Source organism: Trachypithecus francoisi, unplaced genomic scaffold, assembly GCF_009764315.1.
Source record: "Trachypithecus francoisi isolate TF-2019V2 unplaced genomic scaffold, Tfra_2.0 Lachesis_group6, whole genome shotgun sequence".
In the NCBI taxonomy this organism is placed as follows: domain Eukaryota; kingdom Metazoa; phylum Chordata; class Mammalia; order Primates; family Cercopithecidae; genus Trachypithecus; species Trachypithecus francoisi.
The window spans coordinates 48161585-48305763 of NW_022681471.1; the positions used below are offsets into that span (position 1 = coordinate 48161585).

Here is a 144179-nt window from a genome sequence, read left to right on the forward strand (position 1 = left end):
GCAAGAGCAAACACATTCAAAAGCTAGCAGAGGCAAGAAATAACTAAGATCAGAGCAGAACTGAAGGAGATAGAGACACAAAAAACCCTCCAAAAAATCAATGAATCCAGGAGTTGGTTTTTTGAAAAGATCAACAAAATTGACAGACCGCTAGCAAGACTAATAAAGAAGAAAAGAGAGAGGAATCAAATAGACGCAATAAAAAATGATAAAGGGGATATCACCACCGACCCCACAGAAATACAAACAACCATCAGAGAATACTATAAATGCCTCTACGCAAATCAACTAGAAAATCTAGAAGAAATGGATAATTTCCTGGACACTTACACTCTCCCAAGACTAAACCAGGAAGAAGTTGAATCCCTGAATAGACCAATAGCAGGCTCTGAAATTGAGGCAACAATTAATAGCCTACCCACCAAAAAAAGTCCAGGACCAGATGGATTCACAGCTGAATTCTACCAGAGGTACAAGGAGGAGCTGGTACCATTCCTTCTGAAACTATTCCAATCAATAGAAAAAGAGGGAATCCTCCCTAACTCATTTTATGAGGCCAACATCATCCTGATACCAAAGCCTGGCAGAGACACAACAAAAAAAGAGAATTTTAGACCAATATCCCTGATGAACATCGATGCAAAAATTCTCAATAAAATACTGGCAAACCGGATTCAGCAGCACATCAAAAAGCTTATCCACCATGATCAAGTGGGCTTCATCCCTGGGATGCAAGGCTGGTTCAACATTCGCAAATCAATAAACGTAATCCAGCATATAAACAGAACCAAGACAAGAACCACATGATTATCTCAATAGATGCAGAAAAGGCTTTTGACAAAATTCAACAGCCCTTTATGCTAAAAACGCTCAATAAATTCGGTATTGATGGAACGTACCTCAAAATAATAAGAGCTATTTATGACAAACCCACAGCTAATATCATACTGAATGGGCAAAAACTGGAAAAATTCCCTTTGAAAACTGGCACAAGACAGGGATGCCCTCTCTCACCACTCCTATTCAACATAGTGTTGGAAGTTCTGGCTAGGGCAATCAGGCAAGAGAAAGAAATCAAGGGTATCCAGTTAGGAAAAGAAGAAGTCAAATTGTCCCTGTTTGCAGATGACATGATTGTATATTTAGAAAACCCCATTGTCTCAGCCCAAAATCTCCTTAAGCTGATAAGCAACTTCAGCAAAGTCTCAGGATACAAAATTAATGTGCAAAAATCACAAGCATTCTTATACACCAGTAACAGACAAGCAGAGAGCCAAATCAGGAATGAACTTCCATTCACAATTGCTTCAAAGAGAATAAAATACCTAGGAATCCAGCTTACAAGGGATGTAAAGGACCTCTTCAAGGAGAACTACAAACCACTGCTCAGTGAAATCAAGAGGACACAAACAAATGGAAGAACATACCATGCTCATGGATAGGAAGAATCAATATCGTGAAAATGGCCATACTGCCCAAGGTGATTTATAGATTCAATGCCATCCCCATCAAGCTACCAATGACTTTCTTCACAGAATTGGAAAAAACTGCTTTAAAGTTCATATGGAACCAAAAAAGAGCCCGCATTGCCAAGACAATCCTAAGTCAAAAGGACAAAGCTGGAGGCGTCACGCTACCTGACTTCAAACTATACTACAAGGCTACAGTAACCAAAACAGCATGGTACTGGTACCACAACAGAGATATAGACCAATGGAACAGAACAGAGTCCTCAGAAATAATACCACACATCTACAGCCATCTGATCTTTGACAAACCTGAGAGAAACAAGAAATGGGGAAAGGATTCCCTATTTAATAAATGGTGCTGGGAAAATTGGCTAGCCATAAGTAGAAAGCTGAAACTGGATCCTTTCCTTACCCCTTATACGAAGATTAATTCAAGATGGATTAGAGACTTAAATGTTAGACCTAATACCATAAAAACCCTAGAAGAAAATCTAGGTAGTACCATTCAGGACATAGGCATGGGCAAGGACTTCATGTCTAAAACACCAAAAGCAACGGCAGCAAAAGCAAAATTGACACATGGGATCTAATTAAACTAAAGAGCTTTTGCACAGCAAAAGAAACTACCATCAGAGTGAACAGGCAACCTACAGAATGGGAGAAAATTTTTGCAACCTACTCATCTGACAAAGGGCTAATATCCAGAATCTACAAAGAACTCAAACAAATATACAAGAAAAAAACAAACAACCCCATCAAAAAGTGGGCAAAGGATATGAACAGACATTTCTCAAAAGAAGACATCCATACAGCCAACAGACACATGAAAAAATGCTCATCATCACTCGCCATCAGAGAAATGCAAATCAAAACCACAATGAGATACCATCTCACACCAGTTAGAATGGCAATCATTAAGAAGTCAGGAAAAACAGGTGTTGGAGAGGATGTGGAGAAATAGGAACACTTTTACACTGTTGGTGGGATTGTAAACTAGTTCAACCATTATGGAAAACAGTATGGCGATTCCTCAAGGATCTAGAACTAGATGTACCATATGACCCAGCCATCCCACTACTGGGTATATACCCAAAGGATTATAAATTACTCTACTACAAAGACACATGCACACGTATGTTTATTGCGGCACTATTCACAATAGCAAAGACTTGGAATCAACCCAAATGTCCATCTGTGACAGACTGGATTAAGAAAATGTGGCACATATACACCATGGAATACTATGCAGCCATAAAAAAGGATGAGTTTGCGTCCTTTGTAGGGACATGGATGCAGCTGGAAACCATCATTCTTAGCAAACTATCACAAGAAGAGAAAACCAAACACCGCATGTTCTCACTCATAGGTGGGAACTGAACAATGAGATCACTTGGACTCGGGAAGGGGAACATCACACACTGGGGCCTCATGGGGAGGGGGGAGGAGGGAGGGATTGCATTGGGGAGTTATACATGAATAAACGTCATGCACATGTACCCTAGAACTTAAAGTATAATAAAAAAAAAAAAAGAAAATGTGGCACATATTACACCATGGAATTACTAGCAGCCATAAAAGGCAGAGTTTGCGTCCTTTGTAGGGACATGGATGCAGCTGGAAACAATCATTCTTAGCCAACTATCACAAGAACAGAAAACCAACACCGCATGTTCTCACTCATAGGTGGGAACTGAACAATGAGATCACTCGGAATCGGGAAGGGGAACATACACACTGGGGCCTATCATGGGAGGGGGGAGGAGGGAGGAGATTGCATTGGGGAGGGTATACACGATATAAATGATGCATTGGTGGGTGCTGACGAGGTGGATGGTGCAGCACACCAACATGGCATAAGTATACATATGTACCAAACCTGCACGTATGCACATGTACCCTAGAACTTAAAGTTATAAAAAACTAAATAAATAACTACATAAGGAAACGACTGATCATCTCAATCAGATTTGCACAATCCAACACTTAACACGGGAATTAGAATTTCAATATATAAATTTGGTGGGATGGGACACAAGCATTCAGTCCATAAACAGATGACATGCAAAACACAACAACAAGAAAAAAAAAGTAAACTGGACATTATCAAATTTAAAATTTGGTGCACAAAGGACACTATAAAGAAACAACGTTATCATGTACAAACCTGCACATCCTTGCTCTGCACCCAGAATTTAAAATAAGAATTTAAATTTTAAAAATATAATGAAAAAATAACCCAGAGCAGGAGAAAATATTTGCAAATATTTTATGTAATAAAAATCTAGTATTCAGAATATATAAAGAACTCTTACAATTCAATAATAAAAACAAACCCAATTAAAGCTGAGCAAATAATTTGAATAGATATTTCTATGAAGAAGATACACAAGTGGCCAGTAAGCACATAAAAGACGATCGGTATCATTAGTTATTAGGGAAATGCAAATGAAAACCACAACTAAATACTACTTCTTACCCACTAGGACGGCTGTCATCAAAAGGACAGACATGACAAATAGTAATGAATACATGGAGAAATTGGAGTTCTCATATACTGTTGGCAGGAATGTAAAGAGGTGCAGCTACTCAGGAAAACAGTCTGGATGTTCCTCTGATGATTAAATATAGAGTTACCATATGTCCCAACAATTTCACTTGTAGGCATATATCCAGAACTGAAAACATATGTTTACACTAAAACTTGTACACGAATGTTGACTGTAACATTATTCATAATAATTAAAACTGAAACAACACAAATAACCGTCAATTAATTATTTTATAATTAAAATGTCATATATCCATACAATGCAATACTATTTGCCATAAAAGGGATGAAATTCTGACACAAGCTACAACATGGATGAAACTTTAAAAATTATATGTCAAGTGAAAGAAGCCAGTCATAAAAAGCCACATACTGTATGATTCTTTTTATATGAAATGTTAACAATAGACAAAACCATAGAGACAGAAACTAGATTAGAGGTTGCCAAAAGCTGTGGGGAAAGGGCAATAGGGGGAGACTATTCACAGGCATGGCATTTCTTTTTGGGATGATAAAAATATTCTGGATTAGTAGTGGTGATGGCTGCAAAATCGTGTGAACATACTAAAACCCACTGAATTGTACATTTTAAAATAACAAATTAATGACATATGAATAATTTCTAAATATAAGATAATATAATATATAAGATATATATATATAACATAATATAATATAAGTTAATCCCAATCACCATCAATACACTATAAGGCTCAACTGGGCATCGGTGGCATACATACAATTCTTCTGTGTCTTTCACTGTTGATCTGTTTATATGCATGTAATTATAGAAATGAAGGTTGGACAGACTCTGGATCTTGATGTCAGATTCCATACTATGACTGTATATAGATACTTCCAAACCCAAACTGAAGTTTCATAATACGTTCTATTGTAAATGTGTGGCTCTAATTTTATATCCTGTATTTACATGTTTTCCATAAATAATGTTCCAAAATTGACTGAGACACACAGATTTCCAGAATACCATCTTATCTTCCAATCTTTACTCCAAAAAAGTTGAGACTTTCTTCAATTGATTTAGTACAACAAACACAGTCTGTTGTCCTTATTAATATAGTGAAATTTATCCAAGGTTCAAACTTTCATCTGTTGAGTTTTCTGCAGCTATGTGTGCAGCTATGCCACCTTGCAGAGACCTGACAAAATAATCCCACCACTTTTACAGCCTTAGGTTTGCCTACGGCAGCAAATCAGAAAGACCACATCAAATTTATTTTGGATACACAGACAAAACTGCATTTTCCCAAGAAACTTAGTAAAAGAAGTATTGTTGAAATTGCAGTTTCAAAAACCTCTGCAATGTATATTCTTTTTTCTCTGTACTTTCTGGAGAGGCACTAGTAGAATATAAGTATGGTAAAATAAAATTAATTCAGATTTGATTCCTTTATAACTTTGTAGTTGTGATGCGAGCTAGCTATGATGTTTAAACTTTGCAACATTTCCCTTTTTAATGTGAATTTTAGAAAAGAATTTTTTTTTTTTTTTTTTTTTTGAGATGGAGTCTCGCTCTGTCGCCCAGGCTGGAGTGCAGTGACCGGATCTCAGCTCACTGCAAGCTCCGCCCCCCGGGTTTAAGCCATTCTTCTGCCTCAGTCCTCAGCAAGTAGCTGGGACTACAGGCGCCCGCCACCTCGCCCGGCTAGATTTTGTATTTTTTAGTAGAGAGGGGGTTTCACCGTATTAGCCAGGATGGTCTTGATCTCCTGACCTCGTGATCCGCCCGTCTCGGCCTCCCAAAGTGCTAGGATTACAGGCTTGAGCCACATTCTGTGGTTAGGACACAGAATAGTTTTATGAAGGACCTATTTTACTGTTATGTGTTAATTTGCTATGTATTAAATGTAATGTGTTAGTAGAAAACAACATATTAAATGATCACAAAAAAAAGGGATGGGGCAGCTAAAGGCGAAGCTCATGTGCTGTGAAGGTCACCTGGAGGCACCACCATCACTGTGGAGTCCAGGATCATGGGCAGTCTCGGATCTCCATGTGTCATGAATCAGATAGACTCCTGAACCATGCAGAACACTAGGACACTGCTGACAATGAACTCTATTGTCATGAGGCAGAAATAGCCCTTCCAGGCAAATGAACATTGCAGGCTTCTAATGCTATGGATCACGTGACTACTACAATCATGTGGCCTCCTACTTTCATGTGGCAATGAGGCCCTCATAATTATGTGGGCACCACAGGTACTCTACTGCTACTGGTCACATGGATACCAAGTGGCTTAGTCTGTTTGGGCTACTATAACAAAATATCACAGACTGGGTAGTCTACAAACAACAGAAATTTATTTTTCACAGTTCTGGAGGCTGGAAAGTCCAAGGTCAAGGCACTGGCAGATTCAGTGTCTGATAAGGGACCTGGCCATCTTTTCACTGTAACCTCACATGGAGGAAAGGGCAAGGGATCTTTCTTGGGCCTATTTTGAAAGGACACTAATCTCATTCATGAAGGCTCTACCCTCATGACTTAATCAACACCCCAAAGTCCCAGCTCCTAATAACATCACCTTAGGGTTTAGGATTTCAGCATATGAATTTTGGGGGAACACAAATATTCAGACCTTAGCACTCTGATCGTGTGCTCCCTTATAGTCACTAGGCAGGCTAAACTCTTGCTGTTGTGTAAAAACTGTAGACTCTGGAACCCGACGAGTCATGTGAATACTGCCCCCCTTATGGCCCTCATCATCTTGTGGCAGGTTCAGCTCTCTCATTCAGGTGAAGTCACATGGATCTTGTGGGCATGGTCACAGTCCTATGTCCATGTACCATGCCTAGCCTATTAATAGAAACGTCTGAACTGTATCTAATCTTTTAGCCCTCTGTAAATTCAGATCCATAGATGCAGAAAATTATCAGAACTGTAGTCCATGCTCAGGCAAAACTTTGATCGGACTGTGGGTCAGATCCCAACCTTTCTACCAAATTCTACATCCTGCCTCAGTGGACAGTACTTGGGTATCAGGAGTGATAGCAAATATTAGAAGTTTACTCAGCAAATTGGACACTGAGGGAGCCAAATGGGTCCAAGTGGCAGAGGGACCCAGAAGGTTGGTGGAGAGAGGGAGACTTCCTCAGAGTTTGTGGACAAATTTGGCAGATTCAGTGTCTTGATAAGGGCCCTAGCTGTTATTGGTAGAAAGGGACGTGGTGTTAGCAGGGGGAAACATTATGAGAGATATAAGTCATGGACTTGTAGATCATCTGTCTGTGGCAGGGCTCTGGAAGGCTGGTAATTAGTTAAGTCTGAATTAATGTCAATTTACTTTTGGCTACCTTCTTAGTGATTAGGACACAGAATGTGGAGTGAGACTGACCAGAGACAAATCATCATTTCACTATACACAAGCTCAGTGACCACTTAGCTAAGTGACCTAATACCTCTGTGCTTCAACTGTCCTCATCTGTAAAACTGGAATAATAACAGAGATACCCTACCCTACCCCTCTCCCATCCCTGCAATAAAGCCATATACTTGCCTACCACTCTGCCATATTAACTGTCTATGGAGATTAATTATCATAATCACCTGTATTTGGTGTATCAATTTCCTCCTCTCCTGTTTACACCCCCATAAACTGTGTGATGACCTCCTCTGCTCCACTTCTGCCTATGTTTTTGTTAAGGACACCAGAGATTTTCTAGATGCCAATATGCATAGCATATTCTAAATCAGCTTAATTTCTATCTCTTAATTGATTTTGTAATGATTATCTTTATACCCTTACTAATTCTCCCAGTAAATATTCTAAACAAAGAAAAGAGGTTTAATTGACTCACAGTTCCACATGTCTGGGGGGGCCTCAGAAAACTTACAATCATGGTGGAAGGTGAAGCAGTCACCTTCTTCACAAGGCAGCAGGCCAGACAGAGAGTGCAAGAGAGAGCAGGGAAAAACTGCCTTATAAAACCATCAGATCTCTAAGAACTCACTTACTATCATCAGAACAGCATGAGGGAAACTATCCCCATGATTCAGTCACCTCCAACCAGGTCTCTCCGTCCACACATGGAGATTATGGGGATGACAATTCAAAATGAGATTTGGGTGGGGACATAGAGCCAAATCATATTATTCCACCCCTAGTTCCTCCCAAATGTCATGTCCTTTTTGCGTTTCAAAACAAATCATTCCTTCCCAAGAGCCCCCAAAGCCTTAACTCATTCCAACATTAACCCAAAAGTTCAAGTCCAAAGTCTCATATGAGACAAGGAAAGTCCTTTCCACCTAGGAGCCAGTCAAATCAAAAGCAAGTTAGTTACTTTCAAGATACAAGGGTATACAGGCATGGATAAATGCACCCACTCCAAATGGGAGAAATTGGCCAAAACAAAGGGCTACAGGACCCATGCAAGTTCGAAACCCAGCAGGACATCCATTAAATCTGAAATATCCAAAATTATCTTCTTTGACCCCATGTCTCACATCCAGGGCATACTGATGCAAGGGGTGGGCTACCACAGCCTTGGGCAGCTACTTCATGGGCTGGCATTGAGTATCTGCAGCTTTTCCAGGCACACAGAGCAAGCTGTCGGTGGATCTACCATTCTGGGGTCTGAAGGATGGTGGGCCTCTTCTCACAGCTTCACTAGGCAGTGCCACAGTGAGGAGTCTTTGTAAGGGCTTTGACCCCATATTTCCCTTCCACACTGCACTAGTACAAGTTCTCCATGAGGGCTCTGCCCCTGAAGCCGGCTTCTACCTGGATATCCATGTTTTTCTGTACATCCTCTGAAACCTAAGCAGAGGCTCCCGAACCTCAATTCTTGACTTCCGTGCATCCGTAAGCCTAACACAATGTGGTGTGAAGAAAGAGTCCAAATTTCTTCTCTTGCATGTGGCTGTCTAGTTGTATGGTTTGCTGAAAGACTATTGTTTCCATATGGAATGGTGTTGAAAACCGATTGACCATGACTGTGTGGGTCTATTTCTGGACTCCAAATTTTATTCCATTGATCCATATGCCTATGCTTAAGCCAGTAGCATGCTGTCTTAATTACTATAGCTTTGTAGTAAGTTTTGAAATTGGGAAGTGTGAGTCCTCCAAATTTCTTCTCCTTTTTCAAGATTGTTTTGGCTATTGAGGGCACTTTGTAATTCCATGTGGATTTTAGGATAGTATTTTCACTTCTGGAAAAAAAGGCTATTGGGACTTGGATAGGGATTGCATTGAATCTGTAGATCAATTGATGGAGTATTACCATCTTAACAATACTGAATCTTTCATTCCATGCATGTGAACGCCCTTCTATTTACTTAGTTATTCTATAATTTAACTCAATGATGCTTTATAATTTTCACTGCACTTGTTGTGTACCTCCTTAAATTCATCCCTAAATATTTTATTCTTTTTGATGTTGTTATAAACAAAAGTGTTTCTTAATTCATTTTCAGATTGTTCATTGCTAGTACATAGAGCAGGAACTTATATTTGTATGTAGCCCTTGTATTCTGGAACCTTGCTGAATTCATTTATGAGCTCAAATAGATGTTTCATGAATTTTTAAATATTTATAAATACAAGGTTGTGTCATCTGTGATTAGAGATAGTGTTACTTTCCTTTCAATTTGGATACCTTTTACTCTTTTTCTTGTCTAGTTGTCCAGTAAAATGTTGAATAGATGTCATGATATTGGACATCCTTCTATTGTTTCTGACTTTATGGGGAAAGCTTTCAGTCTTTCACCTTTAAATATGATGTTAGTTGTTGCTTTTCTTTGCAGATGTCCTTCACCAGATTGAGAAATTCCCCTTCTATCCCTAATTCGGATTTTATCAAATGATTTTTCTGTATCAACTGAGATAACTGTGTGGAAATTTTTCCCTTCATTTCCTATTAATGTGTTGTATGGCATTGTTCGATTTTCATATATTGAATCACTCTTTACTTTTGGAATAAATTCTACTTGGTCATGGTGTATAATCTTTTAATATGCTGCTGGATTATGTTTGCTAGTAATTTTCGAGTATTTTTCATCTCTACCTATCTATCTATCTACTTATGTATAGTTTTCTTTGCTTTTGATGTCTATGTTTGGCTTTAATATCAGGGTAATTCTGGTTTCATTGTATGAGTCAGGAAGTAGTCCCTAATCTTTAATTTTTGAAAGTGTTTGAGAAGGATTGATATTAATTCATTTTTAAATGTTTGACAGACTTCACTGGTGAAGCCATCTGGTTCTAGGCTTTTCTTCATTGCAAGATTTTTGATTGCCGATTTACTCTATTTGTTTTAGGTCTATCAGAACGTCTTATTTCTTCTTGAGTTAGTTTGAGTAATTTGTGTTTTCTAGGAATGTCTCCATTTCATCTAGGTTTTTTAGTTTCTTGGCACATAATTGTTCATAGTATTCTCCTATAATTTTTTAAAAATCATATAAGGTTGGTAGTAATATGTACACTTTCATTACTGAATACCCACACTTTCATAAATTGAATATTCTGTCTATTTTTATTGATCAGTCTAACTGGTGGTATCAATTTTATGGTCTTTTCAAATAACCAATTTCTGGGTTTATTAATTATCTGTATGTTTTTCTACTCGCTAGGTTTTTTTTTATCTCCTCCCTAATATGTAGTATGTCCTTCCTTTTGCTTCCATTGGTTTAGTGTGCCTTCTTTCCTAGTTTCTTTTGTGGTTTTTTTTTTTTTTTTTTTTTTGAGACAGAGTCTCACTCTGTCACCCAGGCTGGAGTGCAGTGGTGCTATCTCGGCTCACTGCAAGGTCTGCCTCCCAGGTTCATGCCATTATCCTGCCTCAGCCTCCCGAGTAGCTGGGACTACAGGCGCCCGCCACCACACCCAGTTAATTTTTTGTATTTTTAATAGAGACAGGGTTTCACCATGTTAGCCAGGATGGTCTCGATCTCCTGACCTCATGACCTGCCCATCTCAGCCTCCCAAAGTGCTGGGATTACAGGCATAAGCCACCATGCACAGCCTCCTAGTTCTTTTTTTTTCTTTTTTCTTTTTTTAATTATACTTTAAGTTTTAGGGTACATGTGCACAACGTGCAGGTTTGTTACATATGTATACATGTGCCATGTTGGTGTGCTGCACCCATTAACTCGTCATTTACATTAGGTATATCTCCTAATGCTATCTCTCCCCTCCCCCCTCCCCACAATAGGACCCAGTGTGTGATGATCCCCTTCCTGTGTCCAAGTGATCTCATTGTTCAATTCCCACTTATGAGTGAGAACATGCGGTATTTGGTTTTCTGCTCTTGCAATAGTTTGCTGAGAATGATGGTTTCCAGCTGCATCCATGTCCCTACAAAGGACATGAACTCATCCCTTTTTATGGGTGCATAGTATTCCATGGTGTATATGTGCCAAATTTTCTTAATCCAGTCTGCCACTGATGGACATTTGGGTTGATTCCAAGTCTTTGCTATTGTGAATAGTGCCGCAATAAACATATGGGTGCATGTGTCTTTATAGCAGCATGACTTATAATCCTTTGGGTATATCCCCAGTAATGGGATGGCTGGGTCAAATGGTATTTCTAGTTCTAGATCCTTGAGGAATCGCCACACTCTTTTCCACAATGGTTGAACTAGTTTACAATCCCACCAACAGTGTAAAAGTGTTCCTATTTGTCCATATCCTCTCCAGCACCTGTTGTTTCCTGACTTCTTAATGATGCCATTCTAACTGGTGTGAGATGGTATCTCATTGTGGTTTTGATTTGCATTTCTCTGATGACGAGTGATGATGAGCATTTTTTCATGTATCTGTTGGCTGTATGAATGTCTTCTTTTGAGAAGTGTCTGTTCATATCCTTTGCCCACTTTTGATGGGGTTGTTTGTTTTTTTCTTGTAAATTTGATTGAGTTCTTTATAGGTTCTGGATATTAGCCCTTTGTCAGATGAGTAGATTGCAAAAATTTTCTCCCATTCTGTAGGTTGCCTGTTCACTGTGCTGGTAGTTTCTTTTGCTGTGCAGAAGCTCTTTAGTTTAATTAGATCCCATTTGTCAATTTTGGCTTTTGTTGCCGTTGCTTTTGGTGTTTTAGACATGAAGTCCTTGCCCATGCCTATGTCCTGAATGGTATCACCTAGGTTTTCTTCTAGGGTGTTTATGGTTTTAGGTCTAACATTTAAGTCTCTAATCCATCTTGAATTAATTTTCGTATAAGGAGTAAGGAAAGGATCCAGTTTCATCTTTCTACTTATGGCTAGCCAATTTTCCCAGCATCATTTATTAAACAGGGAATCCTTTCCCCATTTCTTGTTTTTGTCAGGTTTGTCAAAGATCAGATGGCTGTAGATGTGTGGTATTATTTCTGAAGGCTCTGTTCTGTTCCATTGGTCTATATCTCTGCTTTGGTACCAGTACCATGCTGTTTTGGTTACTGTAGCCTTGTAGTATAGTTTGAAGTCAGGTAGCATGATGCCTCCAGCTTTGTTCTTTTGGCTTACAGCCTCCTAGTTTCTTAAGATGAAACCTTAGGTTATTGATTTGAAATCTTTTTCTTTATTAATGTATACACACAGCTGTTAGTTTCACTCTGAACACTGCTTTGGCTGTATCCCATCAGTTTTGGTACGTTGCATTTTCATTTTCGGCCATGTCAAAATATTTTCCAATATCCCTTGTGATTTTCTTTGACTCACTGACTTTTTAGGAGTGTGTTGTTTCATTTCTACACATGTATAAAAATTCCCAGTTTTTTTTCTGTTATTGACGTCTAGTTTCATTCTGTTGTGGTTGAAGAAAATATTTTGCATTATTTCTATATTTTCTCATGTATTTCGATTCGTTTTGTGGGCTAACATATTGTCTATTCTGAAAAAAGTTTCATGTGCACTTGAGAGGAATGTGTACTCTGCCATTGTTGGGCAGAGCGTTCTGTCTATGTGTTAGGTTTAGTTGGTTCATAGTTTCGTTCATGTCTTCTATTTGATGAGTCCAGCACCTGTCTAAAAGTCTACATATTATTTTCATGCCCAACCATTGGTAATTGTGAAGTTGTCACCTGTCAGACCACATGGAAAAAAACTGCCTTTCCCACACAAACCTTGGTACATAGCCAGTGAACTGTAGTTTCTGAAGGGAGTTGCAGTCAAGGACTCAGGCTCACCTGGCTGGCCATGCTCTTATGCATATCTGCATTCCTAAGCCAAACACCTCCTTTCAGAGGCTTCCTTATCTGGGTCTCTGGCAAAAGCCTTCATCAGGCACCTATGCCAAGGCCTCCTTATGGAGTGGGAAGGAGTAATCACAAACAGCTTTTCTCCACTCTGATTCAGTACTCAGAATTTTCCCATTCCTAGCCCTTCCCTCTAACCTTCTGGTCCATAAAGTTGCAGGAGCCTTTTGCTCAAGACTTCATTGGCTATGAGATGACCCCTACATCTGTGCTGACCCAACCCACCTGATCCTAGACCAACAGTGTGCCACAGAGAAAAATGGGACGGAGGAGCTGGTGTTTTCTCCAGTTTAGCCTCTTGGTTATGTTATCATAGTAAGTGATTAAAAGCTTGATTGTTACTTTCATTTTGGCATTTTTTATCAACTATTCTGACACCTGGTAGCTCAGCTCTCTTCAGCTCAGCTGAGCTCCTGACAAATTGGTGGGTGCAGCAAGTAGTGTAGTGGATTAAGCACATTGTAGAAAAACAAGAAGCCTGAAAATCCCATGGGCCACTTTGCCAATGGGGTGCTAGTGGAGTCCATGGGGCACTCTCAGAGGGTGTTAATAGATGCTTTGCAAGAGTTTGAGGATCCCACAGAGAACTTTGTCAATGGGTCTTGGGAAATGCTAGCACGTTCCACAGGACACTTTCCCAACTACATCAATGGGTCTTGGGAAATGCTAGCAGAAGTCGTGGGGAATTATTGGATGTTGCCAATGAACTATTGGATGTTTAATTTGAGGGATCCCATTAATCCTTATTCATTTCCAACTATTTTGCTGAACTTATCTAGTGGGTCACATCTGAATTCCAAAAGAGGGACTCTAAGAAATCCAGGGAAGCAATTCTCTGGCTACTATTTATTGTTCTCCCATGATGAGCCCAAAAGTCATTGGAGATTCTCCTAGCTGAGTTACACCCAGTGACTACTGTTAGCTCTAAGCAGGTCCTTGGCAATGATGGAAAGCCTGCACAGCAGTGAGTTATTGAGATTCATGCTTTTAATGAAAGAGGATCACCTCACCTAGTGTGGCCTGATGAGACCTTAGAGACTTGGTAAGTTTGCTTCCAAAATGAAGGACATAATCTTCTCAAATGTAGTGAGGGAGATTGGCACCTTGTGGAGTGCACCACTTTGGATGTGTACTCTAGAGTGCCTTGACACTGGACACTTTGCCTAAGTAGCAGGAAGAAGAGGAGGAAAATGAAAAGTATGAATACTTTTCCTTCCTCAACTGGTTACTACTTCAGACCTGACAGGTTTCAACTGGCCATGACAAGTTCCTTACCATTGGATAACATATCTGAACCAGAATCACAAAAGCTATAGATATAGATGTGAGCCACTCTGGTCATCCCTTGGGTCCACAATGAGGAAGTGGGAAGAGTAGATAATAGGATTGTCAACCAAACTCAAATTTCCAGACGCATTCATACCATTCTTACTGATTATCAAGCTCAATTAAACTTCCTAATGGAATCAGATCAACCAGTCCATGACACAACCTGAATTTTAACAGACAAATTCTCAGGTATGAAAAAAGTGGCTGCATCAAAATAGCAAATACGAACCAACAGAAAGACATAAAAATGGTAAACATGTGCCCTCTCCTGGACAGTCTAGGTAAGGACCCTTCGGAAAAGATCTCTGGGTCTGGCTATTCAAAGGTAAAGAAGTCTTAAAAGAGGAAATCGAAGGGACACCCCACAAAGAACTCCTAGCCAGATGCTGGACGACAGAGGGCTCGACAGGCAACCCTGTTAGGATTCGCACAGTGATTTTTTATAAGTAATACACATGCTGTTTTCTGTGCCTCTCTCAGTGCCCCCAGAACCCATACCCTGGGATTTTAACCCAATGGGTAAATATGAGACCTTCAGCATATCAGATTTGTCTCTATTTCTTTTATTTTTATTTTTGTTTTTATTTTATTTATTTATTTATTTTTGAGACAGAGTCTCACTGTGTCACCCAGGCTGAAGTGGCGGGATCTCGGCTCACTGCAACCTCCGCCTCCTGGGTTCAAGCAATTATCCTGCCTCCACCTCCTGAGTAGCCAGGACTACAGGCGCCCGCCACCACGCCTGGCTAATTTTTGCATTTTTAGTAGAGACAGGGTTTTGCCATGTTGGCCAGGCTGGCCTCAAACTCCTGAACTCAGGTGATCCACCCGCCTCGTCCTCCCAAAATGCTGGAATTACAAGTGTGAGCCACTGCGCCCAGCCGTCTATTTTTTTATCTATACAATGAGAGAGTTGGATGGTCTTTAAAGTCTATGCTAATGTTTTCAGTTCTATCTCTTCTTTATGTACATGTATACTTATTTAAATTGAACTTAACTACAAGAAAAAAAATTCTAAGTACACACATCCTCACGTACACACACACACACAAACACACACGTTTTTTACAAAAGTTCCCTAAATTTACATGAACTTAAGACAGAGACACTACTCTGTAATCATGGTTTCTGGTCTTTGAAACAATTATACAACTTCAGCTAATTTTACTTGGTAAGTCTTGAATCCCAACAGCTCATTTTAAGTAAAATGTTTTTCTCTAAATATGAGTATTTGTATCTTGATCTATCTGCTGTAATCTTAGCAGGATGCTAAGCTAAACAGCATCTCTCATTAGTTTTTTTCAAACTCTAACTTTGATATTGTACTAAAAAAAAGTTATTCACAAAGATGTAATTTCACCTTTCACTCCCTGAATTACCGATTCTTATTCTTTCATTCCTCAATCTTATGAAATACATCTTTCTTGGCAGAACAATGACATTATCAAACTCAACACTTGCTGATAACTAGAAATATAATCTCCTTCAATAATCATATAGGAAGTTATAACATTAGTAACAGCTCATGGTCACTCTACTCTTTGTTAAGTCCAAGGATTTACTGCCCCATGAGTTTCAGGATCAAGAAACAAATAGTTAAATGGTATATGAAGGTCTTGATTTGTGAGACTAGCAACTCCTGGGCTCTGAAAGGGGGAGCAGATGGATATTTCTAGGACCTGCTTTGCTTGCACACTGCGAGTTAACAGTTCCAAGAGGTTGTGGAGTTCTGTAAAGCAAAGTGCTTTACAAAGCAAAGTGCTTTACATTCCTGCTGCCTTTGGTTCTTGGTGATTAAGCTTAATATAATAGTAAGCCATTTCTATACACTATTTTAATAGCTAGTGTTAATGGAAAGAACATCATTAACCTAACATCAAGGTATAATCTCCCTTGAAATGCTATTCAACTGTGTATATTGCCTATTCCTTAAGGTTTTGATTTACTATTATTGCTTCTTGGAACTCCTAATTTACATACATAAAACTTTTTTATGTTATATAACTTTGTGTTATTGCAGACTGAAACCACGTGCTTGAGATGCCAACACTTCCTTCCTCCTGAAGTGGCTTACAATCTGGTGTCCTAAACTGTAGTGAGTGTGGGGTATGAGGTTTGGGATTTCCAGTGTCTGGGAATCAGGTCATTCTCCTCTTCATAGAGGCTGACCCACTCCTCCTCATTGCCAATGGCTCCAACCTGTTAAAAAGTAGATTCTAAGGTTGGCTAGACAAGCCACAGGGACTGGGGCTGCATATACATTATGTGCACCTGCCTGGTATGTAGTAGGCTGGGGAGAGCCACACCACAACGCAGACACCTGGGGATAAGTTAAGTCCTGAAAACACACACGCGCGCACGTGCGCGCACACACACACACACACATCCTCTCATGAGGAAGTACAGGCTTTTGCTATTCCTACCATTGAGCCTGAGTGAGTTTTAGACAAAAGCTCATGGTCAAGAACTGGGCCCCAGAAGGGCTGGGTCTGAAAGGTAAATCCTTGGGAACAAACCTCTGTGAGAGGAAAATGTCTTGGGCCCCCAAAATTCCTAAGCTAAATGGAAAATTCAAGCTAGGAACTGCTTAGGGCAAATCTGCCTCCCATTCTATTCAAAGTCATCCCTCTGCTCACTGAGATAAATGTATATCTGATTGCTTCCTTTGGAGAGGCTAATTAGAAACTCAAAAGAATCTAACCACTTGTCTCTCACTTACCTGTGACCTAGAAGCCCACTCCCCACTTTGAGTTATCCCACTTTTGCTTCGAGTTGTCCCACCTTTCTGGACTGAACCAGTGTTCATTTTACATATGTTGATTAAGGTCTCATGTCTCTCTAAAATGTATAAAATCAAGCTGTGTTCTGACCACCTTGGGCACATGTCGTCAGGACCTCCTGAGGATGGGTCACAGGTGCACATCCTCAAGCTTGGCAAAATAAACTTTCTAAATTAACTGAGATCTGTCTCAATTTTGGGGGGTTCACACTTCTGAGGGCTCAGAGACCTTTGGTGATGGAGAGGACTTTCAACATCATCTTGTTCTTCCTCTTGTCTGACATGTGAGAACTCAAAGTGGGCCCAGAGAAAAGACTTGGCCAGGATCCCATGGTTATCAATGATAGAGCTCTGGGCACGGCTGGGTGTCCTCACTTAGGGTCCACAACCATTTCAACCACATGCTGACCAGGGACACTCTGTCTTTCCCTGCTCCTACCCTGACCCTTTCTGCTCAACACACACCAAAAAGACCACTGCTGAACCACAACATAAGGAAGGTCCTTTTACAGAAATAACTCAGCTTTTGTTCTGGGAGCCAGACCTAAAAGTCCCTTTAAGAACCACTTCAGGGAAGAAGTGACTGGAAAAGAACCAGTCTCTTCAAATAGAGAATTGCCTTTTCCAAATTTATCAGCAAAGCCCCCATGCGGTACCCTCCTGATATGGTTTGGCTGTGTCCCCACCCAAATCTCATCTTGCATTGTAGTTCCCATAATCTCCATGTGTCATGGGAGGGACCTGGTGGGAAGTAATTGAATCATGGGAGTGGGCTTTTCCTATGTCATTCTCGTGACAGTGAATAAGTCTCATGAGATCTGATGGTTTTGTAAAAGGCAATTCCCCTACACAGACTCTCTCACCTGCGGTTATGTAAGACATGTCTTCGCTCCTTCTTCACCTTCCATCATGATTGTGAGGCCTCCCCAGCCATGTGGAACAGTGAGTCCATGAAACCTTTTTTTTAAAATAAATTACCCAGTCTCAAGCATGTCTTTATTAGCACCATGGGAGCAGACTAATACAGTAAATTGGTACCAGGTGGTGGGGCACTGCTGTAAAGATACCTGAAAATGTAGAAGCAACTTTGGAACTGAGTAACAGGCAGAGGTTGGAACAGTTTAGAGAGCTCAGAAGAAGATAGGAAAATGTAGGAAGTTTGGAACTTCCTAGAGACTTCTTGAATGGCTTTGACCAAAATGCTGATAGTGACATGTACAATAAAGTCCAGGCTGAGGTGGTCTCAGATGGAGGTGAGGAACTTGTTGGGAACTGGAGCAAAGGTGACTATTGTTATGCTTTAGCAAAGAGACTGGTAGCATTTGCGCCTGCCCTAGAGATCTGTGGAACTTTGAACTTGAGAGAGATGAGTTAGGGTATCTGGTGGAAGAAATTTCTAAGTGGTAAAGGGTTCAAGAGGAAACAGAGTATAAAAGTTTGGAAAATGTGTAGGCTGACGTTGCAAGAGAAAAGAAAAACCCACTTTCTGGGGAGAAATTCAAGCTGGCTGCAGAAATTTGCATCAGTAAAAGGAGTTGAAGGTTAATCATTAAGACAATGGGGAAAATATCTTCAGGGCATATCAGAAACCTTTGCAGCACCCCTCCTATCACAGGTCCAGAGGCCTAGGAGGAAAAAAATGGTTCTGTGGGTTGGGCCCAGGGCCCCCCCTACTTTACGCAGCTTAGGGACTTGGTGCCTTGAGTCCCAGCTGCTCCAGCCATGGCTAAAAGGGGTCAATGTGCAGCTTGGACCATGGCTTCAGAAGGTCCAAGCCCCAAGTCTTGGCAGCTTCCACGTGGTGTTGAAAGCATGCAGATGCACAGAAGTCAAGAATTGAGGTTTGGAAGCCTTTGCCTAGATTTCAGAGAATGTATGGAAATGCCTGTATGTCTAGGCAAAAGTTTGCTGCAGGCATGGCACCCTTATGGAGAACTTCTGCTAGAGCAGTCCAGAAAGGAATTGTGGGTTTGAAGCACCCACACAGAATCCCCACTGGGGCACTGCTTAGTGGAGCTGTGAGAAAAAGGCCACTGTCCTCTAGCCCTCAAAATGGTAGATCCACCGGCAGCTTGCACTGTGTACCTAGAAATGCCACAGACACTCAACGCCAGCCCATGAAAGCAGCCAGGAGGGGAGCTGTACCCCACAAAGCCACAGGGGTGGAGCTGCCCAAAACTATGGAAATCCACCTCTTGCATCAGCATGACCTGGATGTGAGACATGAAGTCAAAGGAGATCATTTTGGAGATTTAAGATTTGACTGCCTCGCTGGATTTTGGACTTTCAAAGGGCCTGTAGCCCCTTCATTTTGCCAATTTCTCCCACTTGGAACAGGTGCATTTACCCAATGCCTGTACCCTCATTGTATCTAGGAAGTAACTAACTTGCTTTTGCTTTTACAGGTTCCTAGGCAGAAGGGTCTTACCTTGTCTAAGATGAGACTTCAGATTGTGGACTTTTGAGTTAATGCAGAAAAGAGTTAAGATTTTGGGAGACTGTTGGGAAGGCACGATTGGTTTTGAAATGTGAGAACATGAGATTTGGGAGGGGCCAGGGGTGGAATGATATGGTTTGCCTCTGGCCCCATCCAAATCTCATCTTAAATCATAGCTCCCATAATCTCCACATGTCATGGGAGGGACCCAGAGAGAGATAACTGAATCACAAGGGCAGGTTTCTTCCATGCCATTCTCTTGAAAGTGAAGAAGTGTCAGATGATCTGATGGTTTTATAAAGGGCAGCTCCCCTACACCGGCTCTCTTGCCTGCTGCCATGTAAGACATGCCTTTGCTCCTTCTTCACCTTCCCCCAGGAGGCTTCTGTGAAGCCTCCCTAGCCATGTGGAACTGTGAGTCCATTAAACCTCTTTTTCTTCATAAATCACCCAGTCTCGGGTATGTCTTTATTAGCAGCTTAAAAAAGACTAATACACCCCCAAACTTCCCCAGCTTGTGCCATTCGTGAGTTGTTCATCCCGCCTATTGATCTGCGTGTTGATTTTATTCCCAGCCTTGGACCAGCATATAAAACAAACCCCGCATGAGGAGGAGGCTTTTGGTTAAAAATTAGTCCTGTTTGTTACCTGTATGGATGCTCACCAGAAAGGCCCCTATGTTGACAAAGGGGACTATTACTAAGAAGCAGACAGTGTTTGTCAGCTAAACATAGAGACTGAAGTGTCTACCCCAGAGCAAGCAGATGTGCAACCAATTGCCTCCTGGATCCACAAGAAGAGAAGATGGCCCATGGGAATTCAGACACCATCCTAGACTGGGACTACAAGCATGGACTGCCACTGCTGTGAGATGTCAAAACAGCATGAAAAAACTGTCCTTGCTACCAAACCCTGGCCAAAGCTAAAATCACTACTCGGACAGAATTCCCTAAACCAACAGTCCAGAATGTTTTTGACAGGTAGACCATTTTGGGTGTCTCATCCCATGCAGAAGACTTTACTGGATCCTGACTGCAGTTGGCACTTCTCCAGGTTGGTCTAGCCCTCCCTGTGCATTCCACTGATTCAGGACACATTATCCTAGTCCTATAAGACCATATTTGTTCTCTGTTCCATTTTTCTGAGCACACTGAATCTGATAAGTGTCATATTTGTATCCCAGGCTACATATCAGTGGGCTCAATCATGAGGTATACAATGGACTCTCCATGTTCTGTATTATTCCCAAGTTACTGAGATTATTGAACATTTCAGTGGACAGTTAAGGACAGGCTTACTTGGCTAATGAAGAGAACAAGATACCCACAGACAGGACTACACATCTCAGGCAAGCATTCTCTCATCTCGATGCAGCAATTCAATGAAATGGTATTTCTCATTTGCACCTTATATTTGATCAGTCTGTCTGTCCCTTTCCTTCAATTGTGTAACCTTTTTTATAGTTATTAAAACCTCAGTCTCTATGGGGAATCCTGCAAGGGCCTTCCGTCTCCTTTGACCCCTTTCCTGAAGACTTATAAAGATGAAAGTTTGAAAGTTTAAAGCAACTATTAAACAGCAATGAATGAAAAGTTATGTGAGCCCATTTAAAATTTTGCTTTCTTTCTTTCTTTCTCTTTCTTTCTTTCTTCTTTCTTTATCTCTCTCTTCTTTCTTTCTTTCTTCCTTTCTTTATCTCTCTCTCCTTCCTTCCTTCCTTTCTTTCTTTCTTTTCCTTCCCTCCTTCCTTCCGTCCTTCCTTCCTTCCTTCCTTTCTTCCTTTCTTTCTTCCTTTCATTCTGACAGAGGCTCACTCTGTCACCCAGGCTGGAGTGCAATGGCATCATCTCAGCTCACTGCAACCTCTGCCTCCCGGGTCCAAGCGAGTCTCATGCCTCAGCCTCCCGAGTGCCTGGAATTACAGGTGTGTACCAACATACCCGGCTAATTGTTTGTGGAGACAGGGTTTCGCCATGTTGGCCAGGCTGGTCTTGAACTCCTGGCCTCAAGTGATCCACCTGCCTTTGCTTCCCAGAGTGCTGGAGTTCCTGTCCTATGCTAAGAATTCTTAAACATTGCATGTTTTTCTGCTGAAGTTATAAAACAAATATTGTTTTCTATAAAAAGCCTTTTGTCCCTCTTGCATACAAACCTTCCAGAGAAAAGGTCTGGATGAAAATAGGGGAGAGAAAAACAATTTGAGATTTTGATTACTAAATGGGAGTCAACCAACAACAACAACAGAAAAAAAGCAGCACCTGGGGAGGCACTGAGGAGGGAGAGCATATCAGTGAATTTTTATTTTCTCAGAACTGATCTTGATTTTTCAGAATTGTGTTCCCCTCATCCTGAAAAATAAAAATAAAATCTTCCTTTACTGCCCTTTCAGGCTTCAGTGATTCACACTAATTCCTAAGCCTAAAATCGTATCTGACAATGCTGACTATGAGAGGCAGCAGAATCCAGTCACAGCTCCTGTATTTTCCACACAGAACACCTACAGATACTCTCCACATTCATAAGGATGATCAGCTGATGTTATGGACGACCTTAACTTTTTGAAACTGACAGCCTCAAGCAGTCCCTCTAAATCCAAAGACTAAACTGAACTGTTTGGACTGGACTGGGAACCCTAGAGCAGGAGGCCCCACAGTGGAGATCAAAATGGGGGCCTTGTTAATCTAACCAACTGATTAATCTATGTTCTTCTTAGGGTGCCTTAGCATTGTGAACTCTTTGTCTCCAGTGGGACCATGTGTGCCCTCTAGGATTATACTCCTTGTGTGTATACCCCGACTATCATGAGAATGCCCTAGCTCTAGAAGATATTTAGGTCAACTTTAACTTACTGGCCAGAATTGTGCTGTGCCTGAATTGACACCTTGGACTGGATAAAAATGATTCATATAAAAACTTTAAAAAGAAGACTCCTGCGTCCTTAAAGTACACCCTAATGTTCTGAGACATTTTTTCCTGGCTTGGAAACTGTTGGGATTCATGGTTATATCCAATCCTCTAGGCCAGTCTAAACACATCATCCTGTTTAGAATAATTTTGATCATGATCATCATGGTTTACTGTGGCCTCAGACTAATTGCCCAGGTCTTGACACAGCTCCTCAAGTCTGACCCATTCGAGTTCACGATAGGGTAGACTATGTTTCTTACTTGGGTCCTGAGAATTCACTGGGTATAATGGAGGAGTCAAGCTCCTGGCTAACCACCTATGTGTAATATTTTAGCCCTGACCATAGGCAATGACAAACATATTGGACAGGCCACAAGGGATAAAGCTGCCCTCCCTACACCAGACTTGATGCATAATCAATGCAATTCAGTCTTTGAAGAGAGTTGCAGTCAATGACTCAGTTCCCTCTTGTAACCCATACTCTTATTTCATATCTGCATTCCTGGCCCAGGCACCTCCATTTGGAGGCCTAGTTATTAGGGGGCATTTGGCAGAGGGCTTCTGTTATGAGTGAAATTGTATCCCATAAAAAGATGTTAAGGTACTAACTCTACTAACTGTGAATTTGACCTTACCTAAAAAATAGGGTCTTTGCAGATGATCTAGTTAATATTAGGTTACTAAGTGGGCCCTAATCCAATATGAGTGGTATCTTTATAAAAAGGGGAAATATGGTACTGAGAGAGACATGCAGAGTGAGGACAATGTGAAGACACAGGGAGAATACTATCTATAAGCCAAGGAATGCCCAAGGCTACCAGGAGCTAGGACAGAGGGATAGGACAGATTCTCTCTCACAGCCTTCAGAAGGAACCAACACAGATGACACCTTGATTTTAGACTTCTAACCTTCAGAACTGCAAGACAGCAAATTTCTGTTGCTTAAGGCCTCCAGTTTGTGGCCTAAACAGTTTGTGGTACCTTGTTATGGCAGCCACAAGAAATTAATATGCCTTCCTCAGGAACCTCTGCCAAGGTTTCCTTTTGCGGGGAGATATTGAAATCACTGTTTTGCACTCTGGTTCACTATTCAGTACTTTTCCACTTTCAGACATTCCCCCTTTCCCGCTCCCCAGGCTTCACAGGAAACTGCAGGAACTTTTTGTTCACTGCTCCCTTGGCAGTGAGAAGACCCCCACGTCTGTGATTATCCACCTGCCCCTGAGTCTATGGGTGTCATTCCATGGAGGAAAATAAAATGGGGAGAGCTGACATTTTCTCCAGTTCAGACTCTTGTTTATATTATCACAGTGATTATTGGCTGAACTTTTACTTTCATTTTGACTTGACAATTCTGGAGTCTAGGAAGCTCAAGATCAAGGCATCTGTTGTGGGCCTTCTTCCTACAAACTCACATGGCAGAAGGGCAAGAGAGAGCAAACTCACTCCTGGAGGCCCTTTTTATAGTGGCATTAATCCATTCCTGAGGCTAGAGCTCTCATGACCTAAACACCTCCCATTAGGCCCCACCTGTCAACACTGCTTCACTGAGGATTAAGTTTCCAACACGTGGATTTAGGGGACACATTCTGACCACAGAACATATAAATAATTATTTTAAATATAAATTGTCTAAATATACAAATTAAAAGATGGAGATTGGCATGATAGATTAAAAAAACACTACTCACCTATATGCTATCTATAAGACTCTCACTTCATAAAAAGTATAGGAAAGTTAAAAGTAAAAGGATGAAAAGAGATATATAATAAAAACATCAATCCAAGAATCAACAAGGGAATAAATTTCAGGAACTCAACTGAGCTCAATAGAGCTGAGTTGCCAGGTGTCAGAGTAACTGATCATTCCAACATCTATCTAATTCATCTTGGTGTTGGCATCAATTGTCTTCAATTCAAATTCTGACTTTCTTGGTTTTTGGTAAAATTAGTGACTTACATTTGTATCCTGGAAATTTTGTTTATTGTGTTAGGAGACTCTTTATCCTATTCTCTCTATCTTAAAATATTCTATTTTAGCAGGCAGTTTTCCCGGTTAGTTTTATTGTGTAAGTTCTGGCCTACTTTTGTGGGCTTTCATTCCGATAACAGCTTAGTTACCCGAGCCCTCGTAATTCTATTTTACTCTGCTTTTTCTGGTGCTCCTACTTAATCTCTGCTGGTGGTCTCCTCGGTGAGACTACTTACAGGGGCCCTGGTTGTGGAGCAGGAGCTGGAGCTTCTCCGTAGGTTTCTGTTGAACTTTTCCTTTCTTAGTCTTTTGGGCAGAAATTTGGCCATTATTTTCTCGGTCAGTTTTGTCTATACTTACTGGTTCCTGAGTGCCGGACACTCCCAAACCCAATCTGGGATATATGGGAGATAAACACCAAACCCAGGAAACTCAGCATTTTGTCTTTTTTTTTTTTTTAAGTCAAGTATCCTAGCCATCCTGCCCTCTTTTTTCCAGCTCATAGAGGTTTTTTTGGTTTTGTTTCAGTCATTGTCTGTTAAATAATTGTGAGGCTATTTAATTGTATTTAGACAGTAGGTGCATAGATAAGTGAATCTATACCATCTTGTTTCAGAATTGGAAGTCTAGATTCTTTCTATTTTCTCGAATTCCATGTAAGTGGAATCATACAATATGTACTCATTTTGTCCAATATCTTTCACTCAGCATAATTCTCTTGAGATCAACCATGTTGTTTCACGTATTATGTTAATTTCTTTCTATTGATGAGTATTATTCTAATATATGGATTTAGCACATTTGTATATCTGTTCACTTTTTGGTAGATATTTAGTTTGTTTCAACTTCTGAGCTATTACAAATAAAGCTGCTACAAAAATTTGTGTACAAGTCTTTTATGGTCATAAACTTTCACTTCTTTGAATAAATACCTGGGGTTGGAATGGCTGGATCATGTGGTAGGTGTATGTCTAACTTTTCAAGAAACTACCTTTTTATCAAACTGGTTGGACAATTTTTGTTTTCCTCAGCAATGTATGAGCATTTCAATTACTCCATATCCTCAAGAAAATTTGGTATAATCAATTATTTGAGGTTTCTAATAGGTATGCAGTGGTATCACATTGTCATTTTTCCTTTTATTTAATTTGTTAATTGACAAAATAATTGCACATATTTATGCACATAGTGATATTTCGATACATATAGTGATCAGATTATGATAATTTGCAAATCTGTTATCCTAAACATTTGTCATTCCTTTGCACTGGGAACATTCAATATCCTCCTTCTAGTTATCTAAATCTACGTATTATTCTTAACTATAGTCATCCTACAGTAGTATAGAATGCTAGAATTCATCACTCATTACTCCTATCTAGCTGTAATTTTGTATCCTCTAAAAAAAATCTCCCTACCTTTCCCAGTCTCTAGTATCCTCTGTTCTACATTTTACTTCTATGAAATCAACTTTGCTTAGCTTCCACATATGACTGAGGATATGTAGTGTTTATCTTTCTGTCCCCAGCTTATGTCACTTAACACAATGTTCTCCAGTTCCATCTCACATTATCATTTTAATGTGTTTCTCAGTAACAAATTATGTTGAGCATCTTTTTGTTTCCCATTGGTATATCTTCTTTGTTATGTGTCTATTTTAATATGTAGTCAATTTTTTAATTGCAGTTGGTTTTCTTACTATTGAGTTCTGAGATAATTCTTTATATATTGTGGATACGTGTCCATTACAAGATAAATGATTTAGAAGTATTTGCCGCACTCTGTGACTTTTTTATTATTGTAACAAGGTCTTCCAAAATTCAGAAGATTTATTTTGATAAAGTACAATTTTTTAATAAAGCATGCTTTTGGTGCCATATCTAAGAAATATTTGCCAAATCCGGATCACTTTTGTTTTCTCCTACTTTTTTCTAGACTTTTATAATTTTAGTTTTAACATTTAGGTCTATGATGAGTTTTAAGTTAATTTTTGTATATGATATGAAGTATGAATTGAATTTGTTTCTTCTTTCCTTCCTTCCTCCTTTTTTTCCTTCCTTTATTCCTTTCTTTCTGTCTTTTTCTTCATATCAAGATACACAAATTTGCCATTTTCAAAGCTCTTCATTCCTTTGTGTATATTAATGTTTCCCTCTTGGAAAAAAATAAAAAACATCTGCAAGTAAGGAATTCTTTCCCCTTTTGGATATTTGAGAATGTCTTTTTTTCTGCATTCATTCAAAAAGTATTTCCACTGGATATAGCATTCTAGGTTGACAAAAATATCCTTCCATTAATTCAAATATATTGCTCTACAAAATAAAGCCCATCAGTCTTTACCAAATTCTTCCTTAAAAAGAGAGAATAATTTCTGACTAATATCATAGTATTACTATAACAAAACCAGAAAAAGACTGTACAAAGAAAAACTATAGACCAATGTCACCTATTAAATCCATAATAAAATATTAGTAAACCAAATCCAGCAATACATAAAATTATTATATACCATGACCAAGTGGGATTTATTCTAGGAATGCAACATTAGCTTGTTACAAGAAAAATCTAGGACTGTAACATTCCCTTCCACCCCCCAGACTGTGAAAAACCAAGAGACCACAAAACAACTCAGACAAGTCTAGCTCGGCAAGTAGATGAATTTATTAAGACTTACATACAGGACATTCCTGGGCAGCAGCAAGACAACTAAAGAGAGCTGCCCACCACTCATCTCTAAGCTGCTTTTAAGCTAATTTTTGGGCTCATTGCCTACTGTGTGCGTGTGATGGGAATGTTTCTTTTGGTATGTTCCCAGCTATGCCCCAGGATGTTTGAATTCTCAGGGACACCTCCTCCTATTCTAGGCACCATAGCTCTGGCTTACTCCCCAGCCTTTAGTGTTCAAGCAGCAGACAAACACCCTTAAGTAACCTGGTAGAGAACCCATCACACTACATAGCTTAACATCTGAGAATCAGTGAATGAAATATGTCATATCAATAGAATAAAAATGGAAAAAGGAATGATCATTTCAGTAGACACAGAACAAAGTTCTCTAAAATCCAAAACCTGTTCATAATAAAAACATTCAACACACTAGGAACAGAATGGAACTTCCTCAACATAATAAAGGTCATCTATTAAAAACCCACAGCTAGTATCATATTCCATAGTGAAAGACTGGCAGCTTTCTCCCTAAGATCAGGATATTTGCTCTTGCTATATCTAGTCAACATTGTATTGGAAGTTCCAGCCATTATAATCACACACAAAATAAACAAAAGGAATCCGGATTATAAAAGAAGAAGTAAAACCTCCTCTATTAGTAATTAACATGATTTTGCACATAAAGAGTCCTTTAAAACCTCACTAAAAATTGTTAGAATTAATAAACCAGTTGAGTAAGTTTACAGGATACAACATCTATATACAAAAATCATTTCTGGCCGGGCGCGGTGGCTCAAGCCTGTAATCCCAGCACTTTGGGAGGCCGAGACGGGCGGATCACGAGGTCAGGAGATCGAGACCATCCTGGCTAACACGGTGAAACCCCGTCTCTACTAAAAAATACAAAAAACTAGCAGGGCGATTTGGCGGGCACCTGTAGTCCCAGCTACTGGGGAGGCTGAGGCAGGAGAATGGCCTAAACCCAGGAGGCGGAGCTTGCAGTGAGCTGAGATCCGGCCACTGCACTCCAGCCTGGGCGTGAGACTGTGTCTCAAAAAAAAAAAAAAAATCATTTCTATTTCTATATACTAGCAATCAGCAATTCTAAAATGAAATTCTGAAAACAATTCAATTTATAATCACATAAAGGGAATAAAACAGGAAGGAGTCTACCAAATGAAGGGCAAAACTTGAACTCTGAAAACTATAAAACATAAATGAATTAATTGTAGAAGATCAAAATAAGTGGAAAGACAACCCACATTCATAAATTGGAAGAATTAACATCGTTAAGAGGGAAATGCTCCCCCAAATTAATCTACAGCTCAATATAATTCCTAACAAAATCCCAGCTGTCATTTTTGTAGAAATTAACAAGCTGATTCTAAGGTTTATATGCAAATTTAAGTGACACAGTGTAGCAAAAGGGATCTTGAAAAAGAAGTACAAAATGGAGAACTCACATCTACTAGAAAGCTTCAGAAATCAAAACAATATGGTAGTGATATAAAGAAAAACATAGATCAATGGAAAAAAATGAGAGTCGACAAAGCAGCCCATTTATTATAGTCAGTTGATTTTTTTTACAAGAGTGCCAAACTACTCAATGAAGAAAAAAAAATAACCTTTAAACAAATGGTGCTAGGACAACTGAATAACCATATACAAAAGAGGGAATTTGGATGTTTTCCTCACACTATATATAAAAATTCACACAAAATGGATCAAATATCTTAAATAAAATATAAAACTCTTGAAAGAAAATATAGAAGTAAATCTTTATGATCTTGGATTTGGCAAAGGATTCTTTGGTATGACACTAAAAGTATGAAAAACGACAACAAAAATATTCAGTACCAACAATCTTTGTATCCTTGAGTGAATCCTGATTTGTGCTTTTAGGTTCTTCTTTTAATATAATGCCAGATTAGATTGTTAATATTCATATAGAATTGTTGTATTCTCACTTGTAGGTATGGTTTCCCAGAACTCTTTCTTATTATGCTCTTGTCAATGGATTTTATCATCATATTTTCTTTAAACAAAAATAAAATTATTTTTTCATAGTTTGCACACTTTTCATTGGCAGTAGAAATACCTGATCTTCAATGGTCTGACAGGAAACATCTTTGGAAGACAGGGCATTTGAGATGGTAACTCATTGATAACCTGTTACTTCCGTTCTTCTTAGTCGTTAAGTGTTCTTTTTTGTTTGTTTGTTTGTTTTTGTAGGAAACGGGAAGGGTTTTACTTCTGTAATTTCTGCTTTGTAATTCTCAGATTTCATCAATATTTTCTAATATAGATATTTAAAATAGTCATAGATATTTGAAAGAAATATTGTTTTGGTAAAAAAAAAATTTCCTATAATATTTTTTCTTCCTAAGGTGGTTACTTAGAGGCACAGTGAAACAATTTTTTAAGCCAATGGCAGTAACACATTCTCAGTTTGGGTATTTTTCTAGGAATAACTACTGTGAAGAAAACAATTTTAAATTTGATAAATATTTAAGGATGTTTTATACATTCATAACTATCCTCAATTTCGTTTATGTCTTTGGAGACTACTCTTCTGTCATTTTTCCTCCCTCTGATTCACTGAGGGTTTTTTGTTTTTGTTTTTGGTTCTGTTTTTGAGACAGGGTCTCACTCTGTTGCCCAGGCTGGAATGCAGTGGTACAAACACAGCTCACTGCAATCGCCATATGCCAGGCTCAAGTGATAATCCCACCTCAGACTCCTGAGTAACTGGGACTACAGGCATGCACCACCATGCCCGGCTAGTTTTTTGTATTTTTTGGTAGAGACAGGGTTTCGCCATGTTTCCCAGGATGGTCCTGAACTCCTGAGCTCGAGCAGTTTGCCTGCCTTCGCCTCCCAAAATGTTAGGATTATAGGCATGAGCCACCACACCCAGGCTGATTAACTGAGGTTTTGATCAGAACTGAAGGCAGTGACTTGTCAGCCAGGTCCCTTGTTTTCCAGAAACACTCTCCTCCCCCAAGTCAGAGAATTTCTACTCAAGTCAAGAAAAGGCTTTTATATCCATAGGCCAATCTCTTCTAACAAAATCTAATACAGGGTGGGAAATGTAGTGCTCTGAAGCGGGTGGAAAATCTTAGGGCTTGATTCAGAAGACAAAACTACATCATTTCTCCTGGCCCCCAGTGTAAAGCAAAGAGACCAAAGTAAAGAATGTTTGTATTCTTTTTGTCCACGTGGTAATAATAACAACAATAATCATAGTAATACAGCTCCTTTCTATTCTCCCCCACAGCTATCCCTGCCTCCACTAATTGTCTGCTTACCAGTTGTTTGTCCCCTTAAAATTCAGGTCCAGTCTTCATGAAAATAAATTAGAGATCCAAAACCTAGCTGCATGGAAACTTGTGATGCTGAAGCATGTACAATACACATTTTCCCTCACATGAATGTGCTTATTATATCTTACTTGATTTCTTACCTCTAACAAGGGTACTCTGTCCATGCATCATCGTAGGTCAGTGCATCCTGAAAGCAAGAGAGTGTTATAGCACAAAGACCTGCAAAAGCTATATGCACCACCCAAGATGTGGCTCTCCCACTTTTGAATCTACTTAAGACACTTCACACACTTTATTTGGCCATTGGCATTCTTACTTTATCTCTTCTATGACATTGTAAGTCTCTGGAGGGCAAGGATTGTCTCTTATTCATCTCCTACATTCTCTGCACACATACTTAGATGTAATTGGCTCTTGACAAATGCCTGCTGAATTTAAAAAAAAACAAAAAACAAAAAGAACTTTATGTTTTCCTAAGTGTCTGTTCTAGCTACCTACTACAGCCCAGTCCTGAAAGCATTTTCATTTTTACCTAAAGCAGTGGTTCTTAAGCTTGAATGTGCATCAAAATCACCTGAAAAGCATGTTGAAACAGTTTGCTGGGCCCCTCCACCGGTTTCTGATTCATTAGTTCTAGGATAGAGCCTGAGAATTTGTACTTCTAACAAGTTCCCAGGTGATGCTAATGGTGCTGTTCCATGGACCAATACTTGGAGAACAAGTAAGCTAAAGTAAAGGTATTGCCGACTGGATTACTCCATCTGTTCCTCTCAAGATATCAACAATACAATTTTCAGGAAGGAAACATTCAAAGTGAGAGAGACATAGAAGATAGATGTTGTAAAAATAGATTAAGTCACAAATCATAAAAGAAAGAAGTAATAATATATACACCATAATTTTGCAAAATTATGACAAGAGAACATCCCTTGCTCTCACTGAATCTGAATCTCTGGGGATGAGGCCCAGGCATACACACTAATTAGCAAGGGTGATCCTAATGTTCATGGCTAAGGGACCACACTTTGAAAAGTTCTCCTGGATATATTCACAAATAATCATCACAAATCTAAGCTACATTCTGTACATTGTTCTAAGTTACCTTGTTTATGTATTGGGCAGTAACTTCTCATGTGTGACCTGAAAAATGTCTCCTTTCCTCTATGAGCCCTGGTTTCTTCACTTAGCAAATGCATTTCTATCACGCAGCATGCACTAGATCTACTCCAGGCTCTGTCAATGTTACCTCTTTTTCCTTTCTCTATAAATGTAACTGCCCATAACAACGTAAGGCTGCAACCAAGGCTTACTGTTGTCAGTTTTGCAATTAATAAATGAATTCAGGGTGATAAATCTCAATCTCTTTTTATATTGGGCTTATAGGAAAAAAAAATCCTCCCTTGGTTGGAAAGGCAAGTGAACCTTGTAGTTAAAAGAGTAGCCCGACATTATTTTAAAAATACAGGGAAAAACTACAGTAGGTAAGCAAATGTTTTTCCCATCTAATTTGTGTGAATATTCACTTAGTAACCACATTTATTTCACCTCTCATCATGTACCTTTCATCTGCTCCCTCTCAGTTTACCACTTATACTACCCAGGGTAGAATCACTGCCTTAACGAAAAGGATAGATACCAGGTATAATTGAACACTGGGAGTTATCGTCCAATCCCAGCTTACCTGACAATATTCATGCTTTCCTTTAGGCCCTTTGAAATGGGCCTAATCTTGAGTTGGATTAGTATACAAATACAGAGGCTGCTGGATCTCTCATGGATATACAGCACTTTTATCGAATTTGCAAGTAGCAACACTGAAAGGAGAGCAAATGTGTTGGAATCAAAGAATCAGAATCCAAAGAATCAGAATCCAAAGAAATTTCTTTGGAATCAGAATCCAAAGAAATCTGATAATGGCAAACGGGCACACCTAACATGCAACCAGCATGGTTCCCCATCCATGTGACTTGGGTCCAAAGGATCTGAGAAGTGTCTTCTGGAGAAGACTTCGAGGTATGAGGGCAGGCACACAACAACTGACTTTAAATACTGGAGGGTAGATTAACTACCATGTGAAGGTGTCCAAAAAACTGTCTGAGGACTGTTGGATAGGAGCTAAAGGGAGGTAATTTGAGACACAGTGTAAATAACATGTCATACATGTCATTGCAAGGGGCTGAGTGACTGTTGGACAACTGTTCCAGATAGGAGGTAAATTACTGGTGACCAACATGGTTACTTCCAAGGTTCAAATCCTCTGGCTACACTAAGTCCTGTGATTGTGTCACCTCATCGGCACTTGATCAAAGTTGACCCACCTACTGTTTTGCTTGTGGAACCTTAAGCTATAGTGAAAAAATGGCTTCCACTTCCTGTAACCTCAGTGACTGCTTAAGAATGTGAGCTCTTAGAAAAGGGAGATAAGAATAATACTTGAGGTTGCAAATAGGTGCTAAAAGCATAAAGTACTTATTTTTTTTTTTAGAAAAAGCTCACAGTGTGGATTAATAGAGCCACAGTCTGGATGGTTATACAGTACAAACAAATGATAACACTTCTAATTGGTGGGATTATATGTAATTGGCTTGAATAAATTTAAAGTGATCAAAGTATTAAGGGCATGGATTGAGACATGTGCATTTACATGTATTCCTCATTGTATTAGTCAGTTCAAGCTACCATAACAAAAATATCATAGACTGTGTACCTTAAACAGAAATTTAATTTCTCACAGTTCTGGATGCTAGAAGTCCCAGATCAAGGTCTTGCAGTGCTCTATTCCCGGCTTGCAGACAGCCACCTTCTCACTATGTCCTTACACGGCAGTGATCTCTCTCTCTTGATCACTCCCTTTCTCTCTCCCTCTTTCTCTCACTCTTCCTCTTCTTCTTAAGGCCACAGTCCTGTTGGATTAGAACCTGACCCTTATGACCTTATTTAATCTGAATTACTTCCTAAATAACCTACCTCTAGATATAATCACTCTGGGGGTTAGGGCTTCAGCATACAAATTTGGGGGGACACAATTCAGTCCATAGCACTTATGTTCATCATAAACACCAAAAATGCTTGGTTCATAAGACAGCAAATTCTGTTCCACACAAAAACCAAACCAGAATCTCTCTACTAAAGGTCATTAATAGGTATTAGATTTGAGTTTATGCTCCACAGAAGGCATAATGTGCTTAGTACAGTGTATGTTAGCAACTCCCTCCAGCCCCTTCCCTATCCAACCCCAGCCTTGGATGTCCCCCTTCCATTAAGTTGAAAAATACTTTCCAAAAGGCAAGAGCACCCTCTTTAATATTCGTCTTGAACAGATCACTTCGGACCTTGTATTTGCATTTCTTCATTCTGAGATAAGGGGGTTAGTCCACATGATCTCCCTTCCCAAGGTTCTCTAACTCTGTGATTCCAACTCTAAAGAAAAAGCACCTAGCATCCCCAAGTCAGGACCCACTAGACCTGGAGAGAAGTGAACATTTCCCACGTGAATAATCTGCTAAAACAGTTTTCCTTCAACCATTCTGTTTGGCTGAAAAGTATATCCTTGTGCCCTTTTCATTCCACAGAAGACCACCAAGAGTCAACTGCAGGAGTCTCAAGATAATGATTATATTGGTTACTTTATTACTACATTAGAAATACAAATAAACTGTGAAAAGCTGCAAAAACACGCAACTTCATGAAGATTATAAAGCAATGGAAGCACCCATCATAGCAGTTTAAAACACACTTAGGCAGTATAGGATGCAAGAACTACATACACAAAGGACATCGATGGTGAGATTATTGACAGCATCTGCCATCCAGAACATATGCACCAATGGTAAGTTTAAAAATGAATTTAAGGAAACACTGGCTACCTCTGACTTCTTAGCCAGGGAACATAGGTGAGAAGACATCAGAAGATGCCTAAAATCTCTACAAACACATGGGTTTACAAAAAACAAGCCTAAAACCAAGACTCTCAGGTAATGCTGAAATCTGCTGTTGGGAGGCGATCCCCATTTTACGATGTTTGAACACACTCTTTCTCCTGCTGGATAGCTGGAAAGACAAACAAACACAAAAATCATTAACCGTATTTACCTAAGATTAAGTTCAGTTTCTTTCAAGAGCTCCTTGCTAAGTCATTGAAGTATGTATAATGCCTTAAATTTAGAATGCCAAGGCATTAACCACAAATTCTCACATTAGGGTGTGTGCATGTATGTGTGTATGTTAACTACTGGAATATTCATTAGAATCTATAACTGTGGAGGATTTTTTTCCCATTTGAGAGATAGAAATGTGCTGTTGCCATTTTTTCATAGATGATTCATGACTGAGCTATGAAGCAATTTCCTCAGATTTATCTATCTGTATACAACTAGGAAGTTATACCTTTTCAGACAATTTTGACTATAACTTTGGAACTCTCAAAGCTAACAAGACAAAAAGTTCCCCTCAACTTTTGCAAAGACACTTGGAGTTTCTCCACCAGGCTGTATTTCTGGAGGGCAAAACTGATCACTTATCCCTTGAGTCTGCAAGCCCTAAGTGTACCCAAGATCTAAACTTGCTCATTATCTTTATCTCATCATCAGAGGGAGAAGGCCAAAACTGCAAAGTTTGCATGGACCTTTAGGTATAAGACCACTGACCCAAACTGATGGATGCAGGAAAATGTCTAATAAGCATAAAGGGAACAAAACTAAGATTTTTCTAGTGCTAAATCCAATATTCCAAGATTGATTTTTAAGGTGGTTTTTAGTAATTTTCCAACAAGAAACTAGTTTCCCCCATTCCTATTAAGACTTATGTGAGAACTACTTGTATAACCCAAGTAGGAAGACGACTATTTGATGTTTTTAACTGTAACATTAAATACCATGGTACTCTAATTATTGCTTACTTTGCAGCAAAAAATCACTAGAAGTTAGGTTTATTTACTGAGCCTATTAGCTTTCTCTATTGTTTGTTTCCATTAGAACACCCTGTGACTTACTTTCCTTTGAGGGAAGAGTATTTTTTTCTTCAGTATTAGTTTTCTTCAGTTTTGACCTGTCAAACTTCTCCACTTCCGACAAGTCTGGCTTATCACTCATCTTGACTAGAAGATAGCCTGAAAAGAAAAAACATTTTTAAGAAAATTTACCTGGCAGAACTATCTTCAGACTAAAGGGTCACAAGCAAAAATTTTCACATTCCATATCAATGTATATTCTACCTGCTCATTTTCAACAGGAAAACAGCAACAGATCTTAGAAAACTAATATTTTTGTTAGAATAATTTTAACTCCACATCATTAGCCCGTTTTTGATAGGCAGTAAATGCCATTGGATCAGAATGCACCAGAAACTAAGATGCTCCAGAAACCCAAAGCCAATATGTCTGACTCTTAAAATCACAGCAAGGGTAAAATGGAGGTGATAGAAGCACAAGAGCAGACCGGGATAGAAGAAAAAATAAAGACTGGCTTTAACCAGTTAATGATTTTGTAACAGGAGAGAGCACTATTCGAGCATCTTCACTTTTTTTAAAATTACTTTTGTTTTTTTGGCATTTTTTTTTTTTTTAGGAGATGGGGAGCAGTACACACACACACACACACACACACACACACAAAGAGTGGCATAAGTTGTACTGATTTCTATCTATTTTAAATGCCCAAAGATGACAGTACATTAAGGCATTACAATACACGTCTCATAATAATCTTTGTGGCATTGGTTTATAAACGTTGTAAGAAGGGACAGCTAACTAGGATCAGACCCAGGACTTCAGCAGAATGGGATAAACCAAATGTAAGTGAGTCTTCTTTCACCATGTTTTCTCTGCAAAGAGAGAGGCAAGGAGATGCGGTTCAGAGGTGCATGGCTGTGGACCTGACGAAATGCCTGGTGCCCTGTGACCGTCCCGAGTTTGTCCAGAAGAGACGATAGGATATCCCAGAAATCGGAGGGCAGAGCTCTCTCGCGCGAGCTCAGCCCCACCCTCGTGGAGTAGGATACTATGTCTAGTGCTTGGAGTAGAATGGAGAGGCCCCCAAGCAGCCAGAAGTGCCGAACATGCCTCCATTCCGTCAAGTTTACCCTAAGACCCTCCTCTGCCGAGCGATCAGACGCCAAGCTCGGAGCTGGGAAATTGGAACTAACAAATAAATAATAGCAGGGCCGAGCTCATAGGCCAGTCTGTCAAGAGCAGTTTGCATACTTTTTCAAATAACTATTAGCACTGTCTGGCGCCCAGCCTAACGGCCACGGGAGGGGAAGGAACGAGGACCCAGCCCCAGAGGGCCCATTCCGGACTGCCCCCAAACTCATCCTCTAAGCCTCCGACCTGCAGCTACTGCGGACGGGCCCCTTTAAGGGTCCGCGCCCCCCGACTCCCAACCCCGGGGCCTTGTTTCCAGGGACCAGCCCCGGGAGGGCTCGGCATCGCGCGCAGAAGGCGGCGCCCCGGGAAGACAAAGGCGCGGACTAGCTCGGCGGAGCCGCGGTGCCGACGCGAAGCGCCAGCCCCAACTCCCGGCTCCTCTGGTTCCCGAAGGCGTGGCATCCCCCGCCTCGCAATCCCGACGACTTCCCATCCCCATGGTCCTCTGACTTCTGTGAGGCCGCAGGTCCTCACCTGAAGGCTTGAAGACTAATGAAAGGCTGTCCGCGGGGCTGAGACCCAGGCTTGCTCCGGACCAGGTTAGCGTTCCCGCGCAGAGCCCTGCAGTGCTAAGCCCTGTAGCAGGCCCCGCCCCAGCCCTCTCTGATTGGGCAAAGGTTTCCGGGCTCGCCCCCTTCCCCTCCTCCGCTAGAGCGCCCAGAGCCTGCGTCCTCCCTCTCCTCCAGTATCAGGCGCTTGGTGAAGTCAGAGTCGACCCCGCCTCCCCAGACCCCACCTCCCAGACCTCTTCCACTGCTTTAGTCCTGAGGGTCCACATTCTCTTCATCCCGAGTACCCTCACTCCTTCACAACAACAGAGGCCTCTGCAATAAGCAGACACATCTTGCCCAGTGAGCTTAGAACATCTGGAACTCCGAGGTCCAGGCTGAATGACCGGTATTTAGGCTCTCTCGGCTTTTTATAACCATTGGGGCCTAAGGACGCTATGAAAACCTAACAATAGGTTGGAAGTGGGGCTCGGTGTTGTCTGCTGTAATCCTTGGCCAGGTCGTGGAGTAGGGGTGCTCATGGTGAGGGTGGGTGGTTCAGGGCCATTCACTCCTACAACTGGACATTTCTGTGACAGTAGTACTCTCCTATGAAATGTAACAGTCACATTTGCAACTTTCTCGGCCACTGAACACGATAGCAATTATAATAATCACAGAACAACTGAGGCTATTCACCTTTATATCCCTAATCCCTAGCACTTTGGCCCACAAGACACGTTGGTTGTGGAGATGTCTATAGACTGAAGTAATAAATACGTGATGGGGGGAAGTTTGGGGCAATAGCACCACCCAGTGTCTGTTGGAAGAGAAAATTGAGGATCCAGTATTTACTTGAAAGGACTAAACGTTCAAGATCGTTTTCTGGATACTCACCCAGAACCTTAGAGCGTTGAGGTAAGATGGAGGTAGAACTATGTCTTTAGCTTGCACCCCATGTGTGGTGGTATAGATCTATATAGATTAAAAGTCACTCTTTCCACCAGGATTTCTCAAGCCTTCCCCACTTCATTCCCTTTTCTTTGCTTTTGTAGCACTTTGTGTCAATTTGAGAATTGTGTATGTTTGTTGGAAAAACTTTTAAAACAGAGAGATATACTCATTCAACAACTAATATTCCTTGAGTACCTACAATGTCCCTGGCATTAAATATAATAAACACCAGTGTTTTCACTACACAGATTTCAATGTTGTTAACATTTAGGTATACTTACTTTGTCTTTCTTTTAAGGACTAAAAGCATTACAGAAAAAATTGAGGTTTCCTTGGCCTTCATTTCATTTCCATTTCCCCTCCCACTTCCCCACGGGTAGTCCCATCCTGAATGTGATGTGTAGCTTTCAGCCTGTTTTTCTGTCATTACAGATCAATGTGATTTCTGTTTCCAGGAGCAAAATGAAGCGTTGTTTGAACCAGTGATCCAAGTCTAAGACCACACTCCTCACTTCACTTGAGGTTGACAGGAAGCTCCAGACAGTCACCCCTCCATAGACCAAACCTCAAAATCCTGCCACCCTGATCTGCCTTGAATCATTACAACTCATCTAATGATGACATTTATCTCCATTTGTGCCAGTTACCCCAAGACACCCTTCAACTCCTACATTCTAACCACCATAAGGTTGTGTCCACATCCCCTCTTTATTTCACTTTTCTGACTGCTCCTCTACTAATAAAACACAGTGCACCCTCAGTAATTCCTCCAGATTTTAAGCCTCTTCTCTGAATTTCCCCTTCCATGGGGATTCTAGATCTCCTGAAGCCCACTCATGAGGAGCATATGAATTTTCACTCCTACCACCACTGTACCACAGATCCTAAAGCTTATATAAGCGACTTTGTTGCTTCTCGTTGCTGCCTTTAGATAGCAATCCCCCTTCCACCCCCCTAAAAACTTCCAGCTTTTGACAACTCATGTCATTGACTAGCCTTTGTTGTTGTCATATAACAAATTTCAACTGTTCCCCTCCGGGCACGATGACTCATGCCTGTAATCCCAGCACTTTGGGAGGCCGAGGCAGGCGGATTCACGAGGTCAGGAGATCAAGACCATCCTGGCTAACACGGTGAAACCCCATCTCTACTAAAAATACCAAAGAAAAAAATAATTAGCCAGGCATGGTGGCAGGCACCTGTAGTCCCAGCTACTGGGGAGGCTGGGGCAGGAGAATGGCATGAACCTGGAAGGCAGAGCTTGCAGTGAGCTGAGATCACACCACTGCACTCCAGCCTGGGCCACAGAGCGAGACTCCATCTCAAAAAAAAAAAAAAAAGAAAAAAAATTTCAACTGTTCCCCACTAATTTCTCAAAACTTTTAACTCTACAACACAGTCATTCTCAAAGGTAGTCGTCCTGCTTTAATTCTTGGTAAGTTCAAGAATGATAATTCTGACAAACTAGCCTTTTCAGTTCCTTGAACATTTTTCCCCCATAACATTGCCCTCAACTCCACCTCAGTTACACAGCCATAGTCTAGCCCTTGTCACTATAATTGTGGGAACCCCTCCATAATCTCAATTGCAAACTTCCCTTTTTCTGACCATACCCTCCTCTCTTTTCACCTAACTCATTTTGGAGCCTACTTTCTTTCAGCCTCACCAGAATCTCCAATGCATTGATCTTACCAGATTTTCACTATCTCTTCTTCCCTTTATCGTATTCTCTCCCCTCCTTCCCTAGCTCAAATGTCATGTTCAGTCTTTACAATCACTTATCTACATATACCCTCCACTGTCCTGCCTTTTCACTTTGTATTGTTTCATAGGAAAAATAACAACCCTGGTTAAGTACACTTCAACAAGCCTGAGCCTATAAAGAGAAATCTGGCCAAAGGAAAATACATAACTACATGACTCATTTCAATTTAAATTCATGACCGTTAGCTTAAATGAGACTCTTAATGTTAATAGGCACTCATTCTTTAAATCTCCTGGCCCTTAACTTTCTGACTATTTTAACTTACTACTTCATAGCTTCTCTCCCATCAAACTCTCTATACCACCTCTCCATCCCAACTCTTCTCTTGCTTTCTATTTATACTAGAAAAGTGTAGCCCTCAGAAGAACACTTCCACACACCCTGTATTACTCAGGTTTCTCTAGAGGGACAGAACTAATAGGATATATATGTATGAAAGGGAGTTTATTAAAGAGAATTGGCCCACATGATCACAAAGTGAAGTCCCACAGTAGGCCATCTGCAAGCTGAGGAGCAAGGAAACCAGTAGTGACTCAGTCTGAGTCCCAAAACCTCAAAAGTAGGGAAGCCAACAGTTCAGCCTTCAGTCTGTGGCTGAAGGTCTGAGAGCCCCTGGCAAACCGCTAGTATAAGTCCAAGAGTCCAAAAGCAGAAGAACTTGGGGTCTGATGTTAGAGGGCAGGAAGCATCTAGCAAGGGAGAAAGATGAAGGCCACAGACTCAGCTGTCTGCTCATTCCACTTTCTGCCTGTTTTTTCTAGCCACGCTGACAGCCAATTGGATAGTGCCCACCCAGATTGAGGGTGGGTCTGACTCTCCCAGTCCACTGACTCAAACATTAATCGCCTCTGGTAACACCCTCACAGACACACCCAGAAACAATATTTTGCATCCTTCAATCCAATCAAGTTGACACTTAATATTAACCATCACACACCCCTACCACCATATCATTTCACCTACCTGCACCTGCCTATATATATATGACTTTCCTGTTGATATCATACATGAAATTTCCAGACTCCTGTCTAAAAGTTCCCGTCCTTTCCCACTAGATCTCTCTCTCAAACCAATTCAATGACGTTGCTACCATCTTTCTCTCCCTTATCGCTAGCATCATCAATATTGTACTCTCTACTGTATAGTTTCTCTCAGGATACAATTGTACTCTTATTTCTTATCTATCTACCTATCTCTCTATACACACATTATTATATATGTGTATATGTTTATATATACATACACACATTCTTTTTATGTGTACATACTCTTGACTTCAATCCTCCTACCTACCATTACACCATTTCTTTGTTCCCCTTTGATGGAAATCTTTTACAGTTACATATGATATATATTTTCATGTTCAATGTAAGGCATTATTTGAACCAGGACTCCTGACCTAAGACCACAGTCCCCTAGGCTTTCTATCTACATCAATCTAGCATCAAGAAGGATTCCCCAAAAATAATCCTTCCTTATCCTCCATTTTCGCTGTCTATTCTATTTCTTATTTCCTTTGTTCCAGGCATGGCCTCCCTATTATTCCTCAGACAAGCCATGCTCACTATTGTGTTAGGGCCTTTACAATATCTATTCTTTATGTCAGGAAAGTTATTTCCTCAGATATCCAGTTTGACTACTCTGTCACTCTCTTTTAACAGTTGCCTATTTCCAATTTTTCTTCTCCTGGTCTCTCTTGACCACATCAATCGGGTATGCACCTCTTCCACTCAACTGAAATTACTTTTGTCAAGGTCATCAATGGCTTTCACAATACTCAATACAATGGTCAATTTTTAATCCCTCATTTGAACTATCAGCAGCATTTGGCATAGTGATGAGAGTTCTTCTCACTTCACTTACATCGCATGGCTCCCAGGACACTGCACTCTCCTATTTTCTTTTTTTTTTTTTTTTTTTTTTTTTTTTATTATACTTTAAGTTCTAGGGTACATGTGCATGACGTTTATATCATGTATAACTCCCAAGGCAATCCCTCCCTCCTCCCCCCTCCCCATGATAGGCCCCAGTGTGTGATGTTCCCCTTCCCGAGTCCAAGTGATCTCATTGTTCAGTTCCCACCTATGAGTGAGAACATGCGGTGTTTGGTTTTCTCTTCTTGTGATAGTTTGCTAAGAATGATGGTTTCCAGCTGCATCCATGTCCCTACAAAGGACGCAAACTCATCCTTTTTGATGGCTGCATAGTATTCCATGGTGTATATGTGCCACATTTTCTTTATCCAGTCTGTCACAGATGGACATTTGGGTTGATTCCAAGTCTTTGCTATTGTGAATAGTGCCGCAATAAACAACGTGTGCATGTGTCTTTGTAGTAGAGTAATTTATAATCCTTTGGGTATATACCCAGTAGTGGGATGGCTGGGTCATATGGTACATCTAGTTCTAGATCCTTGAGGAATCGCCATACTGTTTTCCATAATGGTTGAACTAGTTTACAATCCCACCAACAGTGTAAAAGTGTTCCTATTTCTCCACATCCTCTCCAACACCTGTTGTTTCCTGACTTCTAATGATTGCCATTCTAACTGGTGTGAGATGGTATCTCATTGTGGTTTTGATTTGCATTTCTCTGATGGCCAGTGATGATGAGCATTTTTTCATGTGTCTGTTGGCTGTATGGATGTCTTCTTTTGAGAAATGTCTGTTCATATCCTTCCCCACTTTTTGATGGGGTTGTTTGCTTTTTTCTTGTATATTTGTTTGAGTTCTTTGTAGATTCTGGATATTAGCCCTTTGTCAGATGAGTAGGTTGCAAAAATTTTTTCCCATTCTGTAGGTTGCCTGTTCACTCTGATGGTAGTTTCTTTGGCTGTGCAAAAGCTCTTTAGTTTAATTAGATCCCATGTGTCAATTTTGCTTTTGCTGCCGTTGCTTTTGGTGTTTTAGACATGAAGTCCTTGCCCATGCCTATGTCCTGAATGGTACTACCTAGATTTTCTTCTAGGGTTTTTATGGTATTAGGTCTAACATTTAAGTCTCTAATCCATCTTGAATTAATTTTCGTATAAGGGGTAAGGAAAGGATCCAGTTTTAGCTTTCTACTTATGGCTAGCCAATTTTCCCAGCACCATTTATTAAATAGGGAATCCTTTCCCCATTTCTTGTTTCTCTCAGGTTTGTCAAAGATCAGATGGCTGTAGATGTGTGGTATTATTTCTGAGGACTCTGTTCTGTTCCATTGGTCTATATCTCTGTTGTGGTACCAGTACCATGCTGTTTTGGTTACTGTAGCCTTGTAGTATAGTTTGAAGTCAGGTAGCGTGACGCCTCCAGCTTTGTCCTTTTGACTTAGGATTGTCTTGGCAATGCGGGCTCTTTTTTGGTTCCATATGAACTTTAAAGCCGTTTTTTCCAATTCTGTGAAGAAAGTCATTGGTAGCTTGATGGGGATGGCATTGAATCTATAAATCACCTTGGGCAGTATGGCCATTTTCACGATATTGATTCTTCCTATCCATGAACATGGTATGTTCTTCCATTTGTTTGTGTCCTCTTTGATTTCACTGAGCAGTGGTTTGTAGTGTTCTTGAAGAGGTCCTTTACATCCCTTGTAAGCTGGATTCCTAGGTATTTGATTCTCTTTGAAGCAATTGTGAATGGAAGTTCATTCCTGATTTGGCTCTCTGCTTGTCAGTTACTGATGTATAAGAATGCTTGTGATTTTTGCACATTAATTTTGTATCCTGAGACTTTGCTGAAGTTGCTTATCAGCTTAAGCAGATTTTGGGCTGAGACAATGGGGTTTTCTAAATATACAATCATGTCATCTGCAAACAGGGACAATTTGACTTCTTCTTTTCCTAACTGGATACCCTTGATTTCTTTCTCTTGCCTGATTGCCCTAGCCAGAACTTCCAACACTATGTTGAATAGGAGTGGTGAGAGAGGGCATCCCTGTCTTGTGCCAGTTTTCAAAGGGAATTTTTCCAGTTTTTGCCCATTCAGTATGATATTAGCTGTGGGTTTGTCATAAATAGCTCTTATTATTTTGAGGTACGTTCCATCAATACCAAATTTATTGAGCGTTTTTAGCATAAGGGCTGTTGAATTTTGTCAAAAGCCTTTTCTGCATCTATTGAGATAATCATGTGGTTCTTGTCTTTGGTTCTGTTTATATGCTGGATTACGTTTATTGATTTGCGAATGTTGAACCAGCCTTGCATCCCAGGGATGAAGCCCACTTGATCATGGTGGATAAGCTTTTTGATGTGCTGCTGTATCCGGTTTGCCAGTATTTTATTGAGGATTTTTGCATCGATGTTCATCAGGATATTGGTCTAAAATTCTCTTTTTTGTTGTGTCTCTGCCAGGCTTTGGTATCAGGATGATGTTGGCCTCATAAAAAGAGTTAGGGAGGATTCCCTCTTTTTCTATTGATTGAAATAGTTTCAGAAGGAATGGTACCAGCTCCACCTTGTACCTCTGGTAGAATTCAGCTGTGAATCCATCTGGTCCTGGACTTTTTTTGGTGGGTAGGCTATTAATTGTTGCCTCAATTTCAGAGCCTGCTATTGGTCTATTCAGGGATTCAACTTCTTCCTGGTTTAGTCTTGGGAGAGTGTAAGTGTCCAGGAAATTATCCATTTCTTCTAGATTTTCTAGTTGATTTGCGTAGAGGTGTTTATAGTATTCTCTGATGGTAGTTTGTATTTCTGTGGGGTCGGTGGTGATATCCCCTTTATCATTTTTTATTGCGTCTATTTGATTCTCTCTCTTTTCTTCTTTATTAGTCTAGCTAGCGGTCTGTCAATTTTGTTGATCTTTTCAAAAAACCAACTCCTGGATTCATTGATTTTTTGGAGGGTTTTTTGTGTCTCTATCTCCTTCAGTTCTGCTCTGATCTTAGTTATTTCTTGCCTTCTGCTAGCTTTTGAATGTGTTTGCTCTTGCCTCTCTAGTTCTTTTAATTGTGATGTTAGAGTGTCAATTTTAGATCTCTCCTGCTTTCTCTTGTGGGCATTTAGTGCTATAAATTTCCCTCTACACACTGCTTTAAATGTGTCCCAGAGATTCTGGTATGTTGTATCTTTGTTCTCATTGGTTTCAAAGAACATCTTTATTTCTGCTTTCATTTCGTTATGTACCCAGTAGTCATTCAGGAGCAGGTTGTTCAGTTTCCATGTAGTTGAGCGGTTTGGATTGAGTTTCTTAGTCCTGAGTTCCAGTTTGATTGCACTGTGGTCTGAGAGACAGTTTGTTATAATTTCTGTTCTTGTACATTTGCTGAGGAGTGCGTTACTTCCAATTATGTGGTCAATTTTGGAATAAGTGCGATGTGGTGCTGAGAAGAATGTATATTCTGTTGATTTGGGGTGGAGAGTTCTATAGATGTCTATTAGGTCCGCTTGGTGCAGAGATGAGTTCAATTCCTGGATATCCTTGTTAACTTTCTGTCTCGTTGATCTGTCTAATGTTGACAGTGGAGTGTTGAAGTCTCCCATTATTATTGTATGGGAGTCTAAGTCTCTTTGTAGGTCTCTAAGGACTTGCTTTATGAATCTGGGTGCTCCTGTATTGGGTGCATATATATTTAGGAGAGTTAGCTCTTCCTGTTGAATTGATCCCTTTACCATGATGTAATGGCCTTCTTTGTCTCTTTTGATCTTTGATGGTTTAAGTCTGTTTTATCAGAGACTAGGATTGCAACCCCTGCTTTTTTTGTTCTCCATTTGCTTGGTAGATCTTCCTCCATCCCTTTATTTTGAGCCTATGTATGTCTCTGCATGTGAGATGGGTCTCCTGAATACAGCAGACTGATGGGTCTTGACTCTTGATCCAGTTTGCCAGTCTGTGTCTTTTAATTGGGGCATTTAGTCCATTGACATTTAAGGTTAATATTGTTATGTGTGAACTTGATCCTGTCATTATGATATTAACTGGTTATTTTGCTCGTTAGTTGATGCAGTTTCTTCCTAGCCTCGATGGTCTTTACATTTTGGCATGTTTTTGCAATGGCTGGTACCGCTTGTTCCTTTCCATGTTTAGGGCTTCCTTCAGGGTCTCTTGTAAGGCAGGCCTGGTGGTGACAAAATCTCTAAGCATTTGCTTATCTGTAAAGGATTTTATTTCTCCTTCACTGATGAAGCTTAGTTTGGCTGGATATGAAATTCTGGGTTGAAAATTCTTTTCTTTCAGAACCTTGAATATTGGCCCCCACTCTCTTCTGGCTTGTAGAGTTTCTGCCGAGAGGTCTGCTGTTATTCTGATGGGCTTCCCTTTGTGGGTAACCCGACCTTTCTCTCTGGCTGCCCTTAAGATTTTTTCCTTCATTTCAACTTTGGTGAATCTGGCAATTATGTGTCTTGGAGTTGCTCTTCTGGAGGAGTATCTTTGTGGCGTTCTCTGTATTTCCTGAATTGAATGTTGGCCTGCCCTCCTAGGTTGGGGAAGTTCTCCTGGATGATATCCTGAAGAGTGTTTTCCAACTTGGTTCCATTTTCCCCCTCACTTTCAGGCACCCCAATCAGACGTAGATTTGGTCTTTTTACATAATCCCATACTTCTTGCAGGCTTTGTTCATTTCTTTTTCTTCTTTTTTCTTTTGGTTTTCTCTTCTTGCTTCATTTCATTCATTTGATCCTCAATCGCTGATACTCTTTCTTCCAGTTGATCGAGTCGGTTACTGAAGCTTGTGTATTTGTCACGTATTTCTCGTGTCATGGTTTTCATCTCTGTCATTTCGTTTATGATCTTCTCTGCATTAATTAATCTAGCTGTCAATTCTTCCACTTTTTTTTCAAGATTTTTAGTTTCTTTGCGCTGGGTACGTAATTCCTCCTTTAGCTCTGAGAGATTTGATGGACTGAAGCCTTCTTCTCTCATCTCGTCAAAGTCATTCTCTGACCAGCTTTGATCCGTTGCTGGCGATGGGCTGCGCTCCTTTGCATGGGGAGATGCGCTCTTATTTTTTGAATTTCCAGCTTTTCTGCCCTGCTTCTTCCCCATCTTTGTGGTTTTATCTGTCTCTGGACTTTGATGATGGTGACGTACGATGGGGTTTTGGTATAGGTGTCCTTCCTGTTTGATAGTTTTCCGTCTGACAGTCAGAAGGACTGTCTGTTGGTCTGTTGGAGATTGCTTGAGGTCCACTCCAGACCCTGTTTGCCTGGGTATCAGCAGCAGAGGTTGCCGAAGATAGAATATTGCTGAACAGCGAGTGTACCTGTCTGATTCTTTCTTTGGAAGTTTCCTCTCAGGGGTGACGCCACCCTGTGAGGTGTGGGGTGTCAGACTGCCCCTAGTGGGGGATGTCTCCCAGCTAGGCTACTCAGGGGTCAGGGACCCACCTGAGCAGGCAGTCTGTCCGTTCTCGGATCTCAACCTCCGCGTTAGGAGATCCACGGCTCTCCCCAAAGCTGTCAGACAGAGTCGTTCGCGTCTGCACCGCCCCCGCTCTTTCCCCTAATGGGCTGCAGCTGTGCGCTGTCCGCAGCGGTAGAGTCTACAGAGACAGGCAGGCTTCCTTGAGCTGCTGTGAGCTCCACCCAGTTCGAGCTTCCCAGCGGCTTTGTTTACCTACTTAAGCCTCAGCAATGGCGGGCGCCCCTCCCCCAGCCTCGCTGCTGCCTTGAGGATAGATCGCGGCAGACGGCTGTGTTAGCAGTGAGGGAGGCTCCGTGGGCGTGGGACCCTCCCGGCCAGTGTGGGATATATTCTCCTGGTGTGCCTGTTTCCTTAAAGCGCAGTATTGGGGGGGAGTTACCCGATTTTCCAGGTGTTGTGTGTCTCAGTTCCCCTGGCTAGGAAAAAGGGATTCCTTTCCCCCTTGCGCTTCCAGGTGAGGCGATGCCTCGCCCTGCTTCAGCTCACGCTGGTCAGGCTGCAGCAGCTGACCAGCACCGATTGTCCGGCACTCCCTAGCGAGATGACCCCAGTACCTCAGTTGAAAACGCAGAAATCACCGGTCTTCTGTGTCGCTCGCGCTGGGAGTTGGAGACTGGAGCTGCTCCTATTCGGCCATCTTGCTCCGCCCCCCGGAAATGCCCACTCTCCTATTTTCTCCATCCTCACTAGCTCTTCCTCTTCTCCCAGACCTGTTTAAATGGGAGTGACCCAGGACTCAGTCCCTGTTTGTCTACTCATTTCTATCTACACTTCCCTGGTGCTATCTCCCAGTCCAATAGCTATATAAAATTTTTATGTTAACAATTTCTATATTCGTGTCTGCAGGCCAGATCTGCATCCTAAACTCCAGTCTGATATATACAACTGCCTATGCAGCACCTCCACTCAAATGTCTTAAAGACATCTCAACATAAAATGTCACAGACTAAACTACTAATCTTTTCTCCGAAACCCACTCCTCCCACAGCCTTCCCCATCTCAATTGATGGCAACTCCATTATCCATATGGTCATGTCAAAAATATTGATATCATCCTTAATTCCTCCCTTTCTTTTACACTACACATCCAATCCATCAGGAAATTATTTTGGCTGCACTCAAAATGCATCCAAAATCCAACCACTTATCGTCTCCATTTGTATGCATAAAGTCTAATCCACCATCATATCTCATCTGGATAACTGGAGTAGTTTTTGGCAGGTCTCTCTACTTCAGCTCTTGCTCCCTAGTTTTTGTATTCTCAAAATAGAACGTAAAGTGATTATTTTAAAAATATAAGTCAAATCATGGTGCTCCTCTACTCAAAGTCCTGCAAAGGCACCTTATTCTCCTCAGAGTTAGAGTCAAAGTTCCTAAAAGGCCCCACATTTTCTGGCTCATGATCATTTCTCTGACCCATCTATCTACTCTCTTCGTCACTCACTCTGCCCCGTCCATGGCCTCCTTACTATTCCTAAAGACCAATGACACTATGAAGAAACTGCATCAACTGGTGTGCAAAATAACCAGATAGCATCATGACGACGGGATCAAATTCACACATAACAATATTAACCTTAAATGTAAATGGGCTAAATGCCCCAATTAAAGGACACAGACTGGCAAACTGGATAAAGGGTCAAGAAGCATTGGTGTGTTGTATTCAGGAAACACATCCCACGTGCAAAGACACACATAGATTCAAAATAAATGGATGGAGGAATATTTATCAAGCAAATGGAAAGCAAAAAAAGCAGGGATTACAATCCTAGTCTCTGACAAAACAGACTTGAAACCAACAAAGATCAGAAAAGACAAAGAAAGGCATTACATAATGATAAAGGGATCAATTCAACAAGAAAAGCTAACTATTCTAAATATATATCCACCAATACAGGAGCACCCAGATTCATAAAACAAGTTCTTAGAGACCTATAAAGAGACATATACTCCCACACAATAATAGTGGGAGACATTAACTCCAGTGTCAATATTAGACTTATCAACGAGAGAGAAAATTAACAAGGATATTTAGGACTTGAGCTCACCTCTGGATCAAGTGGACCTAATAGGCATCTACAGAACTCTCCATCTCAAATCAACAACATATACATTCTTCTCGGTGCTGCATGGCACTTATTCAAAAATCGACCAGATAATCGAAAGTAAAACACTCTTCAGCCAATGCAAAAGAACTGAAATCATAACAAACAGTCTCTTAGGCCAGAGTGCAATCAAATTAGAACTCAGGATTAAGAAACTCACTCAAAACCACACAACTACATGGAAATTGAACAACCTGCTCCTGAATGACTCTGGGTAAATAATGAAATTAAGGCAGAAATCAAGAAGCTCTTTGAAACCAACTTGAACAAAGAGACAACATACCAGAATCTCTGGGACACAGCTAAAATTTCCCAAAAGAGGGAAATTTATAGCACTAAATGTCCATGTCAGAAAGCTAGAAAGATCTCAAATCGATACCCTAACATTACAACTCAAAGAGCTGGAGAAGCAAGGGCAAACAAACCCCAGAGCTAGCAGAAGACAAAAATAACTAAGATCAGAGCAGAACTGAAGGAGATAGAGACACAAAAAAAACCCTTCAAAAAATCAATGATTCCAGGAGCTGGTTTTTTGGGGGAAAAAAAACACAGATAGACCACTAGCTAGACAAATAAAGAAGAAAAGAGAGAAGAATCAAATAGACACAATAAAAGAATGATAAAGGGGTATCACTACTGTGATAGAGAAATACGATCTACCATCAGAGAATACTATAAACACCTCTATGCAAATAAACTAGAAAATCTAGAAGGAATGGATAAATTCCTAGAGACATACACTCTCCCAAGATTAAACCAGGAAGAAGTTGAATCTCTGAATAATTCAATAAAAAGTTCTGTAGTTGAGCCAGTAATTAATAACCTACCAACCAAAAAAAAACCCCAGGACCAGACACATTCACAGCAGAATTCTACAAGAGGTACAAAGAGGAGATGGTACCATTCCTTCTGAAACTATCCCAAACAATTGAAAAGGAGGGACTCCTCCCTGACTCATTTTATGAAGCCAGTATCATTGTGATACCAAAACCTGGCAGAGACACAACAAAGAAACAAAACTTCAGGCCAATATCCCTGATGAACATTGATGCAAAAATCTTCAATAAAATACTGGCAAACCTAATCCAGCAGCATATCAAAAAGCTTATCCACCATGATCAAGTGGGCTTCATCTCCAAAGTGCAAGGCTGGTTCAATATATGCAAATCAATAAATGTAATCCATCACATGAACAGAATCAATGGAAAAAACACAGGATTATCTCAATAGATGCAGAAAAGGCTTTTGGTAAAATTAAACATCCCTTCATGTTGAAAACTCTCAATAAACTAGGTATTGATAAAACATACCTCAAAAAAATAAGAGCTGTTTATGACAAACCCACAGCCAATATCATACTGAATGGTCAAAAGCTGAAAGCATTCCCTTTGAAAACTGGCACAAGACAAGGATGTCCTCTCTCACCATTCCTATTTAACATAGTATTGGAAGTTCTGGCCAGGGCAATCGGGGAAGATAAAGAAATAAGGGCATTCAAATAGGAAGAAAGGAAGTCAAATTGTCTCTCTTTGCAGATGAAATGATTCTATATTTAGAAAACCCATCGTCTCAGCTCCAAAACTCCTTAGGCTGATAAGCAATTTCAGCAAAGTCAAAATCAATGTGCAAAAATCACAATAAATCAGTGTGCAAAAATCACAAGCATTCCTATATGCCAACAATAAACAGGCAGAGAGCCAAATCATGAATGAACTCCCATTCACAACTGGTACAAAGAGAATAAAGTATCTAGGAATAAAGCTAACAAGGGAAGTGAATGACCTCTTCAAGACAACTACAAACCACTGCTCAAGGAAATAAGAGAAGACACAAACAAATGGAAAAACAGTCCATCCTCATGGATAGGAAGAATCAATATCGTGAAAATGGCCATACTACCCAAAGTAATTTATAAATTCAGTGTTATTCCCATCAAACTACCATTGACATTCTTCACAGAATTAGAAAAAAACTAGTTTAAATTTCATTTGGAAAAAAAAAAAGAGCCCTATAGCCAAGACAATCCTAAGCAAAAAGAACAAAGCTGGAGGCATCATGCTACCTGACTGCAAACTATATTACAAGGCTACAGTAACCAAAACAGCATGGTCCTGGTACCAAAACAGACATATAGACCAATGGAACAGAGTAGAAAACTGATAAATAACACCACACATCTACAACCATCTGATCTTCAACAAACCTGACAAAAACAAGAAATGGGGAAAGGATTCTGGGAAAACTGACTAGCCTTATTCAGAAAACTGAAACTGGCCCCCTTCCTTACACCTTATACAAAAATTAACTCAAAATGGATTAAAGATTTAAATGTGAAACCCAAAACCATAAAAACCCTAGAAGAAAACCTAGGTAATACCATTCAGGACATAGGCATGGGCAAAGATTTCATGACAAAAATGCCAAAAGCAATTGCAACAAAAGCAAAAGTTGACAAATGGGATCTAATTAAACTGAAGAGCTTCTGCACAGCAAAAGAATCTATCAGCAGAGTGAACAGGCAACGTACAGAATGGGAGAAAAATTTTGCAATCTACCCTTCTGACAAAGGTCTAATCCCCAGAATCTTCAAGGAACTTAAACAAACTTACAAGAAAAAAACGACCCCATCTAAAAGTGGGCAAAGAACATGAACAGACACTCCTCAAAAGAAGACATTTATGTGGCCAACAAACATATGAAAAAAAAGCTCAACATCACTGATCATTGAGAAATGCAAATCAAAACCACAATGAGATACCATATCACCCCAGTCAGAATAGCAGAATGGTGATTATTAAAAACTCAAGAAACAGATGCTGGTGAGGCTGTGGGGAACTAGGAAAGCTTTTGCACTGTTGGTGGGAATGTAAATTAGTTCAACTATTGTGGAAGACCTTGTGGCAATTCCTGAAGGGTTTAGAACCAGAAATACTATTTGACCCAGCAATCACATTACTGGGTATATACCCAAAGGAATATAAATCATTCTACTGTAAAGACATATGAACATGTATGTTTATTGCAGCCCTATTTACAATAGCAAAGACATGCAACCAACCCAAATGCCCATCAGTGATAGACTGGATAAAGAAAATGTGGTACATATATACCATGGAATATTATGTAGCCATAAAAATGAATGAGATAATGTACTTTGCAGAGACATGGATAAAGCTGGAAGGCATTATCCTCAGCAAACTAACGCAGGAAAAGAAAACCAAACACCTCATGTTCTCACTCGTAAGTGGGAGTTGAACAATGAGAACACATGGACTCAGAGAGGGGAACAACACACATAGGGGCCTGTTGGGGAGTGGAGGTTGAGGGAAGGGAACCTGGATGATGGGTTAATAGGTGCAGCGATGTCTGATCCCTCTGGAAAGAGTGCTCTTTTCCAGGATAACCACTTGTTTAAGTTCTCTCAATATCTTAAAGTCTCAAATTTCACAGTTTTAATGAGACCTACCTGAATCTATTTAATATTGCCACCTGCCAACCCTGTTTCTTCCATCCCCTCACCCTACTTTGCTGTTTCATTTCAGCAGTAAATGTTCCACTATTAAAACGTAAGATTCATGAGGGCAAAGATCTCTGTTTTGTTCACCAATCCCATGTACCAAGGACTGTGCACACAGTGCAGATTTGTTAAATGAATTATTTTCTGGTGATATTGCATTACAAATTACATTACACTATGCGCAATTTCTACAACTTGATTTTTTCACCCAATGTTATGATGATTTAGATTTAGCCATGTTTTACTGTTACACATAGAAGCACATTTATTTTAATTTCTATATAATATTCCATTAAATGAATACACCATAGTTTACTTATATATTCTCATTCTTGTGAACACTTTCACTGCTTCCATTTTTTTGTGTTACAAACAGTGCTATAATTAATATTCTCGCAATTTCTTCCTATTAGTCTATAAACATGCCTCATAAAAGGGACATTTCTAGATTACAGAATATGTGCACCTTCAATCTATCTAGATGTGAATTGCCAAATAGCTTTTCACAGTAATTGCACTAATTTATACTCATATTAGCTGTGGTGAGCAGTTCGTCTTTTCCTGCATTCTTGCCAATATCCAGTTTTTCCAGACTTCTTTTTGCCAATCTAATGGGTAAAAATTAGCATCACTTTAGTATTTTTTGTTTGTTTGTTTGTCTTTTGAGACAGAGTCTCACTCTGTCACCCAGGCTGGAGTGCACTTGCACACTCTCTGCTCACTGCAACCTCCTGGGCTCAAGCAATTCTCCTGCCTCAGCTTCCTCAGTAGCTGGGACTACAGGCGCATGCCACCACGCCCGGCTAATTTTTGTATTTTTAGTAGAGATGGGATTTCATCATGTTGGCCAGACTGATCTCGAACTCTTGACCTCAAGTGATCTGCCCACCTCGGCCTCCCAAAATGCTGGGATTACAGGCGAGAGCCACCGCACCCGGTCCTCCCTAGTGTTGAATCTGCATTTCCCAAATTATGTCATGAGAGTGAACATCTATAGATTTTGTGGCTCTACATAATTCCTCTTCTCTTAACAACCTTTCAATATATTTTGCCCCACTTCTTTTTAAGTTTCTTGTCTTTATGGCATTGCTTCTTATGGGATTCTTATGTATTTTGTATTCTAATTATTTGCATGTAATACGTTTTGCAAAAAATATTCTCCAAATCCATTGCTGGTCTTTGTTTATGTATTGCATGTACGTTTTGTTGGTTTATAACAAGTATAACTGGAATAAACTTGTTTGCAGAAAAAAATTTGATTTCTGATCCTCATGCAGGTACCTCAGTTGATGAAAGCCATATATAAAAAATGTATCCTACTAAGCAGTTTTTCAAAACATTTTACTTAAGTAAAATACACATATGGAAAAGTAGATATACTTAAATGTGTATCTTGAATGTTCACAAAGCGAGGACACTCATATAACCAGCCCCCAGATCAAGACACAGAACATGATCAGCCCGCAGAAGCCTCTTTTGTGCTGCCTTCCAGTCACTATGCCCAAGAATGATAACCACTCTTTTGAGTATTAGTTTTGCTTCTTTCATGCTTTAAATAAATGGAATCCTTCAGTATTTACTCCTCTTTGTCTGGCTTCTTTTGATCACCATTAAGCTTGTGAGATTCATCCATATTGTCACATGTATTTGCAGCGTGTCTCTTCTCCTTTCTGTACCACATCTTAGTGCATAAATATACCACAATGTATTCAATCTATGTTGATGGGTGTTTAGGTTGCTTCTGGTTTTGAACTATTACAAATAACACTGTTATGAGCATAATTATGCATATATTTTCATGCCATGAGCATTTTTTGAATATATACTGAGGAATTGATAGGCATAGGGTACACATATGTTCAGTTTTAGTAGATGTGGCCTATTAGTTTTCTAAAAAGTTTGTATCAGTAGATTCTGGACTTCTAATTTTAACTGTTTCTTGTATCTGTTTTTGTAACAGATTTATTGAGATATAATTCACATACCATACAATTTAAATATTTAAGTATACAATTCAGTTTTTTGGTATATTCACAAACTTGTATAACCATCACCACAAATGATTTTAAAATAATTTTATCACCCCAGAGAGAAATCCCATAGACTCTAACTATAGTTCTTCAGTGTTCCAACCCCTCATCCCTGGGTGACCACTTAGATGCTTTCCGTATTTATAGATTTGCCTATTCTTGGTATTTTATGCAAATGGAATCATATAACATGTGGTCTATTATGACTAACTATTAATGCTTAGCATAATGTTTTCTAAGTTTCATCTATGTTTTAGTATATCTCAGTACTTCATTTCTCATTATGGTTAAATAATAATCCATGTATTGCAATGGTGTGTACTGCATTGTATTTATCCATTTGATCTCAGGTTTAGGCACCAAAAAATGTTAATAGACATTTGACTTATTTCCACTTTTTGGCTATTATAAATAATGTAACTATTAACATTCCTGTAAAAGTATTTTTGTACCTCAATATTTTTATTTATTTTCAGTACATGCCTTGAAGTGGGATTTCGGGGTCAATTCGTAACTATATTCAACTTTTTAGGAACCGCTAAACTGTTTCCCAAAGTGGAAATGACTGCACCATTTTTTATTCTCCCTTTCGGTCTGTGAGGGTTACAATTTCTCACATCTTGAACAACACTTTTTATTATTTGACTATATGATCTTAGCCATCCTTTTCTGTGTAAAGTAGTATCTCAATATGATTTTTATGCATTTAATAATGATGTTGAGAAAACTAGTGAGGGTACTAATGATGCTGAACATGTTTTCATTTCCTTATTCGCTATTTGTATATCTTCTTTGAAGAAATGTCTATTCAGATCCTTTGCCCATTTTTAATTAAATTAACTGTCTTCTTACTATTGAGTTATGAGTTATTGTATATTCTAGATATAAGTCCCTTACCAGATATATGGCTTGTAAATATTTTTCTCATTTTGTGGGTTGACTTTTCACTTGCTTGATAGTGTCTTTCGACTCATAAAGTTTTAAAACTAGGCAAAGTCCAATTTATCATTTTTCCTTGGTTTCTTGGACTTTTCATGTCATATATAAGACTCCATGACAAAATTCAGGATCACAAAGGTCTGTCCCTATGTTTTCTTTTAGAGTTATATAGTTTTAGCTCTTATATATAGGTATTTGATACATTTTGAGTTCACTTTTGCCTAAGTATTAGGTAAGAGTCCAACTTCATTCTTTCATATGTGGCTATCAAGTTGCTTCAACACCACCCATTAAAAAGACTGTTTTTCACATTCAAAAGCTAGCAGAAGGCAAGAAATAACTAAGATCAGAGCAGAACTGAAGGCGATAGAGACACAAAAAACCCTCCAAAAAATCAATGAATCCAGGAGCTGGTTTTTTGAAAAGATCAGCAAAATTGATAGACCGCTAGCAAGACTAATAAAGAAGAAAAGAGAGAAGAATCAAATAGACGCAATAAAAAATGATAAAGGGGATATCAACACCGACCCCACAGAAATACAAACTACCATCAGAGAATACTATAAACACCTCTACGCAAATAAACTAGAAAACCTAGAAGAAATGGATAACTTCCTGGACACTTACACTCTCCCAAGACTAAACCAGAAAGAAGTTGAATCCCTGAATAGACCAATAGCAGGCTCTGAAATTAAGGCAATAATTAATAGTCTACCAACCAAAAGAAGTCCAGGACCAGATGGATTCACAGCTGAATTCCACCAGGGGTATAAGGAGGAGTTGGTACCATTCCTTCTGAAACTATTCCAATCAATAGAAAAAGAGGGAATCCTCCCTAACTCATTTTATGAGGCCAACATCATCCTGATACCAAAACCTGACAGAGATACAACATAAAAAGAGAATTTTAGACCAATATCCCTGATGAACATCGATCCAGAATTCCTCAATAAAATACTGGCAAACCGAATCCAGCAGCACATCAAAAAGCTTATCCACCATGATCAAGTGGGCTTCATCCCTGGGATGCAAGGCTGGTTCAACATATGCAAATCAATAAACATAATCCAGCATATAAACAGAACCAAAGACAAAAACCACATGATTATCTCAATAGATGCAGAAAAGGCTTTTGACAAAATTCAACAGCCCTTCATGCTAAAAACTCTCAATAAATTCGGCATTGATGGAACATATCTCAAAATAATAAGAGCCATTTATGACAAACCCACAGCCAATATCGTGCGGAATGGGCAAAAACTGGAAAAATTCCCTTTGAAAACTGGCACAAGACAGGGATGCCCTTTCTCACCAGTCCTATTCAACATAGTGTTGGAAGTTCTGGCTAGGGCAATCAGGCAAGGGAAATAAATAAGGGTATTCAGTAAGGAAAAGAAGAAGTCAAATTGTCCCTCTTTGCAGATGACATGATTGTATATTTAGAAAACCCTATTGTCTCAGCCCAAAATCTCCTTAAACTGATAAGCAACTTCAGCAAAGTCTCAGGATACAAAATTAATGTGCAAAAATCACAAGCATTCTTATACACCAGTAACAGACAAACAGAGAGCCAAATCATGAATGAACTCCCCTTCACAATAGCTTCAAAGAGAATAAAATACCTAGGAATCCAACTTACAAGGGATGTAAAGGACCTCTTCAAGGAGAACTACAAACCACTGCTCAGCGAAATAAAAGAGGACGCAAACAAATGGAAGAACATACCATGCTCATGGATAGGAAGACTCAATATTGTGAAAATGGCCATACTGCCCAAGGTAATTTATAGATTCAATGCCATCCCCATTAAGCTACCAATGACTTTCTTCACAGAATTGGAAAAAACTGCTTTAAAGTACATATGGAACCAAAAAAGACCCCTCACTGCCAAGACAATCCTAAGCCAAAAGAACAAAGCTGGAGGCATCATGCTACCTGACTTCAAACTATACTACAAGGCTATAGTAACCAAAACAGCATGGTACTGGTACCAAAACAGAGATATAGACCAATGGAACAGAACAGAGCCCTCAGAAATAATACCACACATCTACAACCATCTGATCTTTGACAAACCTGACAAAAAGAAGAAATGGGGAAAGGATTCCCTATTTAATAAATGATGCTGGGAAAATTGGCTAGCCATAAGTAGAAAGCTGAAACTGGATCCTTTCCTTACCCCTTATACGAAGATTAATTCAAGATGGATTAGAGACTTAAATGTTAGACCTAATACCATAAAAACCCTAGAAGAAAATCTAGGTAGTACCATTCAGGACATAGGCATGGGCAAGGACTTCATGTCTAAAACACCAAAAGCAACGGCAGCAAAAGCCAAAATTGACAAATGGGATATAATTAAACTAAAGAGCTTCTGCACAGCAAAAGAAACTACCATCAGAGTGAACAGGCAACCTACAGAATGGGAGAAAATTTTTGCAACCTACTCATCTGACAAAGGGCTAATATCCAGAATCTACAAAGAACTCAAACAAATATACAAGAAAAAAACAAACAACCCCATCGAAAAGTGGGGAAAGGATATGAACAGACATTTCTCAAAAGAAGACATTCATACAGCCAACAGACACATGAAAAAATGCTCATCATCACTGGCCATCAGAGAAATGCAAATCAAAACCACAATGAGATACCATCTCACACCAGTTAGAATGGCAATCATTAAGAAGTCAGGAAACAACAGGTGTTGGAGAGGATGTGGAGAAGTAGGAACACTTTTACACTGTTGGTGGGATTGTAAACTAGTTCAACCATTATGGAAAACAGTATGGCAATTCCTCAAGGACCTAGAACTAAATGTACCATATGACCCAGCCATCCCACTACTGGGTATATACCCAAAGGATTATAAATTATTCTACTACAAAGACACATGCACACGTATGTTTATTGCAGCACTATTCACAATAGCAAAGACTTGGAATCAACCCAAATGTCCATCAGTGACAGACTGGATTAAGAAAATGTGGCACATATACACCATGGAATACTATGCAGCCACAAAAAAGGATGAGTTTGCGTCCTTTGTAGGGACATGGATGCAGCTGGAAACCATCATTCTTAGCAAACTATCACAAGAACAGAAAACCAAACACCGCATGTTCTCACTCATAGGTGGGAACTGAACAATGAGATCACTTGGACTCGGGAAGGGGAACATCACACACTGGGGCCTATCATGGGGAGGGGGGAGGAGGGAGGGATTGCATTGGGGAGTTATACATGATATAAATGATGAATTGATGGGTGCTGACGAGTTGATGGGTGCAGCACACCAACATGGCATAAGTATACATATGTAACAAACCTGCATGTTATGCACATGTACCCTAGAACTTAAAGTATAAAAATAAAATAAAATAAAAAATTAAAAAATTAAAAAAAGAAAAAAAATCATGAGGAGTTAAGCTGACCTAACATAAATAAATGTTGATAACTATATAATTAGAGAAATTAACAAGGAAATGACACTGTAGTCTCATATATAGTGTGAAATAAGTCCAATACTATACTTAAAAAGACCAGAAAGATAATAACATTTCAAAAAATCTGTAAAAGTCAAGCACATATTATATTACTAAGTGGTAAGTGAAGACTCCCCATTTTATTCTTGTAAGTGGTTGTATCAGTCAGGATTCTCCAGAGAAATAGAACCAGTATATATTTTCAAAGAATATATATTTTCAAAGTATTTTTAATTTAAATTTATTTGAAAGAATTGGTTTATGCAATTGTGGGGGCTGGCAAGTTTGAAGTTCACAGAGCAGGCCAACAGGCTCATACAAGAGCTGATACAGTCTTGCATCAGAATCTTTCTTTATCTGGGAAACCTCGGTTGTTGCTCATGAAGCCTTTCAGCTGGTTAGATGAAGCCCACTCATATTATTGAAAGTAATCTCCTTTACTTAAAGCCAACTGATTGCAACTGCTAACCACATCTACAAAAAAACCTACACAGCAATGCCTAGATTGCTGTTTGATTAAATAACTGAGTATTGTAGCCTAGCCAAGTTGACACATCACAATGACTAAAATGCTCTCATCAAGAACTTTCTCTGAAGCATCATGTCAATTCCCAGGCAAACTTCTACTCAGATCTGCCCCAATGACTTTCAATGCACATATTGCCACACACTACCCTTTCAATTCTATAAATATTCATTGAATATCTACCATGTGGTAGCCACCACAGGAATATCTGTCCCCAAGGAGCTCCAGAAATTTGTTTTGTGTGTAATAACTTTATTTGATATATCAGTAACACTTACTACTTTCAAGTAAATAAGTCAGCTTTCAAAGGATGCATCCGAGTAAGCTACTGAAAAAGTTTTACCAACAAGATTTAATAGGTTATTTGTCTATCATATCATTTGGTGTCCAGCATTAAGAGTCACTTTGTAGTCTCAAAAGTTTCCTCTACTGTGTTGATTGAAAATTTAAAGACAACTTCATCATAATGAGGACACACCTATCTTCTTTATATTCTGGCCTCTTGTATGATTTATATTCCGTATCTTTTAAGTCCATCCAGTTCTGTCTACACCTACCTTTCTTATTTTTAATACACTTTTACTACACTAGTTGGTCTTTTCTAAAAATCATAAAATGGGATCAAAATAAGGAATTTGTGTCACATAAAAGCTAGAATGTAATGGGGATGGTGTGAACTCGTTATGTTGACCAATTGTAATGGCATTTTCTTTTTGGCTTATGTTACTGAAGTTGCATTGTAGGAAACAATTAGAATTCTTAGAATATTACAATTGTTGAAGTGAGAATACTTGCAATAGACTTTGTGGCTACTCTGTTCCTGCATAATTTCTGTGCTGGCAGTCAGATATTTTTGATCCTGCAACTGTGGTCCAAACTTAGGTTTAGGGTCATTGTCAGGCCACCTTTATTGTTAGTCCTCTCCTATCCTTGACCAAGTTAATTGAGCTTTTTGTCTTCCAAGTCTCGGAAATTGGCCACAGTCTTACTTCTCCATATTTTCCCCATTCTGTCTGGCTGCTTAGGATTAAATTCCTTCGTGAACAAGTTTCCTCCAGCTTCTTGCCAATCATCTCACGTCTGGTCTCATGTCTGAGCTACAGTCCCCTGGTGTTAGATCTCCCTTTATCTAACAGCTGACTTTCCTGGATCTTTATCTCCTACCTGAAGCCAGAGCCACACAAAGTCTCCTCCCTAGAGGTGGGTTCTGTCTACCGAGCAGAATCCATTCTTCGCTCTTCACAAACTGACTCTTTTCTTCAGAGATTGTGGCAAAGAAGTGTCCCTGATTGCCGACTACATCCATCCCTTTGCCATGCCCTAACTATAAGTCAGCGCTATTTATATAACTGCAAGTAAAAGGCAGAGATAACTTTGAAAAATATATATTTCTTTATTGATTTCTTTAAATTTGGCATATTATTTTATAAAAGAAATGCATGTGCCTATCAAATATAGTGAAAAGTGAACATCTCATCTTCTCCCTCCTCTGATCTCACTCCTTGGAGAAACTACAGGTAACAGTCTGTCTATCAGCAGTGGTATTCAGCCCCTCCTGCATCTTAGTATCACCTGAGGAGTTTTTCAAAATGCTGATATCTGTTCTCCACTCAGTGATCTGTTGCTAAATGTTTACCAACCAGAGCTGCAGGTTGGGAGGCTGAGTTGTAGTATTTGCTGATTTCCATGGCATAAATACTGTTTCTATGGCCAATTTCAACATACCAATGTGAGATAGTAAAGTCAATCAGTGCAAAATTCCTGAAGATTTTTTCATCAAGCCTCATGATCCCGTATAAGTTGGCTTCAGCAGACCACCGCCTCCACCCTCATCCCGTTCCATAATAATTAAATCAGAATCTCTGAGGATCTGTTCAAGGTAAGTTTGTCTCACACAGAGCCCTTGTAAAGTAGTGTTTGGCTGCTGGGTTTGTAACCTGTCTTTATCATTTAATAGTGGTATAATGTTGGGAAACTTACTGTGCCTCAATTTTCTTCATCTGTAACATGGGAGTATTATTATGTCTACTTTATAGGATAATTCTGAGGATTAAAAGAATTCATGTAAGACACTTAGGAGAGTGCCCGGCATATTAGCAATTTTTACTCTCTCTTAACTCAATTTATTCATATCAGCTAGACTTCTTTGAGAAGATTGTCCAAACTTGACTCTAGCTACAATTTTTAGTGTTAATTTTTGTGTGTGTTAAGTTATCCAAAGCAACTCAGGAGTTCTGTGCTGGAAAAAATTAAAGATGACTTACATTGAGAATTTAGACTGAGTACAAATAAGAATTTTAATTAAAACCACAACTCAAATTCATAGAATGGTATATTTCATTCCTTATACCATGCTAGGGTAAAGAGGGTTAGTGAACATTTGATTAGGGAGAAACATTTCCTTTTCACCAATATTGCGACCCTAGGTAAAAGATGCCAAAAACATACTCTTCTGAAGATGTTTCACTCCATGAATTAAATACAGATTTGGTCATAAATAATTACCCTGAAATGAACTTCTGAAAGACAGATTAAGCATTCAGATTCAATGTTCATATCATCAAAAAGCTTGATCTCCGAAAATAAAACCTCTAAAATAATAAATAAAAAATAAAAAGCTCTATTCACTTTTAATAAACAAATTTTAGAACCTGAAATCACCTTGGAGATCATCCTCTACTGAATTAAAAGTGAAGGACTTGCTGCTAATTAGATCTGATGTATAAGCAAGTTCGGAACAATCCCATGGCATTTTCTCAAATATTCTTAGGCTCTCAGTTATTCTCTCCATCAACTGAGCTTTGATTTTTTTTTAATGCTCAAAGTTCCTGCTAACCACACTTTACCAGGACCCTTGGAACAATAGGAGACTTAGTAAACAAGAAAATAAAGGAAAAATAATAGAAAATTATTTCTAAATAACATAATTGGACAAGCTTGGAAATGCCCTCCTGCAGCAACAGAGCTTACGAGATAATATGTAGGATTCAATCCCAGAGCAAGTTGATCTAACTTATAATGATCTAGTTTGTATAAATAATCCACATTCCCACAGCTCTTCTAGATTAAACAATGTTTATAGTGGAATGGGTAGGATAAAATTACTGTGTAGGCTAGTTTACAGAGTAGCAATTATGCTCTCAGACTTGGATATTTTATTCTGTGGTTTTCTTTAAAAGTGTTTTTAAATTTGTATATGATGCGAACTATCAGGGAGTAGAAGGAGGAGAACCAGCATTTTTTCCCCATATATGTCTGTGTCTATTTCTGGACTTTCTATCCTGTTCCTTTTATTTATTTATCTTTGCCAATATCCAAACTGCCTTGATTACTACAGCTTTTAATAAGTCTTAGGTAATACTTGTCCTCCAATTTCATTCTTTCTTTAATAAATTTGTTTTGGTGAATCTAGGTGCTTTGTGTTTCCACATTAATTTTTAAAATTTTTTTATTATACTTTAAGTTCTGGGATACATGTGCAGAACGTGCAGGTTACATAGGCATACACGTGCCATGGTGGTTTGCTACACCCATCAACCCATCACCTACCTTAGGTATTTCTCCTAATGCTATCCCTCCCCTAGGCCCCCACACCCTGATAGGCGCCGGTGTGCAAGGTTCCCCTCCCTGTGTCCACGTGTTCTCATTGTTCAACTCCTGCTTATGAGTGAGAACATGCGGTGTTTGGTTTTCTGTTCTTGTGTTAGTTTGCTGATGGTTTCCAGCTTCATCCATGTCCCTGCAAAGGACATGAACTCATCCTTTTTTATGGCTGCATAGTATTCCATGGTGTGTATGTGCCACATTTTCTTTATCCAGTGTATCATTGATGGGCATTTGGGTTGGTTCCAAGTCTTTGCTATTGTGAACAGTACTGCAATAAACATACATGTGCATGTTTCTTTATAGTAAAATGGTTTATAATCCTTTGGGTATATACCCAGTAATGGGATTGCTGGGTCAAATGGTATTTCTGGTTCTAGATCCTTGAGGAATCGCCAAACTGTCTTCCAGAGTGTTTTAACTAATTTACACTCCCACCAACAGTGTAAAAGCATTCCTATTTCTCCACATCCTCTCCAGCACCTGTTGTTTCCTGACTTCTTAATGATTGCCATTCTAACTGGTGTGAGATGGTATCTCATTGTGGTTTTGATTTGCATTTCTCTAATGATCAGTGATGATGAACTTTTTTTCATGTGTTTTTTGGCTGCATAAATGTCTTCTTTTGAGAAATGTTTATTCATGTCCTTCACCACTTTTTGATGGGGTTGTTTTTTCCTTGTAAATTTGTTTAAGTGTTTTGTAGATTCTGAATATTAGTCCTTTGTCAGATGGATACATTGCAAAAATTTTCTCCCATTCTGTATGTTGCCTGTTCACTCTAATGATAGTTTCTTTTGCTGTGCAGAAGCTCTTTAGTTTAATTAGATCCCATTTGTTAATTTTGGCTTTTGTTTCCATTGCTTTTGAAAACAATCATTTTTTAAAGGTGTTATTTCACGCAGAGTACTATGGGTAGCAGTTTCCATAGGCCGTCCTATGAAGTCTCATGACAACTACAGAAGTTAGGGTTTTTTGTTTTTTATTTTTGATGCAACTGAGTAATTTTTATTGCAACTGGAAGACAATACATCACAGAAACTTATGGTAGGTCTGGGGAAAAGTGTTGTTTACAAAAAATGATGAAATAGTTTGTCTTTGGCAATATGATTACATACAAAGAATGCAAAATGCAGGTATGCATGCCTTCCAAGCAACACCATCAAGGCCCTAGAGTTTGGCTGATTGTGCCTGCCTCCATATTGTTTCTTTAGGTTCACACGAACATAATTGAACATCACATTCTTTCTCCTTTATGGTTCTCCCTTTCTATTCATGATATTGGCATGAATATCAGAAAAAATGGCTTTTGAAAAAGTATTACTGTCCTAAATTAATTTGGCCTTGTAGGTCTATTGGCCAGCCAAGGTCAGATGACCCTAAGCATCAATAGTAAGCCTCTTGGTCTTCTGATTGCTTTATCACTTTTTTTTTCTGTAAAACAAAACAAAACTCAGAAATGTTACAGAATCAGAGTATTTAAAAATGTACAAGTGTATATGCTTCCCAGACACACACAGATACATTTTTCCTCCACATTTTCATCATGGCAGTATTAAGTAGTGAGTGTGAATGGCACAGCATGAAACTGGTTACTGAATCAGCTATGAGCTCAGATGGCCTCCACATACATACTCAAGAAATGTTGCATGTTTAAATAACTGAGAGTGTGCTAAATCTCATCTAATAAAAGGAGGAGGGGGTTGGGGAACTCAGACCACAGTCATGTAAACCTAAGGGTTGGGCCTGAACGACGATTACTTTGCACACGTACCTTCTAGATGCTGAATGGTTGTTCCAGTGGCATTGACGTTGACCTTGCAGATTCAGCCACAGGTTTCTGACAAGCTTGAGGAAGCAATGGTAATTTTAGCTTTTTCGGTTTTGTCTTCAGATAATGAAAAGCTTTTGTAAAACAGCTGAGTGTCATTATGAGTTATATGGCTTCAATCTCCTTTAAAAATCAAATTCTTAAGGGTCCAAAACAAAGAAGATGGGACAAATTTAGAAGATATACCTAATGTAAATGGCGAGTTAATGGGTGCAGCACACCAACATGGCACATGTATACATATGTAACAAACCTGCACGTTGTGCACGTGTACCCTAGAACTTAAAGTATAATAAAAAAAAGGGGGGGGGAGGAAAGAAAAAAAAGAAAACCAAACCAAAAACAAAACAAGAAAAAAGAAAAAAAAAGCTGACGTTGCCACAAATCATTCGAAATCTCCTGACATGCTGAAACCAAATGGCCGTAAGTTCAAAACAAATCAGTGACTTGTTTTTAATTTTTTTGTGGTTTCCTTTTGCTTTTTCTGCCCCTTTGCCGTCTGATTGGTGATGTTATTCAAACAGGATGGGATCTCTGCTAAGTGCAGGAGCGACCCGGCGCTTCTTTCATCTCCTCTTCTTCGCCCTGGTGGGGGGCTGTGGGGAGGGGGGCGGTGATTTTCAGTGCGTCTCTTTTTGAGGGGCAGTGTGTCGCTGGGGACTTTTCTGGACTTGGTAAAGTCCTGGCGTTTCTTGTGCTGGGACGCGTACCCGCTGTCCCCCAGAGCATCCTTGGGCTCCTTCTGGCTGTGTTTCCTGTCTTCCTCTTCCCTGTCGCTGTGGCTCTCGTGGCTCCGGAAGCTCCCGTCGCTGCCCTCATTGCCCTCTTGCTTCTCCGTGCTGGCAAACTTGCAGTGGTCGTCGGCCGAGGAGGAGGAAGGGATGGAGTCGCTGGTAGGCGAGGTGCTCCGGGCGTTGGAGGATTTGGCATTGCTGTAGTTGTGATTCTCCTTGGGGTCTCCGCTAACCACCGAGGAGCCACACGATGGCTCGCTCTCAGTCGGCATCCTCTAGGCTAACCACTGAGGAGCCACACGATGGCTCGCTCTCAGTCGGCATCCTCTAGGCTAACCACTGAGGAGCCACACGATGGCTCGCTCTCAGTCCACATCCAGCAGCTGGTGGTGCCATTCCTTATGGCAGCCGTCATCTCAATGGGACTGATTGGCACCTGCCGCCCACGGGGAAACAGTCCTCTCAGCTCAGGACCCGCGCTCTGTTTTGTATGGCTCCTGGAGGAAAACCTGCTTGTATCTCAGGGGGAGTATCATGGCCCTGGTAGCATCAATGTCAGGATCTTGGAGAAGGGCTCCATTTCTCTTGAAGAAGGTACTGCCCGGCCAGACGGGTGGACCTGATGTGCTTTGATATGCCTGAGGGCAGGTGGGAGGTGTATTGAACACGTGTGGGTATGGGTGTGGGTGATAAGGTGTCTTTTTCAAAGCCTGAGTTAGATTTTGTCTATACTCTGGGTCTATGCACCACAACGACCCTTTCCCAATACTCTGACTTCTCTCTTTGTCCACTTTCTTAAAATACTTATTCAATGACAAATTGTGTCTCACTGAGTATTTCCACCCATCAGGTGCATTTGCAAAATACGGAAAATGTTCCAAGATCCAGTTGTAAATATCTTTCACTGGTAGGCGCTTGGTTGAAGAGTCCTCAACGACCATAAATATGAGGCAGCTAAAGGAGTAAGGGGGGGTTGCAGTTGGGGTTCTGCCTGGCATCGTAGGGCATATCAGAGTGGGTGGGGACGGGGACTGTCATCGTCCAGGTCCTGGACCGGGCTGACACTCTTGAGGATTGACTCCCCAAAGCTCTTCAGCAAGTTCTTGCTCTCATGCAGCCAGCTCAGGTTGGTCAACTCTTCATCTTCCATGGTCCCTACTTTCAATAGGATGTCAGGCAGAGAAAAGTCGAGGTCATCGTCTTTCTAAAGGGCCTTGGAGAAACCGCTGCCCCAGTAACACTGACTCAGTCCACCGGAGACACTAACTCCTGAGCTTTCTGGCATCTTACTGGGAGGCACGACGGGACCCATTTACATGAAGGCTCCTGAGTCAGAATGGGTCCAGGAAACCGAGGTCAGCATTGCTTCCGTCACAGAAAGGACAGAGGGGCCTCCATAATCACGAGAATGCTGGTCTTCTAGGGGCTTCGATCACCTACCCCCGCGCTGCTTCTCATGGCCGCATTGCGGGGATGCGGCAACGCTGGACTCGCGTGTGGCCCAGTCGCCGGGTCGCGCAGTCTCCCAGCCGAGCTGCTGCCGGAACCTCGGCTCCTGTGCCCGGAACCCGCCCGGGCCAGAAGTTAGCTTTTTTAATTTACTAAAGGTTTAGGATTAATAGTTCGTGAAACTGTTTTACACATTTTAGGGTGACTCCAAAATTCTTCATCAATATTAGATACATGCTGCTTATGAAAATGCAAAATAGATGCAATTTTTCTACAAGATCATTATAAGCTTATGCATTTGCCTGGCACATACTTTTGTAATTTCCACTGAGAGTGGAAATCATCAAATCTTACTCATCTTTGCATCTCTCACTAAGCATTATAGCCTGACACACAGAGGTGCCCATTAAATGTCTGTTTACAAAACAACAGACATCAAAGGAAAGCTTTAGATCCAGAATAACTAAAAATATTCTGACATTATTTGGTATATGTTAAATAGTTCATAATAAAATTTATTATAATTTAAATAGTGCATAATAACATTTTAAAAATCCATGCAACAAAAATGTCTCATATGATGAATTCTTAGAAATGATGCTGCAAGTTCAGAGGTCTGTAAATTATGTAAAATGTAAGTGGTGAATATTTTTCAAACAAATGTATATTGTGAAATTCAAATATTATAAACAGTTTAATTTACAAAACAAAATATAAAGAAGAAAGCCATCATGATTACTTCCTTAACTCAGCAATGGCAGCAATATTCTTAATCTTCATTACTACACACAAACACACTCATGTAGTAATGTTTGTTGCTCATCCTATGTACCAGTGGAATACAGGATAAGGGATGTGGCCTACCTAAGGTGCTGTAAAGAGAAATGGGTCTGCTTCTTACTCTAGTGCTCTCTCCAACAGATTAATACCTATTTATTCTTCTGAACACCTTTCCTAATTAGCCTCCAGAGAAATCAGTAGACATTACTTTTGTTGACATTCCCAGTCTTCTTAAAACAATTAAAGAAGGGGGCAGGGAAATGAGCACATCAATGAGATCACTCTGTTATTATCTAACTCTTCTTCCCCAGAAGCTATTGTCTTTGAATTTGCACAACAACAAAGTTTGCTGGCTGGATGACCTGTCTAACGTTATAAAGAAGGCCCCCAAAGTCAAGATCCTGAACCTCTCTAAAAATGAGATGAGAAGAAAGGGCCAGATCAAATCTGGGTTGAGAGTAAATGGTAGTGCACATCAGGATGATAACAAGAAATAGGATCCCCAGTAGACACAGGCCAGCTCCTGGAAATGCCCTCACTGGCCAGACCACCCACTCCTGCTCTTCTTTTTCTCCTAGGAGCAGCTTGCGCAAGTACTTCAAGGATAGTGGAAATATAAAAATGCTCAAGTTTGTGACGGGGGAAGACTTGGCAAGGTAAGGGGGTGCGATGGGAACAATCACAGGGGCCAAGGGCCAGGGTGTGGCAGCACCTCCCACCCCAAATCCTTGCTTCTCTTCTCTACAGACCTGTGAGGGCAGCTGCTGAAGCACACAAAACGTGACATTGTGGACTCCCTCAGTGTGTTGTCCGGAACTCAACATGACATCAGCTCCTTCCTGGTGGACATGTGATACCAGAAGGCAAGCACCTGCTTCCTCCCTTGGACAGGCCCAGAGAGCCAGAGGTGGGTAGGAGGTTAAGGGGGATCCTGAGCACCAGAATTCTTCCCTTTCAGAAATGGATGCTCTACTTTTCTGTCTATGGTGTGTTGAAAGAAGGTGAGTGTCTGTAGAGTCCCCTCCCCAAATCCCCCACTGCTCCCTCCCCCTGGCTGGGCTCCCTCTCAGAACTCTCCCAGTTTCCCTGACCCCTTTTGTTCCCTTCCTATTCACCCTGTGTTCTTCTGTTCCCACTGTACTCCCAAAGAATTACCTGTCTTATTTCTAAGTCATAAATTTAATAAAAGTTTAGAAATACTTGCTATATTGCCAAAAGAAAAAATATTAAAATCTGAAAAGCTGGAAGAACATATTTGCAATGGTATTGCAGACTTTGTGTTAATATCCCTGTGCTAAAGGACTTTGCTTACCAGGAGAAAGTGTAACAAATATCAACAGTTAATTTCCCTGAAAAGCAAAATGATTCTATAATAAACATCTGCATCCAAACCACATTTGGTAAAGAAATGAGAATTAAAGGATGTTACAGTATGTGAAAAAATCAGTTTGCAGAAAATTATGTGACTTCAAATTCTTAAAAGAATATATATGTATAGTGTGTGTGTATATATATATGTATGCTTGTTACAAATATTTTAAGGTGGGTAAACATCTGCCTTGCATATCTAGAAAGTGTGCAGCAGATTGGTAAATAGATTACAGTGAATATCTTTAGGTCATTGTGAGGTGATCATATTGATAGAAGGTGCAGAATGACTTTATTTTCAAAATACACATTTTGTAGTGTTCAATATTTATAATTAGATAAACTTCAGGGACAGCAAGGAGCTGGTGATTCTGCAAATAAGTTTTCTCCTCTTCCATAAAGAAATACAATGTAATGCATTGGACAGAGACTGAATAGCTGAGTTCTCTGTTTGTAACAAGTACCCGGGTCCGAGGCCCCGTGATTGTAGCTAACCAATTCTGCAAAAGTATCTCCCTTGGAAACCGCTCCCTGGGGGTTAGACTGGTAGTGAACTTAGGGGGCAGTAAGAAAAGTAAGTTCAGTCTTGTCTAGCCCCTAGAGGTCTCCTCTCTATGCCTTTGAAGAAGGGACTTCCTGTAAGGACTCCATCTTGTCCACTAACAAAGTTGCTTGGGACTTGCTCTCACCATCTTGTGCTGCCCTCCCCAAACTTCTGCAAACCCCGAGCTCTAGACCACACAGATTCCCTTTAAGAGAGCCCTGTGAGGACACTGGTGAAAGGTCACTGCCTTAAGGACACACCATGGGTGAGTTGGTCAGCATGAAGCCTTGGCTTTAGGTCCCCACAGGGCAGGAGGGACTGAGCCCCCTCCCCACCTCCATTCCAACCCACATGACACCTAGCGGACTCTCCTTTAAATGGGAAGTAGCAAGAGCCAAGGCTGACTGTTTCCCACTCTCTTAAGGTCTTGGACCTAGTGGGTCCTGACACATCCATCCTGGCACCACATGGAAAACTTCCCCTCCTGTGGTTATGGTAATGGCTGAGCCGAGATGTTCCCCTGGTTTAGGGGAAAGGTCTGAGTCATGTGATCCTCTCTGGTTCAGGATTTGGGAAGTGAGGAGTGTCACCTGAGGTGAGGGATATTGGAAAATAACATTCTTGAGATTTATACTAGGGGTGGAGGAGGGGCAGGGAACCCCCCAATAACCTCAAATTTTCAGCAGCCATTCAAAGTAGATTATATTACCACTATAGCGTTTTTGACGCTTGTTTTATAGGTCAGCATATAATCTGTTCTGAAATGTTGCATGTGTTGTCATATGCAGTGTTCTTTCTGTTAAGTAAATTTTGTTCATTTGTTTGTTTTTTGAGACGGAGTCCGCTCTGTCGCCCAGCCTGGATTGCAGTGGCGCGATCTCGGCTCACTGCAAGCTCCGCCTCCCAGGTTCACGCCATTCTCCTGCTTCAGCCTCCTGAGTAGCTGGGACTTACAGACGCCGCCACCACGCCCGGCTAGTTTTCTTCTTTTTTTTTTTTTTTTTTTTTTTTTTTTTTTTGGTATTTTTAGTAGAGACAGGGTTTCACCGTGTTAGCCAGGATGATCTCGATTTCCTGACCTCGTGATCCGTCCGCCTTGGCCTCCCAAAGTGCTGAGATTACAGGCGTGAGCCACTGCGCCCGGCCTCTGTTAAGTAAATTTTGTTAGTCATGTTTTTTAAATCTTCACCTAACGGATTTTGTGGCTGTTTTATCTGTCATTCAGTGAAGTATATTTAAGTTTCCTACTGAGAATGTGGATTTGTCCATTTCTTCATTTACTTCTGTCAGTTTTTACTGTGCATTTTTTTCTCCATTTACTTCCATCAATTTATTGTCATGTGTATTTTGGCTTTGCGCTAAAAAGTACATACAAATTTGTTTTATTAACATCTTTATGTTGAATTGAACCATGTGTCATTACAAAATATCCCTTCTTCTAGTAATGTTTTACTGAAAGTATATTTTTTCTCTTATGAATAGTTATAACAGCTTTCATTTGGTCAGTGTTTTAATGGTACATTTTCTGCCATTTTTTTTTCAAATGTCCTGTGTTTTGTTTTACATATGTTCCTATTAAGGAACATTTGATTGAATTTATTTTTAATTGAGTCTTATGATCTCTGCTTTTTTATTTGAAACTTTCAGTACATTACATTTAACAGAATTCCACATATAATCTGGCTTAAATATAACATTTTCCTGTTTGCTTTACATCTATTTTCCTATTCTAATTTTCTCTTTTCCTTTGTAAAATTTAAAATTATTTTTAAATTATTAATTTTTGCCTCATTTGGATTGATAATGTGACGTTCTTCTGTCATTTTTGTAGTCTACCTTTTGATTACAACATCCATTCTTGCCTCTAATGTATGTTAGTTCTTTTACATATCCTTGGACAACACAGGTACCTTCCAATATTTTAACTTTTATAATACCCCTTCCAGTATATTGGTGTGCATTTTTAATTATATACATTTATATATTTAAATTCCTTTTTAAAATTATTTTTAATTATTATCTTAAGTTCCGGGCTACATGTGCAGGATGTGCAGGTTTGTTACATAGTTAGACGTGTACCATGGTGGTTTGCTGAACAGATCAACCCATCACCTAGGTATTAAGCCCAGCATGCATTAGCTATTTTTCCTCCCCTAATCCCACCCCTCCGACAGGTCCCAGTGTGTGTTGTTCCCCTCCCTCAACAAACTAATGCAGGAACAGAAAACCAAACACTGCATGTTCTCACTTATAAGTGAGAGCTGAACAATGAGAACACATATTAAAATTATTTAAAGACATTATCATTGTGTTATATAGTCAGTATTCATTTAGATTTTCCTACATATTTGCCAATGTAATTATTCTTCATTCCTTCTTGTATTTACGTGCCTCAATCTGGGATCATATTTCTTTGGCCTGAGGATGAATCTTGAGTTTTGACTGGTGACAAATTTGCTTAGCTTTTGTTTGCATTAAAATGTCACAAGTAGGGCCGGGCGCGGTGGCTCACGCTTGTAATCCCAGCACTTTGGGAGGCCAAGACAGGTGGATCACTTGAGGTCAGGAGTTCGAGACCAGCCTGGCCAACATGGTGAAATTTTGTCTCTACTAAAAATACAAAAATTAGCTGGGCATGATGGCGCACACCTATAATCCCAGCTACTCAGGAGACTGAGGCAGGAGAAGCACTTAAACCCAGGAGGCAGAGGTTGCAGTGAGCCAAGATCGTGCCATTTCATTCCAGCCTGGGCAACAAGAGTGAGACTCCAGCTCAAAAAAAAAAAAAAAAAAAGTCACAAGTAGCTGGAAAACATGGCAAAAACCCTATCTCGACAAACAAAAATTAGCTAGGCATGGTGCATGCCTGTAGTCCCAGCTACTCTAGAGGCTAAGGTAGGATATCACTTGAGCCCAGGAGGCGGAGGTTGCAGTGAGCCAACACCATGTCACTGCACTCCAGCCTGGGCAGCGACAGAGTGAGACCTGTCTCAAAAAAAAAAAAAAAAAAGTCAGAAGTGTGAAAAAAAATCACTTAAAGTGCTTTTTTCTGTTTTCTCACTCCACAACAACCATCAGCACAGAAGACTTCTGTGATCAAATGTGGGGAGTTTTCCCTACCAACAAGCAAGCAATCAGTTTTATAGTAAACACCTGCTGTGTGTCCGCTAATTTAATTTTGATAGCGTCAAAATTAATTAGGTTACCTGGAGATAGCATCAGATCCCACAGGTTGGGGGCTCAGTTCCCAAGACTGCCCCCCTCCTTCAGACACCACCCATCAGAAGTCTGGGGCTCCAGAACTTCTGACTGATCGCCTTCAAGTTGGAGTTCCTACGACTCTCTTTTTGAATGTGATTAATTTGCTAGAATGGCTCACAGAACTCAGGGAAGCACTTACATTTACCAGCTTATTATAAAGAATATTGCAAATAATGCAGACAAATAGATGTATGGGGCAAGGCAGCGGGAAGAGATGTGGAGCTTCTATGCCCTCTCCAGGTGTGCCACCCTCCAGGAACTTCCATGTGTTCATCCATCAAGAAGCTCTCTGAACTCTGTCCTTTGACTTTTTGTGTGGGCTTTTTATGTATGCATGACTGGTTAATCCACTGGACATTGGTGACTGACTTACCCTTCAGCTCCTTGAAAGTCCCAGCCCTTTAATACTGCCTTGCTCTTTCCAGTGACCATCCTCCATCCTGAAGCTACCTAGAGGCTGCCAGCTTAGCATACAAAAAGACTTCACTTTGGAGTTTATAAAAATTTTAGGAGCTGTATGCCAGGAAACAGGGTTGAAGATCTAATATATGTTTTGCAATATCACAGATGTTTATTTAACTTCCATTTTTGTATCTTCTAAAAAAAATGGAAATTATATAAACACACAATTCTAGGCCTATGGCTATTATACTTTAGCACTCTGGATATATAACATTACTTTCTTCAAGCTACATTATTTCTGTTTAAAAATTACATATCGATCCAGTCTTATTTTGGCTCATTTGAAGATAACCCATTGTTTTGATTTTACTTTGAATATTTGCTTTTATCTTTGGATTTCAACAGCTGTACTATGATGGACCTGGGTTTGGTTTTCCTCATGCCCCACTGTACTTGAAATATACATTGCTTCTTGCATCTGTGACTTGGTATCTTTTGCTACTTTTTGAAACTGCTCGAACATTATACCTTGAAATACTGCTTTTGAACTACTCGCTTTTCTCCCTTCTAGAACTCCAATTAAATATGTTTGGTGTATTCACTGTATCTCCTTTAATTTGCCCCATGTCTTTTTGTATTCTTCATAATTTTGTGTCTTCATACTTCATTCTGGATATTTTCTTCAGATCCTTCTTTCCAAACCTCCTTGTTGTTCAAGGAGATGTAAAAGAACTAATATGCATTAGACTGGTAAGGCAAGAATGTACATTGTAATCTGAAGGGTAAAGACTACAAAAGTATATCTATTATGTTATGCTGCTAATCACAAAATTGTTCTTAATACAGTTATTGCATTTATGAATTCTAGAAATTCTGTTCATTTTAATATATTTTCCAATTCTTGGCTGAATACTTAATCTTTTATATTCTTGACAATAATGCCATTATCTGATTATCTGGATTTTATGTGTTTTTTATTGTCTTTTTTATTTTTTATTTTTTGCTTGCTTGGTTTTTAATCATGTCATTTTTATCTCCTTCCAGATTTTTTTTCGGGGAACTATACATAATAAATTGTAGATTTATTTATTTCAGTCTTAGGATGAAGTTGTCTGCTCCAGGGAAGATTTTTTTCTGTCAACTTGCTAGGTTGCAAGGAAAACCCCAAATCTGTAATCTCATTGATGATTGAGATGATTAATTTGGACTTCAGTCCCTTGGAGGGCTGGTCTATTTCCAGTTTACCCGTATTTACCTGACATAGCTCTTAGAGGTTCCTATCTAAGCCTGAGTGGTTTGCCAAGGTCCCCTCTCCTTGACATACCCAACTTCACATTTTATGCTCTTAGCTCTATGACTCTGTGGGAATTTGGTACAAATTCACAGCATTTTAGCATCTTACCTATATCCTCAGGAATCATCAACTGCTGCTAGAAAAAAAATCAGCCCCCAGGATTGGGATTACATGCTGAGTTTCCTTTTTTCCCCTGGTATTTCCCCCATAGCATCTTATTGTATCATTAGCTTTTTGATGCCTTTAAATAACTTTTTATTTTAAATCATTTTCCACACTTTTCTAGTTGTTCTCAGTTGGAAGTTTGGTGCAACTTAACTAGTCTCTCTTTGCTGGAAGAAAAATTCAATTTATTTTTTCAAATGCTGAGTTTGGTATAGTTCTTATTATCCTCATTATTACCTTCTTTACTGTGTCTTCTCTCTAATATTTGGAAGACAATGTCACAGGAATGGGAAAACAAATGTAATATGCTTTCCATGAAGTTTTCCAGATGGACATATATGGCTAGCATGGATTCGGTATATCAGAAGTTTTTCTCATTTTATCGTATTGCCATTGCTCATCCTCATCTTATGCTTCCATCCTTGAGTGTTTGCCTCTTGTTTATGAGACTGTCAGGTCTCTTTCAGCCTTCAACTACTCTCTAATATCTCCACCACTCCCCTGATATAAATTCTAGATCCTTCTCTTCCCGCCATCCTCCTGATTAATTATGAATATATACATTGAGGGAATGTTTTTCAAAATATAAACTTTAAAAAGGGCAATTGTTTTATCAATATATAGACATTTTCAAAATGGTTGGTGAACTGGTGAGAATATAAGCTCATTCACTCACTCTTGATTAACATGCAGATAAGTATAAATGTATATTGTAAATGCCACTTCTAAAAATCTCTTAAATTTGAAAGCATTCCTGTTTTGACCAAAGTAATCCACTTGTAGAATTATTGCAGGAAAAACTGTAAACAAATAATAGAATGTTATATAATCCTATTCTTCACAGCATTGTTTATAGTAGCAAAAATTTGGAAAGATTTATTAAAATTTGAAATTTTATTAGTAGATTAAAGCTTGTGACAGATTTTTTTTTTTTTTTTGAGACGGAGTTTCGCTCTTGTTACCCAAGCTGTGATCTCGGCTCACTGCAGGCTCCACCTTCTGGGTTCAAGCGATTCTCCCGCGTAGCTGATATTACAGCCATGCGCCACCATGCCAGTCTAATTTTGCATTTTTAGTAGAGACGGGGTTTCTCCATGTTGGTCAGGCTGCTCTTGAACTCCCAATCTCAGGTGATCCACCCTCCTCGGCCTCCTAAAGTGCTGGGATTATAGGCGTGAGCTACCGCGCCCGACCTGTGACAAATTTTAACTATAATAATAATCTAATGCATAAATTATATTAAAGTCAGAAATTGTTATTTAGATATTTTAGAGAATATGAAAAAAGTAAACTTTGAACTAATCATATTTATTCTTTCCTGAGCTTTCAGCTCAATGAGATTCAACCATCAGTTCTTGCTCTGGTAAACAGGTGACCTTAGCTTTAATTTCCACAATGTCTTTAAAGGAAAGCATATTAATTTGATAAATAATAAAAATCAATTAAGTATTATTTCTGAACATGCAATAATGTAAAATGTTAACTGAAAGAGTAGGTTACAGATATTTTTACAATATGATTGCAGTTTGAAAATATATCTGTGTATATATAACATATTCAATAGCATACAAGCATACAGCAGCAAACATACTCATTTATCACCTCTCTCTCTGTTTATCTCTCAGTCTCTCTGTCTTTCTCCCTCTCTCTCAAATTATTGTTAAAGAAACTGGGTCTTTTGTCATACATTTGGTTCATTGCCTATCCACAATGATGAAGTACTAAATTGCTTCTCAGGCCGATCAGATTCAGGTTTAATGTTTGGCAAGAATATTTCATAGGTGGTACCCATAACAAAGTACATGATATCTGGTTATTTCCCTTTTTGTGATTTTTACAAGGTATTAATGATCATGTATAAATTCTTTATTTAATTAGAAGTTTTTGAATGACGATAGTCAAATTCTATCTTGCCTTCTTCATATATTAGCTAGAATATTCCTATAAAAATAAAATTTCATCAACAATTGGCTATCTTTATGTACAGCTTGCACAGGGAAGGCAGAATAAATATTTGATTCTTCCCTTATTTACAAATTTATAAATATAAGTTGGTTTCCTGGCATTCTACAAATGTCATCAATAAGGATCTTCTTATTGTTGTTTTTGAGTATCATCATGAACTCATGGCTTTTTAACATATTGACGGGATTCAAACCCTTGTTATAAGATTTTTGAGCAGAGGAATGAGAAGATTTGACTTATGCTTCAAAAAAATCACTCTCCCTGCTATGATGAAAATGTATGGTGAGGGAGCAAGTGTAAAAGCAGAGGGACAAGTTGGAAGGCAGTGTAATCCAGGAGATAGATGTTGGTGACCTCGCCAGTGTAGTAGCAATGGAGGGAATGAAAAGGGGCCAGACTCTAGATATATTTTAAAGGTAGAGTCAAGAGACTTCTGATCAATTGGATGTGAAATATGAGAAAAAGAGAGCACTCCAAGCTATCATTAAATTTTGGGGACTGAACATTTCTGGATCAAATGCTCTAGCCCATATTTAATTTCACTTCCAGGGCCATACAGGGAAAGTTCCAAAGGTTGTGAGTAACAAGACTATCTTGACCATGGGTCACACGGTGAAAGCAATGACTTTTCAGAGGAGTTCATCTGAGGCCCGGTCATAATAAGTATATTGTAAAGTGATCAGGACTGAATAGAATGTTTACTCGCAAGTATGTCCTGAGATAACATGGAATAATTAATATATAATACATATAAAATACAAACTTATGGATGGGCATAGTGGCTCATGTCTGTAATCCCACACTTTGGGAGACCAAGGCAGGCAAATTTCTTGAGCTCAGGAGGTTGAAACCAGCCTGGGCAACATGGTGAGACCCCATGTTTACCAAAAATTAAAAAAAAAATAGCCTGGCATGGTGGTGTGCACCTGTGGTCTCAGCTACTTGGGAAGCTGAGGTGGGAGGATTCAGTGGACCTCAGGGGGTGGAGGTTGTAGTGAGCCAAGGTCATGCCTCTGCACTCCAGCCTAGGTGACAGTGTGAGACCCTGTCTCAAAAAAAAAACCAAAACACAAAAAACAATATATATATATAATATATATATACACACACACACACACATATATATATAATATATAAATAAAATACAAACCTAGAGAACCTTAAATTTAGATGCTAAAAGGAAGCTGGCTTCAGATAGTCTAATTTCCTTAATCCCCACCTCCAAAACCACTAGCATTACCATTGTTTCAGTTGAATGTGATAAAAATAAAATATCCTTTGTGAATACGCTGATGGGAAAGATAATTGATACTATCTTGTAGATGTAAATTAAACTTCCAAATCTTGCCACATGGTGAATTGAACATGTTGGTGAGGAATACGGAGGGTGAACAAGGAAATTCCTAGGAGTAAATACAGTGTGAAATATAACTGAAATACTTTATAAGCATTCCTGAGTCCACAATTATTTGATAAAGTAGACTTGCTAGCAAAGAAAACCAATAGAAACAAAAAGAATATTACATAATGATAAAAGGATCAATCCACCAGGAAGACAGAATGATCCTACCTGTGTACACACCCAAACAGCGGAGGCTCAAAATACATGAAAGAAAAACTGATGGAGCTGAAATAGCCAAGTCCACAGTTATCATTGGGGCCTTCAACATACCACTCTTAGCAACTGATAGAATTACTATATAGAAAATCTACAAGGTTATAGAAGATCTGAATAGTATAATCAATACAATAACCAGATCTACATGACATATATAGAACATTTTATCCAACAACAGCAGAGTACACTATTTTTCCACATATCTTGTAACATTCATGATAGACCATGTCCTGGGCCATCAAACAACCTCAATAAATTTAAAAGAATGAAAGTCATATAGAGTATTCTCTCTGATGACAGAAAAATCGCTAAACACTTGGAAATTATAGTTGACACCTACCATTTCTGATCATTGTTCAGCTCCTTGTTATAGAAGAGTGGAGATTAGAAGCATTGTCTTCTCAGCTGAAAGGCATTTTAGGCTCAGCAAAAAGAAAGCTCACTTTGTGTATTTCCAAAAGAGTATTGTTGAGGGCAAGGCTGGAGGCAGATAGACAGTTTAGCAGGATGATGGATCAATCCATCCTGTCATGAAAGCTTGCGCTAGAAAAGACAGTACAGCTTGCTGATTGTTAATAAAATCAATTTGGTGGCTGATTGCATTTGGGAAGTGTGAGAGAGGTTGCCTATCAGGTTTTGGTGAGGTTGTTAGACTACAATGGCATAACAGAAGGCAACATTTGGATTCTTCCTGGGGTTTGGTTGATGTCCAGTCTAATCCATGAACATTCACACTCTGTTCTCTATAAATCCTGCTCCATTTTCCAAATAGTTCCACACAGTTACCTCCTGCTTTAAGATCTCTTCCCTAATTATGTCATCTGTTAGAAAAGGCTCTCCTATCTGGACAGGTAGAGGAGTTTGCTTTCTGGGGTTTGTGTGACTGCTCTATTAGGGCAGGTTGGCACTTTGCTTGCCTTACTATTATGTTAGGCCAAGAAATGGTACATGGTATATGACCACTGATTTGTCTTCGAACTTTTATTTTTGTTCCTAATTTCAGAACACAGTGATGGTAGCAGCTCTCCTCAAGGAGAAAATAAAGGTGGAGATTCTTCCCAGGGGAATTTTGGAAAGGAGAACTTTCATGATGAACATGATGGGTATGAGCTCCCACCTCCCCACCTTCAGAAGGAAGATGAAAATGTAGAGGTGGGGGATGTCCACGAGGACTCCCAAATAAGAAAGTAAGTAACCAGGCAGTCTGGTTTGCACATAGCAGCCCCTGAGACTTTGTAATTCTTTCACTCTCTGTAGTTTTTTTTTCCTCTCCTTGAAAAACTGAAGAATGCTAGAAGTGAAGTAATGGCTGAGAAATCCTAATTGCAGACCTGGTTTAAGTGAGTTGAGGGTGTATGAAAAACTGTGTCACATTTCTATGCATTCTATACATTTATAGACATATCTTTTTATCCATTTCCCTACAGCAACCCCTCTACCTTACAACCCAATAGTAGGAGTGTGAAATGCCATAGTGAATACCAAGATAGAATTCCTCCAGAGAGAGAAGTGGAGAAGAACACACAGAATGGAGACCTGGGGACCTGGTTCAAGGTCACAGTGAGTGTCCTGAGAAAATGCAAAAGCTGTGCAGGAAAGGTGGGTTAGGGAGAGTTGTGTTAATCACACGTAAATACTAGATATTTTTCTGAGGACGGGGGATTAACATCTAAGCACAGGTTCAGAAAAACAATGTAAAGGGAACCGGCTGACTGCAAGAGGACACAAGAGGTTGTCTAAATGCAAAGGTGGAAACTACTGCCAAGAATATGGAGCAGCTCTCCACAAGATGCCTCATGGCTCAAGCTAAGTGTAGCAGTGTTGAGTTTCTGGAGTTCTTGTCAGAGGTGCAGGCTGGATCTTCAATAGGTAGAATCTCCTAGCACCTTAAAAAAAAAGGATCATTTAGAACATCTGAATTTTATTATCTGGGAGGTACATTTGGAATAGAGAGAAAAGGACAACTAGGAAATCCATGTCTGGCAAAAAAAAAAAAAAAAAAAAAAAAGTTGAAATCATGTTATGGTCCCTATCTTAGAAGTCTTTTAAAGCTCCATTAGAAGGTTAGAATAAAACACTTAGTTGGGTTATTTTCCAGACTTAATTTCATGTTGTCTCTCTTCTATCCTATCCCTTCTTCTCACCATTAGATTCCCTATGGGATAAAGTATGATAAGACTTGGATAGTGAATTCAATCCAGAGCCATTGCAATGTCCCCTTCACTCCAGTCGCTGTAAGAGAAGATGGTGAAGCCAGATGAGTGGGCACAAGGGAGGGGGAGACGCCTGACTCAGCAGGAGCCACTGATCTCTGACACTATTGCTCTTGCCTTTATTCCCTGTAGTTCCACTACAACAAAAATCAGGCCCACTTCTTTATTCAGGATGTTAGTGCTGCCTGTGCATTAAAGAAAGTCAACTGCCAGATTCATGATGAGAAAAACCAAAAGGTATATGTCAACAACACTCCCTATATGTAGTCTCTGGGAAGGAGGACAGGCCAGGGGCTAGTCTTTGTCTTTTTGAGATTAGAGGTCCTGGTGCTTACCTTGCCTCGCCTTCTTGCAGGTATCGTTTTTGTCAATCTTTCTACTAAACCCCAGTCTATGCAGAAAATGTTGAAACCAAAAGAGATGGCACAGCTAAAGGTAATACAGATTCAAGGCACCTCTTCTTCCCCCGCACCTGTACTTCCCTGTCATGACCACCACACCACCAGAGCCTCAGAGCTGCTTTCTTCGTCTCTGTCTCTGCAGCTGACCCTGAACAAACGATATGATGTCTCCCAGCAAGCTCTTGATCTCCAGAGGCTCCGCTTTGACCCAGGTATGGCTGACAGCAGCAATTCTAGGGCAAGTAGGGGCAGAACAGTCTGTCTGGGAGGGATATTTATATGGATGGCAACTTTGGGAGGGGTTGGTGCTGGTTCTGGTCCAGTCAGGCCCCTCACAGCCTTCTGATTCCCTTCTCTTGGCTTCCTGGAGACTTGGTGAAACATCATATTGATATAATCCTGAACCGAAGAAACTGCATGGCTGCCACTTTGAAGATCATTGAAAGGAATTTCCCTGAGGTGAGGCCTTAGGCCCAGCGCTAGTATTTAATTAGAGGGGTGGAAGAGATGGGGCGAAAGGCAGATTTGTCTCCAAGCCTCGAGATAGTATCCGTCATTCTAACTGTTCTTACCCGATAGCTATTATCTTTGAACTTGTGTGACAACAAACTGGACCAGCTGGATGGCCTGCCTGACATTATAGAGAAGGCTCCCAAAGTCAAGACCCTGAACCTCTCCAAAAATAAGGTGAGAAGGGGGAGCCAGATCAACTTTGGATGGAGGGTGGATGGCAGTACACACCAGGATAATGGCAACAAGCAGGCAGAGGTACCTGTGGGTGACTGTGAGGGCTGGGGGAATTCAGGACCCACGGTCCCAGGTGTCTCTCTTTCCCTGGCCCTCCTTCTCCAGTTTCCTCCCCATCTTTCTTAGCTGAAGTCAGCGTGGGAGTTGAGCAAGGTGAAAGGGCTGAAGCTCGAAGAGCTATGGCTAGAAGGGAACCCCTTGTGCAGCACCTTCTCGGACCAGTCCGCCTATGTAAGGTCAGTGGCAACCCCTGTCACCCTTCCTGGGCACCTTTGCTCCCTGGGTGACTCAGCTGTGTCTGAAAGTGCCCTTCTGCAGGAAGGAACAGCCTTGGTCCTCTAGGAGGACCACAAACCTCCCCTCCTACACACACACACACACTCTCCTTTCTCTGTGTCACTCACTCATCTGTGCTTAGAGGTCTCCTTTCCTTCCTCTGACATGCTCCCCTTTTCACCTGCTCTGGGGTGTGTTTCCTGCCTGTCTCTACCCAACTTCCTCCAGTGTGCCCTCCGTGAGTGTGCTCCAGGAAGCAGGGCTCCCCCACCTCCCCAGGACCAGCAGTGTTGAGATGCTGGTGCCCTGGACCAAGAAGACTCCTTTAGTCCAGGGCCTCATGCTGAGACAGGCCTTCCTGCCTCCATGCTGAGATGGGCTTTCCTCCCCTGTCCCAAGAGGGGTTCTCCTCTTGCTCCAAAAAGGTCCCGCCACCTGTCCTGGGCTGGCATGGGGGCTTCCCTGTTTCATACTGAGGGCCGAGGCCCTGGGTGGCTGCTGTCATGCCATCTCTTCCTCTGGCCCAATGCCAGGAACTGGGCCTTCCTTGAGGAGAAATCTGGGTGTCCTGAGTCAAGGGACCAGAAGCGGGCCACGTTCCTGAGGCAGGAGTGGAAGGCAGAGGGCTGAGGAGGTTGAGGAGACAGAAGGACAGGCCTCTCAGGGCACTGCCTCTCCTTCCCTCCACACCTCACATTGTCCTGCCTGGGCCCTCAGAGGAGTCCTGGGTAGCCTGAGACGGGTAGCATTTCTCAGTCAAGGTGCCAGCACAGAGGGGCACAGGAGTCAGGGACCATCAGAAGAGAATGCAGTGGTTGGGAGAGTGGGTCCCCAGGCTCTGAACCCCATGCTGAGCTGGGGCCTGACCCTTCACTCCTCCTGGGAGAAGGTCTCCTGTCCCCGTGGCTGCTCTGTTTCCCATGCGCAGCTCAGACTGCACTCATACAGGTGAGAAAGGCTCCAGCCGCATCCAGTGGGCCCCAGCCCAACAGGTGCATGTTTTCCCTTCCTGCCTCAGTCCCCAGGGCCAGCTGGGGGCGATGAGAGAAAGGGCTGCAGCAGGGGAGCCCTTTTCTCCTCTATACCTCCCTGAACTCCACCTCCACAGTAGAACATCTTTCCCTTCCCTTTACTTTGCATCCTATTTCTCCCTTGTCTCTCCTCTCCTATGTCTCACCTGTCTCTCCCTCCCCTACCTTCACCCCATTTCTGTTGTCATCCCCCTGCCTTACCCTTCCTGTCTCCTGAGCCCAGCCTCACTCACCTACCTATCCCAGCATCCTGGGCATCCCTAAGGGCTGACCTGGTCTTGGCCAGGGCCAGGCCAGGCAGATTGATGGACAGCCAGTGGGGTAGCAGAGCCCTGCGCTCCCACTCCATTTCCTGCTCCCTGCAGAGCCTTCTGTCGAGATTTGGACAAAGGGGAGGGAGGGAGGGGGAAGAAACCCTGGAGCTCCCAATGCTGCTTCTTGTGGCACTGGAGAAGAGAGTCGGGACAGTCTAGGTGGAAGCTAACCAGGAGGAAGGAGAGGGAGGAGAGTGAGAGGGGGACAGAGGGGGAGGGAGAGGGAGAGGGAGAGGTAAAGGGAGAGAGGCTGGGCAACTCTGAATTGTCAATCACTTCATTCTATTTTTTGTTATGGACAGTACCATCCGGGAATATTTCCCCAAGTTGTTACGCCTGGTAAGTATTCACTGTCATCATTGTCTCCTCTTACTCAAGTACATGACCTCCATGCCTGCCCTCAAGTCCTTTGGCTCTTGCCTAGATTACATGTTTGTATCCAACCCTTATCTACTTTAGAGGCATAGATTCCTGAAAAAGACAAGAATATTCTCCCTGGAATAAAATGTCCTTGAATACACACAAGCACTCACACTCACTAATTCACACAAAAGTTGCATCTAATAATATAGATGCTTCCAAGACCCACTGTTGAAGACTCCAACTGTTGTCTTGCTGATAGAATTTTGAGGGGGCCATTTCACGCCTCACTTCTAACCCTTTTTCCCTCTGGGCCTGTTCATCTCCTTGCTCATCCAGCTCTACCTCTCTGGTATGCACTGCTGACTGCCTCTTTCCTTGCTTAGGATGGCCAGGAGTTAGGATCTCCAGTTATAATTGGCATTGAAGCCCCTGAGATAATAAAACCTTGTAAGGTAAGGAGGGACCAGATTTGAGATATTGTAAGGGATGTTTTTTAAACCACATAGTTTCAAGATGTCTTTTGATTCCAGGAAAGCTATAAAGGATCCGAGACCATAAAGAGTCTGGTAATTCAGTTCCTGCTTCAGTAAGTACCCCAGAATCCTAAAGCAGTGGAAGGCTGAGACAAGACAGGCCACCCAAGCAAATGTCTACTCATGGATTTAGGAAGTCTTCAAGTTTCATTTGGGGGCCCAGGCCACAGAGATAGCCTATCCCCACTGCTCTTTCACAGGTATTACTTGATCTATGACTCTGAAAATCGAAAGGGTCTCCTCAGTGTTTACCATGACAAGGCCTGCTTCTCCCTGACCATTACCCTCAACCCTGAGGACCCAGAACCGTGAGTGTCACAGCTCTGACTCTGGTCTGGGGCCATGTGGCTCCCCCAAAAAGGCCAGTTCCTGGAAATGTCTGCACTACCCAGACCACCCACTCCTGTCCCTCCTCTTCTTCTAGGAGTAGCTTGGAAAAATACTTCAAGGATAGCAGGAATATAAAGAATATCAAGGACCCTCGTGAGTGTGTGATGGGGGAAGATCAGCATGGGAAATGGGGTGGAAAGTCAATAATAAGGTACAGGGTACAGGGTGTGGCAGCCCTCAATGCTTCTCTTTCTCACACAGGCCTGAGGCTTCAGTTGCTGAAGCACACAAAACATGAGATTGTGGACTCCCTCAGTGTATTGCCCAGAACTCAGCATGACCTTAACTCCTATGTGGTAGATTTGTGCATCCAGACGGTGAGCACCTGCTTCCTCCCTCAGTCAGGCCCAGAGAGCTGGAGTAGATAGGAAGTAGGTAGGTGGGTAGGAGGATCATGAAGGCTCTAGTTTTTTCTTCTTCCCTTTCAGGAAAGGATGCTCTTCTTTTCTGTCAATGGAGTATTTAAGGAAGGTGAGTGTCTATAGATTCTTCTCTCCAGATCACTCATTACTCCCTTCCCCAGGCTGGGCTTACTCCAATAACGCTCTCAGCTTCCCAGGTTGCTCTTCTCCCCTCCCCTTGCATTCTTCCTCTCCATTTGTGTTCTTCCTCTCCTGGCAACTTTCTGTTATCTTTGTGTTCTTTCCTTTTTGTTCCCTTCCCTTTGTGTTCTTCCTCTCCCCCAATTTTGTTCCCAAACATCATTACTTCCTGACCTACATCCATACCTGTCTGCACCTGCACCGCTCAGGCGTTAGGGACACAGTCTGTAGAGTTTGATGGTTCTCATCCCAGGTTGTTACTTTGCGAACTTGGGACATTGTCCTGTTACCTAACCCCTCAGTTTCCTCATTTGCAAAATGGGGTTGGTAAGCTCATCTCCTGGGCAACCGTGTAAAATGAATCAAGCGAACTTATGTTTGTCAAGAGACCTGACACATGTTAGGGGGTTCTATCCCTGGGAGCCAGTTGTTCCTAATGTTGCCCTCTCAGTCCCTGAAACCCCCTCCTGACTCTCACTGAAAAGTTGTCCAGGCTGGCTCCCTTCAGGGTACAAAAAGATTATCTCCTTGACTGGAGAACCCTGTATGAATTTGTAAAGCATATGCAACTGTAAGGAAGTATCGTTTGTTGTTTTTAAAGTGGAAGGAGAGTCTCCAGGTTCTGTTCTTGCCTTCACCCGAACTTTCATCTTGACTTCTATCAGCAATTCCAAGTAAGTGCTGTGTTGTGGGTGGGAGTACCCATTCTGTCCTGGAGCCAATGGTGTGGTAATGTGGTGGTGCAGTCCTCGGGATGTTCTCAGTACCATGGAAAGCCAACTGGTAGATCCAAGAAGAAGTCTAGATTATGAGAATACCAGATTCTCTTTTTGGCCACAATACTTGCTAATTAGCTGTGTATCTTTTTGTCCAGTTATAAGATTTCTCTGTGAAACAGTCCTTTTCTGAAAATGGGATGTCTACTTCTTTTGTAAAGTGTAAATGCATTGGGGTTAAATCTACAAATCTGAGGAAACTGGTAGACAATCTCTCCGAAGGTGGACTCTGCAGCAGGGGTAAAGCCTACCAGCCAAGGAATCTGAAAGGTGGGCAGAGTAGGGGCTTGGAAGGAATCTGGTTCCTCAGTGGCAGTGGAAGTAGGATTATTGTTGCAAGTGTGGGGTTGTCCATTTTTCCAGTTGTCTGAGAGCTTATCTTTCCTTCAGTCTGTATATTGTGAATGACAAGCTGATTGTGAGGAATGCCAGCATGAAGGAGACCCAGAGTGCCTTCTCCATCCCAATGCCTGCACCCTCCTCCAGCTCCTTGCCTACCCTCTCCCAGGAGCAGCAGGAAATGGTGGAGACTGTCTCCATCGAGTCTGGGATAAACTTGAGCAGTCTCAGAAGTGAGTGCTGGGAGTCTTTCAGGATAGATGTGAGCTGGGAAGAGTGGGGAGTGAAAAACGGAAACTTTCAGTTAATTTGTAAAAATAACTATTTAGATGTTGTGTTTCCAAAAATGAGTGGGCTCATAAAGTATATACATTAACTGTGATAATGAAATTAATTTTTAAACAATATAGAGTTCAGATCACATGACATGATCTTGTATATATAAAATCCTATGGAAACCACTTAAAAACTCGTTAAAATTAATAAACAAGTTCTGCATTGTTTCAGGATACAAAATCAATATACAAAAACCAATTGTATTATTATATACCTGTAATGAACAATAAGCAAATACAATTAAGAAAACAATTCCATGTACAAAAGCATAAAAATAACATAGGAACAAATTTAACAACAAAAAAATCCAAACATTTACTTCGAAATCTGCAATACATTATAGAAAGAAATTAAGGAAGACCTAAATAAATGGGATGATATCCCATGTCCCTGGATTGGAAGAATTAATATGGTTAAAATGTCAATACTCCCCAAATTTATATATAGATTCATGCAAATGCAATCCATATCAAAATCCCAGCTGGCTTCTTTGTAGAAATTAAGAGGTTAATCCTAACATTTAAATGAAATACAATGAATGCAGAATAAAAAATAATTTTGAAAAAGAACAAAGTTGGAGGACCCACTACAAAGTTACTGCAGTCTTACTACAAAGCTACAGTAATCAATCCATACTGAGTGATACAGACCTAAGAATAGATGTATAGATCAATGTAATAAAATGAGAGTCCAAAATAAACCAGAATCCTTACCTTTATGGTCAATTGTTTTTCTACCAGAGCGCCAAGAAAAAAAGTCAGTGGGTAAAGAAAGAATAGCCTTTTCAACAACTGGTGCAGGCACAACTGGATATCCACTCACAAACAATGAATTTGTACCCCGTCATATGCCATATACAATAATAAATCAGAATAGCCAAAGGCCTAAAAGTTAGAGCTAAAACTATAGAAATCTTAGAAGGAAACAAAACAGTGAATCTTTGTGACCTTGAATTAGACAATGGTTTCTGACATATAACAAAACACACATATACACACAAAATTAGATAAAGTGGATTTTTCAAAATTTAAAACTTGTTTTGCATCAAAAGGCACTATCAATAAAGTGAAAAGACAACCCAAGAATCAGAGAAAATATGTGCCTTATTATATATCTGATAAGGGACTTGTATTCAGAATATATAAAGAATTCTTGGAACTCAACCATAAAAATGAAAATAACCCAGTTAAAATCTAAACCACACTGAGGTATCACTTCACACAAGGCAGGGTGGCTACCAGTTTTTGAAATTGAAATAACAAGTGTTGATAGGAGGAAAGCAATAGGGAGAGCTGTGTTAAAAGATACAAAATTACAGCTACATAGGAGGAATAAGTTCTAGTGTTTTACAGCATTGTAGGATGACTATAGCTAACAATAATATGTAGTTTCAAATAACTAGAAGGAGGATATTAAATGTTCCCAACACAAAGATAAATATTTAAGATGATGGATATGCTAGTTACATTCATCTGCTCACTGTACATTGCATGTATCAAAGCATCATTATGTACCCCATAAATATGTACAATTATTATGTCAATTAAAAAAAATTTTTTAATGTTGACAAAGCTATGGATAAATTGGAACCCTCATACATTGCTGGTAAGAATGGAAAATGATGCAGCCACCATGGAAAATAGTTTAGCAGTTCTTCAAAATGGTAAATATGGAATTACTATATGACACAGCAATTACACAAAGAGTGATGAAAACTTGTGCTCACACAAAAACTTGAAAATGAGTGTTTATTGCAGCATTATTCATAATAGTCAAAAAGTGGAAACAATCCAAATATTCATCAATTTATGAAGATAAATCAAATGTGATATAACTATATAATGAAATATTGCTTGGCAATAAAATAGAATGAAGTTGTGATACATGCTATAACATGGATGACCCTTGAAAATATTATGCTAAGTGAAAACAGCCAATCACAAAAGACTATATATTGTATGAGGTCGTTTATATAAAATGCCCCAAATAGGCAAATCCATAGAGACAGAAAACAGATGAATAGTAACCAGGGTCTGGGCAAAAAGGGGAATGAGGAGTGACTGCTAACAGGTAAGGAGTATTTTTTTTAAGGCGGTGGAAATGTTTTGGGTAGACAAAATTGTAATGGTTACAGTCTTGTAAATATACCAGAAAAATCACTGAATTGTACACCTTAAAATGGTGAATCCTGTCTTATACCACAATTTTAAAATTAGAGGATAATTTTTAGTTTTGAATTTCTATTTATTATTTCTTGAACATCATTTTTTGTCAATATGTATTAAGCCCTTGTTCATTTGAACAACCCGATTTTTCTGCTTTGTATTCTAGTGGGCAAGAATGTCAGCGACAGGCATTTTGGTTTTCCGTAGGCCTTTATTCATTGTTACAATAGTGCTCATATTGGTATATGTGTCCCAGCAAAAAGTAGCATAGATTAAGGGGTGGCATTGCATAGTCAGTGTGTCAGAGATCACCTGTTCTTCTCCCACCCCAGGTGCCTTCAGGACAGTGAGTAGAACTACACCAAAGCTGACCAGGTTTTCACTATGCTCCAGGTGAGATCTGGGAATCAAGTGGGTAAAACGTGGATGTTTCCTGTATTTCAGAAAGGCCAGAAAATTGAGGCCAGGTGGTCTGGGTATGGAACCCAGAGCATCTGGCTCTTTGGATGTCCCAACTCCTTTTCTTTAGTTCCTCTAGACCGAGAGCAAGATCCCAGTGGAGGCCTTCAAGCAAATTCCCTAAAAGGAGCCCTTTGATGTCTTCTTTGTCTTCATTCACATCCTCTTTGTTTCCTCTTTTTACCAGCCTAAGGCCATGCCCAGGATTGGGGTTGGCGGCCTGGCTCACCAGAAAGCCAAAGTTAACTTGCAGGCGAGGTAACATAACCACTTGAAGAACCAGTTGTTCTGTGTATTCGCCCCACTCATAATCACCATTTATTTTCATAATAAAGAGTGATGTTACACATTGTACACTGCATGTCCTGGATTGCTCTTCCCCTGCCCCAACCATGAGCCAGCAGGGCCAGGACTGAAAGACCCTGCATCCCTGTTCATCCCTGGCTGGTTGTAGGAGATACATCAATCAGGCTTGCATTCATAGGTAATTTGTCAGTAAATCCTGATGGGAAAGGGCACACACTCCTTCCAGAGATGGGCCTTGGCCGTGAGAGACAGTGGGACTCTGTCAGATGCTCAACCTGGAGCCCAACAGAAGCGGGCATGTTACCTGGCACAACGGGGGCTTCCATCCACCATCCCGACCCCTCCCTTTCCCGAAGGTGCACTATGCGAGGAGGAGTCTCAGGTTAGCATCTGCGGGGGAGGGAAGACTCAGCCCATCCACCCAGCTCATTCCTCAGAGAGCTTACACCGGGTGCTCCATGTCCATGTTCTTGAATGGGTTTGGCCACTTGTTTTTACTTCTAAGCAAACAGCAGCAGCACAGAATCTCAGGTTATGGTCATTTCGGTAGGAACTTTCTCAACAACTGGCATTTAGCAGTTCCAAATTGCAGGCAAGAGTTGAATGGGACATTTGCACAATTTATGTTCCACACTTCTGTAATACTTGCACGATAGACAATCAGCAGGTACACTTTTTGAAATTAAAATAATAGTGGTACGACGTTTTCAAGTCACAATCCTATAGATTATTACATAGGAGAGGCACCACCAGTTTACAAATTATGCCTCCACTTTCATGTTTGGCATATCTTATTTCTTATCAGTTGCCACTTTCCTACCACTTGCCACTTTTCAATTCTTTATGTACATGTACATTCAGGAGCCATATGTTGGAGTGTTAATCTCTTAAAACTAGGAACTAAGGGGATAGTTGCAATCACATAAAGAATAATGCCAATTTTGTTCTTCCTGTAGTGCCTCATAGTCAAAGACAAGCTCCTGTACCTCTCTAAGCCTGGTCCTCTCACCTAGGGAGCAGAGACCACACTGTGCACTTCTCAGCCTCATCGTGGGGACTACAGATGGTCTCACATGTTACTTATCAACCACAGTGTCTGTTCAGGCACTCAGAGCTCAGAGCTGCCTGGGTTCCTTTGTGTGCAGGAATCATGGAACCCATCACATGGCCCCTCTACTTCCTCTCTGTACATCATCAGGCTTCCACAGCCTTGACCTCCTTTTCTAGCCAGCTCAGACCCTGTGGTCTTCCAGTCTCTCATCCTCCTGCCAGTTCCCACAATTCCTTGTGGTCTCATGCTCCCAAGCAAATGCTAACCCTAAAGTCTTCTTCATCACATACGACTGTATACCTAAAGTCACAGTTTCTAAGTAGCAGAATTGAGATGTGAAACTAGACAGTGGGGCCTCAAAGTCTTGAGTATGGAATAGCTGCACACTCATTTAACCACCAGTCTTTTATTTTAATCTCCAAAACATCATGTTGCATGAGCATTAGTGCTATTCTCATTTAAAAGAAGATAAAAATTAGGCCCAGAGGAGTAACATAGTTAATACAACTCAGGATTTTGGTATGCAGTCACTCACCTGTGCCACCCTCAACTGTAACATAGATTCATTCTCAATGTAAACATAGTTAGACCTGAAGTCAGCAAAAGGGAAATGACTCAACCATTTTCCTCTGGTCATGGATAGATGCGCTCTTGGAACACCCCTTTTCTTACTCCAATCTTTAGTTCCTGTGTACACTCTTTCCATTTTTAGACACAATAAGAAAACTGTGGATTTGATGTTCAACTATAAGGTGGAGCAGCAGAGACAAGAAAGAACATAGAATGAAATGAAGGTTTCCAGCGAGACATATATTAATTTACAAGATTAATTATGTTCCTATGGTTTTTCACATTTTATTTAAGTATTAATGCTCTCTGTCTCTCTCACTAACCTCCCATTCCTTGATCTCTCTAATTTTCTCCCACTTTCAGACCTTCTAGCACTTTCTTTCCCTTCCAAACTTGATTGCAGGCTCCATAATTTCATGCACAATTGAGGCAAAATCCTCAACTTCCTTGCAGTGTCAGCAGGGTCACTAAATTTTATTCATGATAATAGCCTGAGAATCAGAAATTGGTAAATGTACACTGGTGCCAGGGACAGTATTTCTATAGTTAATTGCTTTCCGTTGAATTGAAACTATTAAAGTTCAAAAGATATATTCTACCCCCTCTGCAAAACAACCAAAAATTAATGGCAAGTGAAAAATTGGAAAAGTATTTGTAACGTATTTTAGTGAGAGAAGATTAATATACTGGACATATAAATAAATCTGACTTAGCTGAAAGAGTGATGTCTATGGCCAGCTATTATATATTTCAAAGAAATATTAAACTAATTTAAATATAAACACATTTTAAAGTATATATAAAAAACAAGAGATAAATACATGAAAAAGCAAATTTCAGAATATACATATAATAAGATCCAACAGATTAAAAAGAATACATATTTACATATTAGCATACATATATGAATTTCATTGTTTGAAAATCATAGTAATAATAGACATTTACTTCTAGTGCTTTGTTCATGCTTCCTACAACTCTTCAGTAATACCTCTTACTTTCCTCTATTAGAAAGTATTTCCTGTTAATAAGGTATCAAAAGCATCAATCACAAGAAATAGAGAAAAAATATTAGGAACAACTTGTATTTGTATGTTCTAAACTAAAACGGAACACTTTATTATCAATATTTTAATAGATAAAACTTTCAAATAAAAATACATATATTATACACAAATATATATGGGAAATATAAACTTAGTTTTCAAGAGTGGACATCTTGGAAACACAAGGGACCCTTGTAGTGATGAAACTTCTGTATCTTTATCAATATCAATACATTGCTTGCAATATGTATTAAAGTTTTGCAAGATATTAACTTTGAGGGAACCTATGTAAATACCATAAGAGATTGCTCTGCATTATTGATTACAACTGCAGAATCTACAATTATCTCAAAATAAAATGCTTAATTAAAAAAATGAAGGGGAAATAAGCATGTTTTCAGTTTTTTTAAAAAAGCATAGACATCTTGTGGGAATGGATGGGAAGGAGATAACATGGTAATTTTCTTCTATAAAGACATGTCTATTGTATTAGGGGTTATATTTAGAATAAATAATGAATTTTGAAATCTGCAAAAGTAACAGATTATATTTTGATAACATTGGATACCCCTGCTTGCAAATCATATCCCTAAAGTAATGTTAATCATATATTTTTTAATTTAAAAAGAAGATTGCAAAAAGCTTTTCAGACTATGTATCTGTGTTTATGAATTATGTATATAGCTCATTGTGTATAATCCCCTATAAATCCATAATACCCATAACATTATAGAAGGTTAATGTTAAGAAGGTTGAGGCAGTCCTGGGGGCGGAGCAAGATGGCCGAATAGGAACAGCTCCAGTCTCCAACTCCCAGCGCGAGCGACACAGAAGACCGGTGATTTCTGCATTTTCAACTGAGGTACTGGGGTCATCTCTCTAGGGAGTGCCGGACAATCGGTGCTGGTCAGCTGCTGCAGCCTGACCAGTGAGAGCTGAAGCAGGGCGAGGCATCGCCTCACCTGGAAGCGCAAGGGGGAAGGGAATCCCTTTTCCTAGCCAGGGGAACTGAGACACACAACACCTGGAAAATCGGGTAACTCCCACCCCAATACTGCGCTTTAAGGAAACAGGCACACCAGGAGAATATATCCCACACCTGGCCGGAGGGTCCCACGCCCACGGAGCCTCCCTCACTGCTAACACAGCCGTCTGCGGCGATCTATCCGCAAGGCCAGCGAGGCTGGGGGAGGGGCGCCCGCCATTGCTGAGGCTTAAGTAGGTAAACAAAGCCGCTGGGAAGCTCGAACTGGGTGGAGCTCACAGCAGCTCAAGGAAGCCTGCCTGTCTCTGTAGACTCTACCTCTGCGGACAGCGCACAGCTGCAGTCATTAGGGGAAAGAGCGGGGCTGTGCAGACGCAACGACTCTGTCTGACAGCTTTGGGGAGAGCCGTGGATCTCCTAACGCGGAGGTTGAGATCTGAGAACGGACAGACTGCCTGCTCAGGTGGGTCCCTGACCCCTGAGTAGCCTAGCTGGGAGACATCCCCCACTAGGGGCAGTCTGACACCCCACACCTCACAGGGTGGAGTCACCCCTGAGAGGAAACTTCCAAAGAAAGAATCAGACAGGTACACTCGCTGTTCAGCAATATTCTATCTTCGGCAACCTCTGCTGCTGATACCCAGGCAAACAGGGTCTGGAGTGGACCTCAAGCAATCTCCAACAGACCAACAGACAGTCCTTCTGACTGTCAGACGGAAAACTATCAAACAGGAAGGACACCTATACCAAAACCCCATCAGTACGTCACCATCATCAAAGACCAGAGACAGATAAAACCACAAAGATGGGGAAGAAGCAGGGCAGAAAAGCTGGAAATTCAAAAATAAGAGCGCATCTCCCCCTGCAAAGGAGCGCAGCCCATCGCCAGCAACGGATCAAAGCTGGTCAGAGAATGACTTTGACGAGATGAGAGAAGAAGGCTTCAGTCCATCAAACCTCTCAGAGCTAAAGGAGGAATTACGTACCCAGCGCAAAGAAACTAAAAATCTTGAAAAAAAGTGGAAGAATTGACAGCTAGACTAATTAATGCAGAGAAGATCATAAACGAAATGACAGAGATGAAAACCATGACACGAGAAATACGTGACAAATGCACAAGCTTCAGTAACCGACTCGATCAACTGGAAGAAAGAGTATCAGCGATTGAGGATCAAATGAATGAAATGAAGCGAGAAGAGAAACCAAAAGAAAAAAGAAGAAAAAGAAATGAACAAAGCCTGCAAGAAGTATGGGATTATGTAAAAAGACCAAATCTACGTCTGATTGGGGTGCCTGAAAGTGAGGGGGAAAATGGAACCAAGTTGGAAAACACTCTTCAGGATATCATCCAGGAGAACTTCCCCAACCTAGTAGGGCAGGCCAACATTCAAATTCAGGAAATACAGAGAACGCCACAAAGATACTCCTCCAGAAGAGCAACTCCAAGACACATAATTGCCAGATTCACCAAAGTTGAAATGAAGGAAAAAATCTTAAGGGCAGCCAGAGAGAAAGGTCGGGTTACCCACAAAGGGAAGCCCATCAGAATAACAGCAGACCTCTCGGCAGAAACTCTACAAGCCAGAAGAGAGTGGGGGCCAATATTCAACGTTCTTAAAGAAAAGAATTTTCAACCAGAATTTCATATCCAGCCAAACTAAGCTTCATCAGTGAAGGAGAAATAAAATCCTTTACAGATAAGCAAATGCTTAGAGATTTTGTCACCACCAGGCCTGCCTTACAAGAGACCCTGAAGGAAGCCCTAAACATGGAAAGGAACAACCGTACCAGCCATTGCAAAAACATGCCAAAATGTAAAGACCATCGAGGCTAGGAAGAAACTGCATCAACTAACGAGCAAAATAACCAGTTAATATCATAATGACAGGATCAAGTTCACACATAACAATATTAACCTTAATGTCAATGGACTAAATGCTCCAATTAAAAGACACAGACTGGCAAACTGGATAAAGAGTCAAGACCCATCAGTCTGCTGTATTCAGGAGACCCATCTCACATGCAGAGACATACATAGGCTCAAAATAAAGGGATGGAGGAAGATCTACCAAGCAAATGGAGAACAAAAAAAAGCAGGGGTTGCAATCCTAGTCTCTGATAAAACAGACTTTAAACCATCAAGATCAAAAGAGACAAAGAAGGCCATTACATAATGGTAAAGGGATCAATTCAACAGGAAGAGCTAACTCTCCTAAATATATATGCACCCAATACAGGAGCACCCAGATTCATAAAGCAAGTCCTTAGAGACCTACAAAGAGACTTAGACTCCCATACAATAATAATGGGAGACTTCAACACTCCACTGTCAACATTAGACAGATCAACGAGACAGAAAGTTAACAAGGATATCCAGGAATTGAACTCATCTCTGCACCAAGCGGACCTAATAGACATCTATAGAACTCTCCACCCCAAATCAACAGAATATACATTCTTCTCAGCACCACATCGCACTTATTCCAAAATTGACCACATAATTGGAAGTAAAGCACTCCTCAAAATGTACAAGAACAGAAATTATAACAAACTGTCTCTCAGACCACAGTGCAATCAAACTAGAACTCAGGACTAAGAAACTCAATCAAAACCGCTCAACTACATGGAAACTGAACAACCTGCTCCTGAATGACTACTGGGTACATAACGAAATGAAGCAGAAATAAAGATGTTCTTTGAAACCAATGAGAACAAAGATACAACATACCAGAATCTCTGGGACACATTTAAAGCAGTGTGTAGAGGGAAATTTATAGCACTAAATGCCCACAAGAGAAAGCAGGAGAGATCTAAAATTGACACTCTAACATCACAATTAAAAGAACTAGAGAGGCAAGAGCAAACACATTCAAAAGCTAGCAGAAGGCAAGAAATAACTAAGATCAGAGCAGAACTGAAGGAGATAGAGACACAAAAAACCCTCCAAAAAATCAATGAATCCAGGAGTTGGTTTTTTGAAAAGATCAACAAAATTGACAGACCGCTAGCAAGACTAATAAAGAAGAAAAGAGAGAGGAATCAAATAGACGCAATAAAAAATGATAAAGGGGATATCACCACCGACCCCACAGAAATACAAACACCATCAGAGAATACTATAAATGCCTCTACGCAAATCAACTAGAAAATCTAGAAGAAATGGATAATTTCCTGGACACTTACACTCTCCCAAGACTAAACCAGGAAGAAGTTGAATCCCTGAATAGACCAATAGCAGGCTCTGAAATTGAGGCAACAATTAATAGCCTACCCACCAAAAAAAGTCCAGGACCAGATGGATTCACAGCTGAATTCTACCAGAGGTACAAGGAGGAGCTGGTACCATTCCTTCTGAAACTATTCAATCAATAGAAAAAGAGGGAATCCTCCCTAACTCTTTTTATGAGGCCAACATCATCCTGATACCAAAGCCTGGCAGAGACACAACAAAAAAAGAGAATTTTAGACCAATATCCCTGATGAACATCGATGCAAAAATCCTCAATAAAATACTGGCAAACCGGATTCAGCAGCACATCAAAAAGCTTATCCACCATGATCAAGTGGGCTTCATCCCTGGGATGCAAGGCTGGTTCAACATTCGCAAATCAATAAACGTAATCCAGCATATAAACAGAACCAAAGACAAGAACCACATGATTATCTCAATAGATGCAGAAAAGGCTTTTGACAAAATTCAACAGCCCTTTATGCTAAAAACGCTCAATAAATTTGGTATTGATGGAACGTACCTCAAAATAATAAGAGCTATTTATGACAAACCCACAGCTAATATCATACTGAATGGGCAAAAACTGGAAAAATTCCCTTTGAAAACTGGCACAAGACAGGGATGCCCTCTCTCACCACTCCTATTCAACATAGTGTTGGAAGTTCTGGCTAGGGCAATCAGGCAAGAGAAAGAAATCAAGGGTATCCAGTTAGGAAAAGAAGAAGTCAAATTGTCCCTGTTTGCAGATGACATGATTGTATATTTAGAAAACCCCATTGTCTCAGCCCAAAATCTCCTTAAGCTGATAAGCAACTTCAGCAAAGTCTCAGGATACAAAATTAATGTGCAAAAATCACAAGCATTCTTATACACCAGTAACAGACAAGCAGAGAGCCAAATCAGGAATGAACTTCCATTCACAATTGCTTCAAAGAGAATAAAATACCTAGGAATCCAACTTACAAGGGATGTAAAGGACCTCTTCAAGGAGAACTACAAACCACTGCTCAGTGAAATCAAAGAGGACACAAACAAATGGAAGAACATACCATGCTCATGGATAGGAAGAATCAATATCGTGAAAATGGCCATACTGCCCAAGGTGATTTATAGATTCAATGCCATCCCCATCAAGCTACCAATGACTTTCTTCACAGAATTGGAAAAAACGGCTTTAAAGTTCATATGGAACCAAAAAAGAGCCCGCATTGCCAAGACAATCCTAAGTCAAAAGGACAAAGCTGGAGGCGTCACGCTACCTGACTTCAAACTATACTACAAGGCTACAGTAACCAAAACAGCATGGTACTGGTACCACAACAGAGATATAGACCAATGGAACAGAACAGAGTCCTCAGAAATAATACCACACATCTACAGCCATCTGATCTTTGACAAACCTGAGAGAAACAAGAAATGGGGAAAGGATTCCCTATTTAATAAATGGTGCTGGGAAAATTGGCTAGCCATAAGTAGAAAGCTGAAACTGGATCCTTTCCTTACCCCTTATACGAAAATTAATTCAAGATGGATTAGAGACTTAAATGTTAGACCTAATACCATAAAAACCTAGAAGAAAATCTAGGTAGTACCATTCAGGACATAGGCATGGGCAAGGACTTCATGTCTAAAACACCAAAAGCAACGGCAGCAAAAGCAAAAATTGACACATGGGATCTAATTAAACTAAAGAGCTTTTGCACAGCAAAAGAAACTACCATCAGAGTGAACAGGCAACCTACAGAATGGGAGAAAATTTTTGCAACCTACTCATCTGACAAAGGGTAATATCCAGAATCTACAAAGAACTCAAACAAATATACAAGAAAAAAACAAACAACCCCATCAAAAAGTGGGCAAAGGATATGAACAGACATTTCTCAAAAGAAGACATCCATACAGCCAACAGACACATGAAAAAATGCTCATCATCACTCGCCATCAGAGAAATGCAAATCAAAACCACAATGAGATACCATCTCACACCAGTTAGAATGGCAATCATTAAGAAGTCAGGAAACAACAGGTGTTGGAGAGGATGTGGAGAAATAGGAACACTTTTACACTGTTGGTGGGATTGTAAACTAGTTCAACCATTATGGAAAACAGTATGGCGATTCCTCAAGGATCTAGAACTAGATGTACCATATGACCCAGCCATCCCACTACTGGGTATATACCCAAAGGATTATAAATTATTCTACTACAAAGACACATGCACACGTATGTTTATTGCGGCACTATTCACAATAGCAAAGACTTGGAATCAACCCAAATGTCCATCTGTGACAGACTGGATTAAGAAAATGTGGCACATATACCCATGGAATACTATGCAGCCATAAAAAAGGATGAGTTTGCGTCCTTTGTAGGGACATGGATGCAGCTGGAAACCATCATTCTTAGCAAACTATCACAAGAAGAGAAACCAAACACCGCATGTTCTCACTCATAGGTGGGAACTGAACAATGAGATCACTTGGACTCGGGAAGGGGAACATCACACACTGGGGCCTATCATGGGGAGGGGGGAGGAGGGAGGGATTGCATTGGGGAGTTATACATGATATAAACGTCATGCACATGTACCCTAGAACTTAAAGTATAATAATAAAAAAAAAGAAGGTTGAATACATAACACTTAATTAGATGACCTCATTTTCTCCTTACAATAATCGTAATTAGGTAATGTCCTTAATCACCCCTCACTGACAATAAACCCATCCTTTGTACTTATCATGTGCTTTTGAATTGCAATATCATTTTATAAATAATAGTACAATTGTTTGTGTATCTATTATCTCTAACTATCTATCTACTTATCTATCTATCTATCCACTCTCCTAATAAAGTTCCTATTTACTGCTTACCTACTATGACAAAGGTCAGAGCAAAGAGGTCACGGTCATGAGTGACCACAAGGCCGGTGGCTACAATGGCATGGCCCACATGACCAAGCTATGGAGGTCAGGCAGTCACCCTCCTAAAGCCACCAGGACTAGCTGTACATCATCAGTCACCAATCTAGAGACAGCCTAGAGTATTTACCTTCTAGCAAGAAGCAAATGAAGATACAGAGAAAAACCCCTGAATTTTAGAAGCCTTTGTTTTCTCCAGCACCATTGCCCCTTTCCTCCCTGCCTCCACAATACAACTACCCATGTACTCAAAGCATCATGATAGAGAATGGTTCGGTGAAGGGGAAGGTTAACCTAAGATACTGTGAGTATTCTCAACAGGACAGACATAGAATGCTGAACTAAGCAAAGCCAGATGTAGGTGGAGCCAATTAAGATGATCAAACCAGTTAAAGAGACAACGGCCCTACATATTTTTTGCACACTGGAATACATGTTGAGCAAATTTGAGGCACCGCTCAGATAAGGCCATAAATTTTTCTCCTTATCCTCAACTTAGTGCTAAATATATGAGTACATCATACTCTTCCCAGTATGCCCTTTTCTTGTAGCCACCTGAAGTAACAGGATAGAAATCCACCTAAAATCAGATTCAGATGTCAAGACTGATAATGCCACACACACAGCAAGAGGGTATGAGAAAATTTATTACTAACATAATGAGCCTTCTCAGGAGGGCACGGTGGGCCTCCCAAGCTGGTCTAAAAACGGCTTGAGAGACCAAGAATTGGAGACTGACTTGAGATTTGTGTGTTGTTTAAGGGGTAGGGCCAGGGTGAGAGTTCCTGTGCACAATCAGGGGCTTGCATGGTTTGAATCTCTACTGGTGCTGAAGGACAGAGCACCTAGACTTTTTTTTTTTTTTTTTTGAGGCGGAGTCTCGCTCTGTCGCCCAGACTGGAGTGCAGTGGCGCAATCTCGGCTCACTGCAAGCTCCGCCTCCCGGGTTTACGCCATTCTCCTGCCTCAGCCTCCCGAGTAGCTGGGACTTTCTTATAAGCTTACCTGGTGTGGGCCAGAAGGGAAAGATGCATGACTGAGGCTTAAAAGTTGTCAGCAATTATTTTTAAAAAGAGTTAAGACTCTTTATTATATACTTCCACGTGGAAATTTACTTTAGAAAACTTCATTCATGACAAGATTCTCCTGTAGAAATCCCAGGCATGTGTAATAGTGCTTTACACAAGTGCAAAGAGCCAAGCCTCACTTACAGCAAACCTGTCTTCAGCCTTAACTCACTACCACAGTCTAGTGTCTGTGGTTTCCTCTGGATCCATATGGCTTCCTCTGGATCTTCACTGGTTCCTGATGGAAGATTAACACTCTAGACATCTCTCTGAACTGGTGACTACTGAGGTACAACTGGTCTTGCTTTTGTTTTTGTTTTCTGTGCAGGTAACTGCTTGTGCCTGTTGACCAGACTATTCACCTCTAGCATTAAGACTCTTAACAACTGCAGCCTCTTTTCCCCAGACCCAGGACTCTTACATCAGTACAGTATTGTAGTAGGTTCTCAGTGAATGATTACATATATATACACACACATATATATGTACACACATATATACACATATATATAAAGAAATGAGTTATCTCTCACTAGAAAGATTAAGAATAATATCTAACAGAATTACAGTAAGGAGAAAATAGAGAAAGTTTATTTTGACACATAGTAGGCCTTCAATACATGTTAGTTTTTTTACTCCTCTCTTCTGAAAATGAGGTGATGTTCACATAAATAGCATAACACTCAGGGACCACAGGGAAATGTAAACACAAAAAGTGAAATGTACATACTATTATATATTGTATGAGTTTTGGTGCTCTTTTGGAGTGCTATGATATGTTACCTGATGGAGGTGAGAAGAGGGATGGATATTTGGACCATTTATTTTTATTCTTTCATAAACATTCCCATCTATTATTCTGTCTTTATATTTAACATAAGAAGTGCACATTTCCATCGAAGTTGAAAAATGACGGTTCACAATCCCCGAATATGCAAAATTCAGTCAAAATGTCTGCACCATTGCGTACAAGAAATAGTAAGTTATCAGTTAATAGTTTGCCGATAGTAAGTTATTGGCAAAACTGTTGCATGTGTCTATTAAATGATAAAACAGAATAGTCAGTTTATAGCTTACATTGGAATTCTGAAGTGGCATTGGCATAAATCTGTATTAAGTTGGCCTTTTAAAATTGTCATAACTTTCCTTGTAATAAAAGGTGTCTAGCACCACCATGAGTGTACTGAAGCCGGAAAAAAAATGGTGAGAAGGCACAAGGTTTCAATTTATAGAGACCATCCTTGGGTATAAACAGAGGCCTGTAACGGAAAGCCTACTAGGTAATCAGAGGAAGCCTGAGACAGACTGTGGCTGAACTCTGTACTAAAGGACAGTCTATTGGAAACAATTCATTTCAATATGCACAGGGCTGCCTGTGTAGACATAAGACCAAGGAACAAGGGGGATTTGAGATGTCTCAGAAGATTTCTGTTTTGACAAATGATTCAAGGACCTAAAAGCACCTGCATGCCTCGAATCTATGAAAGAGCTATGGGAACTTTATTCAGTCACATCCCCAGAAAATGAGAGCAATGTGACCAGAACATATCTGTGATATCTGCCTAATTCCACGTTGGGAATGTGATCAGACTGGTCAATGGAGACACAAGACACTGATAGGACTTCTTTTAGGAAGCAGAACATGTAAATAAAAAAGTCACTCCATGCGGTTTAAGGTAAATTTAAGATGTTCTTCCTCACACCTTCTCCTAAGATGTTTACAATCAAATCATTCTTGAAGTGTTTTAACAGTTAATAACTGTTTGTAGATATGGACCATTTTGTTAGACCAAGGAGATGAGATTACCCAAGCATTATTTGGGTCATTAAGTAGAATGTTGAAATAGGTGAAAGAAAATATTTTTGTTTATTTGTGTTGTTTAAGCTCATTCCTGGTCACTGCAGCAGGAGCCAAGAGAAATAGAGAAAGCAGAAGAGCCTTCCCCTTTATTCTTGAGTTAATCTATACACCACAGATATCCTTTGCCAGGTGTTCCAGATGGTCCCAGGAATATCCGTCAATGTTGAGTAGGACTGTTTTACTTTTATTGGAGGTCTTGACATAAAGGTTCTGGAATTCAAAACTGCTATGGAAGTATGATTTCTCCCATACAGAAGCTTATGTTTATTGACAAGGACCTGGATTTAGCAAACAAGGGAAAAACTACAAGAGCGCAGCCATGAAGTACACAAAGCAGAAAGAATTTCACATTCATGTGTGTATGCATGTGCATATACACACAGTCAACCAATTTTACGTTTGAAAATTGAGCAGGTGATAATGAAAAGTGATTATTCAAATTTACATTGAAAACCAACATTATATGCCAGAGACTTTACCCGTATCAGGCACATATAATGCTTTCAAAATTCTGTCTCAGTTGCTTCCCATGATTACAAAATATTTATATCTGTTTTACAAAATACCTTCCAAAACAAATTTTTTTTGAGTAAGAAACTATATCGCATTTTCTTCTCTCTCTCTATTCAACCACAAGATATCCAATATTAACAGTTTGATGTGTATGCTCATGACAAATCTATAAATCTATATTTTATTCATATCTATAGCTACATATATATCTATTATAAATATAATGCATATGTCAGTATATTCACATACTACTCTGCATCTTGATATTTTCAATTCTATATCATTTTTCTCATTTGCATTTCTTTAATCACTAGGACATTGGATATATTTTCATATGTTTGATTATAATTTAAGGTTCTTTTGTAAGTAATATACATATGATCTTTTATTCTCTCCATTGAAATTATGAATACAAGTATTAGGTTGGTACAAAAGTAATTGTGGTTTTTGCCATTAAAGGTAATATATTAGCCACATACCTATAGTATACATTATAAATACAATCTGCCAATGTTCCCTATATATCAACTTGTTTCCACACAGAAGCTCTTCCTAAGCTTTCCTTTCGCTTTCTAATTAGGAACATTATATGGCTCATTGCGAAACAATCGACCCCTGTACTGGAGAGTATTGACCTCTGCCTGACCATCTCGATCATAAATGAGGAGATTGGCTGGGCGTGGTGGCTCAAGTCTATAATCCCAGCAGTACGGGAGGCCGAGGCGAGTGGATCACTTGAATCCAGGAGTTCGAGACCAGTCTGGCCAACATGGGGAAACCCCGTCTCTACTAAAAATACAAAAATTAACTGGGCATGGTGGTGCATGCCTGTAATCCCAGCTACTCGGGAGGCCGAGGCAGGAGAATTGCTGGAACCCAGGAGGTGGAGGTTGCAGCGAGCAGAGATCGTGCCACTGCACTCCAGCCTGAGGAACAGAGTGAGACTGTCTCAAAAAAAATGTATATATAGATATAGATATATAGATAACCGAGGTATTTTTTATTAGTTTCATTTTTCTGCATTCTCTTCATCTCCTAGTTTAAGATTGGATTAGTTTCACTTACCATGTTCTTGAGGTTCATTCATGTTGTAGCATGTATACATATTTTTACCGCTGAATAGCATTTCATTATGTGACATACCACATTTGCTTATTCATTTACCAGTTAATAGATATTTGGATTGTTTCCAATGTGGAAGCATAATTATGCTGTTGTAAACATTCATGTAAGAGTCTTTGGGTGGACATAAGTTTTCATTTTTCTTGGGTAGATTCCTAATAGTGGTATTGTTGGAACATATAATAAATTTATATTTAACTTTTATCTTTTCAAAATTTCTATTTTTAAGTATAAAAAACTTCATAATAAAACTAGTATCTAGTTATCTTTGGATTTTTTAAAACTTTCCAATGAAGTTAAGGTTATTCACATTTGCTAACGTGTTCTAATGTATCTTTAGTAAATTGTTTTTCCACATCCTTTCTCTACCGCAGACTTCATGTTTTAATTATCAATCTATATTAGCTGTTTATGCTGATCATTTTTATTGTTTTTCTCAGTTTTTTGCCTCTTAAATTTGCTTCTATTTATGACATTAGAGAATAATTTTAAAGAAATGAGAATATTTACATTTGTGGATTTTTTTCACTTTTTATCTTAGAAATTTTTTGTTCCTGTAAACATTTGATAATATTCACTGTTATTTAATCATAGACATTTATTAATTACATTATAAAATTTTAATTCTTAAATTTAATTGGTATGTGTTTAGTGAAATGTCACAAGCCAAGGGTTACAAACAGAAGTCCTCACGTCCTAAAAATAATTGCCCAGAATCTTTTATGGAATAATTATGTATTTTAATATCTGCATATGATAAGTCTCTTCAAATAATTTTTTTTTACATTTTACTTCTTAAGCTGTTTTCCAAAGTGGCTGAACAAATTTGTATTCCATCCAGTAATATATAAAGTTTCTAGTTTCTCCATAACCTCATATTTGTTATTGTCTGTCTTTAGGTTATAGCCATTTTAGTGGGCAGGGAGTTCAATCTCATTTTTGTTTTAATTTGCATTTCCCTAATGTTTAACTATATTGAATATCTTTTCACCATATCTTCTTTCATCAAATGCTTATTCAAATCTTTTGCCCTTTTTATTTTGATTATTTGCCTTCATGTTATTCAGCTGTAGACAATCTTTTAATATTATCAATATTTCACTAGATATATGATTTGCAAACATTTTATCCCAATGTGGGATATGTCTTTCATTTCCTTAATGGTATTTTTGAAGTGTAAAATTTTTTCATTTTAAGTACAATTTATCATATTTTTAAATGGATTATGCTTTTGCTGTTATTCCTAAGAAATCTTTGCTTAACTCGAGGTTACAAAGATTTTCTCCTATATTTTATTCTAAAAGTTTTAGACTTTTAGCTTGTACATTTAGGTCTGTGATCCATTTTGAGGTCATTATTGTGCATAATTTGCAAGGGAAGGGTGTAAGTTTATCTTTTTACACGTGGGATTTCTATTATGCCAGCATCATTTATTTTAAAAATATATAATTTTTAAATGTCCTGGCACTATTATTAAAATTAATTGACCATAAGTGCAGAAGTTTATTTGTGAACTTTCAATTCTGACCCATTGATACACATATCTGTGCTTATGCCAGTACCATACTGACATAACTATAGCATTATAGTAAGTTTTGAAATAAGGAAGTGTAAGTCCTTCAACTTTGCTCTTCTTTTTCAATATTGTTTTGGCTATTTTGGGACCTTTGCCCTGCCACATAAATTTTAGTATCAGCTTGTCAGATTTTCTTTTCTTTTTTTTTTCCAGAAACACCTGCTGAAATTTTGATAGGGATTGTATTGGATCTGTAAATCAATTTGGGGAATATTGCCATGTCTTTTGATTCATGAGCATGAGCTGTCTGTATTCACCTGTCTCTCCAGTTATGGGGCCAAGCATTTGTCCTGTGACCTAAATTCTCTGATGGATATGAGCAAAGTTGTTGATTTTTCCGTTTTTTTTCACCCCTTTTCCTTGTTATAAGGACACGAGTGATGACCTTCAAGCTCTTTATCTGTTAGACCAGAAAACAGAAGTCTAAATTAACACTAACTTAGTTCCAGGAAAATATAAAAACTTTGCTTCAATATATATCCATTCTTCTGCCCCTCCTTTGTGTTATTATTATCATATATATTACATTGATGTGTACTATAAGCCCCCAAAATATAGTGTTATAATGATTGCCCTATATAATCTTGCATCTGTAAAGAAGAGAAGTTGAGAGTAAAATTATCTTTACCTTTTTTTACATTAACCTACACATTTACTCTTTTCATTACTCTTCATTTCTTCCTGTAGATCCTAATTACCATCTGTTGTCACTTCTTTTTTCCAATATAGTGCCATTACTCCCCCTTCCTTTGTGTTATCATTGTAATAAATATAACATATTTCATGTTATAAAGCTATCAATACAGCTTTATAATTATTATTTTATGCAATTGTGTGTTAAGTCATTTAAAAGGAAAGAAATAGGCTGAATCCAGATTTTGGCTCTTGTGAATAGTGCTGCAATAAACATGGGAATGCAGATATCTTTTTGATATATTGATTTCCTTTCTTTTGGATATATCAAGTAGTGGGATTGCTGGATCATATGGAATTTTCACTTTTAGTTATTTGAGGAACTTCTATACTGTTCTCCATAGTAGCTACACTAATTTACATTCCCACCAACAATGTGTGAGGGTTCTCCTTTCTCCACATCATCACCAGCACCTGTTATTATCTGTTTTTTTGATAAAATACATTTTAACTAGAGTGAGATATCTCATTGTAGTTTTTATTTTAATTTCTCTGATGATTAGAGATGTTGAGCATTTTATATACCTGTTGGCCATTTGTATCTATCAAAGGAAGAATGGATTAAAACATGTGGTTTGTATAGCCAATGGAATATTCTTCAGTCATAAAAAAAAGAATGAAATACTGTCATTTCCAGAAACATGGATGGAACTGGAGGTCATTATGCTAAGTGAAACAAGCCAAGCACAGAAAAACACATTGATTGTTCTCACTCATATGTGGAAGCTAAAACATGATCTCATGAAGATAGAGAGTAGATTGGTGGTTACCAGAGACAGGGAAGGATAGGAAGGAAGGGAGATGAAGAGAAGTTGATCAATGGATGCAAATACATGATTTGATACATGTAATAAGACCTAGGGTTTGATCAGTAGGGTAACTATAGTTTTTAATAACTTATTGTACATTCCAAAATAGTTAGAAGAAAGTAATTCAAATGTTTTTAATGTAAAGACAAATATTTAAGGTGATGGATATCCCAAGTACACTGATTTGATCTTTGCAAATTATATGAATGTATTGCTATCACATGTACTTTCAAGCTATATGTATCTATTAGCATCAATGAAAAATTTTTTAAGAAGAAGAGAGAAATAATACACATATATACCGTTACATTTACCTATGTAATTATCTTTACCAGTGCTCATATTTCATTGTATAGGTTCATATTAGCATTTGGTGTTACTTCATTTTAGCCTGCAAAAATTTCCTTAGTCTTTCTTGTAAAGACAGGGCTACTAGCAATGAATTATTTCAGTCTTTGTTTACCTGGGAATATCTTTTTTCACACTCTCACTTTTGAAGTTTGGTTTTACTATTAGGTTGGTGCAAAAGTAATTGCAGTTTTTTACTTTTAATATTCATTACTTTTAATGGCAAAAAACCGCAATTACTTTTGCAGCAGCCTAATAGATATACAATTTTGGCTTGACATTTTTTTCTTTCTTTCTGCGCCTTGACAGTCATCCCTTTGTTTTCTGGCCTCCATTATTTCTGATGACAAATCAGCTATAATATTATTGTGACTTTCTTGTATTTGATGATTCCATTTTGTCTCACTGCCTTGCAGGTTTGCTGTCTTTGGTTTTCAACAGTTTGTGATGTGCTAACATCTCTTACTCTTTATTCTATACTCTTTATTCTATTTACAGTTAGTTGAGATTCTTAGATATTTAGATTAGCGTTTTTCATCCATTTGGGATGTTTGGGGACATCATTTCTTCAAATATGTTTTAACAGATTCATTTCAATATAACTCACATACCATATAACTCATCCATTTAAAATGTATAATGCAATGGGTTTTAGTATCTTCACAGAATTGTGCATCAATCACCACAACCAATTCTACAACATTTTAGTCACCTCTAAAAGAAACCATACTCCTCTTAACTGTCACCCCAATCTCCCCGTACCTTTAAGCTCTAGGCAATCACTAATATACATTTTGTCTGTATAGATTTGCCTATTATGGACATTTCACATAAGTGAAATTATATAAAAATGTGGTTATTTGTGACTGGGTTCTTAAAGTTAGCATGTTTTCAAGATTCATCCATGTTGGAGCATGTATCAGTACTTCATTATTGCTGAATGATAGTCCATTGTATGAATATACCACCTTTATCCGTTCATAAGTTGGTGGACATTCAACTTGCTTTAAATTTTTGGCTATTATGAATAATGTTGCTATGAAAATTCATGCACAAGTTTTTGTGTGGATATGTTTTCATTTCTGTGTACATGATTAGAAGTGGAATTGCTGGATTATATGATAACGCTATGTTTAACAATTTGTATACCTTCTAGACCATTTTCAAATTTGGCTGCACCATTTTATATCCCCACCAGCAAAGTATGAAGTTTACAGTTTCTCCACATCCTTGCCAACACTTACTATTTTTATTATGACATCCTAGTGGGTATGAAGTTGTATCTTATTGTGGTATTGATTTGTATTTCCCCAATGGCTAATGATGTTGAGTATCTTTTCATCTGCTTATTGGCCATTTGTATATCTTCTTTGGAAAAATGTCTATCCAGTTCCTTTGTCCATTTTGAATTCAGTTGTCTTATAACTTTTGAGTTGTAAGAGTTTATTTATATATTCCATATACAATTTCCTTTTAATACATATGATTTACAAAAATATTCTCCAATTCGGTGGGTTGCCTTTTCACCTTGATGGTATCCTTTGAAGCATAAAAGCTTTTATTTTGATGAATGCAATTTATGTACCTTTTATTTTGTTACTTATATTTTTGTGGTCATAAAAAATAAACCATTTCTTAATTCAAAGTCACAAAGACAACTTTTGTTTCCTTCTAAGACTTTCAGAGTTTATCTCTTACTTTTAGATATTTGACCATTTTGAATTAATTTATATATATGTATATATATTTGAGACAGAGCCTTGCTCTGTGGCCCAGGCTGGAGTGCAGTGGCACAATCTGGGCTCACTGCAACCTCCACCTCCCGGGTTCAAGCAATTCTCCTGCTTCAGCCTCCTGACTAGCTGGAATTACAGGCACGCACCACCGCGCCCCATTAATTTTTGTATTTTTAGTACAGACGGGGTTCCGCCATGTTGGCCAGGCTGGTCTCCAACTCCTGACCTCAGACAATCCACCCATCTCGGCCTCCCAATGTGCTGGGATTACAGGCGTGAGCTACTGCACCCGGCCAATTTTTGTATATTTGCATGTGGACAGTCAGTTGTCCCTACACCATTTGAAGACAACACACCAATTTCCTCCACTAAATGGTATTGGCACTCTTTTCTCATATCAGAGAACCATAAATACATAGGTTTATTTCTGGATTCTCAATTGTACTCCAACAGACATCTATATGTCTATCTTTTTACCAATACCACCATCGTGATACATGTAGCTTTGTAGTAAGTTTTAAAATTGGGAAATTGAATTTCTCCAACTTTTTATTTTCCATGATTGTTTTGGCTATTCTGAATCCATGCATTTTATTTGGATTTTAGAATGAACTTGTCATTTTCAGAAAAGAAGTGAAGTGGTATTTTGATACGGGTTGTGTGGAATCTGTAGACAAAATTGGGGCATAATGACATCTTAATAATATTCTGTCTTCAGATCCATGAACAGGAAATTTTCTCATTTGTTTAGATTTCATTTTATTTCTTTCAATGATATTTTGTAGTTTTAAGTATACAAGTTATCTATTATTGGTTAAATTTATCTCCAAATGTTTTATTCTTCATGGTATTATAAATGGAATTGTTTTATAAATTGTATTTTCAGAGTGTTCATCACAAGTGTATAGAAATGAATTTATGTTTGCATATTTATCTTGTATATTACCACCCTGTTGAACTTGTTTATTAGTTCTAATAGTTTGAATCACCCTATGGGGTCTGTTTATGTATTCCAATGGGGAAGGAATGGCTGAAATCTCTTGAATGATACTGATGTTTACCTCTTGAGTGTATGGCCTCCAGGGCCCAGAGAACAGAAGTACTCAGACCCTGCTTACTTGCAGCTGCCCACATCCCATGAGGATGTGGGTACTCACTCACAGACTAAACTGAGCAGTCACCTTCATTCATTCATAACCACATGCTGAAAGACAAGAATGTGCCATGCCGTGTGCCAGGCAGCAGGACAATGCCTACATCAGCTCTAAGGCTTAGCCAGCCCCTATTTCTCTGTCTTCAAAGAGTTGTGAAGAGGACTTACTCCAGCCACAGAGATTTCCTTTCTAGGAAAGCTGCCCCATTGGGGCCACACCAATACTGGATGACCTGCTTCCATCTCTGCTCATCAAGATCTGTTGATAAGTTCAAACTGTAGAGAGGGCCCCTCAGAGAGGATACTTCCCAGTGTCACATCCCCATAATGGCTGGCCAAAACTTCTCCTCAACTTCTTTGTATGATCCTCTCTTCCATACTCTCTGCACACTCCTTTCCCTGGGACTAATACATCACCCAAGATCCCCAATATTAACTTACCCTCAGAGAATATAAACATAATTTATGTACACAGCTACGTGTGTGATTACACACTGAAGCAGAGATTCCAAAGAACTATGCATAATGTATTTTGGGCAAAATAAATAAGACCTCAGAAAGCATGGAAGGAGAAAGTAACATAATACTTTTTCTTCCCATATTACTTGAAATAATATTGCTCTTTATGATTCCTATATTAATTTTGTCCCACCACATACATACATTTTCAAGACCATGGGAATTTTTGAGACATTTTTTGTAAAGCTACAGTTTTTCTTTTTTTTTTAAAAAAAAAGAAGAAAAACAGAATTATTCAATGCTTTGGTGTTTTGAACTTCTCTTCTCTTGTTTTGTGAGAGGATAGTGATTCCTGTCTTCAAGAGGAGGCAAGTTCTTGGAGTGATTCACAATCACCAGTAGAACTTGATAGCCTTGTCGATGAAAACAGTCAAACAATCTTAATTTTTTCACAGGGATAAATGAATGAATGGATAGATATTATCCCAGGCATTCCAGTTTGAAAACGTCATTTCTAAATGGCTTGTTAGCATCTGAATAGCAAATTCTGTGTGAATAGAACAAGATTGAGCTTGGTCAAGAACTCTGGATAATAGCAAAATGAATACCTAGAAAAAGTAGCAAAACCCTCATTCACGGATATGTGTCTATGGCATCAGGGAATTATCTCCACAATGTCTTTGGCCAGCAGCCACAGTTCTATCTGGTAGTCAGATCTAAACTCTGCAGAAATAATACATGCAAAAAAGAAATATGTAAAAGATATTGATAGTGAGTGTTAAATTTTGCCTAAGCTTGTCAAAACAGTCTGTGTTGTGATACAACGTACTGAGCTGATGAAAGGAGTTGAGGCTACAAAGGAGGGAAAAAGCCTCTGAATAATCTCTGGTAGGATACAGAGATAAAACAAATGAAAGTAAAGAGCAAGTATTAACACATGAGGAGAGTGCTCTGCGTGAGAATATGACTCCAGAATGCAGGCAAAAACTCGCTGGTAGATAGGAGTCCATGAGACTTAGAGTCAGAGAAAATTTAAGGGGAGTATATAATTTTCAGAGGGACAGGTTCAATTAATTGTAAACAATTTCCTTTGAAATCCTACTAATGAAGGTTTAGGAAACTGAACATCAACTTATCTTTACTACTCTCGGTGCTCCTGGTTCTTCTCTGCCGCCATGAATGACTGGCAGATACGTGGGCACATTTCTTCTAACATTTGTGCCAATTCATTGCATAAAGGAACTATGTAGCATCCTGTAGAAACCAGTGTGTTCCTTCTTCAATTGGTCCTACACCAGGATGACCTCAGACCCCTGTAGTGTCCAATCAGTTATCTCTGAGCCCTGTCTATTCACCTGAGAGGACCCCAGTTTTCACTCCAGTCATACTAGATTCCCTCTCCCTTCCACCCACCCAGCCTCCGTAAGTCCTGTCCATTGTTCTGGGTACAGCTCCTCTTCAGGGAGACTCTGACATCTCCAGTGAGGCTTCCCTTCTCCTTTATACATTAATGTAGTTTTACAGAGGTCATCATAACTTCCACACAGACCTAGACCTTGTTCAGTGGTTATCTTGGTATTTCACAGCACATAGGCCACAAAGGATGTTCAGTGACCACATAAATGCTCATTTATGAATCAGAATCATTGATTCTGGTGATCATAATATCTCTGAGACAGAGGTTCTGTGGTGCAGTGGTTAAGAGTACTGGCCCTAAAGCCATGTCATACTGTTCATGTCATCATGTTCAAATCCAAGATGTGGCCCTCACTAACTTAACAACTCTATTGATGATGAAAATAATGATGGTGTAGGTGAAATCCTACTCCCTGTACCAAGAGGCCTAGGTGTTGGGGGTCATGGGTAATGACTAGTCCCTGAGGTGCTGTGTCATTCAGGCAGAAACACAGTTTGTTGACATAGAAAAACTGAAGTAAGGGGTAGGGTATTAAAACTTTTAGAAATACTATATTCCAGGTATTATACATTTTTTATCTCCCTTGATCCTACCATTTTTATTACCATGACTCATATCAAGTGTTAGAAGTGACTTTCCTCAGAGAAAAAATTATGTGAATTACTTTTCAGGGACTCAAGTCCTGGAAATACTAAACATCCCAATATTTTTCTATCCCATCATGTGGATAGACTTTCAATGTCCTCAAGTATATTGTTTGTATTTTCTCTTAAATAGTGAACTATACTACATTTTAAAATTTAAAAAACTATAAAATTTGAAATGTTTTGTGTATAGTGATACATGTATATATACATATGGCTTTATATACATATAACTACATATTAATGTCTTTGGTATAGCTTTCTCTATATATAGCATATACAAATTGTGCATAAATAGCATATAAATTATTTATAAGTGCATATATATATATACACATACACACACACATATATACATACATACACACACAAAAAGAGGTGTAGGAAAATATTTAGGACCTATATTGAAGACATGGGGTTAATATGCTTGGTATATAAAGATCTCTTAACAAATAGAGAAATTGGCAAATAAGAACAACAGAAAGCACAAAGAACTATGTAAATATACAATAAACATTTGAAAATGTGCTCAACCAAATGAAATGGCAAATAAAAATCCAGAGATATCATAATAAGGAAAACAGGTAAGGTAATATATTACATAGAGGGTAATCACAATTTTGCAAAGAAATGTATTTTATGTGTATATACATTGGAGTGTTTTGATATATGAGAATACATTACAGAAAGAGAAACAATCTGAAGAATATGCACCAAGTGATTAATAGTGAATGGATAATTAAGTACCTAAAATTACTACTAACAATTGCTAATATGTGTTGGATCTTTCAGCTCTCAAGCAATGCTGTGAGGTGTAGTTAGAGAAAGCATTCAGTCACTTATTGGTAGAATGTAAGATTAGAAGTATGAGTATTCCTTTAACAATAAAAATCAACTTGAATCTCCAATGGGATTTCTGGCTAAAAGCTGGAGGCCAAGTAAAAACCTTGGAGCAAGGGCATTTTTTTTTTATCTTCCTGCTTCAACTTACTGTTCATAGCGCGTGCCACCCAAAAAAGATAAACGAAGCCTGGTGCTAATAAAATACTTAGGTTATTATCTGATATCCCCATTTTTTAAGGTGTATATAAGATACCTTTTCTCCTTTGGATCTCTCAAATGTCTGCAGTGTTCCTGAGATAATTACATAAGTCATAAAACAGCAGTTATTGTGAAAATAAATGATGATTTTAAAATTATATCCGTTGATAGACATACTTCGGCAGTAAGATCATTAAGTCTTCTTAAACGTGTACTAAGTTCAGGCTATATAAATTCAAATTGTAATTATGATAGGTCACATTTTTTAGTGTTTACAAGAGCCTAGCAGTGTTCAAGGACTTTATCTGGGTTGTGTTATATTTAATCTTTACAACAACAACCCTATTAAAGGAGATATACTTATTTTCCTCATTCTACACAAGTGGAAATCCAGGCACACAAAGGTTAAGTATCCTGGCCAAAGCACCTAACACCATTCCTCTCGTAACAGCTGAAGAAGTTTTAAAATACACTGACTCCAGATAGTTTATTTTTTAAGCTCCCAAAGGACAATGTACCTTTTTGTTTGTTTTATTTTTTTCCCTTCCAAATTTTACACAAAATGAAATTGACATGAAGTAAGTGACTCAATAGCAGCCAACTAGTGAGTAGATGGTACTGAATTTGAAGGCAATCAGTCTGTTAAGAAAATGTCATTTGTTGAATAACATCAGTCCATGAGGTTTGAAGTTGAGCAAAGCCCTCCATACCTTACATCGTGGGCATTTTAATTTTAAAAGCAGTGATAATTATAATACAGCACACTATTTATAAGACAACTGGGCTGTTGAAAATGCCCTGGACTATTGATAATTATTTCTGCAAAAGGGAAAGCAATAGGCACAGAAACAGATTGGAGATAGCCTATAGAGGATGGGGAAGGATTGACTTCTAAGAGACATGAGGAAATTTGGTGGGGGGAGCCGGGTGATGGAAATGTTCTGTATGTTGATTGTGGTGGTGAAGTTATACTAGGCATACATTTGTACAAACCCACAGAACTGTACACTTAAGTGATGGTATTAGGAGGTGGGGCCTTCGGGAGGTGATGAGACTCATATCTGGAATTAGTGCCTTCATAAGAGAGGCCCCAAAGAAACCTCTTACCCCTTCCACCATGTGAGATTACAGCAAAAAAGGCAGTCATCAATGAAACCGGAAAACGCAATCATCAATAAGCCTGTCACAGAACACACCACGGCATGAAGATATGCCATAATTTATTTAATCTGATCAATATTTAGATTGATAATATTTAGATTATTTTCAATCTTTTATTATTTAAAAGAAATCTTCAGTGAATATTCTTGTATCCACAGTATTTTGCAATGTGCAAATATTACTTCAGGGTAGATTCTTAAAGTGCAATTTCTGGTCTATGGCTACGTGCATTTGTGTATTGATAATTGCCAAATAATCATCACAGATGGTATAACAATTTGCATTTCCACTAACAACATACAGTAGTGCCAGTTTTCCAACCCTTTCTCCAATAAAATTTGAAGTTTTGTTGTTAATCTGATAGATGAGAAATAATATACCATTGTAATTATATTTTGCATTTGCTATTATTAGTGAGATTAAACATTTTCTCAAATGTTTAAAACATACTGATGTGTCTTTTTGTGAAAAGTCTGTTCATATACTTGCATATTGTTCCACTGGATCATTGTTCATTGGCCTTTATGAATTCATAGGGGTTTGCTAATATATTGAAGAACTTAATAATGCATAGTTGTAAATATGAATAGAAGACAGAAAAAGAAAAAGAAACCACTAATATCAATCAAAATTAAATGTATCCCCCAAAATTTTCATTACAAATATGAGATAATAAGATATCCCAGGCTTCTTTCTAAAATATATTTTAAAAAATCCTTATTCCCTTCCTCCATTAAAATCAGAGCTGCTCCTGTATGGCTGACTCTGATCTAAGTCCTGGGCTTACAGGCAGCAGAGACAAAGACACACCTGTGAATTAGCATTGATCTGCAAAAAACGGAAGGTACCGGTGGAATTCTCATGACTCAGTAGCCCCTCACCTCCTTCAACCCTTGACTGACTGTATTGTTTACTATGTGCTGAAGATACATTGCTGAACAAGACGGAAAAAAAAGGGGCCCTTCATTCAGGGAACTTCCAGTTTAACAACCCAAACTCCCCACCGCTTCGAAGGGAGAGGAAAATATTTTATATACTCAGAGGAAAAGAGCACATGCATTCATTAGGAAGGGTGCAGGTCTCAGAGAAAAGGTGCAGTTGAGGAGAGCACCTGGGATCTGGGATCTGCCTTGAGGAAGGGCACCAACAGCAGTCCCCTCTCCTGACAGAAAAGTGGAAGAGGTGCTAAGACCATCCCTACCTGGTGCCATCAAAGAGGGAGGACTGTTATGACCTCCTGTGGATCCTTACAGGGAAAGGCCCTCTTTTGGGGGCAACTGTGGGGATGGCACAATGCCAGTGTGAACCACCATTTGAAATGAGAAAAAGCGGTGTGGCAGAAAGAATGAGTCTGGTGCAGACCAGTGATTAGTTTCCTAGGATTAGAGGTCTATGTCTACCTTCTTTTAGGAGAGGGGCAGCGGTGAGGCCATGATGAAAGCCCTTGCCCCAGAGTTCACTTAAGAGCAGGTGCACCTTCTTCCCTGGCATGGCTCCATGAAGCAGCGAAGGAAACGCACAGGAGGACCACCCTAGAGCCCCGGGCCTGTCTGGCCTGAAATTGCCTCTCCTCCCTAGCCCACAGTCCCGATGCTCCTTCTACTCCACTGGGCTTTTGGGGGCAGAAAATGTGGTCGGTAAGGCCTCGAAGGAGCCCACAAAATGAGGAGGGAGTTGGCTCACCAGTACAAGGTATTTTGGTGTTAATCCTATTCCATGAGTACAGAGTTGTTTTTCTCAAGCCTATGCTCAGGCTCTGAATATTTATTTAGGTGGGGAAAATACTGTGAGAATGGAACACATACACACTGGGGTAGTTTGGTATTAATGTCATCTCTCTGCTTTCCCTATATCCCCATCCCACTTTATCTTTGACTATTTCAATGCAAGACATATGCTGGGCAATAACGGTGAAAAGACTCAGGTAAGAGGAACAGAAAAAAGATGAAAGGATGTTTGATACTGATCTGCAAGTCAGGCTGGATCAGCTTTCCAGCGGCCTCCTCAGGACCTTGACCATTTCGTGTAGAAAATTAAGGGCTGTAAATTTCCCTCCTAACAATGCTTTAGCTGCATCCAAGATTCTGGTATGTTGTCTCTTTGTTCTCATTAGTTTCAAAGAACTTGATTTCTCCCTTAATTCAATTATTTACCCAGGAGTCATTCGGGAGCAGGTTGTTCGACTTCCATGTAGTTGTGTGGTTTTGAGGGAGTTTCTTAATCTTGAGTTTGAATTTGATTGCACTGTGGTCTGAGAGACTGTTATGATTTCAGTTCCTTTGCATTTGAAGAGGAGTATTTTACTTCCAATGTGTACTTCCATGTGATCAATTTTAGAGTAAGTGCCACATGGCACCGAGAAAAATGTATATTCTGTTGTTTTGGGGTGGAGAGTTCTGAAGATGTCTGTCAGTTCCACTTGATCCAGAGCTAAGTTCAAGTCCTAAGTATCCTTGTTAATTTCTGTCTCGTTGATCTGTCTAATTGGAGGTTCTGGCCAGGGCAATCAGGCTAGAGAAAGAAATAAACCAGGTATTGAAGGAACATATCTCAAAATAATAAGAACCATTTATGACAAACCTACAGCCAACATCACACTGAATGGGCAAAAGCTGGAAGCATTCCCCTTGAAAACCGGCATAAGACAAGGATGCCCTCTCCCATCACTCCTACTCAACATAGTATTGGAAGTTCTGGCCAGGGAAATCCGGTAAGAGAAATAAATAAAGGATATTCAAATGGGAAGAGAGGAAGTCAAATTGTCTGTGTTTGCAGATGACATGATCCTATATCTAGAAAACCCCACTGTCTCCACCCAAAAGCTCCTTAAGCTGATAAGCAACTTCAGCAGAGTCTCAGAATACAAAGTCAGTGTGCCAAAGTCACACACATTCCTATACACCAATAACAGACAAGCAGAGAGCCATATCATGAATGAACTCCCATTCACAATTGGTACAGAGAAAATAAAATAACTAGGAATACAGCTAACAAGGGAAATAAAGGACTCCTTCAAGGAGAACTACAAACCACTGCTCAAGGAAATCAGAGAGGAAACAAGCAGATAGAAAAACATTCCATGCTCATGGATAGGAAGAATCAATATCATGAAAATGGCCATACTGCCCAAAGTAATTTATAGATTCAGTGCTATTCCCATCAAACTACCATTGACATTTCTCACAGAATTAGAAGAAACTTTAAAAATTCATGCAGAACCAAAAAAGAGTTCATACAGCCAAGACAATCCTAAGTAAAAAGAACAAAGCTGGAGGCATCACACTACCTGACTTCAAACTATACTACAAGGCTACAGTGACCAAAACTGCATGGTTCTGGTACAAAAACAGACACATAGACGAGTCAAACAGAATAGAGAACTCAGAAATAAGACTGCACATATACAGCTATCTGATCTTCGATAAACCTGATAAAAACAAGCAATGCAGAAAGGATTACCTATTTAATAAATGGTCTTGGGAAAACTGGCTAGCCATATGTAGAAAACTGAAACTTGACCCCTTGCTTACACCCTATACAAAATTTAACTCAAGATGGATTAAAGACTTAAATGTAAAACCCAAAACTATAAAAACTCTGGAAGAAAATTTAGGCAATACCATTCAGGACATAGGCACGGGCAAAGATTTCATAATGAAATTACCAAAAGCAATTGCAACAAAAGCAAAATTTGACAAATGGGATCTAATTAAACTAAAGAGCTTCTGCACAGAAAAACTATCATGAGAGTGAACAGGTAACCTACAGAAGAGAAAATTTTTGCAGTCTATCTATCTGACAAAGATCTAATATCCAGAATCTACAAGGAACTTAAATTTACAAGAACAAAACAACCCCATTAAAAAGTGGGCAAAGGACATGAACAGATACTTCTCAAAAGAAGACATTTATGCGGCCAACAAACACATGGAAAAAAGTTCAACATCACTGATCATTAGAGAAATGCAAATCAAAATCACAATGAGATACCATCTCACACTGGTCAGAATGGCAATTATTAAAAAGTTAAGAAACGAGATGCTGGCAAAGTTGCATAGAAATGGGAACGCTTTTACACTGTTGGTGGGAATGTAAATGAGCTCAACCATTGTGGAAGACGGTGTGGCAATTCCTCAAAGATCTAGAACCAGAAATACCATTTGACCCAGCAATCCCATTACTGGGTATATACCAAAGGAATATAAATCATTCTATTACAAAGATACATGCACACGTATATTCATTGCCACACTATTTACTATAGTAAAGACGTGGAATCAACCCAAATGCCCATCAATGATAGGATTAAGAAAATGTGGTACATATACACCATGAAATATCATGCAGCCATAATAAAGGATGAGATCATGTCCTTTGTAGGGACATGGATGGAGCTGGAAGCCATTATCCTCAGCAAACTAATGCAGCAACAGAAAAACAAATACTGCATGTTCTCACTTATAAGTGGAAGCTGAACAATGAGAACACATGGACACAGGGAGGGGAACAACACACACTGGGACCTGTCAGGGGGTGTGGTGGGGGGAGGGAAAGCCTTAGGAAAAATAGCTAATGCATGCCAGGCTTAATACCTAGGTCATAGGTTGATTGGTGCAGCAAGCCACTATGGCACACGTTTGCCTATTTAACAAACGTGCACATCCTGCACATGTATCCCAGAACTTAAAAAAAAAGAAAAGAAAAGAAAATGAAAATTAAGGGCTGGGAGGGGGGACTCGAAGGAACACAAAGTTTGCGGAATCCATCAGTACGTATTCTCCTATCTTAGTCTTGACTCTCTTTGCCAACTTCCCTACCTTGGGCCCCACCCCGAGACCGCCCATTTCAGTGGGCCTCTGTGTTTGGAGAGATGAACTTCTAAAGACTGGAACACTTCCTGCTGTCCGGCCAGAAGAGATTTCCTGACACCACAGCTGGAAACCCGTGTGCATTTCAGTTCAGGAAAGAATGGTAGGCTTGCCGGGGGAGCTCCCGCAAAAGGGAAACTAATACAGAAACACTCTGGTATTTGTATGCCTCTCTTGTTCCAGCGCCGTTTTCCCTATATCCGGAACTCGCCCCTGCGCATTCCAATACCTGAAGCGACCACAGGGTACAGGACAGGGAGCCCTCCGACAGTAAGAGTCGCGGCGCTAGACGAAGCCTGAGATCACTCCGCTTCCAGAAGCCGGATCCCCATAAACTACGCTCTAGCTCCTCCCACTGCCGATGTGGGTAACCCGGACGGGGAAGAACCTCGTCTGTGGAGGAAAAGGTAGATGTTAAATGGTAACTACGCTCGAGGTTCTGAGGAGCCCTGGGAACAGGAAGGAGAAAAGAATACCAAAATTGACAGCAGTTTTCCAGTCGCAGTCTTTAATCTGATAAAGCGGTTATCTCGTCTTGAGTCCCAGGTGCCGGGTCAGTCTCCATACACAGCCGCCGCCATTGCCTCGAGTCCTTGTGTCTGACTGTCTGTTCCTGCTGCTGTATGACACAGCACCTCGAGGCAAGGAAACAAGAAAACTGCCTCTGATGCAAGCGGAGAAGGTCGGTGAGAAGGTGGGCATTGCTTGGGGGTGGATGTGGCTATCGGAGGTGAACACTGGTTACGCGACCTGGTCATGGGAGGCGGGCGGTGAGAAGGAGAGAGAGACGGGTAATAGGAATGGCACACAACAAGAAAAAAAATGATCTGCCTTTTGCTAGCTTGATTTCCATACACTCGGTTCACCTCAAACCATGTTTGGGAAGAAAAAGGTTGCAGCTTCTAGCAGGGAAAAGGCAGAATAGATAAGAGGAAGAGAGGGCTGCTTCCATAGGCGAGGACAGTTGTCTGGGGAGCCCTGAGAGAGAGAGAATGTAAAAAGAGGTTATAAATGTTTGATAATCAAGGCTCTGGATTCGAAAAGGGCCTCATGTCTTGGTTACTGGTCTGACCGTTAATAACCACGTCTCTCTCTGTCTGTCTTTCATTTGTTCTTTGTGTGTGTATGTGTAGATCTGTTCCTAAGTTTGCAGCACTCCATGTTTCTGTACAGATCTGTAGGGGACAGCAGACCTCTGCAGACTCCCACAAGGGGGGAGGAGAAGGAAAAGAAAATTGGCGTGGTTTTCACAGAGTGGGCAGTACTTGGAGGCAGTACTTGGAGGTTGTAAATGGCTAAGATTAGGGTAGGCAGGAGTGTAAGGGAGCTTCCAGAACTCTCTGCCAGCTTTCCTAACATGTCCTCCCTTACCCGCATTATGTTGCAGAAAATGATAGGCTTTGGGAGAGAGGAAGGAAACATAGGAACCCAGATAAAATATGGAAATAAATACTTTTCATTTTTTTCTCAGCCTCCGTGGTTTGTCTAGGCATTTCATCCCTGCTAACACCATTACTACTACCCTGTAGGGATGTTTGAGTTGTCTCTGTATAGGAATTGTCAGACTTTGAGAATAGAGCAGAGGGGCTTGAAGATTTAGGAGTGGGAGAAAAAGGGGAGATAGAAAATGTTTGCCGAAAAAGTATCTGTATCCAGAAAGAATCTGTGCCCTGGGTGCTGGTCTCTACCAAAGACAACCTCAACTGTCTCCTGTGTCTTCATTTATTGGTCTGTTTTTGTGAATCCCTGTAGGTAGATCTGTCCCCAGGTCTGTGGAACTGTCAGTTGTGAAGTTTTGTAAAATGGTCACCCAACTTGAAACTAGGAAATTACGAAGAAGAGAAAATTGCCCTGTATCTGTTAAGGTTGGTGTAAAGGTACAGGGACGGGAGCAACTTCGACTAGAGAATTCCATCTCTTCTGTTTTGTCATTTTACCAGTTATGCCCATCTGCCCCACCCCCTGCTGCTGCTGATTTAGTTGGGAGTCTTGGTAAGTTGTGGGGATACAGAATACTAAGACCTGCCTTTCTCACTCTCCACTTGCTTGTCCTGCTGTCATGCTTAAGCCTAGTCTAATCTGAATGAGGGACATTCTAGGGCAATCACTGAAGAGGAAGATGGTGGGCAATAGGGAGGAGGAGGAGAAGTAGCCCTGAAACAAAGCAGTGGGGGAGAGGGTACTAGGAGGAGGGAAATACTAGAAAAATGTATCTGGAAAGGCAAGAATCGGGGCTAGGGACCAAGGTCGGTCACCAGGAGATCAGTTTCCACATTCTCCTGTTTGTTTATTTGTCCATAGGTCTTCCTGTAGATCTGCTATAGGGCTTGTCACCATTGGAAGCAAGGTAAGGAGGAGAAAGTTACTCCAGATCAGTGCAGGTTGGTATGAGTATGGGGATTGCCTGGGTAGACTTGTAGGATGGAGTAGTGGAGAGCTGCTTGGCTCCAGCAGCGGTCAAGAACCACTAAAGGGATTCCTCAGCTTCTCATCCAGTTTTCCTACTCCTTATGCTCCTGTTTGGTGACTGGAAAGAAGGTTGATAGCACTTGGAAGTGTAGGGAGTGGGTGAAATGAAGGGAGAGAGAGTTTGCTAATTATCTACCTCTCTCACCAAGCACTGAATCTCCATATTCTCCTGTCTCCCTGTGCTGATCAGCATGAGGAGAAAAAAATTGAAAGAGACTCAAAGCCCCATTTCCTTCCTCCACCCCTAGGTCCTACTTCAGTGGCAGATCTGGTGGCCTTGGAGTGGCTGAAGACCACCACCCTCTACAGGGCTGGGCCCATGCACAGCCATCCTTCCCTACCTTGAGTGAGCTTCCTCTGCATGTTTTCTATATCACTGGCAGAGCCTGTAGTTGGAAAGGGGACAGAGTGACTACTGGACTTTGTATGAAAACACCAACCGGGACAGACCTTCAGTCAAGGCTGAGACAGGGGTGGGGGTATATAACTTGTCCTTACCTTAAACTTGGAACATGGTTGACTCTGGGACAGAAGCAAGGGCTAGAGGAAAGGCTGAGGCTGGCCTGCAAGATGGAATCAGTGGTCCTGCCACTGCTAGAGTGAATGGTAAAACCCAGGCCAAGGCAGTGGCTGAGGCAGAACTGAAAACAGAATCAGTGACCCAGGCCAAAGCTGATGATGGAGCAATGACCAGGACACATAAAGTGACCTACAGGGAGGCTATGGCTGTGACAAGGGAAGTGAGCAAGATGGAAGATACAACTAAGAGTAGAGTCATGGTTGAGACTAATACAAAACCCCTGGCAGAACACAGTATAGTGCCACAAACCAAGTCAAAGGCCATGCCTATGTCTGGGGTCAGTGCTGTAACCAAATCTGAAGTCAAGGCTGTTGCTGTCATTGAGGCAAATATTAGGTCCTATGCCAAGTCACATGATAAGGCCAATACTGGGTCCAGACCTGACAGAAGGGAAGAGGCCAGCATTGGGATGAAATCCAGTGATGAGGATGAAGAAAATATATGCTCCTGGTTCTGGACTGGAGAAGAGTCTAGTGTAGGTTCTTGGTTCTGGCCTGAAGAAGAGACCTCTCTTCAAGTTTGTAAGCCACTACCTAAGATCCAGGAAAAGCCCAAGCCCGCACACAAACCCACACTTACTATAAAACAAAAGGCAATAGCATGGTCAAGGGCCAGGTATATTGTCCTAGTTCCAATTGAGGGAGGGGAGCAATCCTTGCCTCCAGAAGGAAACTGGACCCTGGTTGAGACCTTGATTGAAACTCCTCTGGGGATTCGACCTTTGACCAAGATCCCACCTTATCATGGGCCTTATTACCAGACCTTAACTGAGATAAAAAAACAGATTAGGCAAAGGGAAAAGTATGGGCCTAATCCGAAGGCCTGCCACTGCAAATCACGTGGCTTTAGTTTAGAGCCTAAAGAGTTTGATAAACTTGTTGCCCTCCTTAAGTTAACCAAGGATCCTTTCATTCATGAAATAGCTACAATGATAATGGGCATCAGTCCTGCTTATCCATTTACTCAAGATATAATTCATGATGTAGGTATTACTGTTATGATTGAAAACTTAGTCAATAATGCCAATGTTAAAGAACACCCTAGAGCTTTAAGTATGGTGGATGACAGCTCTGAGTCTTCTGAAGAACCAAAATCAGGGGAGTCCTATATACATCAAGTTTGTAAAGACATAGTCTCTTGCCCCTTGAACTCCCCTGTGCAGCTGGCTGGACTGAAATTACTAGGGCACTTGAGTGTAAAATTTGAAGATCACTATGTGATTACCAGTTATATTCCAGATTTCCTCACCTTGTTAAACAAGGGAAGTGTCAAAACCAAGTTTTATGTTTTAAAAGTGTTTTCGTGTTTGTCTAAAAATTGTGCCAATACAAGAGAATTGATCAGTGCCAAAGTACTGTCATCATTGGTTGCACCCTTTAACAAGCATGAGTCAAAGGCCAATATTCTTAATATTATTGAAATATTTGAGAATATAAATTTTCAGTTCAAAACAAAGGTGAAGCTATTTACCAAAGAAAAGTTCACTAAATCTGAGCTTATTTCAATATTCCAGGAAGCAAAACAGTTTGGTCAGAAACTCCAAGACTTAGCAGAGCACAGTGATCCTGAAGTGAGAGATAAAGTCATAAGATTAATACTCAAACTCTGAATACCCCTCTGTTCTCATAAATCCTCAAACAGTTTTTTGGAGTTGCAATATGAAACTAATGCATATTATAATTATAAATTCAATACTCATGTTTTCCATGTTGATTGAGGGAGGCAATTTTATGGATACCAATTAATCTTGAGATCTTGAACATGTGCTGATTTTTATTGTGCTATATAATATAAGTTGAGATATTTTTAGTATTTCTGCAACGTGACATGATAATGAATCTATTCATCCTGAGTAAGCTATACTTCTGTGCTTTATATTGATATAAGTGTGTTCTTTTAAGATTTTATTTACATGTTGTTAATAAAGTTGCATGCTAAAACTGGTGAAAATATTGTCCTAGTTCTTCAGTTGAAATCTAATCTTGGGGGATAAAGCACAGAGAGCATAAAGATGATGAAGAACACTGACTGTGTGTCTGTAGTGGGGCACAAACAAAACAAGTTCACATTGACAGATTATTTAGTTTCAACATACTCAAGGAGTAGAATCACTCTATGCATGAAGACAGGACTGTGCTATTAGCTGTCTGTAGGCTCCTACTGATAGGGCTTCAAATGAGGAATGAAGCCCTATCTGGGCAACTCTGGGGAAGGGAGTAAGGAGGAACGGAACACAGATGCTTTCACTGTAGTCTCAGTTCCAGAACTTGTGCTCAGGTTTTCACATAAAATGTCTCATCAGGATGCCTTGAAGCTTTTTAACCCCAAGAGGATTCCTGGTTCTCACCCCTATTCAGTAAGCCGCGGACAGCTGCACAGAAAGTGTGGTTCTGAAGGGACCCAGCCCCACTGTGCCTTCAATAGCTCCCCCCCTATCCAGGGGTATCAGATTTACTGCTTCATCTGCGATTCTCTCCCCCTGAAGTCCTGGGCCTCAGAGGAGAGTCTTTCTGGGGATTACCCACTGAAACTGTTTCATAGACAATCTCGTCTGTCTCATCCTGGTGACTGGTTACTCCTTGCCTTTGTTTTCTGGCCAATGCTTGGACTTGGTGATTTGTATCACAGTTGGTAGCAGCCCCTTGTTTGTGCTGATTCTTTTTGGTCAGAGCTCAGCTCTATGTATGGTATAGCCACAGGATACCGAATTCCTTTAGAAATGAGTAGTTAGGGAGAAATTAATTCTCATAAAACCCACCGTTCTGTCTATTTGCATAGTTTATAAAGCTGAAGCCATATTGTCTATACTAAGCTTGTCCTGTTTATTCTTAACAAAAGCTAGGTTCTCTGCAAGGGTTTGTGGAATAGAATGACAATGTATAGTTTAGGATTTTGGGGTCACCTCTGCCTCTTCTACCCCCTGCCTCTTTTACTGTTAATTTACTGCCCAGAATTGGGAAATATAAATATTAGGATCAATATACAAACGGTGGTCTTTCTGTTGACCTTCCTCTCCTAACTTTTTATGCATTTAAGGGAAGGTCTGAAGTGGAAAATCTCAATATGGTGTAATGGATCCCTACTTTTAATAGCTATCTCTGGTTTAATTTCTACTAGGATCAAGTGAATCTATTGCGGTACGTCTAAAAGTTTAAATGAAGCACAATTAGCTACACTTGTGCATTAAGAGAAACAAGCAAGGTAGTTTTTTTGCAATGTGAAACTTCAATTTAGATGATTTTTGAAGTTCTTTATAACATTTTTTAATTCACAGAACTCCTGTAGCCTGTAATACCAGCTGTGAGTACTACTCTCAGTGTTGGAGATCATCAAAATACAATTGGACCAGACCCTTTGGAAATAATTCTGTGTCTCAAATGCCCTGTGGAGCACACACTTAATCAGTTGATGGCTATGGAATTTTCCAACATCAGCTAAAGAGAAGGGTGAGTGTGGGGTGTGTATGTATCTGTGTCAAAGCACAAAGTTGATGGTCTCTCCTTGGATGGGAATTGTGGGATGCGAAGTCATCTCCTAGATTGTTCATGAGGTGTCATCTGACACTTAGGTTGTTTCCATCTTTTGGCTGTTATGAATATTGCTGCAGTGAACATTGGAGTACAAGTATCTGTTTGAGTCCCTGATTTAAATTCTTTTGGGTATATACCTAGATGTGCAATTGCTGGGTTGTATGATATGTTTAGCTTTTTGAGGAATTGCCAAGCTGTTTTCCACAGTGCCTGTACCATTTTATATTCCATCAGCAATATGCAAGAGTTCCAATTTATCCACATTCTTGCTGACACTTGTTATTTTCCATTATTTTTTAAATAGCCATCTTAGTAGGTGTGAAGTGGTATATCATTGTGGTTTTAATTTGCATTTCCAAAATTATGATGTTGAGCATCTTTTCATGTGCTTATTGGCCATTTGTGTGTATTTTTTGGAGTAATGTATGTTTAAGTTCTTTGCTCATTTTTAATTGTGTTTTTGGTTATTGTTGCATTGTAGGAGTTTTAAAATATATACTGGATACATGCCCTTTATTAGCTATATGATTTGCAAATATTTTCTCCTGTTCTGTAGGTTTTTTCACTTTTGATGATGTCATTTGATGTGCAAAAGTTTTTTATTTCAATGAAGCCCAGTTTATCTATTTTTTCTTTTGTTGCTGATGCTTTTGGTGTCATATCTAAGAATTCATCGCCAAATTCAAGGTCACAAAGAGACCCCTGTGTTTTCATCTAAAAGTTTTATAGTTTTAAACATCAGAGTAATTAGTGTGTCTATCACCTCAAACATTTATCATTTCTTTGTTTTGGGAGCATTCAAAATCTTTTCTTGCTATTTGAAAATATACAATTATGGATTGTTAATTATGTCACCCTACATTGCTATAGATCATTAGAACTTATTCCTCCTATCTTGCTGCAATTTTGTATCGGTTAGCCAACCTTTCCCTCCCCATTCCTTTCCCTATATTCTCTTAACTTTTAATCGAAAAAAAAAAAAACACAATTACTTTTGCACCATCCTAATAGTAACCACTATTCTATACTCTACTTCTATGAGATGAGCTTTTTTAGCTTCCACATGTGAATGATAATATGTGGTATTTATCTTTCGGTGCCTGGCTTATTTCACATAGTGTCCTCCAGGTTCATCCATGTTTTCACCAATGACAGGATTTATTTCATTGTTATGGCTGAATGGTGGTCTGTTGTGTATATATTTTTTTATCCTTGCATCTGTTTATGGGTACTTATGTTGATTCCATATCTTGGCTATTGTGAATAGCGCTGCGATAAACATGAGAGTGCAGATATCTCTTTGATATACTGATATCCTTTCTTTTTGATACATACCCAGCAGTAAGAATGCTGGATCATATGGTAGTTCTATTTTTAGTTTATTGAGAAATCTCCATGCTGTTTTCCATAATGGCTGTACTAATTTACATTCCCACCAACAATGTATAAGAGTTCCATTTTCTCTACATCCGTACCAGCATTTGTTATTTTTTTTTTTTGTCTTTTTGACAATAGCCATTCTAACTGGGGTGAGATGATATCTCATTGTGGTTTTGATTTGCATTTCCCTGATGATTAGTGATGTTGAGTGTTTTTTCATATAATTTTTGGCCACTTACATGTTTTCTTTTGAGAAATGCCTATTCAGATCATTTGCCAATTTTTAAATTGAATTATTTGTGTTTTTGTTGTTTAGTTGTTTGAGTTCCTTGTGTAGTCATGTTCTACACAATGTTTCAGTCAATGATGGACTGCATGTATGACAGTGGTCCCATAAGAATATAATACCAAATTTTTGCTGTACCTTTTTATGATTAGATGCATGAATATTTACCACTGTCTTACAATTGCCTGCATTATTCAATACAATAACATTCTATATAGGTGTGCAGCCTAGGAGCAATAGGCTATACTATGCAGCATAGGTATGTAGTAGGCTATACCATGTAGGTATTTGTAAGTAGTACTTTTCTTCTTCTAAGTAGAAGAGCTTTCTTGTTCTTCTACTTTTAGAAGAGCTTAAGAAAATCTGCATCTATGATAGTCTCATGATGATGAAAATGCCTAAGGACACATTTCTTAGAATTTATCTCCATGGTTAAGCAATACATGACTATAAATTCTGGATATTAGTCCCTTGTCAGATGAATAGTTTGCAAATCTTTTCTCCCATTCTGTAGATTGTCTCTTCACTCTCTGATTGTTTCTTTTGCTGTGCAGAAGCTTTTTAGTTTGGTATAATCCCATTTGTCTATTTTTGCTATTTTGCCTGTGCTTTTGAGATCTTACCCATAAAATCTTTGCCCAGACCAATGTCCTGAAGCATTTCTCCTATGTTTTCTTTTTCTAGTAGTTTCATAGTTAGATTTAGGTGTATAATCCATTTTGAGTTGTGCTAGGAAACCTGGATATCCATATACGGAAGAATGAAACTAGACCTCTGTATCTCATCAAGTACTGCAGAATTTTGATTACAGTAGTTTTGTAGTATATTTTGAAATCAGGAAGTGTATGTGCTCCAACTTTGTTCTTCTGCTTCAAGGTTGTTTTTGTTTTTCTGAGTCCCTTTCCATTCTATGTCAATTTTAGAGTCAGCTTTTCCACTGATACAAAAAAAGTCTTTGGAATTTTCAGATTGAAATTTTGCTTGGGGATATTGCCCTCTTTATAATATTTACTTTCCAATCTATAAACACATAATGCCCTTCCATTTATTTTGGTCTTTAACTTCTTTTAGCAATAGTTTATAGTTTTAGGTATGTAAGTTGTTCACCTCCTTAGTTAAATTTATTCCTAGGTATTTCATTCTTTTATATGCTATTGTAAATGGAATTATTTTCTTTCTTTTTCAGATTGTTCATTGCTGGTGTATAGAAACATAACTGATATGTGTGTGTGTTGATTTTGTCACCTGCAACTTTGCTGAATTTATTCACTCTAGTAGCTTTTTTGTGGATTCTTTTGAAATTTCTCTCTATAGGGTCATGTCATCCACAAATAGAAATACTTTATCTTCTTTTCTCTTATGTGGTTACCATGTATTTCTTTTTCCAGTCTAATTGCTCTGGCTGTAACTTGAATAACAGTGCTGAAAGTGGGCATGCTTGTCTTGTTCCTGATCTTCCCAGTGAAAGCTTTCAGTCTCTTACTATTGAATATATTAGCTGTGGGATTTTCGTAAATGTCTTTTATCATGGTAAGGAAGTTCCTTTCTCTGCCTAATTTTATGAGTGTTTTTTAAAGGGTATCAGGTTTTATCAGATATCTTTTTTGTATCAACAGAGATGATCATGTGCAGATTTTTTTGTTCTATTCAAGTGGTATGTTACATCGTTTGACTCTCTTATGTTGACCACCCTTGCATTTCTAGGATAAATCCCACTTGATCATGGTATATAATCTTTTTAATATGCTGTTGGATTTGTTGTGCTGGGATTTTGTTGATAATTTTTGCATCTATATTCATAAGGGATATTGGTATATAATGTGTCCTTGTGATGTCTTCATCTGGTTTTGGTATCAGAGTAATGCTGGCTCCGTAGAATTAGTTAGAAGATGTTCCCCCTTCTACTTTTTAGAAGAGCTTAAGAAGGATTGTTGTTGACTCAAAGTCTTTATGTGTGTTGGAATTGTCTAGTGAAACCATCTGGTCCTGGAATTCTCTTTTTGGGGAAGTTTTTGATTACTGGTCCAATTTCCTCACTCTTTATGGGTCAGTTGAGATTTTCTATTCAGTTCAGTGTCTTTTCTATTCAGATTTGGAGTCAGTTTATATAATTTACATGTGTTTGTAAGAATTTGTTGATTTCATCTAAGTTATCTAATTTGTTGGTGTATAAATGTTCATTGTGTACTTTTAACCTTTTAAAATTTCTGTGTGGCTGGTAATAATGTTCCCCCTTTCTGGTTTTAGATATTTGTGTCTTCTTTTTTATCTCTAGCTAAAAGATTGTCAATTTTCTTTATCTTTTTGAAGAACCAACTTTTGGTTTCATTGATTTTCTCTACTGTTTTTCCATTCTCTGTTTTGTTATTTCTACTCAAATCTTTATTATTTCCTTCCTTCAGTTAGCTATGGGTTTCGTTTGCTCTTCTTTTTCTAGTTCCTCAAGGTGTAAAGTTAGGTAATTGATTTGAGATCTTTCTTATTTTTTAATGTAGGTGTTTATAGTATAAACTTCTCTCTGACCACTGCTTTTGCTGCATCCCATAAGTTTAGTTATGCTGTTTTTGTTTTTATTCATTCTGATTATTTTCTGATTTTCCTTGTGATTTCTTCTTTGACCCATTGGTTATTTAAGAGTGTGTTGTTTAATCTCCATATATATGTGAATTTTTATTTTTCTTTCTGACGTTGATTCCTAGCTTCATCCATTGTTAGTGAAGATATTTCACATGATATCAGTCTTATAAAGTTCATTGAGACTTATTTTAGAAGAATGTGTTTTTGCTATTGTTTGGTTCAGAGTTCTACATATGTCTGTTAGGCCTAGTTGATGTGTACCACTGTTCAAGTCCTGTATCTCTTTATTGATCTCGAGTCTAGATGCTCTGTTCATTGTTAAGTATGGGGTTTGAAGTTTCCTACTATTATTATAAAACTGTATTTTTTTCTCTTCATTTCTGTCAGTGTTTGCTTCTTCTTAGGGACTTTCGCTTTCCTGCTTATTTACATTCTCCTGTATTTTAACCCCACTATTTTTATAGGTTTCTCCATATCTGCATGGAACATATACTCATTTTTACCTCGGGAGGGAAAAAATCCTTTTCCCAACACTAAACTTACACTTTTCCAGTTATCTTTCTCTCTACCCTTTCAGAATAATCAAGTTTTCCACATTTGTTGTTTCTGCTTTCTTATCTCCTACCCAGTCCTCACACAATTGCAATCTAGTTTCTTTCTCCACTACTCGACTAAAACTCTGCCACAGTGTCACCAAAGCCTCCATATTCCCTAAAAAAAGCAATTTAACTTTTTAAAAATTTTATGTATATGTGCTGTTATGGAATAATAATGTTTTCCCCCCACTTTTGATGTATCCTTACAGGTAGTGGAATCTTTATTAGAATAACATCTCTGACTTTTCTGTGTCCCCACCCTTACTCTTACCCTTCTCTCTTCCCTTTCTTGTTCCACAGAGGACTGTGTCCCTCTTTGCTGTGTCTTGGGTCATAGGCATTTTTTTGTTTTAGTGGACACTAGAAATCTCCTTACAAAGGGATTATGTCATCTGATGCTTCCTCAGTATATCAGAGTCCCTCATTCCCCACGTACTCATCAGCAGTACTACCTGCATATTTAAACATATCTACCAATCTGATAATGAAAATGGTATCTCTTTGTTTTATGTTTTTACTAATGTTGAAGACAATAAATAAGCTCTCTAAACTCACAGAAAAGAATCAAATTGGAAATACAAATTAAAATCAAATACAAATACAAATGAATTTGTAAGCAGCAAAATGCTTATTAGAAAGATTTTGGAGGCTGAAGAATTGTCTGAAGAGAAAAGCATTTTTTCTTTGCCTGAACTTAATATTCAAAATTCCTGATATGCAGATAGAAGTCATGTCATAGCACTAACAAACTTGAGTTTACTATTATAAGACCTTTTATTCTTTTAGCTGTTTCAAATATGTTGAGGCACTTCAGATAATTATAAGTTATTGATAATTAGCATGATAATAAACGATGATTCAAAACTTCAACACTAAGATTACTAAGCTCTTCTTGAAGGAAGTTTCTATTCAAAATGTGTAAAAGCTTAAATCATCTTGGTGGTGGTAAGAACAGTTTAGACAATCATCTTTGTACTATGTAAAATAAAATCTGACAGTTTATTTTGTAAAATATAGTTAACACATTTTTGTTAATGTTCATTCACAACTAATGGTGTTTTTTGTTTTTGTTTTTTTTCTCACGGAGTCTTGCTCTGTCGCCCAGGCTGGAGTGCAGTGGTGCAGTCTCGGCTCACTGCAGTCTCTGCCTCCTGGGTTCAAGCGATTTTCCTGCCTCAACCTCCAGAGTAGCTGGGACTACAGGCGTGCACCACCATGCCCGGCTAATTTTTGTATTTTTCGTAGAGATGGGGTCTCACCATATTGGTCAGGCTGGTCTTGAACACCTGACCTTGTGATCCACCCACCTCAGCTTCCCAAAATGCTGGGATTACAGGCATGAGCCACCACGCCTGGCAGTGTCTTCTTATTACTGACCTAGTTGAATACCCGAAGTTGTGGGAACAGGCTCTGTAAAATATGAAATTCTATGTTCTTAGCTAAGAAATCTTTTTTCTCTCTAACATGATATTTATAGGATTTTCAAACATGTCTAGATCTCACTGGTGTTAATGTTTTTGGGGGAATTGATTTATTTACCAGAGAAGAAAGTTAGGCACACTGAAATATATGATCCAAAATGAAAAGTGAGAAAATGATTGTGTGTGCAAACATATGATCTGATCTCCTATGTTAGAACTCCATTCTGTGCTACAGCAAATCCCATAATCTGATTGCACTAAAGTGACCCTAAGCAGTATATATATTTATATATATGTTTAATTAGGAATTCTGTGTCAATATTGTTTGTTCTCTGGTGGGGATTTATTTCATTGAGATAACATAATTGAAGTAATTTTATGCTCTTCAAAGCACCTTAGATGATAAACCCTAGCCCAGAGCTGAAGATTCATCCCTCAGTGAGACAATGACTAAGTACACAAAAAGGTTGTGCTTCTAGAGCAGGGCTCTCTTATCATCTTTCAGTTCCTTAAACAGATAATAATTTATTTTGAGTAAAAAGTTTTGGTTAGACAGAAACTTAAGTGAATATCATCCCTTGGTATGTAAATCCCAAGTGAATAAGAAGCAAGAGAAAATGGCTCAAAGGTTTTCCCTTTTTGAGACTCCTGTTAATGTGATTTTTCTAGTATAACAAAAATTATGGTATTTAATATTTAAATAACTTTACCAATCAATAAAAAGACCAGTAACACAATTAAAAACTAGGCAAAGGACTTTAATTGATATATATCCAAACAAGATATACAAATGACCAACAAGCACATGAAAAGATGCTCAACATTATTGGTCTTTAAAGAAATGCAAATCAAAACCATAGCTACACCACTCCACACTCACTAGTATGTCTACACTTTTTTAATGGAACCTAAGTATTGGCAAGGATGTGGAGAAACTGGAACTCTTGTACATTGCCTGTGGGAATATAAAATGGTACAGCCACTGTGGAAAATAATTTGATAATTTTTCAAGTGTATCACTTTCATTCACTTCTCGTTTCCTTTTTTTTTTTGTATTTTTTTCCAGTTTTTTTTTTTTTTTCTCAGTGGTTACTCTGGGTACAATTAATATCTTAACTATACAATATCCAAGTTTAAATTAGTACCAACTTAGTTTCAATGATATAGAAAATTCTGCTCCTTTATAATTGCATCTCCCATGTTATTGTCACAAATTCAATCTTTATATACTGTGTGTCTATTAACAGATTTATAATTATAGTTTTATGCATTTGGCTTTTAAAACATACAGGGAAAAAAAACCAGAAGTAAAACACCAAAAATGCAATAATACTGGCTTTTTGAAAAACTGACCTTGTATTTTAGAGTAGTTTTAGGTTTACAGAAAAATTGAGCAGAAAGTACATACAGAAAGCTCCCATATATTACTTTTCTCCCATACCCCATCTCTGCCACCCAGTGCCCACAGGTTCCCATATTATTAGCATCTTGTATTAGCATGGTACTTTTTTTACAATTGGTAGATGAATACTGCTACATTATTATTAACTAAAGTCCCTAGTATACTTTAAGGTCTGTCCATAAGTTGTACATTTCATTTTTTTAAAACCATTGTAGTAAAATACACATGACATGAAATTTGCCATTTTAACCACTTTTAACTGTCCAATTTGGTGGAGTTAAGTGCATTCACATTGCTGTGCAACTGTCACCACTATTGATCTCCAGAAGTTTTGCATCATTCCAAATTAAAATTATACATATTAAAAAATAACTCCTTGTTATTCCCTCCTATCAGCCCCTGGGAAGCACTATCCTACTTTCTTTCTTTACTAAGTCTTTCATGCATTTTGAGTTAATTTTTGTATATTGAGTAAGGTAAGGTCCAACTTTTTTTGTGTTTGTGTATCGTTATCCAGTTGTCCCAGCACCATTTTTTGAAAACACTGTCCTTCTCCAATAAATAGTCTTGGTAGCTTTGTCAAAAATCATTTGAACATATTCTTGAGGGTTTATTTCTGGGCTCTCTATTCCATTGGTTTATATGTCTGTCTTATTCAAGTACCATACTATTTAGATTACTTTAGTTATATATAGTAAGTTTTGAAATCAGGAGGCATTAGTCCTATGACTTTGTTCTTCTTTTCCAAGGCTGTTTTATCTATTCGTTGTCCTTTGAGATTCCATATGAATTTTAGGATAGTTTTCTCTATTTGTGCAAAACACATCATTGGGATTCTGATAGGGATTACATGGAAGCTTATAGATTGCTTTGGATTGTATTGAAAACAACATTAAGTCTTCTGATTGATTAGATAGTATATCTTTTCTGGTGTTCAGTGTATAAGTCTTTGGCTTCCTTAGTTAAGCATATTTCTAAGTATTTTTTTTTGATTCTATTGTAAATGAAATAGTTTTTTTTAAATTTTCCTATCAGATTGTACATTGTTAGTATACAAAATACACCACATTTTTGTTTGTTGATTTTGTATCCTGCACTTTTGCTGAAATTATTTATTAGCTTTAACCATTTCTGGGGGAAATCTTTGGGGTTTTCTATGTATATAAATCATGCCATCTGTAAACACAGATACTTTTATTTTTTTCCATTCCGACTTATATGCCTTTTATTTATTCCCCCCCCTTTTTTTTTATTTGGACTAATTGCTTTGGCTAGAACTTTAAATACTATGAATAGAAGTGGAAAAACGGACTTCTTGTCTTGTTGCTGATATTACGGGAAAGGCTTTCAGTCTTTCACCATTGGATATGTTGTTAGTTCTGGGCTCTTCATGTATGTCCTTTGTTTTGTTGAAGAGTTGAGGAGGTTTCCTTTTATTTCTAGGTTGTTGAGTGTTATTTTTTTCATGAAGGATTGTTGAATTTTTCTAAAATGCTATTTCTACATGAATTGAGATGATGATGTGGGTTTTTTTTCTCTTAATTCTGTTAATAGGGTATAGTATATCATTTGATTTTTGTATGTTGAACCATCCTTACATTCCAGGCATAAGTCCCTCTTGGTCCTTGATATGGTTTGGCTCTGTGTCCTCACCCAAATCTCATCTCGAATTGTAATCACCATGTGTGGAGGGAGGGACCTGTAATCCTCACCTGTTGAGGGAGGGAAGTGATTGGATTATGGGGGTGGTTTCCCCCATGTGGTTCTCATGATAGTGAGTTAATTCTCACAAGATCTGATGGTTTTATAAATGATAGTTTTCCCTGCACGCTCTCTCACCTGCTGCCATGTAAGATGTGCCTGCCTCTCCTACTGCCATGACTGAAAGTTTCCTGAGGCCTTCCCAAGCATGCAGAACTGTGAGTCAATGAAATTTTTCCTTTATAAATTACCTAGTCTCAGGTAGTGTATTTATAGCAGTGTGAGAATGGACTAATACAGTAAATTGGTATTAGAGTGTGGGGCACCATAGAGAGTGGGGCACTGCTATAAAGATACTTGAAAATGCGGAGGCAACTTTGGAACTGGGTAATGGGCATAGGTTGGAACAGTTTGGAGGACTCAGAAGACAACAGAAAGATGTAGGAAAGTTTGGAACTTCCTAGAGACCTGTTGAATGGTTTTGACCCAAATGCTGATACTGATATGGACAATGAAGTCCAGGCTGAAGTCGTGTCAGATGGAGATGAGAAATTCTTGGGAGCCAGAGCAAAGATTGATCTTGCTACGCTTTAGCAAAGAGACTGGCAGCATTTTGCTCTTGCCCTAGAGATCTGTAGAACTTTGAACTTTAGGGAGATGATCTGAAATTGGAATTTATGTTTAAAAGGGAAGTAGAGCATAAAAGTTTGGAAAATTTGCAGCCTGATGATGCAATAGAAAATAAAACCCATTTTTGCAGAAGAAATTCAAGCTGGCTGTGGGAATTTGCGTAAGGAGGAGCCAAATGGTAATCACCAAAACAATTGGGAAAATATCTCCAGAGCATGTAAGTGATCTTGGTATCAGTCCCTCCCATCACAGTCCTGGAGGCCTAGGAGGGAAAAATGGGCTGGGCTCAGGGCACCCCTGCTCTGTGCAGCCTCAGAACTTGGTGCCCTATGTCCTAGCTGCTTCAACTCCAGCTGTGGCTAAAAGGGGCCAAGGTACAGCTCAGGCTGTTGCTTCAGAGGGTGCAAGCCCCAAGCCTTGGTGGCCTCCACGTGGTGTTGGGCCTGTGGGTGCACAGAAGTCAAGAATTGCAGTTTGGGAACCTCTGCCTAGGTTTTAGAGGATGCATGGAAATGCCTGGATGTCTAAGCAGAAGTCTGCTGGAGGGGTGGAACCCTCATGGAGAACCTCTGCTAGGGCAGTGTGGAAGGGAAATGTGGGGTTGGAGCCCACACACAGAGTCCCCACTGGGGTACTACTGCCTTATGGAGGTGTGAGGAGAGAGCCACCATCCTCCAGACTCCAGAATGGTAGATCCACTGACACCTTGCACTGTGCACCTGGAAAAGTCACAGTCAACACCAGCCTGTGAAAGCAACCATGAGTGGGGCTGTACCCTGCAAAGCCACAGGGTCAGAGCTGCCCAGAGCCATTGGAGCCCACCTCTTGCATCAGCATAACCCGGATGTGAGACATTAAGTCAAAGGAGATCATTTTGGAGCTTTAAGATTTATGACTGCCCTGCTAGATTTCGGACTTGGATGGGGCCCATAGCCCGTTCATTTTGGCCAATTTCTCCCCTTTGGAAGAGAAGCATTTACCCAATGACTATACCTCCATTGTATCTAGGAAGTAACTAACTTACTTTTGATTTTAAAGGCTTGCTGACAGAAGGGCCTTGCCTTGTCTCAAATGAGACTTTGGACTGTGGACTTCTGAGTTAATGCCTAATGAGTTAAGACTTTGGGAGACTATTGTGAAGACATGATTGTGTTTTGAAGTGTGAAAAGTCATGAGATTGGGAGGGGTTGGGATGGAATGATATGGTTTGGCTCTGTGTCCCCACCCAAATCTCATCTCAAATTGTAATCCCCATGTGTTGAGGGAGGGACCTGTAATCCCCATCTGTTGAGGGAGGGAAGTGATTGGATTATGGGGGCGGTTTCCCCCATGCTGTTGGCATGACAGTGAGTGAATTCTCACAAGATCTGATGGTTTTATAAATGGTGGTTTTTCCTGCGCACTCCCTCTCACCTGCAGCCATGTGAGATGTGCTTGCTTCCCCTACCACCATGATTGTAAGTTTCCTAAGGCCTCCCCAGCGGTGCAGAGCTGTGAGTCAATTAAACCTCTTTCCTTAATAAATTACTCAGTCTCAGGTAGTATCTTTATAGCAGTGTGAGAACAGACTAATGCAGCCATGGAGCATAATTTTTTAAATATGCTGCTGAATTTGGTTTGCTAGTATTTTCTTGAGAATTTTGCATAAGTATTCATAATGGATATTGGTTTATGTTTTTTTTTTTTTCTCTTATAGTACCTTTGACTTTGGTATCAAGCTAATAGGAAGTAGCCCCTCCTCTTTCATTATTTTTTAAAGAGCTTGAAAAAGATTCCTGTTAATTCTCCTTTAAATATTTAGCAAAATTTACTAGTGAAATGATCGGGTCCAGTGTTTTCTTTGTTGGGAGGTTTTTTGATTACTGATTTGATATCCTCACTAGTTGTAGATCTATTCAGATTTTCTATTACTTAATTATGCATTTTGGTAAATTGTATGTTTCTAGGAATGCATCCATTTCATCTAGGTTATCCAGTGTTTTGGCATGTTGTTGTTCATAGTACTCACACTCTTTTTTTGTTTCTATAAAGTGGTAATACTATTTCTGCTTTCATTTCTGATTTTATTAATTTGAGTTTTTCATCATTTAAAGTCAATCTAGCTAAAGGTTTGTCATTAAAAAATATTTTCAAGTGCTGACTTTTGATCTTACTGATTTTCCTTGTTGTTTTCTACTCCATATTTATCTCCATTCTAGTGTTTATTATCTTCTTTCTGCTGGCTCTAGGCCTAGTTTGTCATTCTCTTTCTGATTCCTTAAGGTGTATCGTTGTTGATTTGAAGTTTTCTTCTTTTTTTTTTGATGGAATCTTGCTCTGTCGCCTAGGCTGCAGTGCAGTGGCACAATATCGGCTCACTGCAACCTCCATCTCCTGGGTTTAAGCCATTCTCCTGCCTCAGCCTCCCAAGTTGCTGGGACTACAGGCATGGGCATGCGTCACCACACCAGGCTAATTTTTGTATTTTTAGTAGAGATGGGGTTCCACCATGTTGGCCAGGCTGGTCTCAAACTCCTGACCTCAAATGATCTGCCTACCTTGGCCCCCCAATGTGCTGGGATTACAGGCCTAAGTCACCTTGCCCAGCCTGAAATTTTCTTATCTTTTTACCCTAATGCTTATTATCTTCTTATTGCCTTCAATTTCACTGAGTTCTGCTTTTTTATGATTTCTTTGTTCTGCTCAATTTGGATTTAATATTCTCTTCTTGTTTTGGTTTTTAAAGATGGCATGCTAGATAATGTTATTGATACTTCTTTTTTCTGATATATCTATTCAATTCTATAAATTTATTGTTAAGCACTGCTTTATTTGCATGCCGCAAATTTTGATGTTATATTTTCATTTTGATGTAAACTACTTTGAAAATTTTCTCTTGGTAGTTCTTCTTTGATTTATTTGTTATTCAGAAATGTGTTGTTTAATCTTCAAATATTTTGGATTTGCCAGCTACATTTCTATTATTTTCTTGTTTAATTCCATTATGGTCCAAGAATATACACTGACTAATCTGCTCTTTTAAATTTGTTAAGGTATTTTTTGTGGCTCACAGTATGGTCCGTCTTGGTGTCTGTTCCATGTGATCTTTAGAAGAATGTAAATTCTGGTTTTAGATGAAATATTCTACAGATGTCAGTTAGAACCAGTTATTTTTGGTGCTGTTCAGTACAGCTGTGTCCTTACTGCTCTTCTGCCTAGTGGATCTTTCAGTTACTGATAGTGTTGAAATCTCAAATTATCGTAGTGGATTTGCCTGTTTTTTTTTGTTGTTGTTGTTATGCTATAACATTTTGCCTCTAATATTTTGATACTCTGTCTTTAGGAACATAATAGTAAGAGCTGTTATGTCTTCTTTGATGTTTGACCCATTCATTATTATTGAAGTCTGCTTTTTTCTTTTGATTCTTTTGATTAGTGTTTGCATCTTATGTCTTAGTCTCCTTTACTTTCAAGCTATCTGTGTCTTTATATGTATATAGTGGATTGTTATTGACAACATATAGTTGGGTCTTGATTTTTTTACATTCACCCCTAAAGTCTGTCTTTTAATAGGAATATTCAGACAATTCATATTTAAAGTGATTATTGACATATTTGGATAAATGTTTAACACATTTGTAACTATTTTATGTCTGTTGCCATGTTCTTAGTGTTGTATTTTGTGTTCCACTTTGTTTCTGCCTTCTCTGGTTTTAATTGAGCATTTAAAAAAATTACTCCATTTATTCTTTTCTCTTAGTGCATTAATTTTACAAGCTGAGTATCCCTGTTTCGAAAATTCAAAATCTAAAATGCTCCAAACTCAAACTTTTTGATCACCAATGGGACTTTAAAAGAAAATACTCATTGGATTTTGGATCTCAAATTTTTTGGATTAGTGATGCTGAACTAATACATAAGTATAATGCAGACATTCCAAAATCTGAAAGAAAAAAACAAAAGCTGGAATCTTAAACTTTTCTGGCCCCAAGCATTTCGGAGAAGAGATACTCAACCTGTATTTCTTTTCACAATTTTCTTAGTGATTGCTCTAGGGTTTGTCATATACATTAGCAACTACTCTAAATCCAGTTTCACTTAACACTATACTGATTCATGGGTAGTTCACATACCTCATGACAAGGTGTTACCAATTCTTCTCTCTCATCCTTTCTAACATTGTTGTCATTATTTCAAATATACATAAGCTGTAATCACTGAATACATTGTTTCTGTTGTTATTTCGAACAATTGTTGTCTATTAGATCAATTAGAAATAAGAAAAATCAGCCGGGTGCGGTGGCTCACGCCTGTAATCCCAGCACTTTGGGAGGCCGAGGCGGGTGGATCACGAGGTCAGGAGACCGAGACCATCCTGGCTAACACAGTGAAACCCCGTCTCTACTAAAAATATAAAAAATTAGCTGGGCGTGGTGGCGGGCGCCTGTAGTCCCAGCTACTCAGGAGGCTGAGGCAGGAGAATGGCGTGAACCCAGGAGGTGGAGCTTTCAGTGAGCCAAGATTGCACCACTGCACTCCAGCCTAGGCGACAGAGCGAGACTCCGTCTCAAAAAAACAAAAGAAAAAAAGAAAAGAAATAAGAAAAATATGGTTGACCATTGAACAACATAGGTTGAACTGCACAGGTCCACTTATATGCAGATTTCTTCTGCCTCTGCCACCCCAAGACAGCAAGACCAGCTCTCTTCCTCCTTCTTGGCCTACTCAATGTGTAGATGATAAGATGAAGAACTTTATGATGGTCCACCTCCACTTAAGAATAGTACATATACTTTCTCTTCCTTGTGATTTTCTTTTTTTTTTTTTTTTTTTAATCTCAATACTTATCATTTCTTTATAGTGAGAATATTTGAAATCCATTTTACCTATTTTGAAGTGTACAATACATTGTTTTTTTTTTTTTTTTTTTTTTTTTATTATACTTAAGTTCTAGGGTACATGTGCATGACGTTTATATCATGTATAACTCCCCAATGCAATCCCTCCCTCCTCCCCCCTCCCCATGATAGGCCCCAGTGTGTGATGTTCCCCTTCCCGAGTCCAAGTGATCTCATTTTTCAGTTCCCACCTATGAGTGAGAACATGCGGTGTTTGGTTTTCTCTTCTTGTGATAGTTTGCTAAGAATGATGGTTTCCAGCTGCATCCATGTCCCTACAAAGGACGCAAACTCATCCTTTTTGATGGCTGCATAGTATTCCATGGTGTATATGTGCCACATTTTCTTAATCCAGTCTGTCACAGATGGACATTTGGGTTGATTCCAAGTCTTTGCTATTGTGAATAGTGCCGCAATAAACATACGTGTGCATGTGTCTTTGTAGTAGAATAATTTAAAATCCTTTGGGTATATACCCAGTAGTGGGATGGCTGGGTCATATGGTACATCTAGTTCTAGATCCTTGAGGAATCGCCATACTGTTTTCCATAATGGTTGAACTAGTTTACAATCCCACCAACAGTGTAAAAGTGTTCCTATTTCTCCACATCCTCTCCAACACCTGTTGTTTCCTGACTTCTTAATGATTGCCATTCTAACTGGTGTGAGATGGTATCTCATTGTGGTTTTGATTTGCATTTCTCTGATGGCGAGTGATGATGAGCATTTTTTCATGTGTCTGTTGGCTGTATGGATGTCTTCTTTTGAGAAATGTCTGTTCATATCCTTTCCCCACTTTTTGATGGGGTTGTTTGCTTTTTTCTTGTATATTTGTTTGAGTTCTTGGTAGATTCTGGATATTAGCCCTTTGTCAGATGAGTAGGTTGCAAAAATTTTTTCCCATTCTGTAGGTTGCCTGTTCACTCTGATGGTAGTTTCTTTGGCTGTGCAAAAGCTCTTTAGTTTAATTAGATCCCATGTGTCAATTTTTGCTTTTGCTGCCATTGCTTTTGGTGTTTTAGACATGAAGTCCTTGCCCATGCCTATGTCCTGAATGGTACTACCTAGATTTTCTTCTAGGGTTTTTATGGTATTAGGTCTAACATTTAAGTCTCTAATCCATCTTGAATTAATTTTCGTATAAGGGGTAAGGAAAGGATCCAGTTTCAGCTTTCTACTTATGGCTAGCCAATTTTCCCAGCACCATTTATTAAATAGGGAATCCTTTCCCCATTTCTTGTTTCTCTCAGGTTTGTCAAAGATCAGATGGCTGTAGATGTGTGGTATTATTTCTGAGGACTCTGTTCTGTTCCATTGGTCTATATCTCTGTTGTGGTACCAGTACCATGCTGTTTTGGTTACTGTAGCCTTGTAGTATAGTTTGAAGTCAGGTAGCGTGACGCCTCCAGCTTTGTCCTTTTGACTTAGGATTGTCTTGGCAATGCGGGCTCTTTTTGGTTCCATATGAACTTTAAAGCCGTTTTTTCCAATTCTGTGAAGAAAGTCATTGGTAGCTTGATGGGGATGGCATTGAATCTATAAATGACCTTGGGCAGTATGGCCATTTTCACGATATTGATTCTTCCTATCCATGAGCATGGTATGTTCTTCCATTTGTTTGTGTCCTCTTTGATTTCACTGAGCAGTGGTTTGTAGTTCTCCTTGAAGAGGTCCTTTACATCCCTTGTAAGCTGGATTCCTAGGTATTTTATTCTCTTTGAAGCAATTGTGAATGGAAGTTGATTCCTGATTTGGCTCTCTGCTTGTCTGTTACTGGTGTATAAGAATGCTTGTGATTTTTGCACATTAATTTTGTATCCTGAGACTTTGCTGAAGTTGCTTATCAGCTTAAGAGATTTTGGGCTGAGACAATGGGGTTTTCTAAATATACAATCATGTCATCTGCAAACAGGCACAATTTGACTTCTTCTTTTCCTAACTGGATACCCTTGATTTCTTTCTCTTGCCTGATTGCCCTAGCCAGAACTTCCAACACTATGTTGAATAGGAGTGGTGAGAGAGGGCATCCCTGTCTTGTGCCAGTTTTCAAAGGGAATTTTCCAGTTTTTGCCCATTCAGTATGATATTAGCTGTGGGTTTGTCATAAATAGCTCTTATTATTTTGAGGTACGTTCCATCAATACCAAATTTATTGAGCGTTTTTAGCATAAAGGGCTGTTGAATTTTGTCAAAAGCCTTTTCTGCATCTATTGAGATAATCATGTGGTTCTTGTCTTTGGTTCTGTTTATATGCTGGATTACGTTTATTGATTTGCGAATGTTGAACCAGCCTTGCATCCCAGGGATGAAGCCCACTTGATCATGGTGGATAA

At 39.4% G+C, this 144179-nt stretch overlaps 3 protein-coding genes, 1 long non-coding RNA gene and 1 pseudogene across 10 annotated transcripts; 3 read left to right on the top strand and 2 right to left on the bottom strand.

Moving 5' to 3' along the window:
* Positions 1–2867: 2867 nt before the first annotated feature.
* LOC117078018 lies at positions 2868–3401 on the top strand. Its single transcript, XR_004434903.1, has 2 exons — positions 2868–2934; positions 3254–3401. It is a non-coding gene; the product is annotated as an uncharacterized LOC117078018 (long non-coding RNA).
* Positions 3402–34232: 30831 nt separating this feature from the next.
* LOC117078055 (thymosin beta-15A) lies at positions 34233–53833 on the bottom strand. 2 transcript variants are annotated; one of them, XM_033201574.1, is made up of 3 exons: positions 53782–53833; positions 35616–35732; positions 34233–34675 (listed from the first exon to the last, which is right to left on the bottom strand). In XM_033201574.1, the coding sequence occupies exons 2-3, from the start codon at positions 35713–35715 to the stop codon at positions 34638–34640; spliced, it is 138 nt and encodes a 45-aa protein (XP_033057465.1). In that variant the 5' UTR covers positions 35716–35732; positions 53782–53833; the 3' UTR covers positions 34233–34637. The 2 variants fall into 2 exon arrangements, with proteins under 2 accessions (XP_033057465.1, XP_033057466.1); XM_033201575.1 differs by lacking the exon at positions 53782–53833 and adding an exon at positions 37242–37444.
* An 11897-nt stretch (positions 53834–65730) lies between these two features.
* Positions 65731–67552, bottom strand: LOC117077885 (annotated as a pseudogene).
* Positions 67553–67563: 11 nt separating this feature from the next.
* LOC117077701 (nuclear RNA export factor 2-like) lies at positions 67564–89945 on the top strand. Its single transcript, XM_033201375.1, is given in 24 exon segments — positions 67564–67673; positions 68898–68975; positions 70149–70261; positions 79940–80123; positions 80364–80496; positions 81087–81170; positions 81282–81390; positions 81505–81584; positions 81693–81762; positions 81921–82009; positions 82130–82237; positions 82424–82533; positions 84221–84257; positions 84665–84733; positions 84812–84867; positions 85015–85122; positions 85239–85297; positions 85406–85521; positions 85633–85675; positions 86348–86420; positions 86913–87070; positions 87073–87094; positions 89695–89755; positions 89901–89945. Coding segments are annotated over 24 exon segments (2115 nt in total).
* A 30432-nt stretch (positions 89946–120377) lies between these two features.
* On the top strand, positions 120378–125396 carry ARMCX5 (armadillo repeat containing X-linked 5). Of its 6 annotated transcripts, none has more exons than XM_033201472.1 (6): positions 120378–120500; positions 120581–120804; positions 120938–121079; positions 122150–122262; positions 122699–122744; positions 123115–125396. In XM_033201472.1, the coding sequence occupies exon 6, from the start codon at positions 123379–123381 to the stop codon at positions 125053–125055; it is 1677 nt and encodes a 558-aa protein (XP_033057363.1). In that variant the 5' UTR covers positions 120378–120500; positions 120581–120804; positions 120938–121079; positions 122150–122262; positions 122699–122744; positions 123115–123378; the 3' UTR covers positions 125056–125396. The 6 variants fall into 6 exon arrangements, with proteins under 6 accessions (XP_033057363.1, XP_033057364.1, XP_033057365.1 ...); XM_033201473.1 differs by having other exon boundaries at positions 120944–121079; XM_033201474.1 differs by lacking the exon at positions 122150–122262 and having other exon boundaries at positions 120944–121079.
* The last annotated feature ends 18783 nt before the right edge of the window (positions 125397–144179 follow it).

Coding starts and splice junctions, on each gene's coding strand:
- LOC117078055 (XM_033201574.1), bottom strand. CDS start 35,715: ATGAGTGATAAGCCAGACTTGTCGGAAGTGGAGAAGTTTGACAGGTCA. Junction 34,676..35,615: donor TACTCTTCCCTCAAAGGAAA/GTAAGTCACAGG, acceptor TTGTCTTTCCAG/CTATCCAGCAGGAGAAAGAG.
- ARMCX5 (XM_033201472.1), top strand. CDS start 123,379: ATGGTTGACTCTGGGACAGAAGCAAGGGCTAGAGGAAAGGCTGAGGCT.